This window comes from Dendrobates tinctorius, unplaced genomic scaffold (assembly GCF_039654945.1).
Source record: "Dendrobates tinctorius isolate UK_male_01 unplaced genomic scaffold, ASM3965494v1 ptg000009l, whole genome shotgun sequence".
In the NCBI taxonomy this organism is placed as follows: domain Eukaryota; kingdom Metazoa; phylum Chordata; class Amphibia; order Anura; family Dendrobatidae; genus Dendrobates; species Dendrobates tinctorius.
In genome coordinates this window covers 2,537,605-2,681,783 of record NW_027361677.1, presented here as the reverse complement: position 1 = coordinate 2,681,783, position 144,179 = coordinate 2,537,605, and the positions used below count along the sequence as shown (strand labels likewise).

General features: G+C 44.5%; 2 protein-coding genes across 2 annotated transcripts; both read left to right on the top strand.

Moving 5' to 3' along the window:
• Positions 1-6,894: 6,894 nt before the first annotated feature.
• On the top strand, positions 6,895-59,919 carry NUTF2 (nuclear transport factor 2). The gene is made up of 5 exons (XM_073581717.1): positions 6,895-7,050; positions 23,419-23,541; positions 41,819-41,890; positions 43,339-43,437; positions 59,445-59,919. The coding sequence occupies exons 2-5, from the start codon at positions 23,443-23,445 to the stop codon at positions 59,556-59,558; spliced, it is 384 nt and encodes a 127-aa protein (XP_073437818.1). The 5' UTR covers positions 6,895-7,050; positions 23,419-23,442; the 3' UTR covers positions 59,559-59,919.
• A 12,379-nt stretch (positions 59,920-72,298) lies between these two features.
• MMP2 (matrix metallopeptidase 2) lies at positions 72,299-142,248 on the top strand. The gene is made up of 13 exons (XM_073581704.1): positions 72,299-72,593; positions 75,195-75,418; positions 76,069-76,217; positions 76,300-76,428; positions 77,614-77,787; positions 81,557-81,730; positions 87,774-87,947; positions 88,063-88,218; positions 90,008-90,155; positions 90,507-90,643; positions 116,629-116,788; positions 117,317-117,426; positions 140,987-142,248. Exons 1-13 carry the CDS (start codon positions 72,453-72,455, stop codon positions 141,088-141,090), a joined length of 1,980 nt encoding a protein of 659 aa, XP_073437805.1. The 5' UTR covers positions 72,299-72,452; the 3' UTR covers positions 141,091-142,248.
• Positions 142,249-144,179: the final 1,931 nt, after the last annotated feature.

The window sequence follows — 144,179 nt, the reverse complement described above, 5'->3', positions numbered from 1 at the left end:
GACTTTCAGTAATGTACTCCTTCATAGCCAAGCGCTCAGGACCGGACAAATTAAACAGACGGGCTTTGGGTAATTTAGCCCCCGGGACCAGCTCAATAGCGCAGTCAAAGGGTCTATGTGGCAGTAACGTCTCGGCCTCGCTTTCGGAGAACACATCTTCGAAGTCCTTCAGGCATTCCGGAATACCTTCCAGCTCGACAGATGATACAGACACAGATTTAACAGGTTCAACCAGCAGTGCGGATTTATCACATAACCCAAAATCATTAAACCCCCATTGTACAATCTCCCCCGTTTTCCAGTTAATAACTGGGTTATGGCGTTGTAACCAGGGCATGCCCAACACCAACCCTGCAGGTAGATTGTCCAGCACAAAACAACTTATGTTTTCCACATGAGTAGCGCCCACTCTGAGCGAAAACACATCAGACATAAAGCGAATTCCCTCTTTAGTGAGGGGAGAGGAGTCAATGGCCATCACCTTGATCGGAACCTTGAGCCTAACTGTCCCTATTTTGCAGTGTGTGACCAATTGGGAGTCAATAAGATTAATAGATGATCCGGAGTCCACGAAGGCTGTAGAGGAAAAAGAGCTACCATCCACAAACAGTTCCACAGGCAGTACTACTTTAGAAAACGAGGAAAATGGTACCTGAGGGTCTGAGCAGCCTCCCCGTTGACTACCCAGACCTAGTCGTTTCCCGCCGACCGGGTTTGAAGATGGGCAATTCGGGCACTCCCTTTTCCAATGTCCCGTTTTACCGCAGTAAAAGCATAACTGCTTGTCCTTCCGGCGTTTCCTCTCCGTATTCTTCAGGGAGAGGGCGCCTACATCCATGGGCTCAGGGGCAGTCTCTTTTCCACTGGGGAATAATGGAGTATCCACCTGCATCACCCCTCTGGCCAGCAGCCTGCGGGCCATCCGGACGGCCAGGGTCATGGCGTCCTCGAGAGAGTTAGGTGGGGGATGTAACGCCAAGGCATCCTGCAGCCGTTCGGACAAGCCTCTGCGAAAGAGTCCTCAGAGTGCGGCGTCGCTCCAAGAGACCTCTGCCGCTCAGCGGCGGAACTAAGAACAAAACCACTCGGCTGAGTGTTTCCCCTGACAGACACTCATCAACATGTCCTCTGCCAATCGCACTCGGTCAGGTTCATCATAAATGTGCCCGAGGGCTTCAAAGAATGCATTCACTGACATACGTTCAGGAGCAGAGGAAGACAGAGAGAAAGCCCATGCTTGCGGAGCCCCCCCAAAGTATGGAAATAATGACCCCCACCCTCTGGAACTCATCCGCGGAGGAGCGGGGCCTTAGAGAAAAAAAAAGCTTGCATCCTTCTCTGAAAGACCTGAACTCCTTTTTATCCCCTGAGAAAAGGTCTGGTAATTTGACCGGAGATTCGGGGGACGCTAATGACACATCCCTACCCCCAGAACTTGAAGCCCCTGCATCGACAGCCACCTGCACAGTAACCACCAACTGTTGCTGGGTCTGGGCCATCGTGCGTTGTTCCACATTGAGCTTATGGAACATTTGGGTCAGGTGCTTGACCTGATCAGCCAAGGCTTGTATGGGATCCATGAGGATAACACACACTAATTTTTTTTTTTTCCCTTCAGAAAAAAAAAACAAAAACCCTGAAACGGTCAGTTATAATGTCAGGGTCCTGACAGCGCCGGCGAGCAGCCTCTGCTAAGCAGGGACTCACCCACACCGCAGGGACCCCCGGGGACAAGAATAGCCGGAAAATGCACTAAGAAGACTAGAAAGCAGGCACAGGACCTTCGGTCATGTGAACGGTCATGTGACTGCAAGGGGGCGGGGCTTAGCGTCAGAGAAGCCAGAGAACTCAGATTATGGCAAAGCAGAAGTCATGCACAGTACAGACCAGCGAGATACAGGAGGGATAAACAGACGGGAGGTCAGACAAAGCCAAAGGTCATACACAAGATATCAGCACAGTACCAGGGAGGAGACAGAGCGGATAATCAGGGCCAAGCAGAGATCAAAACCAAACAGACATAGGAGGTACCAGGCAGAATCCAAAGCGATATCCAGGGAACAGACTGAGTCGTACACAGAGAATCAAGTAACCAGAACACAGCACAAACACACTCAGGGGTCACCACACAATGCCAAGGGCGAAAGTATAACTGACAGGGATGGGAGCATCCTGAGGCTATAAGAAGCCTCCCCCAGAACCAGGGAGAGGCCACAATCATAGCCCCAGGTGTGCAGGTAAGCCTGCACCGGGATCACAACCTTTAACCCCAGAAATGCCAGTCATCAGCACTGGTTCCAGACATTAACCCCACGTGTGCGAGTCAAACCCGCACTGAGATCATGACACGGAGGAGGCCTTTCTGACCCTAAAACAGGCTTTTTCCACGGCTCCGGTCCTGCATCGCCCTGAGAGCAACCGACCTTTTGTACTCGAGGTGGACGCTTCCTCGACAGATGCCGGGGCAGTATTGTCCCAGAGATCCGCCTCCGGTCGCCTGCATCCTTGTGGCTTCTTCTCGAAGGCCTTTTCTCCATCTGAGTGCAACTACTCGATCGGCGACCGGGAACTCCTGGCCATCAAGTTGGCCCTGGAGGAACGGCGTCACCTCCTGGAAGGAGCTGTCCATCCCTTTGTCATCTTCTCGGACCACAAGAATCTGGCCTATCTCCAGTCTGCCCAGAGACTCAACCCTCGTCAGGCCAGATGGTCCTTATTTTTCGCCCGATTTGACTTCGAGCTCCGTTTCCGTCCTGGCAACAAGAATACCAAAGCCGACGCCCTGTCCAGGGAGTGAACTGGCTTGCTCCTCCTCCAGGCAAGACGCTTGTGCCTGAGAACCGGCCGGCCATGCCGGAACTAAGAAGACCCTTGACCTTATCACACGTCACTACGGGTGGCCCACGCTTCACCAAGATGTACTTGACTTTGTGGCTTCTTGTCTATCCAGTGCTAAAAACAAAGTGCCACGAAGACCTCTGTCCGGCTTGTTGCTTCCGTTGCCCGTCCCTGCGACCCCTTGGGAGAACATCGCCATGCATTTCATCACCGACCTACCCTGCTCTTCGGGTTGCACAGTCATTTTGGTGGTGGTGGATCGTTTTTCCAAGATGGCTCACTTCGTTCCTCTGCCCGGTCTTCCGTCGGCGCCGGATCTGGCCAAAGTTTTCATTCACCAGATCTTCAGACTCCATGGACTACCTCAACGCATCGTGTCTGACCGAGGGGTTCAGTTTACCTCCAAGTTCTGGCGATCACTTTGTAAGCTCATAAACGTTTCCCTCGACTTCTCCTCGGCCTACCATCCACAGTCCAATGGACAGGTAGAGTGTACCAACCAGACGTTGACTGGGTACCTACGTCATTTCTCCAACGCCCACCAGAACGATTGGGTCGACTTACTCCCCTGGGCAGAGTTCGCTTATAACAACCATGCTGGCGAGTTCTCGGCCAAGTCTCCGTTCTTCATTGTCTTTGGCAGACATCCTGGTGTTCCCCTCCCTTTCCGATAACCCCTGCCTCCGAGGTACCCGCGGCCAACGCCTTGTCCTCTGAATTTTCCAAGATTTGGGCCGAGAGCAATACGTCACTCAAGAGGTCCGCCGATCAGATGAAGAATTATGCCGACAAAAGGAGATTGGATCCTCCACCGTATCGTGTCGGGGACAAGGTCTGGCTCTCCTCCAAATTCATTCGGTTGAAACTGCCCTCCTACAAGCTGGGACCACGCTACATCGGTCCGTTTGAAATTCTTGGACGTATCAATGAGGTCGCCTACAAATTGAGGTTGCCTGCTTCGCTACGGGTCCCGAACACCTTCCACGTCTCTCTCCTGAAGCCTGTGGTGCAGAATCGCTTCCATTCCTTGCCTGATCCTGGTCCTCAGCCGGTGGGTGTCAATGATGTCTTTGAAGTGCAGGACATTCTCGCTATGAAGAGGGTTAGAGGTAGGACATTCTTTCTTGTTGATTGGAAGGGCTTTGGTCCTGAGGAGAGATCCTGGGAACCTTGGGAGAATATCAATGCTCCCCGTATCCTCAAGAGATTTCTTGCTAATCTCCGGGGAGGGCGGCTTAGGGGAGGGGGTACTTTTACACCGCTCCGACATACTCACCCGGCCTCCGTGCCCACGCCGTCTCTACATACTCACACGGCCTCCGCTCCCACGCCGCAGCCTCTTGCCACCCGATGGCCACGGCGTTCACCTCTGACAGGCTCACGGCCGACGCCATCTCTGCATGCAATGCGCATGCGCCATAGGCCGCGGCCGTGCCTCCCTTCTGCTTCTTGTGCTCTGGCTGTGACCTGACCCAGAAGCACCTTTGGACCAATGGCAGACCAGACGGGGCCATATCAGGCCACTTCCCCCTGATGGAGGCGCCTGATCGTTGTGTTACCTTGCACACTGGGCCCTGCTTCCTCCTGTGCTCTCTGCAGCCTCTCGGTTTCGTCCTCTGTGTTTCCTGCAGCAGCCTCGCAGCTCTGTCATCCGTGTTCCCTGTAGTATTCTCCGTCCTGCTCCAGTGTTCCTGTTCCCTACTGCTCCTGCTCTGCTCCAGCGTTCCTGTTCCATCCTACTCCAGTCCTGTTCCTGTTCCATCCTACCCTAGTCCTGCTTCCTGTTCCATCCTACTCCAGTCCTGCCTCCGGTGTTCCTGTTCCATCCAGCTATCCACACTCCTACAATCCTACTCCAGTCCTGCTTCCTGTGTTCCTATTCCATCCTACTCCAGTCCTGCCTCCGGTGTTCCTGCTCCATCCAGCTATCCACACTCCTACAGTCCTACTCCAGTCCTGCTTCCTGTTCCATCCTACTCCAGTCCTGCCTCCAGTGTTCCTGCACTAGCCAGCTATCCACACTCCTACAATCCTACTCCAGTCCTGTCTCCTGTGTTTCGCTCCAGCCATCTCTCCACGTTCCAGCCTTACAGTCTACACTTCAGTCCCGCACTCCTACTCCAGTCCATCCTGAGGCTCCCCTCTCGGTACCGGCTACCGTGGTACTTGAACCCCTGGGCCTGCTCCTAACCGTCCCTGTATAGGGGTCGGTTCCACCTGGCAGCTCGCGCGGGGCCCGTCGGTGCCACGGACCAGAGGGTCCACTCCTGGAGATTCCGGCTCCTGACCACCCATGCTAACACAAACACAGCATATCAGCACCAACACCTCACTCCAGCTACCCAGCTCTGTGGTGGAGGGGTGATAATTTTGGCTTGTTTTGCAACCACAGGATACGGGCATTTTACAGTCACTGAATCGACCTTGAACTCCTCTGTATATCAAAGTATTATACAGTCAACTGTGAGGCCATCTATCCAAAAATGGCCAAATCTGGGTCACTTAAGAGGACAATGACTCCAAGCACTGGAGAAAATCCACATCAGAATGGCCGAAAAAGATATCATGTAATGGCTGAATCATAGTCCAGAACTCAACCCAAGTGAAATACTGTGGCAGGACCATAAGAGAGCTTTCTATTCCGGTCTCGGCAGCTTCACTTCTGATCCTGTGAACGGCCATCAGTCCCACCTTCTTTCACATGTAAGTGATTCATATGCCTCCGGCATTCACAAAGGGTTCATCATGGCAGTGGCAGGAGCCTTCCCCAGGCCTCTGGCTGCCATGGCAACCAATCGGCCCCTTGCAGTGACGTCGACGGGGCGAAGGCCGGAGCCGACCTCCAGGCATCTCCACTTCTGATCCTGTTAATCACCATCAGTCCCACCTTCCTTCACACATTTGTGAGGCACATGCCACCGGCATTCACAGTGACAGGAGTCTTTTGCAGGCCGCTGGCTGCCATGGCAACCAATCGGCCCCTTGCAATGATGTTGGCGGGACACAGGCCAGAGCCGACATCAAGGCATAGTTGTGTGGCTTAAATGTCATTGTCACTTATTGACAGCAGCATTTAAGTGGTTAACAGCAGCGATCGGAGATAGCGCCGCTCTCTATTTATTAGAGGCAAGCGCCGGCTGTGTAACACTGCCGACATCTGCCCTGGGAGGAGCGGCTACAGCTCCACACATCCCCCAGTCCCAAATATATCTGTAATGTAGCATTAAATGGTTAACCACTTAAATGCCGTCGTCAGATATTGATCCCACGTCCCGGGGTTGGTGCGGTATTGATTTAGGCGCTAACTAGCCCCCATCTCTTGATGGGCGACACCACATCTGTAAAGGTCTGACCTACCAAAATACTAAAATCACTGAACCCTTAAAGGATAATGCCAAAAAAGCCAAAAAAAAAAGGAAAATTTATTGGAATCTAAAAAAAAAAGAAATTGCAATAAAAAAAGATTAAAAGGTCGTATCCACCCCAAAATGACAGGACTTAAAGCCACATCTCACCTCACAAGAAAGACCCCACTAACCCTCACCCGTCGTAAAAATAAAAAGTTCCGCGAAGACGTGACCTAAAGGAAAAAAAAATACAACTAAAATAAAAAAAAGAGCGTCCATGTTTGGTGTCGCCGCTCTGGAGAGCCGCGTTTCCAGGGCCATTTTTTACCTCATAATGAACACGGTAAATATGAAACCCAAAAAAGATCAATAACAAAGGGGGGGAGAATGTTTTTAACCATTTCAACCCCAAGTTGTATTTTGTCTCCTCTACGGTAAAACAAACAGCGTCACAAAAAAAAAAACACCTCATGGGAGAAGAATAAAAAATGGGGGAAAAAAGAGAACACGTCTGTAGCAGGAAGGGAAGTGGGTGCATTTTATTTTATTTTTTTATCACCAGGGTCTCAAAAATGAAGATATTGTGGAACAAAAGATGATTATTATATTTTTTTAATAAAGAAATCAATTTATGTAAAATAAATTCTGTCAGATGTTGGTGTTTTCACAGGGTGTTGCTCGGGGGGCTGCCATACTGTGCGAGCGGGCAGAGGACAGGAGGAATCTCGTCAGAGACTACAAGTCCCGGCATCCCTCGGGGCTGGGGCGGAGCCTGCTGGAGACGCCTCTCGCTGAGGAGGAGGAGGGCGGTGGCGGGAGCTGCGCGCTCGTCGTCGGGACCTGGCAGAGCAGAACCTCGTGAGGGGTAAGCGTCCCCGGTGTGTAGGCCTCCGCCTCTCCGGGGGAGGGGACCCCTGGTCCCGGTGGTCTCCGGTCGTTTCCTGTCATGTTATTTTTTCCCTCTGTATAGAGCATGGCGGCGCCTTGGCCTGCGCTGCGGCGGGAGCTCAGCTCCATTGTTGCTGTCAGTGAATGGAGCTGACAGAAGTTTCTGGGCCCAGCAGTGCGGCCACAGGGGGCGCTGCAGGATAGGCCTCAGGGCGGCCATAGTGATAAAAGTTGGGTAATGGGGGGATTCTGGTGACAAACGACCACCCAGCCACAAGTTTAAGTGGGGGGATGGCAGAGAGACCCCACTGTAGACTGAAGCCGCTGCGCCATGGAAACGGTGGACCCCCTCCTGGGATTGGTGGGGGTCTCTGTGGCCGCACCCCCCACTGATCTATGGGGATCACTACTTCGTAAAGGGGTCTCCCGGACCATGGTTAGAGCGATCTCATCACTCTGGGTCGTCCCCTTTCGAGAAACTTTTCCAGCTATGTACAAAAAAACCCCCTTGGGTCTCCACCGCTGCCTCAGTCGCCGTTAGTTGGCTGCAGTGCCAACGTCATATGAGCCCGTGACTGACTGCAACGTCTGAAACACCGGACCCCTGCAGGGTAAGTAAGAAAAAAAAAATCTACTTACCCTCCCGGGGTCCATCAAGGTGTGACGGTTGCTGCATCGGTTTATTTGACTGCAGTGGTGACACCGCTGCAGCTGATCACGGAGCTCAGCGGCTCGGAGTTGCTCCAGTTACATCAACAGAGCAGCTGGGCTCAGTGATCGGCTGCAGTGTTCTCGACGTGATGTCAGCGCTGCAGCCAAATAAGACACCCAGGAGGAGGGTAAGTAAAGTAGTTTCTCTTTTTTTTTTTTTTTTTTTTCTTCTTGCAGCCAACTGTACATATCAGGAAAAGCTTTCTAAAAGAGACGACTCCTTTTAATCACTTAGAATGGATTTCCTAGTGCACAAACACAACGTATACCTAATACCAACCCTGTACACCAGGGAGATTTCATGCGTCACACAGCGAGTGTGAATACAGCCGGGAGAAATTCCCATCCTTTAAGATCTCGCCTTACATTGCAAGTTTGGCAACCGGTCATGTCACGGCCTAGTGGATGTAATGTAACCAGCTCGTGCAATCATGAGGGTTTAAAGAGTAATTAAACTTTAGCAAAAAAAAGTACATCCTTTCAGATCGAGGGTCTGGCTTCTGAGACCCTAAAGGTATGTGCACACGATCAGGATTTGACCCAGGTGAAATCTGCATCTGAGGTCACCTGCGCTTTTGATACGTTTTTTCCACATCCATTTTTGAAGCCATTTTTCATTGCCTGTGTTTTTTTTTTTTTTTTTTGTCACTTGAAAGAAAGCTAATTGAAAGTTGGCTTCTGGGAAGGAAAAAAATTGCTTTCCTGTTTGCAGATATATTGGGGTATGTTCCCACGGTCAGTTAAGGCTGCGGGTTGGGCGTTGTGTACATGTGCAGCATCCAACACGCAGTGTCTAGCTGTTACAGCGTAGTGGGATGGGATTTCAAGAAATCCCATGCCCACTGTGTGCACCGATGCCCGTGGCACACCCGCAGAGACGGACATGCTTCGCTTCTTTTCCAGACCGCAGCATGTCAATTTATGTAGCGGAGACTCCGTTGTGTAAATACCCATATTCCGGGGTCACATTTGCCAGTGCGAGAAACTCGTGCATCGATACCCGGGACCGGAGTGTACAGCTGCATGTCTTTCTATGCAGCTGAACGCTCTGGTCCGAACCGCTGGCGGCAGTGCTGGGTATTGAGGTGAGAGACTTGCATGAGTTTCTCGCATTGCACTTGCAAGTGTGACCCCAGACCATACACTTTCGCTAGATGCGATAAAACCGCATGATCTTCCTACTCGCGTGTATTAAGTGCGGAAACACAGCTTACCATGCATGTGTACTAATTTAAATAATGGAGAATCTTGTGACAAAGCTGGACGTACATGACACCGGAAGTGGAGGAAATCACAGAGATGCCCTCCTTTGTAATAAATAATAATTTAAAAATATAGCGTAGGGTTCCCCTTTGTTTGTTAACCAGCCAGAGTAAAGCAGACTACTGGGACTGGTATTTCAGGCTGGTAGGGATCTAATATCCATGATCCTTACCAGCCTGATAATACCAGGCCACAGCAGTCTGCTTACCTTGGATGGTTAGCAAAAATAGTGGGATCCCCTTATTTTTGTTAACCAGCCAAGGAAATAGCAGACAGTTGCGGCTTGGTATTCTCAGGCTGGCGCGGCCCATGGATTTTGGCCCTCACCACCCTAAAATTAGCAGCCGCCCCACATTTGGCACATCCAAAGATGCGCCAATTGTGGCACTTTACCTTGCTCTTGCCTTGTAGCGGTGGCAAGTGGGGTAAAATTTGTGAGGTTGATGTCACCTTTGTATTGTCAGGTGACATGAAACAAACGTATTAGTATTGTAGAAGTGTCTATAAGACACATCATTACTAATCCTATAGTTACTTGGTAAATAAAGACACAGCCAGAATAAAGTCCTTTAATTGAAATATTGACACAGACTCCTTTTAATAGATCTTAATTGAACCATACTTACTGCATTGCCTACTCCAGACACCATTGTCTCCTGGAAGAGAATTAAAATAAAAATGCAACAGTAGCCTTACCTGTTCGCCGAGAAGATATACATACTGTCCCACGACAAGTCCAGCCCTGCTACACCTGGATTCCTTTGGCTGAACGGTTTCATTATGCCACCATTGAGACACAGCGGAGCTTGATGATCACCGGTGATGGCTCTGTCCCAAGCGGTCACGTGCATTGCAGTTCCCGTGATCAGCTGATCGTGAGAACTTGGCTAGTGACCGGCGATAACCCCCGTCCCTGGTGGTCACGAGAACTGCAGTGTACGTGTTCTTCCGGCTGAAACAAGGTACAGTATTATTTAAATAACTAGAAAATAGGCATCGGGAGTGCAGTGAAATGAACATCCGCCGGCGGGCGGCTGAGCCTATGAGCAGTGCCGCACGGGATTTGAATGCATGCATCGCTCTCACCCCCCTATCCTGGTATGCATGGCCCTCTCACTCCTCTATCCTGGTATGCGTGGTCCTCTCGCCCCCCCCCCCTATCCTGGTATGTGTGGTCCTCTCACCCCCCCCCCCCTATCCTGGTATGCGTGGTCCTCTCACCCCCCCCCCCCCTATCCTGGTATGCGTGATCCTCTCACCCCCCCCTATCCTGGTATGCGTGGTCCTCTCACCCCCCCCCCTTATCCTGGTATGCGTGGTCCTCTCACCCCCCCCCCATCCTGGTATGCGTGGTCCTCTCACCCCCCCCACCCTATCCTGGTATGCGTGGTCCTCTCACCCCCCCCCACCCTATCCTGGTATGCGTGGTCCTCTCACCCCCCCACCCTATCCTGGTATGCGTGGTCCTCTCACCCCCCCACCCTATCCTGGTATGCGTGGTCCTCTCACCCCCCCACCCTATCCTGGTATGCGTGGTCCTCTCACCCCCCCCCCTATCCTGGTATGCGTGGTCCTCTCACCCCCCCCCCTATCCTGGTATGCGTGGTCCTCTCACCCCCCCCCCTTATCCTGGTATGCGTGGTCCTCTCACCCCCCCCCCCCCATCCTGGTATGCGTGGTCCTCTCACCCCCCCACCCTATCCTGGTATGCGTGGTCCTCTCACCCCCCCCACCCTATCCTGGTATGCGTGGTCCTCTCACCCCCCCCACCCTATCCTGGTATGCGTGGTCCTCTCACCCCCCCCACCCTATCCTGGTATGCGTGGTCCTCTCACCCCCCCCCCCCCTATCCTGGTATGCGTGGTCCTCTCACCCCCCCCCCTATCCTGGTATGCGTGGTCCTCTCACCCCCCCCCCCCCCTATCCTGGTATGCGTGGTCCTCTCACCCCCCCCCCCTATCCTGGTATGCGTGGTCCTCTCACCCTCCCCTATCCTGGTATGCATGCTACCTCTCACCCCTATTAAACTGCACACATACAAAAAAAACATTTATACTCGCCTCTCTTCCTTGTGCTCTGGGGTAGGAGTTTGGTGCCGGAGTATGCGCATGCCCAATGTGTCTTCAGTAAAATGGCGGCGGATAGTGCTATGCACATGCGCGATTCTGACACCACACTCCTGCCCCGGTCTCTGGTGAGGAGGAAACGCCGCGGCCACGCTCCTCCCGGTCAGGTAAGTATGTAATCCCCCGCCCTGCCAGCTGAGTCAATGAGCGGTGCCTTGTGGGATTTGAATCTCCCGCCAAGCCTCAGACGGGCGGCTCAGCCAGTGAGTGGAGCCGCTCGGCTTGGGGGAATCAAATCCTGCGTGGCAACGCGCATTGGCTCAGCCAGCGGGGCGGGGGATTTGAATCCCACGCCGCTCATTGAATCCCGGCCGCCATATCGGAATACCCATAACTTGGGTGTTCCAATATGGCGGTGCCATTTTTGTCACAGCTTCCTGCCGCGGTGGATTGAGGGATAGCGACACAATCGCCGGAAGCTGTGACAGCTGATTGGCAATTATATATTAGATTACACATGCGTAGTAATCTGTGTTCCTGCACTTAATACGCATGTGACTAGGAACATAATGCGGGTTTACCACATCTAATGATAGTGAAAGGGTAATCTATACAGCGGAGGGTGAGCGTCTCCGTTACATAGACATGCTGCGGTCTGGAAAGCCGCGCTGCATGTCCGTGCATGCATAGTGGGCATGGGATTTCTTGAAATCCACTATGCTGTAACATCTGGCCACTGCAGAGGTACGCATCGTCCAAACCGCAGCGCTTACTGACCGTGGGAACATACCCTAAAGCCAGGGTCACACTTGCGTGTGTAATGCGAGAAACTCGCTCATCAATACCTGGCACTTGGACTGAAGTGTGCCGCTGCATGTATTTCTATGCAGCCGCACACTCCGGTCCCGAGTGCCGGGTATTGATGTGCGAGTTTCTGGCATCACACTCGCAAATGTGACTCCGGCGTAACTGTTCAAACAGTGCGCCGATAAGTGCACAGCTCCTTTGTACGCTCAAAGTAGATTAAAATATTCAGTAGAAAGCATAGATTATACCAGTATTTCCCCATTCCAGTCCTCTCGGCCCTCAACAGGTCTTGTTTTCAGGATTTCCTTAGTATTGCACAGGTGATAGAAATATTATCAAGGCATCAGAAGTTTTCACAAGTTCTCTCACTTGTGCAGTAGGGAGGAAATCCTGAAAACATGATGTATTAGGGGCTGTGAGGACTGGAGTTTGGGAAACTGATCTACACTACTCTTTTGAATGCTCAAAATGTGCTGAATTTAATAATAATAATAAAACACATACCTCCCAGACTTGCACCGATCCTCCGCTTTGAGGGCTATTTTCCCGGCGATCTCATGACTTTTTGTCACGTGAGCATTGCAACCGATCAGCGGAAACGCGCAGTTCCAGCAGTGGAGAACCCCTTTTTAACGTTATGAAATTTGATCAGTTACAGCCTGGTTAAAATGGTTGTTATGAATATGACCCTCTTTAAATTTAGCCTTTGTGAAAGGCCGGTGTATATCTGTTACATCCTGACAATTCACCTGTTACTGAGGCAAACTCTAGTGATGAGTGAGTGTGCTCGTTACTCGAGTTTTCTGCGTATCTTGGGCATGCTCGGAGAATATGTTTGAGTCCCCACAGCTGCATGATTTGCGGCTGCTAGACAGCCTGAATACATATGGGGATTCCCTAACAAACAGGCAATCCCTGCATGTATTCAGGCTGTCTAGCAGCGGCAAATCACGCAGCCTCGGGAACTCCATCTCTGAGGACACCCAAGCATGCTCGGAAAACTCGAGTAACGAGCACACTAGCTCATCACTAGTAAACTCCCATCAAGATAAATATATTATTACATGTAGATGGGCTACCTCTATGTGCTACCCTTTGTGACCTAGTTTTTTTTTTGTTTTTTTTTTAAATTCTATAATTTCCCTCACCTATGAAAGCACTTGAGTGGGATCCGCCCCTATCATCGGATAGGAAGCCAAAAGCACAAAATAAAAAAAGGCAACTCCCTCATCCTCCTTCAATGTGGTTTCCTGACCTCTGGATGTAGGAGCCTTGAGCACACAGCTGGAGCAGCCATCAATCACAAAGCACCCTAGCATGTTCTTTAGCATCCTCTAGTATGAATGTCAGTGAGTACAGGGGCCCAGTTGGGCGCTGAAATGCTAAAATCAGTTTGGGAGAATCTAAATGTAATGCTTCCCTACCTACCTATCTATGATTTCTGGCATGGGGTCTTGTGTTTCGGTGGGCTTGCAGCTTTGTGATTCTCGCTTGGCCTGGCTGTTGTGCACAGCACCATTCTTCCCTGGCACAGAGCGATAGATCGCATCTGGAGGTGATTCAAAAGCCTCTGCTGACGCGGCTGGGCATGACTAACGACATCATTTTGATTGACAACTGGCTCCCCCAGTTAGGCAGTGGGAATCTGGCTGTCAATCAGAATGAAGTCCCGCCCTGTCGACGGAGAAGCCTCATCTCTATAGTCGTAACGTCAGCAGAGGCTTCTGAATCCCCGGCAGGAGCGTCTGTGACCGCTCTGTGACGGGGAAGAATGGTGCCAGACACAACAGACAGGCAAGTTGCAATTACCTGGCTGTTACGTCATGTACTTTTTTTGTTTTCTTTAAAGTCCTGGATATCCCCATTAAAGCACCTGTCTTGTGAACTGTAGCTCTTGTGTTTGAATCTCTGTGATGTGTTGGGCTGGTCTCTTCATGTCTTGTGTTTGGTTGGTTGAGCCATTATGCCCAATAAGTATTTAGGGATTGAAGTCATAAAACTGGTAAATTGAACTAAGTGGCGAGTTGGTCAATTATCCAGTCAATGTGCAACTGGAGTGATAAAATGGCACCTCTGCAATAAACCTCTAAGAGGAGGAATCAATGGGTTAATGTCCCCTTACCAGTCAGACTCCTACAGTGAAGGAGGAACATTTTTGTTAGTTAAAGGGGTTGTCCACTTACTCAGACAACCTCTTCTCAATCCCTATGTTTCCCCTCAGAGATCAGTTGAAGCTGTTTTGTCCAAAGGAGGGAAACGAGCACTGATTGTAATGCTGCACAATCCCTGCGACCAATTTCACGAGATCTACAGAACAACAAGTGCTGACACAGCTCAAACGGTGTCAACACTGGATGTGAGAATGGTGTTACTACAGGTTATAGATATTGAGAAGGGGGTTGTCTGAGTAATGGACATCCCCTTTAAGACAAATGCCTTTACACTGAAGTTAGACCGTTCTCATTACCGTATTACTCGAGAGCTGGATGATGCGTCCATAAGCTATAGTGAAGGAAATAAGTATTTGATCTCTTGCTGATTTTGTAAGTTTGCCCACAAACAAAGACATGAACAATCTATAATTTTAAGGGTAGGTTAATTTTAACATTGAGCGTTAAAATAACAAAATCCAGAAAATCACACTGTATAAATTATATACATTTTTTTGCATTTTGCAGTGAGAAATAAGTATTTGATCCCTCTGGCAAACAAGACTTAATACTTGGTGGCAAAACCCTTGTTGGCAAGCACAGCAGTCAGACGTTTTTTTGTAGTTGATGAGGTTTGCGCAATAGTCAGGAGGAATTTTGGTCCACTCCTCTTTGCAGATCATCTCTAAATCATTAAGATTTTGAGGCTGTCGCTTGGCAACTCAAAGCTTCAACTTCCTCCATAAGTTTTCTATGGGATTAAGGTCTGGAGACTAGCTAGGCTAATCTATGACCTTAATGTGCTTCTTGTTGAGCCACTCCTTTGTTGCTTTTGCTGTATGTATTGGGTCATTGTCTTGCTGGAAGACCCAGCCACGACTCATTTTTAATGTCCTGGTGGAGGGAAGGAGGTTGTTACTCAGGATTTTACGGTATGTGACTCCATCCATTCTCCCATTGATGCGGTGAAGTAGTCCTGTGCCCTCAGCAGAGAGACACCCCCAAAACATAATGTTTCTACCTCCATGTTTGACAGTGGGGATGGTGTTCTTCAGATCATAGGCGTCATTTCTCTTCCTCCAAACACAGTGAGACCACAAAGACCACAATTTTTGTCTCATCTGACCACAGCACCTTCTCCCAATCACTCACAGAATCATCCAGGTGTTCATTGGCAAACTTCAGATGGGCCTGCACATGTGCCTTCTTGAGCAGGGCGACCTTGCGGGCACTGAAGGATTTTAAACCTTTACAGCGTAATGTGTTACCAATGGTTTTCTTGGTGACTGTGGTCCCAGCTGCCTTGAGATCATTAACAAGTTCCCCACGTATAGTTTTAGGCTGATCTCTCACCGTTAGTGTTTATCAGAGGTGATGGTTATCACGTGGTTTTATTAGTCTCTTTGCAAGAAAACTAATTTTTTTGCATTTAACTTTTTTCCATCTCTCAGTCTTCATGGTTGGATTGTGTTAGCATCCATTTAAGTTGTAAAATTGCAGCCATTATAGAGAAAGGGATAAATTATGTAATCCCCAAAATAATGTTTGATTGTGGCTCTATTATATATTGAATATCTCAAGGGCTGTCACATTGTAGAAGGATCATCTTTATTCTCATTTGCACAAGGAAAGACTAGAAGCAATGAGATGAAACTGAATGGGAGGAGACACAGATTAGATATTAGAAAAAACTTTGACAGAGTGATCAATGAGTGGAACAGGCTGCCACGAGAAGTGGTGAGTTCTCCTTCAACAGAAGTCTTCAAACAGAGGCTGGACAGACATCTGACTGGGATGATTTAAGGCCCTTTTACATTTAGCGATGCACCAGCGATCCGACCAGCGATCCCACCCGGTCAGGATCGCTAAATGATCGCTAGTGAGCTTTCATACAGAAAGATCTCACAGCGATACAGCAGCGACGCAGCGCACGATACTTACCATTCACACACAGCGATCCTGACGTCCTCCCGCCCGCCTCCACGCGTCGCTCGTCGTCACAGCAGGAAGTCTCAGCAGGAAGCGCCCGACGAGAAATGGAGCCGGACATTCTCACGCGATCAGCGATGGACAGCGGGGGAGCCGGTCGCTGGTAAGTATCACACATAGCGATATCGCTAGCAATATCGCTATAACGTCACAAAACCAGTGACGTTTTAGCGATATTGCTAGCGATATCGCTTAGTGTAAAACCCCCTTTAGCGAATCCTGCTTTGAGCAGAGGGTTGGACCAGATGCCCCAGGAGGTCCCTTCCAACTCTACGATTCTATGAATAGCTCAGACTTTTTTGCTTGTTCTAGTTGAATCTGCTCTTAGTACTTGGCTAGGATGCGGTAACTGTTTCGGCTTAAATAATTTTTTTTTAGTACTTAGGAAGTAATCAGGGCTGTGGAGTCGGTATAAAATGGACCGACTCCTAAAATATATATATATAAAAAAAATTGGGTACGATGCAGAATATTTTTTCACAGGAATTTGGGAAAGTTATGAAATGTCCTATAAATGGCTGTTCTATTCCTGATCTAAGGCTACATTCACACACAGCGTTTTTGCTGCGTTTTTTTAAGGATCCGTTTTTCAGCTGCAAAGCAGATCAGCTTTTTAAAAAACTGCATCACCTGAAAGGTTTTTGAGCTCATAGATAATGTTTTCAATAGCAAAAGCAGATTAGAAATCTGCGCTATCCATTTATCCATATCTGTCCCAATATCTTATCTGTACCAAAAAGAATGAAAGCCGGATAGCACACAGACTAAGGGTACCGTTACACTTAGCGATTCACCAGCGATCCCGACAACGATATGGATCGCTGGTGCATCACTGAGTGGTCGCTAGTGAGCTGCCACACAGGCAGATCTCACCAGCGACATAGCAGGGGTCGGGGGTCGTTACTTACCTGTCAGACGCTGCAATCCTGACGTCCTCCCTCCTGCGTCCACGCGTCGCTCGGCGCCACAGGAAGCCCAGCAGGAAGCGCCCGACGAGAAATGATCCAGTACGTTCTCGCGCGACCAGCGATGAGCAGCGGGTGAGCCGGTCGGAGGTAAGTATCAGACATAGCGATTTCGCTAGCAATATCGCTGCTACGTCACAAAATCGGTGACATTACAGCGATATTGCTAGCGATATCGCTATGTGTAACGGGGGCTACGGGGGCTTAACACTCCTTTTTTTTTTTTTTTTTTTTTTTTAGCACCAGTCAGGTACACCTCATAGCTGCCCAAAAGGATGTCCAGGACAGGCAATGCGCGTCTTCAGTAACACATCAACATCAATTGATGGTTGGAATAAATAGACTGCATTCATCACCACATCTTCTTAAGGTGTAGGCTTTATTTTCAAGTGTAGGGGTGTGCAGTATGAGGTTCTGCAGCAGCTGAGGTGTGCGGTATGAGGTTCTGCGGAACAGTATGAGGTTCTGCCCCCCCCCTGGCTATGCCCATGGCGTGAATGTAGCTTGAGGATCTAGGCCTTGTCTTAGCTGAGATAAGTCATAGTGTGTGTGTGTATATATATATATATATATATATATATATATATATATATATATCCAGCAAGGACTCTGCGAACCAGGATTGGAGTAAAATAATAATTTTCTTTATTTCTTCAAAAAGTAAAAAAAACACGACCCACAAGGATCAGAACCAGAGTGCATGGCAGAAATAAACGCAAATGGGACTACGCGTTTCGGCGACTTAATCCCCTTTCTTCACTGTCCAAACCTCAGGGGGGGGGGGGGGGGGAGTTGTCAGTAGAAAAAGAATTGCTTTTTTTTTTTTTTTTCCTCTTTACTCTTATTGGAGCTCCACATTTATACATTGTTGATTGAATGAGATCTAAAACTTTTTCAGTCTTCCTTCCTGTCTCACTATCTATTGATCTATGGATATTCTAGGGATGTTTCTTCAGATGAGATCTTACAGGGGTGCTTACTCCCTATCTGGGAGTTCCTTGGTCATCATCTCTCAGGTGCTGTCATGGGTGAGGGGGAACAATGATGGTTACTTACTGGCAGGGCTGTGGAGTCGGTAAGCCAAACCTCCAACTCCTCAATTTCCATGACACTGACTCCACCAAAATGGGCTATGACTCCAACTCCACAGCCCTGCTTACTGGCAATTTGATTTCCTGAAACCATCACAGTACCTCTATTTATTCCATCCCTTTGGCTTATGGTTGGTGGTGGTTGTGCATCTTCTCTTCTCACAGTGAATAATGGGCTTGAGTGAATGTATAAATAACAAGAATGATTATAATTTGGATGACTCTTAAACCACATTGAAGGAGGAAGTGTGAGTTGCCTTTTTATTTTGTGCTCTTGGTTTCCTGTCCAGAGATTGGGGGGGGGGGGGAAGCCATCTCTCAGGTGCTGTAATGTGTTTGATGAAAATCAAACTACCAGTATGTAATTTTTTTTTATGCTCCCAGGGGTCACGTATGACCGAAGTCGTCCTCCTCCACTCTCACGGTGATTGACAGCACATCTTGTATATTATTTATTACTAGCTGAAGAGCCCGGTGCTGCCCGGGCATTGTAACTAACTACGGTTAGTTATAACAAATTATAATGAAAAAAAAAAAAAAAAATATATATATATATATATATACAGTGCCTACAAGTAGTATTCAACCCCCTGCAGTTTTAGCAGGTTTGATAAGATGCAAATAAGTTAGAGCCTTCAAACTTCACACAAGAGCAGGATTTATTAACAGATGCATAAATCTTACAAGCCAAAAAGTTATGTTGCTCAGTTAAATTTTAATACATTTTAAACATACAAGTGTGGGTCAATTATTATTCAACCCCTAGGTTTAATATTTTGTGGAATAACCCTTGTTTGCAATTACAGCTAATAATCGTCTTTTATAAGACCTGATCAGGCCGGCACAGGTCTCTGGAGTTATCTTGGCCCACTCCTCCATGCAGATCTTCTCCAAGTTATCTAGGTTCTTTGGGTGTCTCATGTGGACTTTAATCTTGAGCGCCTTCCACAAGTTTTCAATTGGGTTAAGGTCAGGAGACTGACTAGGCCACTCCAACACCTTGATTTTTTGCCTCTTGAACCAGGCCTTGGTTTTCTTGGCTGTGTGCTTTGGGTCGTTGTCTTGTTGGAAGATGAAATGACGACCCATCTTAAGATCCTTGATGGAGGAGCGGAGGTTCTTGGCCAAAATCTCCAGGTAGGCCGTGCTATCCATCTTCCCATGGATGCGGACCAGATGGCCAGGCCCCTTGGCTGAGAAACAGCCCCACAGCATGATGCTGCCACCACCATGCTTGACTGTAGGGATGGTATTCTTGGGGTCGTATGCAGTGCCATCCAGTCTCCAAACGTCACGTGTGTGGTTGGCACCAAAGATCTCGATCTTGGTCTCATCAGACCAGAGAACCTTGAACCAGTCTGTCTCAGAGTCCTCCAAGTGATCATGAGCAAACTGTTAGACGAGCCTTGACATGACGCTTTGAAAGTAAAGGTACCTTACGGGCTCGTCTGGAACGGAGACCATTGCGGTGGAGTACGTTACTTATGGTATTGACTGAAACCAATGTCCCCACTGCCATGAGATCTTCCCGGAGCTCCTTTCTTGTTGTCCTTGGGTTAGCCTTGACTCTTCGGACAAGCCTGGCCTCGGCACGGGAGGAAACTATCAAAGGCTGTCCAGGCCGTGGAAGGCTAACAGTAGTTCCATAAGCCTTCCACTTCCGGATGATGCTCCCAACAGTGGAGACAGGTAGGCCCAACTGCTTGGAAAGGGTTTTGTACCCCTTGCCAGTCTTGTGACCCTCCACGATCTTGTCTCTGATGGCCTTGGAATGCTCCTTTGTCTTTCCCATGTTGACCATGTATGAGTGCTGTTCACAAGTTTGGGGAGGGTCTTAAATAGTCAGAAAAGGCTGGAAAAAGAGATAATTAATCCAAACATGTGAAGCTCATTGTTCTTTGTGCCTGAAATACTTCTTAATACTTTAGGGGAACCAAACAGAATTCTGGTGGTTTGAGGGGTTGAATAATAAATGACCCTCTGAATAAACTTTTCACAATTTAAAAAAAAATTAAACAAAGAAATAACATTCTTTTTTGCTGCAGTGCATTTCACACTTCCAGGCTGATCTACAGTCCAAATGTCACAATGCCAAGTTAATTCCGAATGTGTAAACCTGCTAAATCTGCAGGGGGTTGAATACTACTTGTAGGCACTGTATGTATGTATATATATATATATATATATATATGGCCCCGCCCACTCCGCATAGCCACATTCACTATAATATCCCACATCATCCCGTCAGCCAGAGCCACCGGACTACTACCCCTAATATCCCGCATCAGCCAGAGCCACCGGACTACTCCCCCTAATATGCCGCATCATCCCGTCAGCCAGAGCCACCGGACTGCTACCCCTAATATCCCACATCATCCCGTCAGCCTGGAGGCAGAACCAGACCGCTGAGTGGAACGGTCCTAACTTCCATACCAGGGATCCCTTTAAGAGGGGCCTGGGGTCAATACCAGAGCGCTGAGTGGATTTGCTTTGACTTGTATACCAATGATCCCTTTAATAGAACCATGGGGTCAGAATCAGAGTGCTGAGGGATTTGCCCTAACGTCCGTACAGGCGATCCCTTTAAGAGAGCCTGGGGTCAGTACCAGAGCATTTGAAGGCAATTGCCCTGACTTCCATACCAGGGATCCCTTTAAGAGAGGCATGGGGTGAGAACCAAAGCACTGGATGGAGTTGCCCTGGCTTCCATACCGGAGATCCCTTTAAGAAAGGCCTGGGGTGAGTACCAAAATGCAGAGTGGATTTGCCCTAACTTCCATACCAATGATTGCTTTATGAGACCCTGGGGTCAGAACCACAGAGTTGAGTGGAAAGGTCCTAACTTCCATACCGGGGATCCCTTTGAGAGGTCTGGGGTCAAAACCAAAGCGCTGGATGGATTTGCCCTGACTTCCATACTGGAGATTCCTTTAAGAGGGAAGATGTGCCTTTGGGATGGAGGATGTGTGATGGGAATATGGGCAGGGAGGGGGATTCATTTGTCATGTGCTCTCTGCTCCTTTCAGGGGGGCTGACAATGGCTGGAAGCTTAAGTTCTCGGGCATGCTAGATATCTCCCACCATGTCAGTGTCTGCTGAGGTGTTGTCAAGTGGGAAAACTTGCTCAAAGCAACCAATCACAGCTCAGCTTCTTTTAACCAGCTCTGGTGAAATGAGAGATGCTTAGTGATTGGTTGCAAGGAAAACTGTTGCTCATAACCAATCACAGCTAATCTTCTTTTGAACAACTCTGGTGAAATGAAAGATGCTTCGTGATTGGTTGGTGATACACACGTACATTCAGTTTTATATATAGGGACTAGATGGAGGCCCACCTATCCACTCTTTCCCCATGTGCTGACTTCTCCCGTCTGTGCCCTCTTCTTTGACCTGTCTACCCCATGTGCTAGCCCCCTTGTCTGCTGTCTCTCTCCTTCCTGTGCTGTGTTCTCCCCTCATGTGCTGTCCTGTTTGAGCTGTCTCTACCCCCCCCCCCCTTGCTCCGTCTCTCTCACCCCTGTGTCTGACCGTCTACAGAACATACCACAGCTCCTGGGCAGGAGAGGAAGCAAAAGACAATACTGACATTACAGCAGGAGATCACAGAGGATACATTTTGTGAGGTAAAATATTGTTTAAAAACAGTGTGAAATATTTTACCTCACAAAATGAATTCTCTGTGATCCCCTCCTGTAATGTCAGTATTGTCTTTTGCTTCCTCCCCTGCCCAGGAGATGTGGTATGCTCCGTACATGGTCAGACAGAGGCAATTTTTAAAATGAACTTTCGTTCGTGGGAAAACCCCTTTAATGTGACCGGCATCCTCTGCCTGTAGACACGTCGCGCATCTGCCGCCGGGATCTGCCGAATGATTCACTGTGCCTGCGTGGAATTTGTGCAGGTGCAGTGCGATGGTGTTCCGCTGGTGGTACCGTGCAAGAGGCTGTGTGAGTTGCGTACGGTGTGTGTGTGTGGTGTGACTGTGTTCTGCTGGTGGTACCGCGCAATAGGTTGGTACCAGCAGCAGTTTCCATATTGAGACACCATCACTTGGGTGTCCCAATATGGCGGTCGGTGAACTTCCTTCGCTTGGAATTCTGGGATACGGTGACATCTGGACAGAACAGGAAATTAAAACATTACAAGGCAATTATATAAATAGATTATAGTGCCATTTATTCCATGGCGCTTTACATGTGTGAAAAGGGATATGCATAATAAAAACGAGTACAGTAATCTTAAACAATACAAGTGACCAACTGGTACAGGAGGAGCGAGGACCCTGCCCGTGAGGGCTCATAATCTACAAGGGATGGGTGAGGATACAGAAGGCGAGGGTAGAGCTGGTCGTGCAGTTTAGTGGATCGGTGGTTACTGCAGGTTGTAGGCTTGTCGGAAGAGGTAGGTCTTCAGGTTCCTTTTGAAGGTTTCCATGGTAGGCGAAAGTCTGATATGTTGGGGGTAGAGCGCTCAAGAGTAAGGGGGATGTGCAGATGAAAACTTGTATGCGATTGTAGTAAGACGGCAGTAGAGGAGGAGCTCTTGTGAGGATCGGAGGTAAGTACTGGGAGACTAGGTCACAGATGTTTGGATGGCTTTGTACGTCATTGTTTTGAACTGGTGTCTCTGGGAAATGGTGAGCCAGTGAAGGTATTGACAGGAGAGAGACCATTAGTTGGACAGCAGAGTTTAGAATAGACTGGTGGGGGGTGCTAGCGTGGAAGAAAGGAGGCCACAATTCAGGAGGTTGCAGTAGTCAAGGAGGGAGATGAGTGCATTGACTAGGGTTTTTGCAGATTCTTCGTTGAGAAATGTGCAGACATGAGAGCTGTGTCACTTTGATTATCTCATACGATTTTACCTTACCTATGAGAAAAACAGCTGCATCACAACACTGCCTCATTCATGTGACTAATGCAGCCAATTACTGGCATCAGCAGAAATGTTTCCATTTGTGGTTTATGACCATTCACATGCCCGCTGAGGCCATTGATTAGCAGCAGTGGTGGCATGACTAATGGATGTGATGTCACTCAAGCAGGACTGTGAGGAACCACCAGAGCAGCCGGTGATTGAATAGGTAGGTGTTTGTCATACAGATGACTGTGAATGTTGGTTTTTGCAACAGGTTTACTCTAATATGCTCATAGGCCCGTGCTGTTACCTGTGTGATCGGCCCAGAGGAATGGTGTAGCCATTGTAGGCACCCCCAGTATGGACAGTCGTTGTATAATGTACCTGTGAGATGTGGAGAGCTTTATGGTTGATTATTCACTTTTTTTTTTTTCCTCCCTTTCATCCAGGTTTCAGTCGTAGAAGCGTTCAGAATGGACGACAAGCGGATTTGGGAGCACATTGGCTGTAGCTTTGTGCAACATTATTATAATCTGTTTGACACTGATAGAGCGCAACTAAAAGCAATATATGTGAGTATCTGACTGTATTACACATCTGTTAGGGTCTAAGAATGTGTTCACATGGTGTGGTTTTAATTTTTTTTTTTTTTTTCCCCCGTTTTGTGCCTCATTGGGGATTTTACCCCCTTCACCCCCAAGCCTGTTTTCAACTTTCTGACCCGGCCAAATTTTACATTTCTGAACAGTGTCCGTTTGAGATTATAACTCTGGAACGCTTCAATGTATCCCGCTGATCGAGATTTTTTAGATTTTTTTGTGCCATATTGTTTTTCATGATAGTGGTATATGGTAATTTCTTCAATACGACTTGCGTTTATTTGTGGGGGGAAAAAAATCAAAAACGGAAATTTGGCAAAAAATTAACATTTTGCAATTTTCATACTTATAGCTTGTATGCCCTTAAATCAGTGAGCTATATCACAAAAAAATAGTTAATAAATAACATTTCCCTCATGTCTGCTTTACATTAGCGCAATTTTTGAAACATGTTTTTGTTAGGAAGTTATAACCAGGGCTGTGGAGTCGGTAAGCCAAACCTGCGACTCCGACTCCTCAATTTCCCTTACAACGACTCCCACATATATCGCTTATATTTAAGTGAAAAATTTATTGTAGTACAATGTGAACATCAGACATTTAATCATTTCTATGATCCAATAATCAAGATATTTAGATAGAACATAATATCTATTTATTGGAATACAACTTTAGAACACAAAAAACTAATAAATTGTAAATATGTAATACACTGTATAATATCGATTACATACGGTACAGACAAGTTTGGACACGCCTTCTCATTCAAAGTGTTTTCTTTATTTTCATGACTGAAAATTGTAGATTCACTCTGAAGGCATCAAAACTATGAATTGAGGCTGGTTTCACATTTGCGTTTTTTTTCGCGGTATTTTAGCGCTAAATAGCGCATGCGTTTTTTTTCCCTATACTTTGCATGGGATGCGCTTATGTGCGCATACACATGCGTTTGTACGCGTTTTTCCGCGCATGCGTTTTTTTGCGGTATGCGCTCGGGCGCACAAAATGCAACCTGTTTCATTTTTTGTGCCTCCGACTTGCCTCAAAAAACGCATGCGCGCGCAATGCGTTTTTTTACAGCAAGACACCCATTATAAGTCTATGGTGAGCATATGTGCGCATTGGCATGCTTATGTATGCGTTTTTTTGCACATGCGGTTTTTTTTTTACCATTAGTTTAGACAATGGAATTTAGGGGTTTGGGTTAGAGTTAGGGTTAGTTAAGGGGGGTTAGGGTTAGGGTCAGGGTTAGGGTTAGGATCAGGGTATGGTTTTGTTAAGGGTTAGGGTATGGTTTGGTTAAGGGTTAGGGTCAGGGTCAAGGTTAGGGTTAGGATCAGGGTATGGTTTGGTTAAGGGTCAGGGTTAGGGTTAGGATCAGAGTATGGTTTGGTTAAGGGTTAGGGTTAGGATCAGGGTATGGTTTGGTTAAGGGTTGGGGTCAGGATCAGGGTATGGTTTGGTTAAGGGTTAGGGTCAGGGTTAGGGTATGGTTTGGTTAAGGGTTAGGGTCAGGGTTAGGTTTAGGGTCAGGGTTAGTTAGGGTTTAGGGTTTGGGTTAGGGTTAAGTATGGTTTGGTTAAGGGTTAGGGTCAGGGTTAGGTTTAGGGTCAGGGTTAGTTAGGGTTTAGGGTTAGGGTCAGGGTTAGGGTTAGGTTTAGGGTCAGGGTTAGTTAGGGTTTAGGGTTTGGGTTAGGGTTAAGTATGGTTTGGTTAAGGGTTAGGGTCAGGGTTAGGGTTAGGTTTAGGGTCAGGGTTAGTTAGGGTTTAGGGTTTGGGTTAGGGTTAAGTATGGTTTGGTTAAGGGTCAGGGTTAGGGTTAGTAAAGTCATGGTTTGGGTTAGGGCCACCTAATGTTTGGAAAAAACGCAAACGCGGTAAAAACGCACTAAAAACGCATACAAACGCATAAAAACGCTGCGTTTTTTTCATGCATGCTCATAAAAATGCTTGAAAAAAACGCAGCAGTTGTATGCTTTTGTATGCGTTTTTTCAATGCGTTTTTTTGCGGGAAAAACGCGCTGCAAAAAAAAGCAAGTGTGAAACTAGCCTAACACGTGGAATTATATAATTAACAAAAAAGTGTGAAACAACTGAAAATGTCTTATATTCTAGGTTCTTCAAAGTAGCCACCTTTTGCTTTGATTACTGCTTTGCACACTTGGCATTCTCTTGATGAGCTTCAAGAGGTAGTCATCGGAAATGGTCTTCCAACAGTCTTGAAGGAGTTCCCATAGATGCTTAGCACTCGTTGACCCTTTTGCCTTCACTCTGCGTTCCAGCTCACCCCAAACCATCTCGATTGGGTTCAGGTCTGGTGACTGTGGAGGCCAGGTCATCTGGCATAGCACCCCATCACAATCCTTCTTGGTGAAATAGCCCTTACACAGCCTGGAGGTGTGTTTGAGGTGATTGTCCTGTTGAAAAATAAATGATGGTCCAACTAAACACAAACCGGATGGAATAGCATGCCACTGCAAGATTCTGTGGTAGCCATGCTGGTTCAGTATGCCTTCAATTTTGAATAAATCCCCAACAGTGTCACCAGCAAAGCACCCTCACACCATCACACCTCCTCCTCCATGCTTCACGGTGGGAACCAGGCATGTAGAGTCCATCCGTTCACCTTTTCTGCGTCGCACAAAGACATGGTGGTTGGAACCAAAGATCTCAAATTTGGACTCATCAGACCAAAGCACAGATTTCCACTGGTCTAATGTCCATTCCTTGTGTTCTTTAGCCCAAGCAAGTCTCTTCTGCTTGTTGCCTGTCCTTAGCAGTGGTTTCCTAGCAGCTATTTTACCACGAAGGCCTGATCCACAAAGTCTCCTCTTAACAGTTGTAGAGATGTGTCTGCTGCTAGAACTGTGTGGCATTGACCTGGTCTCTAATCTGAGCTGCTGTTAACCTGCGATTTCTGAGGCTGGTGACTCGGATGAACTTATCCTCCGCAGCAGAGGTGACTCTTGGTCTTCCTTTCCTGGGGCGGTCCTCATGTGAGCCAGTTTCTTTGTAGCGCTTGATGGTTTTTGCCACTGCACTTGGGGACACTTTCAAAGTTTTCCCAATTTTTCTGACTGACTGACCTTCATTTCTTAAAGTAATGATAGACTCGTTTTTCTTTACTTAGCTGCTTTTTTCTTGCCATAATACAAATTCTATCAGCTGTGTATCCACCAAACTTCTGCACAACACAACTGATGGTCCCAACCTCATTTATAAGGCAAGAAATCCCACTTATTAAACCTGACAGGGCACACCTGTGAAGTGAAAACCATTTCCGGTGACTTTTTGTTAATTATATAATTCCACATGTGTTCATAGTTTTGATGCCTTCAGAGTGAATCTACAATTTTCATAGTCATGAAAATAAAGAAAACACTTTGATTGAGAAGGTGTGTCCAAACTTTTGGTCTGCACTGTGTGTGTGTGTGTGTGTGTGTGTGTGTGTGTGTGTATATAGGTGTACGTGACTGGTGCTTAAAAAAAAAAAGGCGTGTAGGGTACCGTTACACCTAGCGATGCACCAGCGATCCCGACCAGCGATATGATGCGGTCAGGATCGCTGGTGCATCACTAGGTGGTCGCTAGTGAGCTGCTACACAGGCAGATCTCACCAGCGACATCGCTGGGGACGGGGGTCGCTACTTACCTGTCAGACGCGGCGATCCTGCGTCCTCCCGCCCGGCATCACGCGTCGCTTGTCGGCACCACAGGAAGCGCCGCAGGAAGTGACCAACGAGAAACGGTCTAGGAGCTTCTCGCGCGATCAGCGATAACCAGCGGGGGAGCCGGTCGGAGGTAAGTATCACATGCAGCGATATCGCAGCAATATCGCTGCAACGTCACAAAATCGGTGACTTTACAGCGATATTGCTAGCGATATCGCAGTGTGTAACGGGGGCTTTAGTCTGTGTGCTACCCGGCTTTCATTCTTTTTGATACAGATAAGATATGGAGACAGATATGGATAAATGGATAGAGCAGATTTCTAATCTGCTTTTGCTATTGAAAACATTATCTATGAGCTCAAAAACCTTTCAGGTGATGCGGTGTTTTTAAAAAGCTGATCTGCTTTGCAACTGAAAAACGTATCCTCAAAAACGCAGGAAAAACGCTGTGTGTGAATGTAGCCTTAAGGTACTGTCACACTTAGCGATGCACCAGCGATCCCGACCAGCGATATGACGCGGTCAGGATCGCTGGTGCATCGCTAAGTGGTCGCTAGTGAGCTGCCACACAGGCAGATCTCACCAGCGACATAGCAGCGGTTGGGGTCGCTACTTACCTGTCAGACGAGGCGATCCTGACGTCCGCCCGCCTGCATCCACGTGTCGCTCGTCGTCACAGCAGGAAGCTGACGACGAGAAACTGTCCAGGACGTTCTCGCGCGATCAGCGATAACCAGCGGGGGAGCGGTTGGAGGTAAGTATCACACACAGCGATATCGCTAGCAATATTGCTATAACGTCACAAGTTATAGCGATATTGCTAGCGATATCGCTTAGTGTGACAGGCCCTTTAGATCAGGAATAGAGCAGTCATTTTATAGGACATTTCATAACTTTCCCAAATTCCTATGAAAAAATATTCAGCACATTCTGCATTGAACTACTGTACCCAATTTATTATATATTTTAGGAGTCGGTCCATTTTATTCTGACTCCACCAAAATGAGCACAGACTCCACAGCCCTGGTTATAACGGTTAAGTTTTTCTCATTTTTCCAACAAAATTTGCAAAACTTTTTTTTTTTTTTATTTTTATATTTTGGGACCACGTCACATTTTGAAGTGACTTTGAGGGGCCTATATGACAGAAAATACACAAAAACCAACATCGATCTAAAAACTGCACCCCCAAAGTACTCAAAACCAAATTCAAGAAGTTTATTAACCCTTCAGGTGCTTCACATGAATTAATTTAATGTGGAAGGGAAAAAAATGAACAATTAACGTTTTTCTCACACAAATTTTACATTAGACTCAATTTGTTTTTTATTTTCATAAGAGTAAAAGGAAAAAATGGACCCCAAAATTTGTTATGCAATTTCTTCTGAGCATGCCGATGCCCTATATATCAGGGCTGTGGAGTCGGTAAGCCACAGTTGCGACTCCGTCTCCTGGATTTTATCAGGCTCCGACTCCGACTCCTTCATAAATGGCCAATTCATAACAACAAATTTACTGTTGTAAAATATTAAACATTGTGCTTATTCAGTTTCTCACCATCATATAAGTAATCAGACCACTGAGAGCAAAAACTACATTTATTAGAATACAGTTAGAATATAGCAAATAACTTTTATAAACTTTTCTAAACTGTAAGTAAATATGCAATAAACACTTTTATGCAGTTAATAAGAAGAAATCTATAAATTTGTCCTCAGAAAGATGGATTTTTGGTTCTTACCGTAAAATCTCTTTCTTTGAGCCTTCATTGGGGGACACAGAATACCATGGGTGTATGCTGCTGCTGCTAGGAGGCTGACACTATGCAAAAACAGAAAATTAGCTCCTCCCCGGCAGTATACACCCACCGACAGGCACCAAGCACCTCAGTTGGTGAAAAAGCAGTAGGAGAAGCAACGAGAAAAACTCGAAACATATGTACCAACCCAACAAGGGACTCTAAGTTGTACCGTGTTGGGTCTTAAACAGGGAGGGTGCTGTGTCCCCCAATGAAGGCTCAAAGAAAGAGATTTTACGGTAAGAACCAAAAATCCATCTTTCTTTATCGCCTTATTGGGGGACACAGAATACCATGGGACGTCCCAAAGCAGTCCCAAGGGTGGGAACAGCAAAAAGGAACGAAAGTAACCGAAAGGCTCAGGTCGGCCGATGCTCCACCGCCGCCTGCAGAACCTTCCTACCAACCACAGCATCAGACGAAGCCTGGGTATGAACCCTGTAGAACCTCGTGAAGGTGTGCAAAGATGACCAGGTTGCAGCCTTGCAAATTTGCATGGCCGAGGCCTGGTGACGAGCAGCCCACGAAGCCGCCACAGCCCGGGTGGAGTGAGCTCTTACTCCCGGAGGGGGCCGCTTTTCCTGAAGACGATACGCTTCCAGAATGGTAGAACGAATCCAGCGAGCGATCGTGGATTTGGAAGCCGGAAGGCCCTTCTGACGACCTTCAGAGATGATCAGCAAGGAATCGGACAGACGAAAGGAAGAGGTCCTGGCAAGATAGACACGCAGGGCTCTAACTACGTCCAGTTTGTGGAGAGACTTCTCAAGAGGATGAGACGGAGACGGACAAAAAGAAGGAAGGACGATATCCTCATTGATATGGAAAGCGGAAACCACCTTTGGAAGAAAAGAAGGAACGGGCCTGAGGACGGCTTTGTCCTGATGGAGAATGAGGTAAGGGGAACGACATGACAAGGCCGCCAATTCAGAAACCCTTCTGATGGATGAAATGGCGATCAAAAAGGTGACCTTCCAAGAGAGAAGGGACAAAGGGATGTCCTGGAGAGGCTCGAACGGCGCCTTCTGGAGAGCGCCAAGAACGAGGTTGAGATCCCACGGATCTATTGGCGAATGATGAGGAGGAGCCACGTGGGAAACCCCTTGCAGAAAAGTTTTGACCTGTGGTAGAGAAGCTAGCTCTCTTTGGAAGAGGATAGAGAGAGAGGAAACTTGGCCCTTGAGCGTACTGAGGGACAGACCCGCGTCCAACCCAGACTGAAGAAACCCAAGTATAGATGGGATAGAAAAGGACATTGGGAAGACTCCTTTATCATCACACCAACGGAAAAAAGCCTTCCAGTACCTATAGTAAATGCGGGAAGAAGCTGGTTTCCTGGCTCTGATCATAGTTTGAATAACCTGACTGGACAGACCTGATTCCTTCAGAATTGCGGTCTCAACGGCCATGCCGTCAAACTCAGAGACTGAGAATTCTCGTGGTAAAGGGGGCCTTGCGAGAGAAGGTCTGGACGGTCCGGAAGCCTCCAGGGAACGTCCGCAAGCATGTTGACCAGTTCCGCGTACCAAGGCCGTCTTGGCCAATCTGGAGCGACTAGAATCACTGGTACGCCTTCCGATTTTATCTTTTTGACCACCCGAAGGATCAATGCCAGAGACGGGAACAGATACGGAAGTTGAAACTGGGACCACGGAGTCACCAGCGCGTCGCATGCGATGGCTAGAGGGTCCCTGGACCTGGCTACGAACTGCGGCACCTTGTGGTTCATCCGAGAAGCCATGAGATCGACATCCGGGGTGCCCCAACGGTCGCATATCAGAGAAAACCGTGGGGTGCAGGGACCATTCGCCGGACGCTAGGCCCTGGCGACTCAGAAAGTCGGCTGCCCAATTTTCCACCCCTGGAATATGGACGGCGGAGATTGTCGGAACGTAACGTTCTGCCCAGCGTAATATCTTGGCCACTTCTGACACTACTTGTTTGCTGCGCGTGCCCCCCTGATGGTTTATGTACGCCACGGCCGTGGCGTTGTCCGACTGAATACGGACCGGCTTGCCGGAGACGAGGGGTTGCCAATAAAGAAGGGCCTGGAAAATTGCCCTGATCTCCAAAAGATTGATTGGAAGGAGAGACTCCTGCGGCATCCAGCGGCCTTGGGCCGCTTTCTGATGGAACACGGCTCCCCATCCTAGGAGGCTCGCATCGGTGGTGATGATTTGCCACTGAGGCGGAAGAAAGGACCTCCCTTGGAGAACTGACGCTGGCCGTAGCCACCAAGCGAGAGACTGCCTCACTCTGAGAGGAAGCCGAATAGGACGATCCAAGGACATCGTGGTCTTGTCCCAGGCTGAAAGCAGAGACAGCTGGAGGGGGCGAAGGTGAAACTGCGCAAAGGGCACTGCTTCCATGGAGGCCACCATCTTCCCCAGGACCTTCATGCAGAACCGAATGGGAATGGGAGCAGGCCTCTTGAGAGTTCTGATGCCCTTGGACAGAGTTGTAAAATTTTCCTTTGGAAGAAAAACACGGGCTAGCTCCGTGTCGAATTCCATACCCAGAAAGGTCAGACGCTGGGTGGGGATCAGAATGGACTTCTCCTTGTTGACCAGCCAACCTAGGCGGCTGAGAGTGTCCAGGGTTATCTGAAGGCTCCGGAGACAGTCCTGGCGAGACGAACCCTTGATCAAAAGATCGTCCAGATAAGGGATGATGAGGATCCCTCTGGAGCGAAGGATGGCCATGACGGTCGCCATCACCTTCGTGAAAACCCGGGGCGCTGAAGCCAGGCCGAAAGGAAGAGCTGTGAACTGAAAATGGTCTCCCTGAAACGCAAATCGAAGATACTTCTGATGTTGCCCACATATTGGAATGTGCAGATAGGCATCCCGAATGTCCACCGAGCAGAGAAATTCCCCGGGCTCCATGGAAGCAATCAACGACCGAAGAGACTCCATCCTGAAATGAAGAATCTTCACGTGGCGATTGAGCAATTTGAGGTCCAGAATAGGACGAAGAGAGCCGTCTTTCTTCGGGACTACAAAGAGATTGGAGTAGAACCCGGAAAACCGTTCGTCTGAGGGAACGGGAACAATGACTCCGGCGGAAAGGAGGGAGGAAATGGCCTGCAGAAAACCCGGAACCTGGGCCCGCTGTCGCGGAGGCCGAGACCGGAAAAACAGTCTGTTCGGGAGTGAAGCAAATTCGATTTTGTAAGGCCTGTTTCACACTTCCGTTTTTTCAAATCCGTCAAAATCCGTTGGTTTCCGTAAAAAAACGGATCCGCCATTTTTTTGCAGGATCCGTTTTTTTGTCCCATAGACTTCCATTAGTGGTCACAGCGGATCCGTCAAAAAAACGGATCCGTTTTTTTAAAAACGGATCCGTTTGCATCAGTTTCCGTCAAAAAAACGGAAACGGATCCGTTTGGCGGACACAAAAACGGAAGTGTGAAACAGGCCTAACCGGATGCGACGAGTTCTCTGACCCAAGCGTCGTCTACAACGGACAGCCAAGCATCCGCGAAAAAGGAAAGTCTGCCGCCCACCCTGGAAGAAATTCCAGGTGGGGGTGACCCGTCACTTAGACGAAAATCTGCCGGAATTGGCTCCTGCAGATCTGGAATATTGTCCTCTAGATCTCCAGCGAGGAGCGGGTTTGTAGGAAGGTTTCCTCTGATCCCGCTCCCTGGTGGCAGGCGGCCGATCCTGTTGAGTGGCTCTCTCCGTGGCAGGGAAGGGACGAAAGGGCCTGAATGGTCAAAACCCCCTTCTGTTGAAGGGACGTTTTGGTCGAGACTGGGGGAGCGAAGTACTTTTACCTCCAGTGGCATCGGAAATTATCTGATCCAGCTTTGCTCCAAAGAGCCTAGAGCCATGGAACGGCAGATTGGTAAGCGACTTTTTCGAAGTAGTGTCCGCATTCCATGACTTTAGCCAAAGGACTCGGCGTACAGCTACTATGTTGCTGTTAGCCCTTGCTAAGCAGCCGGCCGCGTCCAAGGAGGCGGCCAAAAGGTATTTTCCCGCCTGGTTAATCTGATCTGCAAGATCTGCCAACTCGTCTTGAGGAGCTGACGCTAAGATGCCTCTGCGAAGAATTTTGGCCCAAGCGGAAATGACCTTCACCACCCAGGCGGATGCGAAAATAAGGCAGAGAGAGGCGCCAGATGCCTCAAAGATAGACTTAGCCAGAGATTCAATCTGACTGTCAGTAGGATCTTTGAGCGATGCCCCGTCGGGCAGCGAGAGCACCGTTTTAGAGGCTATCCGGGATACTGGAGGATCTACCTCTGGAGCCTTGGACCACTTAGAGAGCAGTTCTGCGTCAAAGGGGTACAGAACGTCCAAGTACTTGCGGCCTGAGAAACGTTGCTCAGGGCGCTCCCAGTGTTTGGATAAGGTAGTATCGAAATCGTTGTGATTGGGAAATGTTCGAGACGGAGGTCTGGCTCGTCTAAGGAGAACCGAGCTTTCCTGAGCTGGAGCCTCATCCTGTTTAAGCTTTAGTGTTTGGAAGATAGCTGCAAGAAGACTATCGACCATGTCCCGCGTTTTAGAAACGCTGTTCCCCTCTGAGCTAGCTTCCGAATGAGAATCATCGCCTGACTGAAGGCTGTCCTCCGAGGAAGGAGAAGGAGGCCTGGGAGCGGAAGGGCCCTGCGAGCTCGAAGACGAAGTGGACAGAGCCTGCTTCCGAGAAGTCCTTCCCTGTCTGTCTCTCTGAAGGTCGCGGTCCGGTGCGGACGACTCACCCTGACAGGTGGTCGGGGCAGAGGTGGCTGAGGATAGCTGAGGTAACCGTTCTAAGACCTGGACCAGCGACTGTGATACTTTTGTCAAGTCAGAAACAGACTGTGACATTGTAACGGCCCACTCCGGGGGGAGAGAGGAGGGAAGAGCGCCCTCCGCCCGGGACTCTGTGCGTTCCTGAGATGCTGACATATTGGAAGGACTGCAGGGGGGGCAGAATGGGGACGACTGACCCGATGCCCACTTCTTTTTACAGCTCGCACAGGCGTAATAGGTAGCGGTGGGCCTGAAGCAGAGATCCCCTGAAGGGTTGGGCATAAGTGAACTGCACTGAATGGCCGCAGAAATTAGGGAATAACTGCCAAGGAGAGCTAATCCCTGTCCCAGAGCCGAGCCTACCGAGATTCTGTGAGCAGCAGAAGAAACGCCAAAGTGTCCCCCAAGCAGCGCAGGAAGGAGTGAACAACCAGGAAATCCTTGTGCTGGAAGATAGGGGGCGGAGCTTAGCGGCTGCGCCGTGATTGGCTACCAGCGACGGAGGGGGCATGACAGAGAGGGGAGGCTGGCATTCCAAAGAGAAAGAAGCCCTGTGATGGGCTAGAAAAGGCACGCTGAAAGAGCGCGCTGAGGAACGGAGGAGGGAGCAGAGAAATTCCCCTGGCTGAGGGGAAAGTGAAAGTGACGGCGCCCGCGCCGGCGCTGCAACCCCTTGCTCACCCCGACATACCGCGCTCAGGAAGTAATATGAAGCGGTCCCCTGCTTGCGACGCTGCTGCGGTGAGTGAAGGGATCCGCAGCGTCTCCCTGACTAGAAGAGGGGAAGGGATAGTGTCCGCATTCCATTGTGTGAGCGCGCGGCAGGCAGAAAGGGCGGGAGTTTCAAAAACAGTGGACCTGTAATCCCAAGGTTCAACTTCTCCCATGCACTGGAGCTTATGCGGGGGCCGGAGGGAACGTACAGGCACTTACCTGACGTCCCTGAAGAGGATGACCACAGGGGCCCACGGGGAAACGGCAGGCCGCTGGGAGGGGAAGGAGTCCTCTGTACCCGCATCCTGCAGAAGACGGCTTGAACCACCTGCGATCGCCGTCTTCCTCTCAGCCCTGTCCCGAGAGAGGGGTGAGGAGGGGGATTCGGCAAGGACCAGCCACCTGTCCACAACCCTTATCACCGGAAGGTGATAGGGAAAAGTCCTGCCTGCGGTACTGAGAGTTGCGATGTGGATGACACCACACTGCTCGCTCAGCCGCATGATATAGGAAATCAGGGTGATAAGTATACCCTGTTTCCCAACGGAAAAACCTAAAAGATAAAAGAAGAAAAGATTAAAAAGTTCAAACTAAACCCTGAAAGGAAAAATTGAATTAATAACTGCGGATCTGGGGAGATCCCGGTCCGCCTCCTACAGACACTAAGCACAAACTGGGGTGCTTGGTGCCTGTCGGTGGGTGTATACTGCCGGGGAGTAGCTAATTTTCTGTTTTTGCATAGTGTCAGCCTCCTAGCAGCAGCAGCATACACCCATGGTATTCTGTGTCCCCCAATAAGGCGATAAAGAAAAAGTATTGCCTCTGTCAGATCCTCCTTCATGGATGCCCTCAAATCTGATCTAATTATTTTGAGAGCAGAGAACAACCTCTCTACACTAACTTGTGTTGGTGGCAAAGCAGTAACCACTCGGGCAACATCTCTGACAATGTCAGGATACAGAGAATCGCTTGTTGCACTGTTATTTTTGATGAACGGTCAAATTTCTCAATTTCTTTTAGTGCACATGAAAAATTCTGCTGAAATGTACTGGCTGTGTTTCTTGATGGGGATGACTCTTCTATGCGGGAACGCTTTGGACGGTCATTGTGATCCAAATATTTTTCGAAATTCAATTCTTCATCAATTGATGATGAGGGTGAAGATGTGGCAGGACGACCAAATTCTTCTTGTTCCTCCTGACTGTTCTGCAACCCTTTCATCCTTACTGCTATTTCAAACAGAGCTTCTTTTCCTTTACTTAGCTGTTGATCATCTAGAAGAATCCGATGCATTGGGTCTACATAAACAGCTGCCAAAAGAATGTTATTTTGTAATAGTAGCTCCTCTCTCCGTTTCATTGATGTAGCAATGCCACTTGCAATTCTTTGGGACAGGCGAAACATCAGGTTCTTCCACTCCTTTAAGAAAATACCTGGAGTTAAGTCCTCTGCTTGTAATTTTTTAGTCACTGTAAATGGGTGCTCTAGCAATTTTTCCAGCTCAGTCACCTGATTCCACTGACTTTCGTTTAGCGTCAGTTGAGGGTTAGCCATGTCTACAAGAAAGGTTTTCAGTTCAACCAAGCGCTGAATCATAAAGTAAGTACTGCCCCATCGTGTGGCTTGATCAATAATTGCCCCTTTTCTAGCACGTCTCTTCAAAATTGAGTCAACTTTAGGGGTTCTGGCAACAGTAGCCAATTTTCTCACCTTGCCAATCAGTGCAGCAGCATGTCCTTCTTGCAGACTGTCTCTTATAGCCAGCTGTAGCGTATGCACAACACAGCGCATGTGATGAATGAAAGAACATATTGACACAGTTTCAACAAGATCATCTAAACTATCACGTTGCTGTTCATCTGAAGCAACTTCAGTTTGCTCCTCAGTTACAATACGGTGTTCCTCTATTTCAAACATTTCTGTGTCTGTGGACCCAGAATGTTCTTCTAGCTGCTGGTCACCATCATTACTCTCATTCATTAGCTTAATAGTACTTATCATATTTGAAGCATTGTCAGTTACGACAGAAAGAACTTGCTCTTTTTTAAGTTCATAGACTTGCAGAACCTTTTCCACCAAGACCTGGAGAAACTCACTGGTGTGATGAGCTTTGGTGTCTTTTACTGCCAATGTCTTGGTAACTATTTCATTTTTGTCACAAACAAATCGGACATTGATGGCAAAATAGTTCACTCTGTGACGTGTGCAGGCATCCATTTTAAGAAACAGAAAGCGTCCCTTGAGAGTTTTTTTAAGTTCTTCCTTTTGTTTAAAAGCTTCTTCGATTACTAATTTTCTAATACTCTCTCTCCAGAGAAACACCAAGCTTGCGGGCCATTTCCCCATTCAGACACACAAAAGCTGGTCGTGAAAATAATGAAATAGGCACACTATCCTTTACAACAAGCTCTATGATTTGTTTTTTAAATGTATCTACTGTCATTGTCACAGTAACTTTGTCACTGACAAAATATCTTGCAACTGATGGCTGTAAAGTTCTCTGCTCCATTGTTTGGCTGGAAGGGCTGGGCACTGGTTCATTGGTTTGGATGCAGTCTTTCTCATCCACTGCTTTCAGTACTTCTGGATGAAAGCGCTGTAAATGTCTCTTTAGATTAGAAGCTCTAGTAGGAGCATTTTTATCTTTGCCTGAATATGCACTCATCTTGGCTTCACAGCATTTGTTTTCGTCTGGATCATTTGTCATACACTGACAGACATAATGTTTTCTATCTTGAGTGATGGTGAAATGTTCAAACACAGCTGATTTAATGTGATGCTTCTTTGACATTCTCAGGTTTTTAATTCTGCATTCACAATCCAAATGACAATTGTTTTTCCTAAAAACAATTGTACAAAATTGCCAGGTCGTACAACTGATATAGTGGTCAGTAATACTGTTATTATTCCTCATGTACTCACAGTTAACTGATACAAAGTTTGTTGAAAGGATAATACTTCTTACAGTCTTCCTCTTCTGAGTAGCAGGCAGCTGTGAGATGCTTGGAAGACGCACACCTAGTATGATCTAGTCTAGAGGAGGAGCTTTACTACTAGGAATTTGCAACACATTTTCACTTTCAGTTTCATACATTGTAAGTAGGGGGGTTGGGGCAGCATGAGGTTAACCAAGTATAAGATTAGATAAGGGCAGTGGAGAACAGTGACACACAAGAAGTAAGAAATGTCTCGATCTCCAGCAGAACTGCTTATCACTGTTGTTCATAGTTTGATAGAACATATACACTCACTGGCCACTTTATTAGGTACACCTGTCCAACTGTGTGTTAAGACTTAATTTCTAATCAGCCAATCACATGGCGGCAACTCAGTGCATTTAGGCATGTAGACATGGTCAAGACAATCTCCTGCAGTTCAAACCGAGCATCAGTATGGGGAAGAAAGGTGATTTGAGTGCCTTTGAACGTGGCATGATTGTTGGTGCCAGAAGGGCTGGTCTGAGAATTTCAGAAACTGCTGATCTACTGGGATTTTCACGCACAACCATCTCTAGGGTTTACAGAGAATGGTCCGAAAAAGAAAAAAAATCCAGTGAGCGGCAGTTCTGTGGCCGGAAATGCCATGTTGATGCCAGAGGTCAGAGGAGAATGGGCAGACTGGTTCGAGCTGATAGAAAGGCAACAGTGACTCAAATTGCCACCCGTTACAACCAAGGTAGGCAGAAGAGCATCTCTGAACGCACAGTGCGTCGAACTTTGAGGCAGATGGGCTACAGCAGCAGAAGACCACACTGGGTACCACTCCTCTCAGCTAAGAACAGGAAACTGAGGCTAAAATTTGCACAAGCTCATCGAAATTGGACAGTAGAAGATTGGAAAAACGTTGCCTGGTCTGATGAGTCTCGATTTCTGCTGCGACATTCGGATGGTAGGGTCAGAATTTGGCGTAAACAACATGAAAGCATGGATCCATCCTGCCTTGTATCAACGGTTCAGGCTGGTGGTGGTGGTGTCATGGTGTGGGGAATTTTTTCTGGGCACTCTTTGGGCCCCTTGGTACCAATTGAGCATCGTTGCAACGCCACAGCCTACCTGAGTATTGTTGCTGACCATGTCCATCCCTTTATGACCACAATGTACCCAACATCTGATGGCTACTTTCAGCAGGATAATGCGCCATGTCATAAAGCTCGAATCATCTCAGATTGGTTTCTTGAACATGACAATGAGTTTACTGTACTCAAATGGCCTCCTCAGTCACCAGATCTCAATCCAATAGAGCATCTTTGGGATGTGGTGGAACGGGAGATTCGCATCAGGGATGTGCAGCCGACAAATCTGCGCCAACTGTGTGATGCCATCATGTCAATATGGTCCAAAATCTCTGAGGAATGCTTCCAGCACCTTGTTGAATCTCTGCCACAAAGAATTGAGGCAGTTCTGAAGGCAAAAGGGGGTCCAACCCCTTACTAGCATGGTGTACCTAATAAAGTGGCCAGTGAGTGTATATTTGAGTAACATTTATAAAATTCATATGAAAGTTCAATTATGAAATATTAATACATTTTTTTAAAGCTGGAGTCGGTACATTTCTACCGACTCCAACTCCAACCAAAACTAACTCCGACTCCACGACTCCGACTCCACAGCACTGCTATATATGTCGGAAAACTACTTGGAAGGGAAGGAGCGCCGTTTGGCTTTTTTGAATGCAAAATTGGCTGGAATTAAGATCGACCACCATGTCGCGTTTGGAGAGCCCCTGATGTGCCTAAACAGTGGAAATCCCCCCACAAGTGACCCCATTTTGGAAACTAGATCTCTCAAGGAATCTATCTAGATGTGTGGTGAGGTAAATTTAGTAAAAATGGAACCAAAATTTGTCCCACAATTTCTGCTGAATTTAGAAATGCCCCAGATGTGGCTGTACAAGTACAACTTTTCCATATGGAGTGACTCGGGAGGGACTGAGTGCTATTTGCCTCCTGGAGTGCAGATTTTCCTAGGCTCCATATAAAGAGCCCCTAAGTGATGGAAAAGCAGAATACCCCTTTAACCCCTTCATGACCAAGCCTATTTTGACCTTCATGACCAGGCCATTTTTAGTAATTCTGACCAGTGTCCCTTTATGAGGTAATAACTCAGGAACTCTTCAAATCATAGCGATTCTGAGATTGTTTTTTTGTGACATATTGGGCTTCATGTTAGTAGTAAATTTAGGTCGATAATTTTTTGCGTTTATTTGTGAAAAAAATCGGAAATTTGGCAAAAATTTTGAATATTTAGCAATTTTCAAATTTTGAATTTTTATTCTGTTAAACCAGAGAGTTATGTGACACAAAATAGTTAATAAATAACATTTCCCACTTGTCTACTTTACATCAGCACAATTTTGGAAACAGCATTTTTTTTGTTAGGAAGTTATAAGGGTTAAAAGTTGACCAAGCGACTTCTCGTTTTTACAACAAAATTTACAAAACCATTTTTTTTTTTTTGTCATTTGAAGTCACTTTGAAGGGTCTATATGGCAGAAAATACCCAAAAGTGACACCATTCTAAAAACTGCACCCCTCAAGCTACTCAATACTACAGTCAAGAAGATTATTAACCCTTCAGGTGCTTCACAGGGACTAAAGCAACGTGGAAGGAAAAAATGGACATTTTAATTTTTGCAACAAAAATTTTCTTTTAGCATCAATTTTTTTCATTTTCACATGGGTAACAGAATAAAATGGATCCTAAAATTTGTTGGGCAATTTCTCCTGAGTACACCGATACCTCATATGTGGTCATAAACCACTGTTTGGGCTCACGGCAGGGCTCAGAAGGGAAGGAGCGCCATTTGACTTTTTGAATGGAAAACATGCTGGAATATTTAGCGCTTGCCATGTCGTGTTTGGAGAGCCCCTGTGCGCCTAAACATTGGAGCTCCCCCACAAGTGACCCCATTTTGGAAACTAAACCCCCCAAGGAACTTAACTAGATGCATAGTGAGCACTTTGAACCCCCAGGTGCTTCACAAATGGATCCGTAAAAATGAAAAAGTACTTTTTTTTTCACAAAAATGTTCTTTTAGCCTCAATTTTTTCATTTTCACGTGGGCAACAGAATAAAATGGATCGTAAAATTTGTTGGTCAATTTTTCCTGAGTACACCGATACCTCATGTGGTCATAAACCACTGTTTGGGTGCACGGCAGGGCTCGTAAGAGAAGGAGCACCATTTGACTTTTTGAATGAAATTTAGCTCCAATTGTTAGCAGACACCATGTCGTGTTTGGAGAACCCCTGTGTGCCTAAACATTGGAGAACCCCCAGGTGCTTCACAGAAGTATATAACGCAGAGCCATGAAAATAAAAAATCATTTTTCCACAAAAAATGATTTTTTTAGCCTGCAATTTTTTATTTTCCCAAGGGTAACAGGAGAAATTGGACCCCAAAAGTTGTTGTCCAGTTTGTTCTGAGTACGCTGGTACCCCATATGTGGGGGGGAACCACTGTTTGGGCACATGTCGGGGCTCGGAAGGGAAGTAGTGACGTTTTGAAATACCGACTTGATGGAATGGTCTGCGGGCGTCATGTTACGTTTGCAGAGGCTCTGATGTGCTTAAACAGTAGAAACCCCCCACAAGTGACCCCATTCTAGAAACTAGACCCCCCCACCCCCAAGGAACTTGCCTAGATGTGTGGTGAGCACTTTGAACCCCCAAATGCTTCAGACGTTTATAACGCAGAGACGTGAAAATAAAAAAATAATTTTTTTTTCCACAAATTTTTAGCCCCCAATTTTTTATTTTCCCAAGGGTAACAGGAGACGTTAGACCCCCCAAAGTTGTTGTGCAATTTTTCCTCAGTACGCTGATACCCCATATGTTGGGGTAAACCACTGTTGGGCACACGTCGGGGCTTGGAAGGGAGGGAGCACCGTTTGACTTTTTGACCACAAAATTGGATGGAATCAATGGTGGCGCCATGTCGCTATTGGGGACCCCATGATGTGCCTAAACAGTGGAAACCCCACAAATCTCACTCCAACCCTAACCCCAACACACCACTAACCATAATCCCAACTATAACCTTAACCCTAACCCCCAACACAACCCTAACAACTCCAACCCTTTTTAATCACGTACATAAAATCTATATTCCAATACAGTATCAATATAAAGTACAGATCACTGTGCAAAAACATCCTTTGTACAGTTCTGTAAAGAGACACATGAAACCGTTAAGGCTCTTGCAATCAGACTAGCACAAAATAAAAATTGTCAGAGGTCAAAATTGGCTGTGACACCAGGAGGTTGAGGAAGAGGCTTTTTTATTTATTTTAGTTATTATCCTCCTTCTCTTTTTATTTTTCAGACTGATGCTTCATGCCTAACTTGGGAAGGTCAGCAATATCAAGGCAAAGATGCGATTATTGAAAAGTTGTCAGTAAGTACAGTACTCGGCTGAATAATTTTTTTTTTTTTTTTATTAATCAATTTGACACGTGCAGAATTTGACACAAATGTGTAATGGATGGGGAACCTGCCCCTGGGATCCATTGGTGCCCCCTGTCTGTGAGAACAGGTGTAGAGTGAAAAGTAGAAGACCAAACATGTGCTGGAAGGTATTGAAGTCTCTGCCTACAAAGTTGTCTGCAGTGTGTTCTTGGTAGATTTGCCCATTTATTTCACTGCTAACATCAATTATTTCTTATTTCATTTCAGGGTGGATTGATTTAAATCACGCCGATTTAAATCATGATTTAAATCACGATTTAAATCAAAAGATTTTTTTCTATTTAAATCGGATCGATTTTAATCATGATTTAAATCACTGATTTAAATCAAAAGGTTTTTTTTTAATATAAATCACGATTAAAATGAGAAGTGAGAGCAGTGTGCATGTGCGCCCATAGTTACACGGACGAAACTAGGGGCAACGATCTAACGCCAGGGTGAGGGGGGGACCCCAAAGTAAGTAAAAATCTTTTTTGTTTTACTATATGGCAATAGGTAGGTGTTTAAAAGCAGCATGTCTTAATTGTATAAACTATTAATAGCCTCCACATTTTGTTCATACTGCCCCTTTAATTCCACACTTCTAGCTTGGTTTCAGTTTTGGTTTAGTTTCTTTTTCCCTGCATTCAGTTGACATGCCCAAACTTGTTGGATAGTCAGCAGTACTTGGCTCAGGCTGTAGTAACATCAGCAGTGCTTGGCTCAGGCTGTAGTAACAATCAAACTTCATAAGTGATCTGTGTGAGCCATGGCAGCAGGTCGTAAGAGAGACCCTATTTGGGTTCATTTTGTTGAGATGCCAGCAGCAGATCTTGGAAAGAAAGGTGCAAGAGCAAAGTGCAAATACTGTCAAAAGGATATCCAAGGACTTGTTTGCCGTTTGAAATCACATTATGAAAACTGCAACCAGAAGGGAAATGAAGATGTTGATAGTGATACAACTAATGTCAATGAACCCCCACAGCTTCTTATGCACCAGGAGCCTAGTACTAGTGGTAAGTCTGGCAATTAATTTACAACCTATTTTTTTAACAGACATTTTACTGGGATGGTTAAAGTCTATGAAAAGAAAAATGATTTAAATCAAAAAAATCTGATTTTTTTGATTTTTTTAAAAAAATCAAGATTTTTATCCACCCTGTTTCATTTCTTAGTAACGTTTCTTCTTTGCATTTTCTATAGCAAGGTTGTCCCTCTGTTTTTCCAGAAGTCGGCTAGCCTGTGTTTATGTTCTGGATGACCCAGAATATAACCTGGGACAGTAATACCAGTATAAATGAGCCAATTATTCAGTTAAATCTCATAATGTTTTTTTTTTTTTTCCCCCTCTTCCTTCCCTCCACTCTATTGATATCTTGTATGTATTTCATCTTGCAGATGCTTCCTTTCCAGAAGATCCAACATAGCATCACTTCACAAGACCATCAGCCGACACCTGACAATTGTATCATCAGTATGGTTGTAGGTCAGCTCAAGGTAATCGCATCTACTTCACCCCTAGGGTCGAGGTGTCCTGCTCTGTGTGTGTACTGAGCATGCCTTGTGAATATCACTTCATCCCCTATTTAAAGGGTTTATTCAGGACTATTTTTTTATTACTATGGACCTAAAAACTAACTGTGTGATAATTACTTGCATGTTCTACCTGTTGTTGGCACAGATTGACTGCTTCTGCCAGTGATTCAGCTGCTCCACATCAACAGAGCAGCTCTTCCAGGTTGCTCTGTCGAAGAGTCATGACTGCCGACGTCATGCTTATTGACAGCCTGGTCTCTGCAGTTAGCTGGCAATCAGCATGATGTCAGCAGTCATGCCTCATCGACAGAACAGCGGGGAGGAGAAACCAGTTCACTGTTGACATGACATCAATGGAAGCTGTTGAATTACCAGCAGGAACGGTCTGTGACCTCTCTGTGCCGAGCATCGGCACAAAACGCAACTACCTGCCTGTTGGTTTTTAGGCCCATACTAAAAGAAAAAAAGTTCCTGGATAACCTCCTTTCTTGTATAGTGGAAGAGAGTATTAAGGTGGCGTCTGATCCCTTTCATCTTTTCAACTCCTCCTCTCTCAGTTCCTAAAGGTGCCATACAGAATCGATTGAAGTTGCACAGTAAAGCCCACTATCCTTTGTGTGTTGGGGTTTCTCCCGATTTTCTGCAGGATAAGCCAGCTGTCTGTGTGCATGAAAGTTTCCTTCTACCAACTTTCAGTAATTGGTTGGAATAACAGTGCGAGTAGACTTGTTGCACTTTCACATGCCCAATCCTTTTCCGCTAGAACAGTCTGGCAGCTGCTTTTCTTTAGTGAGGATCCAAGCACTCTTAACGTGCGTGTGGGGAAAGTCTGAAGAAATAGCAGTCAGCCATATAATTATCTAAAGCATATGAGTAGTCCTGGTTTAAATAGTGGTAAAATTGCTCTGCACAATGGGCACCTGCAGCGTTCACGTTGGCACGTCATAAATTATGCAGATGTCATCGTCCCAGACCACCCTGTCATCTACATTTGCTTCCACGTGTTTGTGACATTTGCCCCTTCTAATGACAGCTCTAGTACTGGGTGATGCCTGTTGTGTTTTTGGTGTCTTGGGTGTGAGGTTCGGGCAGTGTTTGCCGGTGTGGTCATATTAGTGGGAGGCATGTTGATCACCGTGCTGTATAGCTAAGTGCATGGCTTACATGCACACATTCGCTTTCTGTGTACGTTTAGCATGTCTTCCGAAGGCTGTTCTTGTCCTAACTACTACTTTCACTCACATGCAATTTTTCTCTGGTGCTACGTTACAGCCAGATGATATATTGCAGTGAATAGTATTTGAGTAATATTTACACCGTGCCGACAAAACCCTCTGCAGTTTTCCGTAATGCAACTTTTTTTTCTTTCGGTGAGGAAAACGGGAAATTTTTTTCTTTCATGTGACTGTTGTTATTATTATTATTATTATTATTAATAATAATAATAATAATAATAATAATAATAATATTATTTATTTTTTTTTAAAGATATTGCACACTTCTGTCTGCAACATTCATTCTTTTATCCATTTTAAGATCCCTTGATATACATTTGCATCCTGATCAAAGTTTCAGATTTTTTTTATTGTAGGAGTGTCTCCCCTAGTAATATAGGCTGGATGTGAGCTCTGTGTGTACCTGCAGTGCTACATTTTTCATTAGCTCGTGTATCGGCACAGCTGTTATCTTCAGATTTATTTCCTTTTATTTCCAAATTTGCACATCCTTGAAACGCAGACCATGCGTAGATCGACCCTGCAGGTCCCCTGAGCTTTACTGACTGCCTCATGTGCCTATTCCTTAGGAGATCCAGCGGACCGGCAGGTTAGCGCAGTCTGTGATTGATGGACATGTAAATGCATCCTTATCCAATAATTTCTTCATTTTTGCGCTTTCATATTTTCCTCATTTTATTCCAAGAGTCACATGATTTTCTTGACAGAAAAAAGTTGACTACTTTATTTTTTTTAAATTGTATCGAATAAAAAAACCCCACACTTCTGTCTTTTTTTTTATTAGCTTTTTTGCCTTTTCATTGTGTTGTAAAGATCTGTTAGGCTGTTAGCTTCTTTCTCCAGGTCGGTGCTCTTAACCACTTAACTGCTGATGTGCCTTTTAACGGCCGCAGTTAAGGGTACTTATTCCACAGCATCGCTTTTTTACAGCACTGAGAAATAAGGGTATAGCGCCCCCCAGCATTGGAAAATCTCCAAATAAAGGCGATCCAACAAATAAAGACCGATTTAAAATGAATTCCTCTCTCCTCTGATATGATCTGACATATCAGAGAAGAGAGAAATGGGGTTCTTCAAGCCCCCTCCGATACCTCCGCCGTCCCCTGGTTCTCGGTTTCATCTTCCTGGGTAAAAAACGCTTGCGCAGTGCGCCCTCTGAGAGCTCCTGGTCGGTATCCGGCAAGGATATGGAATGTTTCCTATTTGATACTTTTGATCACTGTGATTGGACCCTATCACAGTGATCAAAATAAAAAATAAAAGTAAATAAAATCCCCCTTTGTCACCCGCTTAGTTATAAAATTATAAAATATTTTTTTTTATTTTTTTTTTTATTAATTTTTGGTGGTTGTGTTGGGGGTGGAGTTAGAATTGTTTTTTTTTTTTTGTTTGTTTTTGAAAGGTTAAAAAAACAAACAAAAACGATATGACTTTTTGATAACATTTGGTCGAAATATTGAACAGGTCGTCATTAGTGTTGAGCGCAAGTGCTCGCTACTCCAGTTTGCATGGGGGCTCGAGTATGCATGGAGTATCGCAGATCCCTTCGTGTTTTTTTTTTTTTTGTCAACTGCAAAACATGCGGGGCAGGGACTTGAGCGTTTCACTCGCGCACCTGCGATATTCGGTGCATAACTGAGGACCCAATGCAAATTGGAGTAGCGAGCACTTGTGCTCAACACTAATGACGACCTGTTCAATATTTCGACCAAATGTTATCAAATTCTGTGTCATACCTGTGGATTCAAAATGCTCACTATACCCATGGATAAATTCCTTGAGGAATCTAGTTTACAGAATGGGGTCACTTGTGGGGGGGGGGGGGGTTTCCACTGTTTAGGCACTTCGGGGGTCTGCAAAAACGACATGGCGTCCGCTCTCAATTCCAGCCAATTTTGCTTTCAAAAAGTCAAACGGCGCTGCTTCCCTTCTGAGCCCTGCCGTGCGCCCAAACAGATTTCCCCCACATATGGGGTATCGGTGTAGTCGGGGGAAATTGCACAACATTTTCTCCCGTTCCCCTTGTGAAGATATAAGTTTGGTTCTAAAGTACATTTTTTGTGAAAATTCATTTTTTCCTTCGGCATGGCTTCCGTTCTCGTGAAGCAACTGAAGGGTTAATAAACTTCTTGAATGTGGTTTTTTACACTTCAGGGGTGCAGTTTTCACAGTGGTGTCATTTTTGGGTATTTTCTTTCATAGAGGCCCTTCAAGTCTCTTTAAATGGAAGGTGGGCCCCCCCCCCCCCCCCCCCAAAAAAAAAAAAAAAAAAAATGGATTTGTGAATTTTGTTGTAAAAATCAGAATACGTTGGTCAACTTCTAACCCTTCTACCTTCCCAAAAAAAAAAAAAAATTGTTTCCAAAATTGTGCTGATATAAAGTTGGCATGTGGAAAATGTAATTTATTAACTATTTTCTGTGACATATCTCTGATTTAAGGGTCCAAAAATTAAGTTTGAAAACTGCAATTTTTTTTGCAAATTTCCAATTTTTTTTTTTTTTTAATTTTTTTATATAAATAATCGCAAGTCATACCGAAGAAATGTTACCACTATCGCATAGTACAATATGTCACGAAAAAACAGTCTCCAAATTAGTGGGGTACGTTGACGCGTTCCAGAGTTATTACCACATAAAGTCAGAATTGTAAAATTTGGCCCGGTCATTAAGGTCAGAATTGACTGTCACTAAAGGGTTAAGGTGAATGCCAAACTTGTACAGTTAATTTATTTTGTTTTGTTGGTGAAAAGTTTTGAAACTTGCTGGGGAAAAAAAACAAAACTTTTTTTCTCCACTTTGGAGACAGAACTTTTTTCCATCCATAGGGATGTATTAGGGCTTGTTTTTTTTCATGCTGAGCTGACTTTTATTAACACCCATTTGGGGGTACATACGACGATTTGTTTTTTATTGTATTTGCTTTGTGGGTGAAGAGTGGGGAAGTGTGACTGAATATCCTCATTTCTGGATCTTCAAAATGTTTTGTTTTGGTGTTTTCACAAGCGGGTTTTTTTTTTTTTTAGGGAAGAAAAGTCAATGATTTTATATTTTTTACTTTAAATTTTGTAGTTTTTGTTTTCATATTAGGGAATGTGAACCTGCAATTTGCTTATACTATACAATGCGATAACTCTGAAGTACACGATATATGGAAGTCTAGGTAGTCTTATGATGTCCAATGATATCTGGGCTTCATTTCAGGAGCAAGATGGTAGCGCCGCAATTTCCCCCACAGTCGTAACACGGGCAGCCAATGGAAGCCATCTACAGTGCAGCGGCAGCACTGATGTCATTTAAATGCAGTTATCAGAGTGACAGCGGCATTTAAGTGGTTAACTGCATTGATTAAAACACGCTCCGGCTGCTGTAGTTACAGGCAGATGCCGCCCGTGTTGCACAGCTGGCATCTGCCAGGTAAGGTGCGGGCTCAGCGCCAGAAGCTGCTCCATATGTTGCTTATCAAATTATTGAAAAAATAGGTTTGTACAGGGGTTAAAGAGGTTGTCACTAATCGTGTATTTATTGATGGGTTATGCCTAGCACAGTTTATGGCCTGTTAGGAAATATTACGGTACTTTAGACGAGGTTCACACATGGACTAGAATCGTATTCGAAAAATTCACTGCCGTCCCTAAATCCATTACTCCTATAGGTGGGAAGATTAATGCTAAATGCGGACATCACTGAAACGCGGTCCAATATAGCTGTGTGTTACTTCTATGCACTGTACCAGTGGTCTGTCGGCAACAGTGTCATTCCTAGGACATTATGCTGAGGCTGGGGGAGGAGTATGAAGGTGTAAGCGGAGCTACAGGTCTCTGCTCACTGCTGGCTTGCAGCGTAGCACATGGGATAATGGGCAATGTAGTAGGAAGGCAACAGAGGATGCTGAGATCAGAGCTGGTGCTAGGGGACAGGGAGTGAAGCTGAAAGGCATAAAACAACATGAAGATGGCAGAAGAGGTATATGGGGGTATTTAGGGTCATTATCCTTAAGCATTTATGGCAAAAAACAGTAACTAAGTCCGGATAGTGGATAACTTCGCTGAGAACTGCCGCTCCCATGTGTGGCTCAGGTGTGTCCCGACTATACAATGTGAGCAAGTCTCGCGGTTGCCGGATATAAACAGCTGATTAGTTGGTCTGCTTGGTCTTGGACCCCTAAGAACCTATTGATGATTATTAGTGATGAACGAGCGTGCTCGGATAAGGTGTTATCTGTGCATGCTTGAGGGCTAATAGTATTAGAGCACACCAAAGATACTCTATCTTAGAGTTGCCGTGGCTGCATCTCTCACGGCTGTCAAACAGGCACGAGACATCCAGCCATGTCGACTCATACAGTAGTCTCGGCATGCTCTAATTGGCACTGAGCATGCACAAGATAACACCTTATCCGAGCACAGTCACTTTTGATTGGCCCTCAGTATTCTGGTTCTGGACAACCCTTTTGACCTTCCAAATACAATCACTTTCCGAAGCGTTTTCTGTTTTATACGGCATCGCCATACTATACTCTGCACCATCATTACATGAGTTGTTGTGGTGTTGTACTTGTGCATGTTTGTGGATTTCTAAGGAAAATATGACTTTTTATAGCTAGAGAGTTTGACTGCGCTTTTAACCCTTTTCTGTCTTGGCTATACAACTACTTTACAACTTTGCTTGAAAGTTTCATTCTTCTCTTCTGTCCTGCTGCGGCTCTCATTTCTCTCTTCTTCTTTTCTCCCCCCACCCGCCCCATTCATACCTTCTGCTCAGGCAGATGATGACCAAGTCCTGGGATTTCAGCAAATCTTTATATTGAAATGTATTTCTGGTGCTTGGGTGTGTACCAATGAGGTCTTCAGGCTAGCGCTGCACAACATATAGCTGATTCCTGGTCCAGATGAGAGGTGTGTGCTTGTTTGGTTGACTTTTTATTTATTTATTTTGCCTTGAGTTGCTAACTTTTCGTTATAGGCCACCTTCACAAATGTGTTTTTTTTTTTTTGTTTTTTTTTTAAAGCTTTCATCTTATCTACAGTATTATGTAGGGTTGCAGATATCATTAATATACTATTGATGTTTGTCGACAGACTAGGCGGGCCTACTAAAAACCCAAACTTGCCTGATCTTGTCGTTTTATTTTCTTACTGATATACGATTGGTCTTATAGAATGACGTAAGGTACAGATGGCAGGCAGACTACATCAGACCAGTGTGGGTTTGTTGTACACTACACACCTGTTCATGCAATGGTTTTCCTTCATCATTTATAAGCATGTGCACATTGTTGATTCAGACGGAAGGCAGAAAAATCCCGAAGAACACATGAAAACAAGGAGTAATCTTACAGCTTTACACCCCATTGTCATTCTCACAAGCACCTGGAATGGCTACCAACAGTCTTGAAGTTCACAAAGTTGCCGAGTGCTTGTCTGCTTCCACCCTGCTGTTCAATTCATCCTAAATATCTCGCCGAGGTTGGGTGATGGCGGAGGCAGTGACTTCTGATGCAGCCTCCATCCTTCTTCTTCTTCTTCTTGGTCACATAGCCTGGATTGGGTCACTATATGGTTTCAACATATATTACGGTCCCGCTAAGCGCAAACAGGATTGGTTGGTGTATCGTTGCAGAACGCTGTAGTAGCCATGTTGGGTAAGTGCGCCTTGAATTTGGAATGAATCGCCAGCAAATCTCTGGCACACCTCTCCCTTCCATGCTTCATAGTGGGCACCACACGTAAAAACAGTCTACAGTACTCACTTCTGTATCTCACAAAGACATGGCAGCTGCTACCAAAATCTCAAATTGTGAATCAGACCACAGGACATATTTCCACTCACCTACTCTCCAGTCATTTTATTGCTTGACCCTAACTTGCCTCTTCTGATTTTGGCTTTTTAGTAGTGAGTTATTTGCAAGAATCCAGCTTTTATGGTCGAATAGATGCAGTCTCTACTGTACAGTTGTTAAAATGTGCCTACTACTTAGTGTGCATCATAGCAGAGGTTGTTTTTTTTTTTTTTGTTTTTTACTTGGTGCAGTCCCAATTAAGAGCCAGTTTCATCATAGCGACTGAGTTTTCATTATTGCACTTGGGGATACCTTCAAGGTTGTAGCAATATTGCATATTGACTGACCTACATGTCTCAGTGAGGCTGGACTTTTTCTCTTTCCTTAGTTGAGTGGGTCTTGCCATAATCTGGCTTAGAACAGATGTTGGATAGGGCTCTGCACTGTACTGAGCTGTGTACTCAACGCTGCCTCTGCTAATCGCACACGATAGTAAAAAACACTAGGTGGAGGCCGATGATCAGACAAATGAACTCTTGACGAGACTACCTGTTCATCGGAAGCCATTACAGGAGACAACCTGATGAACTGCTATAGAGAATGTCATTGGGGAGTAAGGCCATCATCAGTATTTATTTTTTTTCTTTTTTAAGCTGAACCTCATCAAAGTTGGTTTCACACATGCTGACTTGCGTTTTTGCTCTGTAAAAAGAATCAAGTCTTTCTTTCAGTCTAAATAAAATAATGCTTTGCAATTTCAACTTTGCATATGGGCAGAGAAGCTCCTGATGCCATCATCAAATGTCTCTATCGGGTTGGTGTATATAGAGTATGTCTGTCTGCTGTGCTCTTCCATCCAAAGGCATCCTGCAAAGAAACAAACTGCATAACACTGCATAGTATACGGCCCAAGTGTGACGCATGCCTAGGGTTGTAGTATGCATGTCCTGAATGTGAGTATATTCTAGAGCTGTGACCCTCGGATACCCACCATATGAGCAGAGCATGGCCACTGCTTATGTTAATGGATAATGATGTAGCCACTACGTCACAAGATCCACCGATGTCTTTATGAAAGTTCTTAAAGGATATTGACACCGTCCGTCAGTGGCGTTTTTTACCTTATGCATGTATTTTGGGCTATAAACCCGCTCTGATTACTAAAACCTAGGAACTGAAGCATTCATCTGAACATTTCTCCTACAGTCGGCTTCACTTGATAACCCAAATACTTCACTCGCTTTAGAAGGGAATCTATCAGCACAGATTGACTGTTCAAACCAAGCAGAGGCGCTCGGTGCTTCACAGCAGTCAATTTTTTTTATGTACACCTTCACACCTGTTTGGTTTCCATCTATTTCTGCCCTTCTTTAGCTCTTTGAAACAAAAGCTGTCAATCAAATAAGGGCAGAGGGTGGCTATAGAGGGGAAAACAATCAGGTGGGACGGTGTAAAGTGGCATGTAAAAGTTTGGGCACCCCTGGTCAAAATTACTGTTTTTGTGAACAGTTAAGCAAGTTGAAGATGAAGTGATCTCTAAAAGGGCTAAAGTTAAAGATGACACCTTTCCTTTGTATTTTAGGCAACATATTTACATGTATGTATGTGTATATACACTCACTGGCCACTTTATTAGGTACACCTGTCCAACTGTGTGTTAAGACTTAATTTCTAATCAGCCAATCACATGGCGGCAACTCAGTGCATTTAGGCATGTAGACATGGTCAAGACAATCTCCTGCAGTTCAAACCGAGCATCAGTATGGGGAAGAAAGGTGATTTGAGTGCCTTTGAACGTGGCATGATTGTTGGTGCCAGAAGGGCTGGTCTGAGAATTTCAGAAACTGCTGATCTACTGGGATTTTCACGCACAACCATCTCTAGGGTTTACAGAGAATGGTCCGAAAAAGAAAAAAAATCCAGTGAGCGGCAGTTCTGTGGCCGGAAATGCCATGTTGATGCCAGAGGTCAGAGGAGAATGGGCAGACTGGTTCGAGCTGATAGAAAGGCAACAGTGACTCAAATTGCCACCCGTTACAACCAAGGTAGGCAGAAGAGCATCTCTGAACGCACAGTGCGTCGAACTTTGAGGCAGATGGGCTACAGCAGCAGAAGACCACACTGGGTACCACTCCTCTCAGCTAAGAACAGGAAACTGAGGCTACAATTTGCACAAGCTCATCGAAATTGGACAGTAGAAGATTGGAAAAACGTTGCCTGGTCTGATGAGTCTCGATTTCTGCTGCGACATTCGGATGGTAGGGTCAGAATTTGGCGTAAACAACATGAAAGCATGGATCCATCCTGCCTTGTATCAACGGTTCAGGCTGGTGGTGGTGGTGTCATGGTGTGGGGAATTTTTTCTGGGCACTCTTTGGGCCCCTTGGTACCAATTGAGCATCGTTGCAACGCCACAGCCTACCTGAGTATTGTTGCTGACCATGTCCATCCCTTTATGACCACAATGTACCCAACATCTGATGGCTACTTTCAGCAGGATAATGCGCCATGTCATAAAGCTCGAATCATCTCAGACTGGTTTCTTGAACATGACAATGAGTTTACTGTACTCAAATGGCCTCCTCAGTCACCAGATCTCAATCCAATAGAGCATCTTTGGGATGTGGTGGAACGGGAGATTCGCATCAGGGATGTGCAGCCGACAAATCTGCGCCAACTGTGTGATGCCATCATGTCAATATGGTCCAAAATCTCTGAGGAATGCTTCCAGCACCTTGTTGAATCTCTGCCACGAAGAATTGAGGCAGTTCTGAAGGCAAAAGGGGGTCCAACCCCTTACTAGCATGGTGTACCTAATAAAGTGGCCAGTGAGTGTGTGTGTGTGTGTGTGTGTGTGTATATATATATATATGTGTGTATATATATATGTGTGTGTGTGTATATATAATATATAATATAATATAATATAATATAATATAATTTTTTTTTAAATCTTTTACATTTAAAAATCTGCAAAAGGGTGGAAAAAGGCCAATACAAAGGTTTGGACATCCTGCATGGTTAGTACTTAGTGGCACCCCCTTTTGCAAGTATCTTAGCTTGTAAAGGCTTTTTGTAGCCAACTAAGTGTCTTGTTTGAGGGATTTTCATTAATTCTTCCTTTATAAAATTCTTCCAGTTCTGTGAGATTCCTGGGTCCTCTTCCATCGCAGGGCTGTGGAGTCGGTAAGCCACAGTTGCGACTCCTGGATTTTATCAGACTCCGACTCCTTCATAAATGGCCAATTCATAACAACAAATTTACTGTTGTAAAATATTAAACATCGTGCTTATTCAGTTTCTCACCATCATATAAGTAATCAGACCACTTAGAGCAAAAACTACATTTATTAGAATACAATTAGAATATAGCAAATAACTTTTATAAACTTTTCTAAACTGTAAGTAAATATGCAATAAACACTTATATGCAGTTAATAAGAAGAAATCTATAAATTTGTCCTCAGAAAAAGTATTGCCTCTGTCAGATCCTCCTTCATGGATGCCCTCAAATCTGATCTAATTATTTTGAGAACAGAGAACAACCTCTCTACACTAACTTGTGTTGGTGGCAAAGCAGTAACCACTCGGGCAACATCTCTGACAATGTCAGGATACAGAGGAATCGCTTGTTGCACTGTTATTTTTGATGAACGGTCAAATTTCTCAATTTCTTTTAGTGCACATGAAAAATTCTGCTGAAATGTACTGGCTGTGTTCCTTGATGGGGATGACTCCTCTTCTATGCGGGAACGCTTTGCACGGTCCTTGTGATCCAAATATTTTTCAAAATTCAATTCTTCATCAATTGATCATGAGGGTGAAGATGTGGCAGGACGACCAAATTCTTCTTGTTCCTCCTGACTGTTCTGCAACCCTTTCATCCTTACTGCTATTTCAAACAGAGCTTCTTTTCCTTTACTTAGCTGTTGATCATCTAGAAGAATCCGATGCATTGGGTCTACATAAACAGCTGCCAAAAGAATGTTATTTTGTAATAGTAGCTCCTCTCTCCGTTTCATTGATGTAGCAATGCCACTTGCAATTAACCCTCCTCTTTGGGACAGGCGAAACATCAGGTTCTTCCACTCCTTTAAGAAAATACCTGGAGTTAAGTCCTCTGCTTGTAATTTTTTAGTCACTGTAAATGGGTGCTCTAGCAATTTTTCCAGCTCAGTCACCTGATTCCATTGACTTTCATTTAGCGTCAGTTGAGGGTTAGCTATGTCTACAAGAAAGGTTTTCAGTTCAACCAAGCGCTGAATCATTAAGTACTGCCCCATCGTGTGGCTTGATCAATAATTGCCCCTTTTCCAGCACGTCTCTTCAAAATTGAGTCAACTTTAGGGGTTCTGGCAACAGTAGCCAATTTTCTCACCTTGCCAATCAGTGCAGCAGCATGTCCTTCTTGCAGACTGTCTCTTATAGCCAGCTGTAGCGTATGCACAACACAGCGCATGTGATGAATGAAAGAACATATTGACACAGTTTCAACAAGATCATCAAAACTATCACGTTGCTGTTCATCTGAAGCAACTTCAGTTTGCTCCTCAGTTACAATACGGTGTTCCTCTATTTCAAACATTTCTGTGTCTGTGGACCCAGAATGTTCTTCTAGCTGCTGGTCACCATCATTACTCTCATTCATTAGCTTAATAGTACTTATCATATTTGAAGCATTGTCAGTTACGACAGAAAGAACTTGCTCTTTTTTAAGTTCATAGACTTGCAGAACCTTTTCCACCAAGACCTGGAGAAACTCACTGGTGTGATGAGCTTTGGTGTCTTTTACTGCCAATGTCTTGGTAACTATTTCATTTTTGTCACAAACAAATCGGACATTGATGGCAAAATAGTTCACTCTGTGACGTGTGCAGGCATCCATTTTAAGAAACAGAAAGCGTCCCTTGAGAGTTTTTTTAAGTTCTTCCTTTTGTTTAAAAGCTTCGATTACTAATTTTCTAATACTCTCTCTCTCCAGAGAAACACCAAGCTTGCGGGCCATTTCCCCATTCAGACACAAAAGCTGGTCGTGAAAATAATGAAATAGGCACACTATCCTTTACAACAAGCTCTATGATCTGTTTTTTAAATGTATCTACTGTCATTGTCACAGTAACTTTGTCACTGACAAAATATCTTGCAACTGATGGCTGCAAAGTTCTCTGCTCCTTTGTTTGGCTGGAAGAGCTGGGCACTGGTTCATTGGTTTGGATGCAGTCTTTCTCATCCACTGCTTTCAGTACTTCTGGATGAAAGCGCTGTAAATGTCTCTTTAGATTAGAAGCTCTGGAAGGGCCTTTTTTTTATCTTTGCCTGAATATGCACTCATCTTGGCTTCACAGCATTTGTTTTCGTCTGGATCATTTGTCATACACTGACAGACATAATGTTTTCTATCTTGAGTGATGGTGAAATGTTCAAATACAGCTGATTTAATGTGATGCTTCTTTGACATTCTCAGGTTTTTAATTCTGCATTCACAATCCAAATGACAATTGTTTTTCCTAAAAACAATTGTACAAAATTATTGCCAGGTCGTACAACTGATATAGTGGTCAGTAATACTGTTATTATTCCTCATGTACTCACAGTTAACTGATACAAAGTTTGTTGAAAGGATAATACTTCTTACAGTCTTCCTCTTCTGAGTAGCAGGCAGCTGTGAGATGCGTGGAAGACTCACACCTAGTATGATCTAGTCTAGAGGAGGAGCTTTACTACTAAGAATTTTGCAGCACATTTTCACTTTCAGTTTCATACATTGTAAGTAGGGGGGTTGGGGCAGCATGAGGTTAACCAAGTATAAGATTAGATAAGGGCAGTGGAGAACAGTGACACACAAGAAGTGAGAAATGTCTCTATCTCCAGCAGAACTGCTTATCACTGTTGTTCATAGTTTGATAGAACATATATATTTGAGTAACATTTATAAAATTCATATGAAAGTTCAATTATGAAATATTAATACATTTTTTTTAAAGCTGGAGTCGGTACATTTCTACCGACTCCGACTCCAACCAAAACTAACTCCGACTCCACGACTCCGACTCCACAGCCCAGTTCCATCGTCTGCTATTTTGAGGTCTAGCCACAGATTTTCAATGATGATCAGATCAGGAGACTGTGAGGGCCATTATAAAACCTTCAGCTTCCGTCTTTTGAGGTCTATTGTGAATTTTGATGTGTGTTTAGGATCATTATCTGTTTGTAGAAGTCATCCCCTTTTCATGCTCAGTTTTTTTACAGATGATGTTACGTTGGCATCAAGAATTTGTTGCCCTTTTTTCTCTCCGCATACCTTTGATCATTATGGCCAAAGAGTTCACTTTTAACCTCATCGGTCCACAGGACTTTCCAAAATGCATCAGACTTGTTTAGATGTTCTTTTGCAAACGTCTGATGCTGAATATTATGGTGAGGGTGCAGGAGAGGTTTTCTTCTGATGACTCTTCCATGAAGGCCATGTATGTACAGGTGTATCTGAATAGTAGAAAAATGTACCACAACTCTGGTATATCTGGAGTCTGCTAAATCTTTCTTACGATCTTGTAAAGTCAAGTGGGGGTTCTGATTTGCCCCTCAAGCAAACTTGCAAGCAGCTCTCACTGAAATTTTGCTTGGTCTTCCAGAATTTATCTTGACCTCCACTGTTCCTGTTAGCTGCCATTTCTTAATCACATTTCAAAGTGCGGAAAGAGCAAATAGAAGATGGCAAGTATTTTCATATAGTTTTCTCCTGCTTTGTGGGCTGCCACCATTTTCATTTTCAGAGTGCTAGGCAGCTGCTTAGAAGAACCCATGGCTGCTGTTTTTTGGCACAAGGTTAGAGGAGGCTAGGCTTTAATAAAGCTGGGAAATTTGCATCACCTGGCCTTTCCTAACAATGATGGTGAACAAGCCTGATAAGGTCGAAAACCTTTGTCAAAGTTAACTGCGCGCACATCTCCAAGGGTGCTCAAACTTTTGCATCAACCCATTTTCCTTTTTGTAATTTTTTTTAAAATATTAGTTTTTTTTCCCCTAAAGTACAAAGAAATGTCATATTTAACTTTGGACTTTTTATAGCTCATTTCATCTTCAACTTGCTTAACTGTTCACAAAAACAGTAATTTTGACCAGGGGTGCCCAAACTTTTACCTGCCACTTTACACCTTCTCACCTGATTTGTTTTCCCCTCTATCGTGCACCCCCCCCGCTGTATTTAAATGAAAGGCCTCACTGTGAATCACTAAGCGGTGGGACTTAATAGCTGTTCAAACTCTGTGCTGACAGTCCCATTAATTAATTAGCTAACCTGGTGTTTCCTACACATGGTTGACATGGCGTGCTCTTTTCATTAATGCTGTTGTCCTTTATTTTTGAAAGCCACTAGGGCCATTTTGCTATCACTTCAAATTGTTTGTTTCTCCCCATATGTTTTCGTGAGCAATATTCTGTCGTTTATTGCATCCGTACATCCCACTCCCTTCATTATTAGCAGCGGTCGTGTGTACTTAAGTCAAGTATAGTCACCAATTGCATCCTTCGTGGTAGTTGCCACACTACACCACCTCTCTCTATCCCACCCTATGCAGCTACAGATATAAATTATCCTTAATAGAAGAGAGCAAAAAATATAGATACCATAAAATGATTGGCAGTGAACCTTTGCTGACTCACAACTGACTCTATATAAAGGTGGCATGTGCAGAGGTTCCAGTGCATTCCTATAAGATGAAGCTTCAGCTTGCCTCCTGACAGAAAGAATCCTATCACAAGTAGGTGGCAGGGAAATAGGCAGAATCTGTATTGCAGGATGGGTGAGGAAGGGGCAGCAGCTCTGTCATTGATCTATCACTGGTGAAGTTAGGTGAACTGTATTAGTTGTGCATAAAATCTGAGAGGCAGAAGATCCAGAAATGGAGAGACGCACAACAAAATGTACACTTTCTGTGCTTATGGTGGGAAAGCCTATATTTATTTTTTTTTACAAGTACAGTGAAATCCGAGTTGCACTTGCTTGAAAACTTGTCTGCTTGATGTCATATTCTGACTATTTTGTAGGCATTTGTTCAGCTAAGGGGTTCACAATGCAGCTTTATCCACATGTATGATAAGAATTATTTATTTGTTTACATGTAACTTGTAACAGAGTTCTCCATAATATTCAGATGTGTAACATAGTAAACTGCTTAAAGACCACTGACCTTAGGAATCTCAATGGGAACCTGTCACTTGAAAAAGAAATGCAATTAACCTGCAAATATTGGCTTAAATTGCACGTTAATAGGGTTGTGAACCCACCTGTCGCTGGCACTTAGTTCCCCGCTGCTGAAAGCAAATTAACTTTATTCCTCTTGGCAGCATTCGGGTTCCAGCCATAGAAGCAGCGCCGGTGCAGTTTGACACCGCTCTGTGTACAGGTTTTGAACACTATTAACCTGCAGAGTAACCCTATATCTGTAGGATATTGACATTTTTTTTCGGGTGACAGGTTTCTTTGAAAGCAGTGATGGCCTGATTTTTAAAGGGGTTTCCTCTAGATTTTTTAAGTCAACGGTAGGAAATGACTCTGGTGAATGGGGGCGGGGTGCAAGCACAATTACCAAGAAGCAACTTACTGCTACAAAGGTCTTGTGATCACAGCAGCCTCTGCACTATTTCATGGACTCAATATAAATGTGTAATAACACATCAGAGACGTAAACAGAGCTAATTAGAGGGGTGTAGAAGCAGTCACCAGGCATCCGGATCCACTGTGTCTGTACCCTGAAAGATGGAGAATAATTGCCGGTTAGTAAGTTTGTTCATGGATTTGCTTAGCTCTACTTGCAGGTAATGTGATAAAAAATGGCGGCCTTAGGTTTGTGTAATTTTTATATATAATTTTGATGTAATGTACTGATGTGACTGTGTAGTTTGACCGTATATTTCCAGGCTAATTCTGTTGTGTTTTTTCTCTTTTTTTAGGCAGACGATGACCAGGTTATTGGATTCCATCAAATGTTTCTACTTAAGAACGTGCAGGACACCTGGGTCTGTACAAATGACATGTTTCGGCTAGCACTGCATAACTTTGGTTGAATTGCCTCAAGAGGAGACAGGATAATACAAATCTGCCCTTCAATTTTTATTTTTATTTTTTATATTTTTCCCTTTTTCTTTCGCCTCTACAAAGGATTCTCCTTATCCACAGAACAATGCAGACACCATACACCGTTTATCAGTTGAAAACTGGGCATGAAAGTATTAAGCCTGATGCAGCCTAGTTATTGCAGTGGCTACTGTTTGCATACTAGCCATCTACGTGTGACTTTTGGAGTTGTTTTGCATTTAACAGTTTCCAAGCATTTGGCTTTTTGAATTGGATTGCTTTTTATGTAAGCTCATTTATTTGGTAATCCAAAGAAATTGGAAATAAAAGTTCAAAAAAAATCCCTGTTTACTTGGGTTGTCTGTCGTTTTTTGTTTTTTTTTTTTCTTCCCAGTTGCACCTTAAATCCCCCAGACTACGGTTGCACCAAAACTAATTTTAGCCCACATCCTGTAAAAGGAAAACATCAATTTTAAAGACAAAAAATACATTGTGGGCCTGCATTTCCAATCCGTCAGCTGTATAAATATCCACGGATGACGGCCCAAGTCTGAAAAGAAATGCAGGTTGTAAGTGGTGTCATGTATATAGACTAAAGCAATCTCGTTCACACCGTACGTGTTCTCTGAGCAATGCCCTTTGGTCGTCTTGTGTACGTGATGTCATTTAGGTTCTCGTTTTCTCCTATACGTCCACCAGTTTTGGTACATTTTCCTATGAATGTGTCGTATGTTTGTATGTTCTCATTTTGATTGCTAGCAAAAAATGTGCTCAGTAATGTTATGGCACCTAATCAGCCAGAACTTGTGTGGTTCTTATTAATTTAAATTCTTGCTTCTGGACCATTGTTGCCTTGTTAGTTATTCATTAGAGGTTGTGCACTACTTTAATATTGATGTCCTATCCATAGGATAGGGCATCAATGTTTGATAGGTTGGGGTCCGGCACTTGGCGCCCAGAAGTACTTACTTGTGCTTGCGGAGCTTAGCTGTCTATTTGTTTTTGCCGGGGCTTGTTAGGCTGGTTTCACATTAGCGTTTTTCTGCGCAGCGCATCGTGCGCATGCGTCATGCGTACCTATGTTTAACATGGCGTACGCATGGTCTTGCGTTTGTACGCGTTCGTCTGCGTTTTCGTGCGCATGCGTTTCCAGGTTTGCGTCTAGACATGCCGGAGGCAACATGTTGCATTTATGGGTCCGTCGCACAGAATGCGTCAAAACACATTAGTCTATGGGAACGCAGGCGTGCGCATGGACATGCGTACGCCTGCGTTTGCGTACGCATGCGTTTTAAGAGTATACATGTCTAGACACTGGTTTAAACCACCCCTTCCCATGACACATGCCTACTGGTGTCCCATTGATGGAGTCTGTTTCAAGGATTCTTCAAGGATTTTCATCCTGTGAAATGTGACACCAAGAAAACGCATGCGCATAAAAGCAAACGCATGTGCGTTTTTGCATGTGTTTCTACTTAGGCATGATGCGCTGCGCACAAAGACGCAAATGTGAAACTAGCCTTACTGCACATCTGACTCCTATTCTATTGCACAGGAGGCGGATGTGTAGTACCCACAGTTGCCACTACACGTAGACGGCTAAGCTCCGTAAGCACTTCTGGACAGCGGCTGACACCGATAACAGCTGATCGGCTTTCGGCGTTGAGTGCCATAGCACGGCCAATCAGATATTGCCCTATCCTAAATGTAGGTCATAGATGTAAAAGTAGTGGACAAGCTCTTAAAATGCTGAATTGATATAGCTCTGTCTAGAATGATTGCAGTGGAAGACTCCTGACATATTTCTCTGCTGAACGGCAGCATTATAGACTGTGTAGGCACAAAGTGATATATCATATACACACGCTCCTTGCCATGCTTTAGGGCTGCTTCTGTTTCCATGGGTTATGCCCTTTCTCCCTAGGTGCACTGCCCCAGCTTCTTGTCCATTCTGCCACAGTAAAGGGGAAAAAAAACCCAACCCTTTCTTATTCCACCTTGGATCCCATGATTGTCACTGTTGCCTCCTTGTGTGACCATGGCCTATGCTTCCAGCCACACTGCGGCGCTCCTTGACTAGTGAAGTGGCAGATACAAAAAGTTGGTCAAAGTGGGTGACCATACAGTGGCCCAATTCGGCACCATCTTGGGACAAGCAATTCAGCTTTCTCGTCAGCTGAGGTCAGGCAGAAGGAATTGGTAGCTCGGGCTTCTTTGTAAAAGTGGAGTTGAGGTGGACGACATGGTAGAAAAATGACCCTTGTAATAGCGTCGGTATTGGGCCATTTTTCCAGGATGTCCCTCCTGACAGCACCATGGAGGTCCTCCTCCTCCCACGAGAGGTTAAAAAGCTCCTCCTCACCCACCTCCCTCAGTGTTTTTCCTGTCCCTCCATGGAGGGACGCAGGAGAGAGCAAGCAGGAGCTTACCGGATGGGTTCAGGGGGATCATGCAGCACAGCTAATCCTTCCCCCTGTCGAGGCCCGATGCCGACACGCTCTGATGGGGAGTCCCTCAGCTCCAGATACCAGTCGAGCGAAGCTCCTGGGTTGAGCTGCTTCCTCCCAATGGGGGGCTCTTGGTTTTGGTGCGCTGCATCTTCTGGAAGATGCGCGGTGTGCAGGTCCGTCGCACGTCCGGTGACGTTAGAAAGGTGCCGGGGTACGGGGTCTGCGTGCGCTCCAGGGTGGAACACGAAAGTGATGTGGAGACTGGTAATAAAACCATTACTTGGGTCTCAGGAGGCACTCGGCATGCATGGGGTCAAGTGGGCAGAGGAGACCAGGACTGCGTGGTGTTTTATGCAGTCCCACCTTCCTTTCCAGCAGCCGGATTATCCCTTCTCTCTATACTAAATAGGATAAAGTAACCCCAGTTTGTCTCTCCCTACGACTAAGTGGTCTGGCATGGCCTCTGTAAGGTCCAGGAGCTGTTCTATATTTAATATAAAATTGCCGGAAGATCGCTCTGCGAGGGCTGCACCACCAAATTTGTGAGGGAAGAACAGTCGTCCCTACTGTCTGAAATGAGGTCCCTAATTTGTGAGGTCCAGGATTCTAAATCTAGCCTCACCCTGCCACAACCTTCCAATCCAGGTTAAAGAGCTAAGATCTTAATGGGAGATGGACCTAAGCTCTGACGAGGAGTTCCAGTTTCTTGGTTCAGACCAGGAAGAAGAGGGTGAATTTAGTAATAGAAAATCCAGAACGGGGCAGGAGATATTTATTTGCCTTTGAGGATACCGATCACCTAGTCCAGGCAGTCAGAAATACGATGCAGGTGGAGGAGGCCCCAAAACCGCAATCCATACAGGATGAGATGGGGGGGGGGGGGGGGTCTCTGCACAGAAGAAAGGAGTGTTTCCGGTGAATGACCATATCTGGACGAAGGTCTTGTAGGAATGGGAGGATGCAGAGAAACACTTGCTGGTACCACGAGACTTTAAAAATTGTTTACATTTTGGTCCTGAAGACACTAAGGTCTGGGAGGAGGTTCCCAAGATAGAAGTACCGGTGGCTAAAGTTGCTAGGAAGACGCCTATACTAGGGTTGATCGAATAGCTTGGATAAGAGCTTACTGAATAGCTTCATCAGAAACTCAGACACTTTAGCTATTCGGATAAGCTCTTGTCCGAAGCTACAGTATTCGCTCATCTCTAGTCTATACCCTTTGAAGACTCATCGAGTCTGAAGGACCCTATGGACAGAAAGGTGGATAATTTCCTGAAGTGGGCTTGGGAAATGTCCGCAGCATTGATCAAGACCAATATAGCCGCCACTTCAGTTGCCAGGTCTGTTTCTATGGATGGTGCAACTGGAGGAGCATTTGAATAGTAAGACTCCTAGGCAAGGTATCATAGCCTCCCTCCCAATGATTAAGTCGGCCGTAGCCTTTTTGGTGGATACAGCCGCTGAATCAGTAAGGTTCTCGGCTAGGAATAACTTGTTGTCTAACGCGGCCCGTAGGGCCATCTGAATTAAGAGCTGGTCTGGGAACGCCTCTAAAAATTGTTCCATTCCCTTCTCAGGGTTAAGGGTGTTTGGTCTGACCTTGGACGAGAAAGTGTCGGTGGAAGAGCTCCGGTCCCACATGGAGAAGACCATATCTACATTGGGGTACCTAGGATGGATCCTCAAAGGGCAGAAGTCGGACTTTGTGCCGGGAAACAGATTTTCCTGGGAGTGCTGTTGGATTCCAGACGCAGAGCATCATTCCTGCCAGAAGAAAAACAGGAGGCCGTGAGAAACAGAATTCGATCAGGTCGGCAATGTAGGTTCTAGGCCTCCTGACAGCTTGCATTCCCTGTGTCCAGTGGGCCCAGTTCCACTCGAGAGCTTTGCAGAGAGAAATTCTGTCTGGGACTGGCGCCAGACATCACTCCACAGAGGAATGTCCTTATCCCCTACGGTGAGAAAATCGCTACTTTGGAGAGCTCTGCTGGAAAATCTGCTTTTAGGCATCCCTTGGATCTCCTCACCTTGCGTAGATATCACTACTGACGACAGCAAGGAGGGATGGGGAGCAAACTTGGAGGGAAGGATTCTTCAGGGTAGATGGCCATCAACGATTCGGTCCAAGTCATCAAACTGCAGGGATCTTTATGATGTGAGGGAAGCTCTAAGGCGAAATTGGCCATGGCTAAAGGGACCTGTGAAAATCTTATTGGACAATGTAACGACGGTGTCTTTCTTGCGACACTATGGGAACCCCAGACACCGTTCTCTCCAGGATCTGGCATACAGAATCTTTTCCTGGGCAGAGAAGACTGTCCTTTTGGTGGCAGCAGTTCATTTCAAGGGATCCTAAAATGTAGTGGCGGATTATATGAGCAGACAAAAGGTCTGGCCGACGGAATGGGAGCTAAACGAGGAGGTATTCCAGCACTTCTGCCATCTCTGGGGTACGTCAGAAATAGACCTATTTGCGACCAGGAAGAACTCCAAAGGTCGCCAGATTCTACTTCCTGAATCCCACGGACAATCCAGAAGCGGTCGACGCGTTGTCAGAGGTGGGACAGGTCTTATGCTTTTCCCCGATGGCACTTATCCCAAGAGTACTCGGTAAGATCCAGGAGGATCAGGCGAAGGTACATCAGATTGTTCTGTATTAGCCAAAGAGAAGGTGGTTCCCGCTGCTAAGAACTATGGCTTTAGAAGGTCCTGTCGTGCTTTTCCAGAATGCTTTTCCAGAAGAAAGATCTAATTCAGCAGGGACCAGTCCTCCATCAGTACCTGGAACGACTTCATCTGTCTGCCTGAATCCTGAGCGGAACATCCTAAGAGCTCAGGGTTTATCGGACCAGGTTATTGCCACGATTCAGGCTAGCAGGAAGCCAGTCACCTCGGCAATATACAATAAAATCTGGGAAAGGTTCTGTTTGGAAGGTGGCAGGCCCGATATTCCAAGGATCTTAGATTTCATCAAGTCGGGTTTTAATAAGGGTCTCAACCCAAGCACCTTTAAAGTCCAGATATCAGCATTAAGTATATTCTTTGACCATCCATTGGCTGCACACTTGTGTGTAGTTAGGTTCGTCAGGGCAATACAAAGGTTGCGACCTACTGTAAGGCAGTCGGTGCCCCTTGGCTCTGAATATGGTACTTAAAACCCTTTGTAAAGATCCTTATGTTTCTGGGGTGAATATGTCCATCTCATATCAGACCATCATAACTGTGTTCTTAGTGGCCATTACTTCCGCAAAGAGGGTAGGAGAGATTCAGGCCCTGTCCAGTTAGGATCCGTATCTTCAAATATGGGATGACCGCATAGTCCTTAAGTTAGATCCTGCTTTTCTAACAAAGTTAGCGTCCACGCAAAATCTAAACCAGGAAATTCTCTTGCTTTCCTTTTGTGAGAATCCGTCAAGTCAGAAAGAGCAGGTCTTTCATGCATTGGCAGCTAGACAGGCGGTCATCGAATATTTAGAGGCCACTCGTAGTTGGAGGCAGGATCCTAATTTGTTTTATTTGGGGCAAAAACGAGGGAAAAAGTCTCAAAAACCACTATTGCAAGATGGATCACTTTGGCCATTTCCCTAGCTTGCCATTCAGAAGGGATTATTCCCCCCCAAGGATTAAAAGCCCACTCCTCGACGAGAGCAGTCACCACCTCCTGGGATGTGAGTGCGGGGGGCTTCAGCCGAGCAAATTTGCAGGGCCGCAACCTGGGCCAGTTTAGATACGTTTTGCAAACAGTGCATCTAATTTATAATGTCTAGGCAAGCAAACTGCCTTTGGGAGGTTCTCCAGGCAGTGGTCCCACCCTGAGGAGGTACTTTGGTATTTGTCATGAGGGGCGTCCTGGAAAATAGGTATTGGTCCTGCTGGTGGTTGTTTCCAGGAGTCCATCCTGACAGCACGGTTATATCCCTCCCTGTTTGCGCTACTCCACTGCAACCTCCTAGCCTTTAATAGATGCGATGGTAATTCCTCTTTTTGCTCACACAGCCCCACTTTGTCCAGCATATATCCCCAATACTGAACTCCTTCCTAATAGACGCATTTATCTCAAAAAGTCACGTTATATCCAGCACAATATAACATCTGTGGATAAATTGCTTACCTCCATATGGATATAACATCCAAGGATATCTTTTCTAGTTTCCGTTAAAGGATTATTCTGATGAAGGTCCTATGACTGATCGAAAACGTTTTTCTTATTTTGTCTGGATGCATAATGAAAAGGAACTGACTTTTTTCCGCATATTGAGTGCCAAGTCTATTTACTCTGTTTGACAGGTTGGATACCCGACTTGAGCACCGACAGCAGTCTAATTCTCGAGAGCCGTGTTATCTACTGATTCTCTGCTGAGCTGCACCTGCTATGCAGCATGGGGGTTAGGGGAAAAAAAAACAGGGTGAACTGTATCTGTGTATATTATTCTCCTTAGAGTAACTTTTTATTTTTTTTTTAACATCTCTGTATGGAAGACATGGTGCAGGTTTGGAGCACTTTAATATCTTGCATGTCACTGGCTTCCATATTCAGTGCTCAGAAAATGTATAATGCCTGTTGCTGCTACTGTGCCCCTTTTTCAGCACCTCGACATTGCATACAATGAAGTTTGCACTTGTAGGATCTTGTGCTATGGTCCATTTTTTTTTTTATTTGACAATGCACATCCCAATGTGCTATTTTGGGCCTAAACCTTGGGACCTTCTTCAGACTTTTGTATTTCACAGAATAGCACTACGGAAGGTGACAACCGCCCCGGATGAGATGATTTCTACTTGGTTTATGGGCTTCTGTGCTCTGTATTACAGACTGCTACCATGCTTTCACCATTAGTGGATATGAAGTCCTACTGTGACATAGCCAAAGTTACCCTATAAGTGTCAGTCAGAGCTCACATACGATTCAGCCACTATCCCAGTATTCTCCAGGAAAAATGACCCAAAGTGCTTCTTAAACTTCCAAATGATTCATGGTATTCCTCTTCCCAGCTTATCAAACAGGACAGGTACACGTTATTGGCCAGTTGTGCGTCCTGGACGCTATCTATAGAAATGTCACCGATGCGCTGATTTCCTTTTGGGGAAGGGAGGGGTGACGGGATAATTTTTTGCATTCTCCTTCCCTTTGCAGAAGCAATCTGCACCAGAATGAGCCTTCATAAGGATTACTGGTCTGAAAAGTAAAGACAAAAGTGCTATAGGATTGTCATCTGATCTTGGAGATGGGGGGTAGATTTGCTAATCCCGTCTAAACATACGATGAAACCTTGATGATAAATGGCAAGTTGACACCAGCTGTGTGGGCAGCTTTCTTTCCACCAAAATAATGCATCAAGATGTTGGCACGTAGGTCTTGGCTTTTCAAACCATGCATCCTTTCATGAGAAGCTGTGTGCGAATTTCAAGCAGGGTGCAAAAAAAAAAAAAAAAAAGCACCTAAGTGTGGTATGTATGACAAGTGCACAAACTGCCCCAGAACTCAAACTTCATTGAAAAGAAGATACCTGAACTTTTGAGCTCTAAAATTCTGTCTCCTTCCGGAACACTGAACATTGTATCGGGGAAAGTCTGTGGTCAGCGTTTAGCATCGGACAAGAACTGACCGGTATGAACACCAAACTTTTACGTTTGGGTTCACTCATCTTTATTAGTAAGGACATTGAAGTGACTTCATCTGTGAGTGATCGTCACTGCACGGAATGGCAAGCAAGCTTTTATGTAACGGCATGATCAGGACTGTGCTGCCACATAGTGCTGAAGGTTTATATTGCAGCTTAGGGAGACAAAGGAAAACTTTAGCTTTTTATAAGACTTCCTGTAATGTAAATAAATTGAATTAATGAAGTCATCACTATGATATTCTGATGCTATAACATTACTGTGTACATTTTCTTTATGCTATCATCTGATGGAGTATATTTCCTGAGTTGTAATTCCACTCCTTTACTTTGTGCATTACAAAATTAAAAAAAAGGCCTGCATATGTATTAGTATTAAATTAATGTAGCGGTGCACAAATACGATATATGGCCATTATAGAAACATATCCATACATAATGCATCGGAACATTGCGATTAATGAATACATGAACTCCATTATTGCTGTAAGGCAAGTAGTGTTTTTTGATCAAAGAGCGCAAAAGCCATACAACCATGTCAAGGTGACCTTGTATGGATTGTCCCTGTCACTAATGCCCTATCTTCAATGAAGTCCCCTTCAGACTCTTTGGGACATCTGGAAACATGGTTTGCTTGAGAATTAAAGGTGAGTGCTTCCATGGGTCCTGTGTCACGCCAACAGTAAAGGGTCCTTAGACCATTCACAGGTGGAGTCTTTTAATCCTTGTAAGGGGTTGATTCACAATTGTGTACAAGGACATGGTCATGAAGAAAGAATGAGAGCTAAACCTCCAAGAGCAACTTCTCCCAATCATCCAGGAGCAATATGGTGATGAACCATGCTTTTTCAAGCATGATGGAGACCATGTCACAAGACAAAAGTGATCACTAAGTGGTGCAAGTAAAAAAAAAAAAAAAAAAAGACACTTTGGGTCTTTGTCCAGGAAACTTGAGATTTTAATCTCATTGAGAACCTGTGGTCAATCCTCAAAAAGCTTCAGCTTTGTGATAAACTCCCTGCACTGATTAGGTAAGACTGGGCGGTCATCAGTCAGGATTTGGCCCAGAAGTTGCCAGCGCTAAGGGCAGAAAATTAGAAAAATAAGGGACAACATTTGGCATAACCTTGATGTATTTTTCAAAAGTATAAAAAGTTATGAAATGCTTCTAATTATACTTCAGTAACCATAAAAACCTCTGTTCAAAAAGATCTAAAAACACGGAAGCCACAAACTGTGAAAAACAAGATTTGTGTTTGTCTCAACTTTTGACCACAACTGTAGTAAAGTCATATAATAAACTGCTTAAAAAAATGAAGGGAACACTTGCACATAACAGTAAAAGGATTTCTACACACGTATGTCTATTTTTTGTGTCCATATGTGGTCTATTTTTTTAAGGGTCACAAATACGGACACACACATACAACCAATGTATTCAATGGTGGTGTGCACTTCTCAGGTTTTTCACACGGACTCTGTGTCCATTTGAAAAACTCGCAGCCATAATTTTGTGCAGCACGGATTAAATGTGCGCCGCACACTGATGACCCACGGATGACATCCATGTTCCATCAGCTTGATACGTACCTGTACCTCGGAAGAAGTGGTACACTTCGCACTGAAGGCAGCTGTCGTCATTAAGTGTTGGTTCCTAGGCCATTTTCATAGCCAGCAGAGAGAAAACCCCCGGCTGAGGGCTGATGTTAATCTGGGACAATTGATAATATCTCATAAAGCTCCCAGGCTTTTATTAACAGCTCTTAGCTGTTTGCTTAGCCTTTACAGATAAATTTATGGGGACCCCAGAAAAAAAATGACGTAGGGTTCCCCCTATGAATTCAAACCAGCGAAGGCTAAACAGACAGCTGTGGGTTGATATTAATATCCTGGGAAGGGGTCAGAGATATTGCCACCCCAGAAATGACACATCCAAAAGATGCACCTAATCTGGCACTTAGTCTTGCTCGTCTCACTTGCCTTGTGGCGGTGGCAAGGGGGTAATAGGGTTGGGGTTGATGTCACCTTTGTATTGTCAGGTGACCTCAGTCCCAGGGGTTAGTGATGGTGAGGTGTATATAAGATGCCTCCATTACTAACCCCATAGTAAGTTTGGAAATAAACACACAGCAAGAATAAAGTCTTTTATTTGAAATAAAACAAAACACCTTATTCTACACATTTATTTAAAAATAAAAAAGCATAATTATACTCCCCTTAAGCCTAATGCATTGAAGCCCTTGTCCAATGTAAAAAGCAAAAATGATAAACAACAAAAATACTCCCTTTACGCCTAATTCTCCGATGCCCGTTTCCCCTGTAACAAAGCAAAAATAATAACCATATCCGTCTCCTGTCCAAAGTGAAGATGAGCCATACTGTCCCACACCGTAATACATCTCTGCAATAACTGGTTTTCAACATGAACGGGGCCATAATGCGACCATCCACGCTGAAAAGCAAGACCTAATGATCTGCTTTGAGCGCAGTTCATTGTAATTGGCCCAATGAACTGGAGTGACCTCCATGAGATCACTGAGAAAATTATCACAGGGATCTTATGGAGATCAGGGCAGTTCATTGTCCCGGCTCACAATGAAGTTAGCCTGGGAACGCACATTCAGTGACTGGCGTTAACCTCTATGATGTCGCCGCTCGTCACTGAATCTGTGCTCGCAGCACCTCATTGTCTCTTGGTTTTCAGCCTGGACAGTTGCATCATGGCACTATTCTGGTTGTAAACCAGATATCGCGGGGATGAATTATGGCATGGGACAGTATGGCTTATCTTCTTTTCGGACAGATGAGGGATATGCTTGTTTAATATTTTCTGTGTTTTACAGGAGACAATAGGCCTAAGGTAATTATAACTGCTTTTTTAAAGTGCGTAAAATCAGGTGTTTTGTTTTATTTCAAAGAAAGGACTTTATTCTTGCTGTGTGTTTATTTCCAAATTTACTATGGGGTTAGAATGCGGTTGTCTTATAGACGTTTGTTTATTAGTAACCTCTGGGTGTGATATCATCTGACAGTATAAAGGTGACATCAACTCTAACCTTATTACCCCACTTGCCACCATCACAGAGCAAGTAGGAAGAGCAAGGCCAAGTGCGGTTGAGGGCTGAAATTGGTAGCTGGGGGGCAATATCTCTGACCCTTTCTTAGGCTGCCAAGATCAGCCCACCGTTGTCTGTTTAGCTTTGCTGGCTTGAATTTATAGGGGAATCCTATATAATTTTTTTTCTGGTGTTTTACCACAAAAGGCTAAGCAAACAGCTGTGGGCAGTTATTAATAGCCTGTGAACCTTATGGGATATTGTCCCTCCTAGAATATTAACATCAGCCCCTAGCTGTCACCTTTCCCTCTGCTGGTTATGAAAATTGCTCAAGAGCCCATTTAGTTTTTTTTTAATTTGATTTAATTCTTTATTCTACACAGGAGTTACATGGCGACTGCTGAATACAACTCCCATCATTGTCTCCTGGTCGCGCTGATTTCCGGAAACCAAGCAACAATGATGAGAGCTGGCATCAGCAGCTGTCCGGCGTATGGGAACAGCACGATCTGTACCACTTTTTCCCAGGCACCGGTATATGTCCCACGGATACACAGACGGCACACGGATGTAACACACTGAGACAGACAGCAAAAACAGATTCATGGATGTCATGTACACACAAAAACGGAACATGGATCTCGCCAGTACTGGCTGTTACTGTACAGGAATCACTAGGATGTGTGATGGAAGTTTTACCCTGTGTTCTGCATAAATTAGAGCAACGTCACCCTGAACACATGGGACAGGCGTGAAAGACTCTGTAGACAGCGTGGAGAACGTTATGCTGCCTGCAACATCATACAACATGACCGGATTTCTCAGACATTGTCGGAAATGCACACAGGCTCATGGAGGGCCAGACACACTACTGAGTCATATTATAATTTGCTTTGATGAAATTCAATAAAATTGGATTCACTTGTGATCTTAATCTTTTACTTTGATTTTTGGGGTGAGTCTGCTGACGATTCGCGTTTCCATTGACCATAGATATGTCAGTTTATTCTTCAAGAATCAGAATTTCCATCAGTTTCATCTCAATTCTTTTTAAAATTAATCAGACTCTGATTTGTGATTTACGTGTTCCCTTACTTGATTTTTTTTGAGTGCTGTATATGGCTAACTTATGTCACCCAACAATAATTTTGGAAGGATCCCATTAATGTTGAGAGGATCTGATGAAAATCTAATGTCTAGAGGACCAGGCTGCTGGTAAGGAAGACAGGATGTTTTGGATTTTTTTCTCTACCTATGGCAATAAACATGCATGCTTGGGTAACTGTATAATTTCTCGTAAGCAATGACGCCAGGAAAATAAAGTTGTATACATCTCCCACATGCTTGTTCTATGTCTTGCTGCTGGAAAGGTCTGAAGGGTACTGGCTTTAGGAGGCACCAACACAGTTGTTGCCCTCCCTATATTTTAGCCTGCATGTTGTTGATTTCTCTGTCAAAGGATTTGTCATATATTTTGGTTGTGGGATTCAACTACAAAGAGGATCTTTCAGTCCAGCAGAAAACTGGTGCTGTGGGGGTTAAAAAAGGACATCCTACCCACCACATCTGGCCTCCCTCCTCCTCTCCCGTTTCCTCTACAGAATGCTCAGTACATCTGGATCCTTCACATACAAAGGAACGTAGCCCAACCAGAAACCTCAGAAGCCATACACACGGGGATTCGTTACCTCTCCCGTGCCCAGAGCTTGGGGTAGAAGCTCCTCAGATAACTACAGACGTGGCAGTGCCCAGCAAACATGAAGACCCTTTACATACTTCAGCTGTGCTCCTTTTATTACCAGTTCTTTGTTCAGTTTGATCAGAGTTCAGCTGCTCCATCTCCCATCATAAAGTTTCCAGGAGACAACTCGCCCAAGACGGACAAAGACATGGTCACAGTAAGTAGCCTCATGTCAATGGCTTCTTTTTCTTTCTCGGTTTGTGTATGAGCGTCACTCCTAAAAAAAAAAATAATAATTTCTACTTATTAGATTGGACATCCAGACTTGAAGAAACTTGTTTTCTTCCTATAAAGAAGGTCTAGCTACATGTAAGGACCATCGACGTTACAATAATTGGATAAAAGGAGTAAAAAAGAAGCCCAATTGTCTCACGGCATAAAAGAGGCTATCAATGAACGGAGACTGCAAAAGTAGGGCAATGTCGGCCGCAGCTTACTCAAGGATGGTCGCGTTATTCCCATCAGATCAAAATGCTGTAAGACTTATGTCCTTTTAGAATAATAAAAAACGATCTCACGTATGTAAACCCAACGTGTTACCAAAATACGAAGTCAACTGACAAACGAAAGGGATATGACTATAATTCAAGCTTGTGGCCACCACATATGTAATCCCAAGATGGTAAACCAGGCTATGAACCAAGGATGGTAAACCAAGGTGTTACCAAAATACAGTACAAGGCTCACTAACTGTTGTACAAGAAAGATATATATCTTTGTACCGTGTTAGCCAGTAGATAAAAGAATATTTAGAAGGTATCAACTACTGAGGACTCTCAATTCGAAATATTCTAACTGTTGTAGTAATAACATAAACCAAAAGTGGGCACCACACATGTAAACATGAGATGGTACCAAAAATCAGAACACACTAGCAGCTATAATTCTATAACCAAGGTTGGGCACCACAAATGTAATCCGAGGGGACTCAAAGCACACAAAATAGTGAAACATTGCTATACGCCACCGTAAGTACTATAGATGTAAAGCCAAGATGATACGAAGATACAAAGCTGACTGTTGATTAGAATTACTGCTATGAAGGAAGGATGGACACCGCAAATGTGCCAAAAATTGTAAAACTTGGGCACCATACATGGTACCAAAAATTCAGCGCATGCTAATGATTAACATTCTACTACCACAATAAATGTAAAGCCAAGGGGATACTAAAATATTGCTATAAACCAACAGTGGGCACCAGACATGTAAATCCGAATTACAGTGACCATCACGTACTGTATGTAAAACCAAAGCGCACTAACAATACAAAGCACACTAACCATTGTAATATGGCTATGAACTAAGGGTCTTCCAAAAATAAAAGCTTTGTTAATAGTTTTAATATTGCTTTGAAGCAAAAATTGGCACCAAACCTGTAAACCCAAGATGGTGCCAACATTCAGAGATGACTATTATCTAGTTTTTGGTACAAACCAAGGCTGGACATCGCAAATGGAGTCTTGTACACCGGTCGTAATGAAGGGAGCACAAGAGGATGATGTGCCAAATTTATTTTGAGGAGGAGACTTTGGCACATCTTTCTACTGTCACGCGACACCGACAGATACGTGATTCCAGGCAGGGGCTGACGTACGTTTCTGTTGTAACTTTTGCCACTTCTGCATAAATTATGAATTTATCGGACGCAGTTGGTTATGTCACTCCGTGCCCAAGTTTATTCAACTTTTCGAAAAGTTGTCGGACTTGGCTGGGAGTGGCATAAACATGAAAAACTTCAACTTGCGGAACTTCAAAAAGTTTAAAGTCAGAATTTTGGCAAAACCAGCTTGATGTATCAGACTCATAGTGCACTAAAAATTGTAGCACTGCTTTAAACAAACAGTTGGGACTGTACATGTAGACCTAAGTGCGAGAGTTTAGAGTACACCAACAATCATGGTTCTCTAACCAAGGATAAGCATCACAAATGTAAAACCAAGTTAGTTACTTTTGTTCTTTTTTTTGGTAGGACTAGCACTACCCAGGTGTGTGATGCCTTGTATAGTGTTGAAACAACATTATTAAACCATGTGTCACCCGCAGACTTTTGCAGAGTTAGCCTTTTCGTTTAGTTACGCCACATATCTGGAAAAAATCAAAACAGTGACACCATGTCCATCACTCTAAAAACATCTGTTTCTAGAATAAATAATATGCAAAGAGTGCCTGAACTCTATAGCGCCACTTGATGGAAGCAGCAATCGCGAATAAGTCTTTGACATGCCAAAGCCGGTATGTCACCCTCCACGAGGACAAATGAATAAATAATAAATAAAGGCACTGTCTTTTAAGAAGTTTTAAAAACGAAAAAAAAAAAGTAACGGTTTGAAACCTGTAAAGACTGTGGGAATGTTTTGTTAGGGTTGGTCTTTCCCTCTTGTCAGGAGGACACGCGCTAATCTCGAGTGACTCCTGGTAGGTCATTATCGCACAACCAGAGCAGAATTTTCATATTGTTAGAAAACAAGTTAGATATTAGGAAAAACTTTTTGACAGAGTGATCAATGAGTGGAACAGGCTGCCACGAGAGGGGGTGAGTTCTCCTTCAATGGAAGTCTTCAAACAGAGGCTGGACAGACATCTGACTGGGATGATTTAGCGAATCCTGCTTTGAGCAGGGGGTTGGACCAGATGGCCCAGGAGGTTCCTTCCAACTCTACCATTCTATGTATTTTCTACTGTAAAACCGTTCTGAGCGTAAAATGCTATCATGTTATTTGCTAGTTGTTACACTAACATAAAATTTACCTAACAGCAATACCTCCTGAAGTATTATGGCTGCCCTAAAGACTCGTGCCTGATGGTGCTAAAGGATACTTTGAAGAAAATGCAGAAGTTCTTCCGTATTCCAGAGACTGGAGAGATGGATCAAAAGACCATTGAAACTATGAAAAAGCCCAGATGTGGTAACCCAGATGTGGCCAACTACCAGTTCTTCCCAAGGAAGCCCAAATGGGAAAAAAATGATATAACATACAGGTGAATTCATGTCCTAGCATCCCGCTATGTAAGATTTAAATAGGGTCACTGACAGGAGGGGGGGGTGAAAACTCCCTTAGGGAATTAGGAGTCAATAAAGGGGTTTTTGTTCAGGATCTTTATTTCTTGACTATGGCAGAGAGACCTTTCACAAAGAGTGTCTGGACAACCTGTCCTGGATTATGCAGAGAAATCATTGATTTTTTTTATGCTGTGTAATGCTCAATACCGCCTGCAGAGGTGCTGCAGGAAAACTGAACACTTACTTCCAGGTTTCCCCACAGATCACAACTGGTGATGAGCGAACCTGCTTGGATAAGGTGTTACCGGATCATGCTCGGGTGCTAACTGAGTGTCTTCGGCGTGCTCGAAAAATATGTTCGAGTCCCTGCTGCTTCATGTTTCACTGCTGTTCAATAGCCGCAACACATGCAGGTATTGCCTCACAAACAGCCGCGGGGATTCGAACATATTTTTCGAGAAAGCCAAAGTCACTCGGTTATCACCCGAGCATGCTCGGTTAACACCAAATCCCAGCACGTACACTCATCACAACTGATCACTGGAGATCCTAGCCTTGTAGTCAGTTGGTTGTCAATGCTGGGATCATGACAAATTCTTTCCGCTAACCATTTATTAGTTTTCTTTAGGATCTTGGGTTACACCATAGATCTGGACCCCGAAACTGTGGATGATGCGTTTGCTCGGGCATTTCAAGTCTGGAGTAATGTCACCCCGTTGAAGTTCACGAGACTCATGGACGGAGATGCCGATATCATGATCAATTTTGGCCGCTGGGGTATTTGACTTTTTCTTCCTTGCTTGGATGGTTTGTGCTTTCTTATAGATTTCATTATTACTAAACTTTTTTTTTTTTTCAGAGCATGGAGATGGCTATCCGTTTGATGGTAAAGACGGCCTGTTGGCTCACGCTTTCGCCCCAGGGTCAGGGATTGGTGGCGACTCTCACTTTGATGATGATGAGCTTTGGACTTTAGGAGAAGGACAAGGTAACACAAATGTGTTTGCGCACCTTTGGGTGCATATTTCTCATCTGCCTAAAGTCAGTACATCAAAGGGCGTACTACCGTTACCGCTAAAGTCAATGCCTACTTGTTAACATCACGTCAATACTTGGTCTCTTCTGTTTAATTTCTTAATATACTTTGACCGCTGCAGCCAATCACTGACTGTAGCAGGTCACTGCTTCAGACGATCACTAGTTCTGTCTCCTCTGAAGTCAATGATTGACTACAATGGTCATATTTCCATGTCGGGATGTCATTGCTGGAATAGGAAGTAGGGTAGCCAGGAAGTGTCAGGACTGAAGCGGTTCAATACGACATTTTTGGTATTTTATTTCATTTTAGGCCATAAGGACAACCCCTTTAAAGGGAATATGTCACTATGTTTTTTTTTCGCCTAATCTGAGAGCAGCATAATGTAGGGGCAGAGACTCGGATTTCAGCAATGAGTCACTTACTGGGCTACTCGCTGTCATTTTGATTGAAAATGATTTTATCTGCTAGAGATCTACCAGTTCTCTGAATGCTGAGCCCTATATAACCCCTCCCACACCATTGATTGGCCGCTTTCTGTGTACACAGTGCACAGTGCATAGGCAAAAAGTTACCTATCAGCTGTGGAGGCTTGGTTAGACTACCTGACAGCAAGCCAAGTAGTCCTCTAGTGATAATCTCCTGCTATTAAAATGCTGATTTATACAAAACTACAGCAAGCAGCCCAGTAAAGTGACATATCGCTAGAATCAGGATCTCTTTCTCTAAATTATTCTGCTCTCACATTCCGTGGGAAAATTCTCTTTAAAGGGTTTTTTCATGGTTTTTCACCCTGCCATTCTACTAGGTAGGAGACGTGGATCACAGATTAGACCTTTGTGTATGGCTTATTATTAGCAGCACTGTAATGGAGAAGTTTTAGCATGGCGCAGTATGGTCTCTAATGGGGGTCCTGAAGACTTTTAATGCTCTTGGATGTCTGCAGTAAGCGCCCCTTGGCTCGAGTGACGGCGGTACCTTCCAATCAGTAGACCGCCACATGCAGCATTCGGGCATTCGGAGCTCTTACTTCAGAGAGCTCTTCAGCTTTGGGCACCCACTTCAGGGTTTTTGGTGTACTGCGATGTGTTTCCCGCGTTCTCGTGCTGTTAAACAGTTGTTCTTCTCCACCCGCAGTTGTGAAAGTTAAATATGGAAATGCCGATGGCGAGTTCTGCAAATTTCCTTTCCTCTTCAACGACAAGGAATACAACAGCTGCACAGACGCCGGACGGAGTGATGGATTCCTCTGGTGTTCAACCACGTACAACTTCGATAAAGAGGGCAAATACGGCTTCTGTCCTCATGAATGTAAGTGTCCATTACTAAATATGTTCCTTGGTTTTTTTTACTCTTTTATTTGTGATTTCCTACTGTTCACATAACATTTCCATCTACCGCAGCGCTAGCACAAACTGTAGATTGCCAACATTTAAATTAGCACTGGTTGATTTGGAGAGATCCTGTTTTACATGTCTGCCTACGGTTTGCCTTTTATGTATCTGTATTATGTGATGGTATGAGCTCCGGGAGTTTGAGTTTAAGAACCTATTCTCCCAAAAGATGGCTGTTAGGAGCCTTTTTAGTGGTGTGGAAGTCAAGCTTATGGTTTGCCAAAATCAAACTGTGGAACAAATCAAGCCAGACATGTCACTAGAAGCAAGGATCACCAAGCTACGACTTGTCTACTTTGGACGCATCATACTTAGAAAGCAATCACTGGAGAAGGACATCATGGTCGGGAGAATAGAAGGCACAAGGCGAAGAGGAAGACCAGCAACCTGAGGGCTTGATACTATCAAGATAACGAGGGAGAAGACCCTGGTGAACCTATCTAGGCTTGCACAAGATCGATCTTCCTACAGAGCGTTCATTCATCAAGTCGCCATGGCTTGAGATCGAGAAGAAGGCTTTAGACTTCATTGGTACCATAGAATTTTGAGATTGTATTCCCACTCTGAGTTTGTTAAACTCATCCAGCAGATGCCTTCCGCATCAGTTCTCTTGCAGAGGCTTAGGAGTCCACGCCAAGTCTCCTAAAAGTCAAGGAGGCTCGGAACTACGAGAAGAATTGACAAGTCTCGCAAGATGTACGACTAAACCTCCTGGAACTCAGCGCCATCGAGAGGTTTCTTGTGAATAACGCTCTATCGCCAGATAAAGCTCCAGCGTCCAAACACAAAGACTGGAGAGGCATCGCATGAAAATCCAGGGAGCTTTGGAGGCTAACTCTACAGCTCCACTTACATAGATCGGCTACCAGTGCTAAGGGACCGATCAGTTGCTTGTTTCCTGATCAGCGATCATTTACTAGACTATTTATACAGGACGACTCCGCTTCAGATGCGCACTAACCATTCAGTGATAAATCACTCAGTCGGTGTGCATTGGCTTTCACTGTTCTCGGCAGCACATGTCCAGTTTACACAGGATGATGTGCTGCTGAGAATTATTTTTCTTTTTTATGTGCAGCCCAAAAGATCTTTTCGCCTGACGAATGTGCATTTAGCTTGTTCATCAGGTGATCAGCATCCTGTTTAGACTGCAAAATTATCATAAGCAAGTCTTCCTAGGTGTGACCATTCTCGATAATTGTGCCTGAATTCAAGGGCAACATGTTTCAGATGCTGGCTGCATGGTTTCAGACATAAATTTTCTTTTATGAAATGCCGCAGCATTTCAGAGGAACATTTACTGTAAAACCGCTGTGGACCAATAGACTAGTCCTCAGTGGGTAGTGGTAGACTAGTCGGACAGGAGGGTCCATGGGAGCTTCTCCTCGACCGCTGCTGATGACTGACAGTTCTCTTCCTGCCATATATAGGTAAAGACCTGTTACTCCAGTGCAGCAGCTTATAAACTATGATTTTCTCTGAAATGCCAAAGTTTTTCAAAGATGGCCGAAATTGGATCATGTTGGATCCATGCTGCCCGTGGATTGGGCAGCATGTATCAGCCATCAGGATCCCTTTTAACTTTGGCAAGTATGGGTTTTGTGCCTCTGTTGCGTCAGTACAGTCCAATCTGTTGGCGGCGACTTCCACTGTTGGATTGGTCGAAGATAATTAATGATGTAGCTTCCCTTTAAACAGGATGCCAGTGTGGACAAAGTGTGATTTGAAAATTCCATTTGGTAATAGACAATGAGTATGGAGATTACGGTGCAGGAGCCGGACACAACATTCTTTGTGCTTGCTGAAAAAAACATCAGAAAACCAAAGCAGGACATCATACTGGGAAGGAAAATACATTCTTCCGGAAGATTTCTTCTGTTAGTTTATTTAGGGAAGAAGAACAAAGTCACAGTCAGTATGCGCTTAGTCGTAATGGAACCTACACACTTATTACAATTGAAAGATATAAACTTTTATCAAACGGAGCTCGATGAATTGAGAACTAAAGGGAACTAACATGGCATCCTGCATGGCCACACATAGACGTCGGATTCCAAGGGCTCACCAGTAACCAACTTTTTAGGTACATGCAAATGTGCCATTATCCCCAATCACAAATCTATATAACAATGAACTGGGTAGATTGTTAAATAAATAAGATGCTGCCTTTTTCGAAAAACATTCCAGTATAATGTGCCAAGTACTGCTCATTTTAGAGGGGGCCCACCGGAGGATTCTACTGTTCTCCGGTGGGCCAGTCCAAGCCTGTACAGAGTCAAAGAAACTCTGAGGATTCTTGTAAGGCACCATATGTTAGTAGAATACCTGAAATTTTGGGTAATCTTCACAAGGTCTTCATGTTTGAGCAATGTTTCAGCTAAAATAAAGGCAAAATTGGCAACTGGCACCCATGGGTTTTCCTCTGGACCTTTCCCAAGTATGGGGAGACTAGTGTTATAAATGATATTTCATTTTTGGTTGGCACTGATACAGATTTCGAATAGGTGTCCGAAGTGTAACTTCTGGTGGAGTCAATACCTTTCGAACACTTTCTTCTATGGCTAAAAGCATAAAGGGGTTAATGGCTTCTACGGAGCGTTTTCTTTGAATCGTATATTTTTGATTTGCAGGCACTTTTTCATCTATTCAAACATTTCTCGGGGATTTTTCTGTAGGCAGCTGGGACATATGTTTCTCATTAGAAATCCCCTTTCCTTCCAAGGTTTTCTATGCTCCTATGTAGTTACAGCCCCGGCTTGTATGAGTCAGTGTCATTATGAGCTTGAAAAAAAAAAAAGTTCTTTGTTTTCTAACTTATCCAGAAACAATTTTGACCGCAGTGATCTGGAAGTGGTGTCAGCAGAAAACACAGCAAAAGTCACAGGGTCCAGTAAATCCAGACAACGATCAGAAGATAATATTTCTCTTATTAACAAATAACACAAAGGCAGATTCACGGAAGGGGTTGTACAGAAGGAGAAAAATTTAGCTTTGATTACCCAAAAATAGCGATGTGATTGTGGTACGTCTTTGAACACTCTGGTAAAAAATACACGTTTTCCACGGAATTCTTGAAAGTTCCAATTGGACTGCATTGTGTGAATTGTGTGAACCCACCCTGAACGAGTTTTAGGGGACGTCCAGGTTTGTAACGAAAGTCTGCAGTCACGCTATGTGAAGGCAGACTTCTGAATCCTCATAAGCGTGCACATCGCACACTGTCAGGATATTCCAGTGTCGGTGAGCAGGCAATCACACAAGCAGTCATGTGCCAACTAGACGTGCACTGGCATGCTCAATTCACTTGGTTGAGGACGTCTGGTAGGAATGTGACCGGAAGTATGCATATTGCATATTTGCAGTCACGTGAGTCATGACTAACCGCTCTCAGGATCCTGAAAGTGTGTCAGTTGCCTTTGACAGGCTGCAGCTGATCGCCGATGGGCTTCAGCTTTCACGTGACATAATATCACATAAGTGCTGGGAGGAACGTGAGCGCTGCAGCCCATCAGTGATTGTCTGCTGCTGCCTCTCAAAGGCCACTGATAGGATTCAGTGCTCAGATGACAGAGCAATATCACGCGAGTGCTCGAAGAAACAGCGTCATCATTCATTCTGTCTAACGCTTCATAAGATAAATGTGTGATAAAATAAGCACCTGAAACCTCTTCTTTTTTTCTCTCCAGTATTATTCACTTTGGCTGGAAATGCAGATGGAAAACCCTGCAAGTTTCCCTTTAAGTTTCAAGGCAAAAGCTATGACAGCTGTACAACCGAGGGAAGGACGGATAGCTACCGGTGGTGTGCAACTACCGAAGACTATGACCAGGATAAATCCTATGGATTCTGCCCAGAAACAGGTGTGTAATTTGAAGAGTTTTATATACAGTGGGGCAAAAAAGTATTTAGTCAGTCAGCAATAGTGCAAGTTCCACCACTTAAAAAGATGAGAGGCGTCTGTAATTTACATCATAGGTAGACCTCAACTATGGGAGACAAACTGAAAAAAAAAAATCCAGAAAATCACATTGTCTGTTTTTTTTTCATTTTATTTGCATATTATGGTGGAAAATAAGTATTTGGTCAGAAACAAGCAATCAAGATTTCTGGCTCTCACAGACCTGTAACTTCTTCTTTAAGAGTCTCCTCTTTCCTCCACTCATTACCTGTAGTAATGGCACCTGTTTAAACTTGTTATCAGTATAAAAAGACACCTGTGCACACCCTCAAACAGTCTGACTCCAAACTCCACTATGGTGAAGACCAAAGAGCTGTCAAAGGACACCAGAAACAAAATTGTAGCTCTGCACCAGGCTGGGAAGACTGAATCTGCAATAGCCAACCAGCTTGGAGTGAAGAAATCAACTGTGGGAGCAATAATTAGAAAATGGAAGACATACAAGACCACTGATAATCTCCCTCGATCTGGTGCTCCACGCAAAATCCCACCCCGTGGGGTCAGAATGATTACAAGAACAGTGAGCAAAAATCCCAGAACCACGCGGGGGGACCTAGTGAATGAACTGCAGAGAGCTGGGACCAATGTAACAAGGCCTACCATAAGTAACACACTACGCCACCATGGACTCAGATCCTGCAGTGCCAGACGTGTCCCACTGCTTAAGCCTGTACATGTCCGGGCCCGTCTGAAGTTTGCTAGAGAGCATTTGGATGATCCAGAGGAGTTTTGGGAGAATGTCCTATGGTCTGATGAAACCAAACTGGAACTGTTTGGTAGAAACACAACTTGTCGTGTTTGGAGGAAAAAGAATACTGAGTTGCATCCATCAAACACCATACCTACTGTAAAGCATGGTGGTGGAAACATCATGCTTTGGGGCTGTTTCTCTGCAAAGGGGCCAGGACGACTGATCCGGGTACATGAAAGAATGAATGGGGCCATGTATCGTGAGATTTTGAGTGCAAACCTCCTTCCATCAGCAAGGGCATTGAAGATGAAACGTGGCTGGGTCTTTCAACATGACAATGATCCAAAGCACACCGCCAGGGCAACGAAGAAGTGGCTTCGTAAGAAGCATTTCAAGGTCCTGGAGTGGCCTAGCCAGTCTCCAGATCTCAACCCTATAGAAAACCTTTGGAGGGAGTTGAAAGTCCGTGTTGCCAAGCGAAAAGCCAAAAACATCACTGCTCTAGAGGAGATCTGCATGGAGGAATGGGCCAACATACCAGCAACAGTGTGTGGCAACCTTGTGAAGACTTACAGAAGACGTTTGACCTCTGTCATTGCCAACAAAGGATATATCACAAAGTATTGAGATGAAATTTTGTTTCTGACCAAATACTTATTTTCCACCATAATATGCAAATCAAATGAAAAAAAAAACAGACAATGTGATGTTCTGGATTTTTTTTTCTCAGTTTGTCTCCCATAGTTGAGGTCTACCTATGATGTAAATTACAGACGCCTCTCATCTTTTTAAGTGGTGGAACTTGCACTATTGCTGACTGACTAAATACTTTTTTGCCCCACTGTATATAGTAATGTCCGCCTGGCACCCTTGAAAGTATTTCTCCCAGAAAATGATTGCAATTACACATGTTTTGTTATACACGTCTATTTCCTATATGTATATTGAAACAACACAAAATAAAAAGGAAAAAAAGGCAAATTGGACATAATTTCACACAAAAAAAATAAAAATGGGCAGGACAAAATTGTTTTCACCTTTGCAAAATTGTGGGTAAACAACTAGCATGTGACGCTCGTTCAAACTTACCTGTGGCAAGTAACAAGTAATATAAAATATATATAAATTATTGAAATATAAAAATAACACCTGAAACCAAATAATAAAGGGAGAAGTTTACTCAATCTTTGCATTGTGTTTCTATGTGTGCCACACTAAGCATGGAGAACAGAAAGAGGAGAAGAGAACTGTATGAGGACTTGAGAACCAACATTTTTTAATAATGTGAACAATCTCAAGGTTACAAGTCCATCTCTAGAGATCTTGACATTCCTTTGCACACAGTGAAAACCCTAATCAACAAGCTTACAACACTTACTACCGTAGAGAATCTCGCTGGATGTGGCCGGCAGAGAAAAATTGCTGAAATGGTGAAAAGCAGGATTGTTCAGATGGTGGATAAGCCACCCCAATCAAGTTCCAAAGAAATTCAAGCTGTCCTGAAGGCTCAGGGTGCATCAGTGTCAGCACAAACTATATGTCGACATTTGAATGAAATTAAATGCTATGGCAGGAGACCCAAGAAGACCCCACTGCTGACACAGCAATAAAAAAACTAGACTGCAGTTTGCCAAAATGTATATGAGTAAGTCAAAATCCTTCTGGAAAAGGATCTTGTGGACAGATGAGACCAAAATAGAACTTTATGGTAAAGCACGTCATTCTACTCTTTACCAAAAATGGAATGAGGCCTACAAGTAAAATAACACAATACCTACAGTCAAATATGGTGGAAGTTCAAAGATGTTTTGGGTTGTTTTGTTGCCTGTGGCACTGGGTACCTTGACTGTGTGCAAGGCAACATGAAATCTGCAAATTACAAAAGGATTTTGGGTTACAATGTAGTACCCAGTGTCAAAAAACTAAGTTTGTGTCCTAGATCATGGGTCTTTCAACAGTAGAATAACTCCAAATAGATTTCATGAAGCACCCATAAATGGATGGAAACAAAATGCTGGAGACTTCTGAAGTTGCCAGCAATGAGTCTGCATCTAAATCCCATTTAACACCTGTGGAGAGATCTTAAAATTGCCGTTTGGAGAAGGCGCCTTCATATATGAGAGACCTGGAGCAGTTTGTAAAAGAAGAGTGGTCCAAAATTCCAGTTGAGAGGTGTAAGAAGCTTGTTGATGGTTATTGGAAGCGATTAATTGCAGTTATTTATTCCAAAGGGTGGGCAACCAAATATTAAGTTGAGGGTGCCAAAAATTTTGTCCTGCTCATTTGGGGAGCTTTGTGTGAAATTATGTCCAGTTTGCCTTTTTCTCTCTGTTTTTTTTTTTGTTGTTCCAATACACACAAAGGAACTAAACATGTGTATAACAAAACATGTGTAAGTGCAATGATTTTCGGGGAGAAATACTTAACTTTCTGTAACAATTTCAAAGATGCCAACTTTTGGCCATGACTGTATGTATGAAACGATGAGTCTTACATGTATTGGCACACATGGGGCACATGTCATATTCTAATCGATGCATACATGATACCTGCCCTGCACCACTCCCAATGCTGAAATAAGAGGCGCTGCACAATTTCCTACCGGTCATATTTAATTTCTTTTTCAACAATTATTGCTTATGGTCAAAAGTTGTTCAGACGTAAAATACCCAAAAGTGTATGATTTTGCAGTGCACATTTCGGAGTGCCCGGGGACTTCATGTGTCATTGATCCTCCTCCTGATATCATCAGACCAGACAATGTATAGTGCAGCATTTAGAATACACTTCACAGAATGCACATAACTAAACCTAAAGGGCGCAGTCATACGGCCGCGTAAATCGGATAGAGATCAGATCGCGATGCTCGGACTGGCTGGCAGCTCTCCCGGCCTGAGCGTGACAGCTTCATATATTTCTGTGCAGCTGCCATGCTCGGGTCGGTAGAGCTGCCGGTCACTCCAAGTACTGCAGTCAAATCTCAGCCCGATTTGTACGGCCGTCTGACTGCGCCCTAATATTGTGCATTGGCTTGGCTATGGAAATGAGCATACCGCCATCCTCTTTCACACACTGCTCTGGTCGTGTCTGACGGTGTTTCATGTGTCACGTGTGACCATAGCTGTGTGTGTGAAGGGGGCTGGTTTTCACAATCTAAGCCCAGCCTCTTTGGTTTTGTATACCTTGGCTGTGACAGAGAAGGGGGCTGGCTCAGCTATTGAAATGGACATCCCGCCAGACACTGCTCTGGTCATGTGCAACACAGTAAACCTTCTCCTGTGTCGATCACTGAACCAGAAGTGAAGCAGCCGGGACCCCAAGAAGGAGCCGCTACCTAGCGATGGGGGCATCAGTTATAACAGAGCTAATGGGCAGCAATATCTTGTCCTACTACTATTACTTTTATATTATTACAGTGGCAAAGTCATTTTTTTTTTGCTATCCCCAAAAAACCCTGATCTCTCTTAAATTCAGCATTTGACTTAGGAAACTTTTCACAGTCTAAGTGACTCATCGGATCTGACGGAGGAAAGTGGAAGAAAATCGGGACTCTTGTATTTTTTGGTTAGCTTCTCCAGCCCTAGAAGTGAATATCTCAGGGGGCTTCTCTTTGAACAAATATTGTCCCCTGGTGACAGATCTCTTCTATGGATCATAGGGGTTTTTTATGAACTTATTAGCCCTCGTTGGTTTGTAAAGCGAAGAAATAGTAAATTCATTATATCGTTCATAGAGAGTAAAGAATGGGAAAAGGATGACTCAATGCGGCTGGCCGGAAAGCGCTGTGTGCACAGCCAGTAACACGGGGCATTTTGGGCTAAGCTGGCTGAGAAAGCAAACAGAAAGCCACTGTAAGGATTTCTTGGGAGGTCGATTCACTCTTACAAGGCTGCTGTTTTGTAGCCTGCCAAGGCTGTGTGTTCCTGACCTAATTTATATCAACAGTGTCTACTGAGTAGCGTATAATATGCTGTTATTTTTATGTGTACTTTTAAGAAACTTTTTTTGTTGCTTTTGGGGTGATATTCAGAACTTACCAACTATCAATATATTAAACTTTTAGGATTTTAATTTTCACACTGGCCACTAGGTGTCAGCGCAGCAGGCATGCAAACCTGATGCCAATGGTAACACTTTACAGCCGCGCTGTTAAATCGAAACATTAATGCAACGGCCATCTAACCATTAATAGTAAATGGAAGATAGAGCGACAGATTTACAGAACAAGCAAATATGTGAGAGCTTTTGCACAAATTTGGTCAAATCTTGTGTTAACTCTTTTTCTTTACTGAATTTACATGGGCTGTCAGGTGAAGATAAGCTGTCACCTATCCACAGGATCGGTGATCACTTATAGATCAATGGGGGACCAGAAAGCAGCACTTATAAAAAATTGTCTTTGTTAAATTGAGGTGTTCACATCTCTTTTCGATCCAGACCAGTCCACTAGGAACACTTTTTCCAGGCATCACTTGCTTCTGTGCTGAGCCAGTGCCTGTTCCTGCCCCATTGGCCCCCATTACTGTACCTATCACTTGAAAGTTAAATGGTGTCATATTTATAGTTACCCCCCAAAAACTAGTGTAGACAGTGCTCCTGAAAATAGTGCCAAATAGATATTGCCCCCAAACTTGAGTGCCAAACAGATAACACCCATATTGTGTCGCCAATAGTAATAATAAATAATACCATATTAGTGCCACCTTTTTTTTTACTCTGCCAACCTTTTGCACCATAAAAAAGAATAATGCCCCTTTTGTGCCCCTACATAGTAATAATACCCACTGTGGTGCCCCTACATAGTAAATGATACTTCCCTCCTTCCTCCTGGGCCAGTAATTAGCTAATGTCTCTTCTGATCTATGAGGTTGGCAGCCCTGCACAAGTGTTGAAATTCTTTGAGGTCGTAGCGGCACCAATGCCAGGTCACTAATGTCTGTGCATGTTTCTGGTGTCCTCTCGGCCACAGGTCTAAATTCCCTTGTGGCCAAAGAGAAGGTAGGAAGCCTATACTGTTAAATTTGGCCATTCCTTCTCGTAGATGTAATTCAAGGACACATTGGCCTCACTGAGTTCAGGGACAAGTCATAATTGTGACTGCTGTGACTAATATAGCTAGGCCACTGACAAGGGGCATGAGAACAGCATAGGGTGTTTGTTGGTCATTGCAGTACTTGCCCGTTAAATGGCCAATAGTTTTGTCCTTTTTGTGACTCCTACATACCTGCGAATTAAGTTTTTATTATTTTTACAGCACTGTCTACAAATGGAGGAAATTCAGAAGGCTCCCCATGTGTCTTTCCTTTTACTTTCCTTGGCAATAAGTATAACTCATGTACAAGTTCTGGAAGAAGCGATGGCAAACTATGGTGTGCGACCAGCAGTAGTTACGATGATGACCGGAAATGGGGTTTCTGTCCTGATCAAGGTACACAAGTGGGAAGGGACAAGATAAGAAAGCCAAAATGTATGAGTGATTAGGAGATCTATGGTCCGTCATTCCATTTCCTTCCGTCAACAACAAGCTCTTGTTATCCCACCAGGTTATAGCCTCTTTCTTGTTGCGGCCCACGAATTTGGACACGCTCTTGGACTCGAGCATTCGGATGACCCCGGTGCACTAATGGCACCAATATACACTTATGTCAAAAACTTCCGACTCTCACAAGATGATGTCAGTGGGATCCAGGAACTTTATGGTGAGTTTGAACCTTAAAGTATTGATATGGTAAAAGATAAGACTGATTGTATTGAACTATACAAACCCCAATCTCTCATTCAGATGACAGTATACTTTGGGCGTCTTTACTTTTTGAGATCCAGATATGCAGCTTCATGTCTCTAAAATCTGATTAATATTTTCAGCACATGGTTGACAAGCTATAGTACAGTGCGCGCAATATGATATGCAACTCCTATTGATTTCTATAGAGTGATTGTGCAAGTATGAGCTACTCTAGATTGGCAGCCGGATCAAAAACTGGACAATTCTCGAGATTGTTTGGAATCCCAGCAGCCAGGGAGAAATGCAAAGTACTCCATCTGGGCAATAAAAATGAAAAAAGCATATACAGAATGGGAGGAATAGGGCTAAGCAACAGCACATGTGAAAAAGACTTGGGTATACTAATAGATCACAGACTGAATATGAGTCTACAGTGTGATGCAGCAGCAAAAGAGGCAAATGCAATTCTAGGATGTATTAACAGAAGCATACAGTCTAGATGACGTAAAGTCATTATTGCCCTCTACTCCTCTTTGGTCAGACCTCATCTAGAATACTGTGTCCAGTTTTGGGCACTACATTTTAAAAAAGACATCAACTAACTGGAGCAAGTTCAGAAAAGAGCGACCAGAATGGTGACCGGTCTGCAAACCCTGTCTTATGAGGAAAGGTTGCAGGATTTGGGAATGTTTAGCTTGCAAAAGAGAAGACTGAGAGGAGACTTAATAGCTGTCTACAAATATCTCAAAAGCTGTCACACTGTAGAAGGATCAACTTTATTCTCATTTGCGCAAGGAAAGACTAGAAGCAATGGGATGAAACTGAATGGGAGGAGACACAGATTAGATATTAGAGAAAACTTTTTGACAGTTAGTGATCAATGATTGGAACAGGCTGCCACGAGAAGTGGTGAGTTTTCCTTCAATGGAAGTCTTCAAACAGAGGCTGGACAGACATCTGTCTGGGATGATTTAGCGAATCCTGCTTTGAGCAGGGGGTTGGACCAGATGGCCCAGGAGGTCCTTTCCAACTCTACGATTCTATGATTCTATGAATTAGTGACCCTAACAACATATTATGGGTTACTTTAATTGGAAAATCCCTTTAACCTCAATGTTGGTAGTGTTCTTTTAAATTTACTTTTTCTTCTACTGAACTGATCCTTCATTCTAAATACGCTCACTTTCCGTGTAAAGTCTGTCTTCAGTGAATACACATTTTCACAATAGTGAGATAGGAGATGACAGTTGGTGCTTCTGAGATTCTGTGGAGGTAAGGGGAGGGAGTTAGAATCAGACACAAACAACAAACGTTCTACTGCAAGTTCTCCTTAAATGACAGTTACAATAATTTGAAATGTAACTGTCATTTCAGGAGAACTTGCAGCAGAATGTTTGTGTTTGTTTTCAGCTCCTGCCTCCTTCTCCTTCCTCCTCTCCATAGAACTTTATAAGCTCCAAATGTCATATCCTATTTAATTGAAAATATATCTTCGCTAAATACAGCTTTTACCCTTGACCTGAGAGTGAAAGATCAATCCAGGAGGAGGAAGAAGCAGATTTCTCTGATAAGATTTATTACAAAGTTCCTTGTTTTCATGTATCTTTTTGATTTATGGAATAAAAATGAAAATGATGGTTCACCTTTAAGTTGGAGAGGTTACTAAACTCAATATTTACTTCTTCATCTGGTACCAAATCCAACAGTCCATACTACTCCTACTGTTTGGCTAGTGGTTTCATAATCATGCATATATCTTCCAGGTAAGGGATCTAAGCCTGGACCTGGACCTGAGCCTGGACCTGGACCTTCACCAACATTAGGCCCCGTTACTCCTGAGCTCTGTAGCAAAGACATTGTATTCGACGGAATTTCACAAATTAGAGGAGAGATATTTTTCTTCAAAGATAGGTAAGAGATAAGAAAGTGATTTTCGTATATTTTTTTTTGTTATTTATCAATTGGGTCCATAAGTCAACATTTAGATCCTTTGGATTAATGACACGGCAGTGGAATCTAGGGCAACAGTGTGAACAGAACCTATCAGCTCTTTGTAAATATTATTTTTATGATATGATGAATAAATGGATAATGGGAAATGGAAATGGGAGCGCCACTTGGCAGGAAAATATATTTTTTCATAGGGACTTCATAAAGGTTCCGATCACGCAGCGACAAAAATATCAATATATTGTATAGAAAATAGGCAAAAAAAAATTAAAATAAAAATTTCTAATCAACATTTGGTTTTTTTTTCTCAAGGTTTATATGGAGGTCTGTAAACCGAAGAAGCAGGCCCTCAGGTCCCCTGCTCATTGCTACTTTCTGGCCAGAGCTACCCGACAAAATCGATGCTGTTTATGAAGATCCCCACGAGGAGAAGACAATTTTCTTTGCAGGTGAAAATAAATTGACTTCATCCATATTTGTGTGTAAATGTAGAAAAATAGCAGAAAATCAAAACGTAGTTTAATGAATGAGCTTAATGTAAAAAGTTATGCATCTGGGCACTAATAATTGTGGGCACCATATGTTCTAGGGGGAGTCAAACTAGGAGAGTCACTTGTATAGAAGGGTCACGGAGGTTCTAAGTCTTGAGAAGAGTCATTAAAGGGAGGACATGACTAACTTGTACAAGTAAATCACTCGTAAGGCCACATCTAGAATATGGGATCTAGTTTTGGGCTCCACATTTTAAAAAGGATTTTGGGAAGTTAGAGTCAGTTCAAAGGCAGCAACTAGATTATTACATGGGATGGAAGGCCGCTCATATGATGAAAGGTTGGAAAAGTTGGGCTTGTTTAGCTTAGAAAAAAAGACACCTCAGAGCGATCTCATTTACATGTAATAATATATGTGTGGACAGTATAAAGGACTTGCACACGACTTACAGTGGCATGCGTAAGTATTCACCCCACTTGGCATTTTTCATGTTTTGCTACCTCACAACCTGAAATTTCAGTTTTTTGTTTTTAGGGCTTGCATCAGTTCAGGCAAAGAACGTGCCTACAACTGTGAACATTTGTTTTTCTTTTTATTGTGAAGCAAACAGCAAATAGGACAAAATAACTGAAAATTCCAGTGTGCATAACTTTTCACCCCCCCCCCCCCGAAAGTCAGTACATTGTAGAACGTTCTTTAGCGGCAATGAAAGCTGTAAGTTGCTTTGGATAAGTCTCTATGAGGTTTCCACATCTTGCCATTGGGATTTTTGTCCAGTCCTCAAGGCAAAACTGATCCATCTCCTTCAAGGTAGATGGTTTCCTCCAGTGAACAGCAATCTTCAAGTCTGACCACAGATTCTCAATTGGATTAAAGTCTGGGCTTTGACTAGGCCACTCCAAAACATTTAAATATTTTCCCCTAAACCATTTGAGTGCTGCTTTAGCCATATGCTTTGGGTCATTATCTTGTTGAAAGGTGAACCTCCATTCCAGTCTCAAAACACTGACAGAATGAAACAGGTTTTGTTCAAGAATATTCCTGTATTTCACAACATCCATCTTCCCTTTGACCTGGACCATTTTTCCTGTCCCTGCTTCAGAAAAACATCCCCACAGCATGATGCTGCTACCACCATGTTTCACTGTGGGGATAGTGTTCTTGGGGTGATGAGCTGTGTTGGTTTGGCACCAGACATTGCGTTTACCTTGGTGGCCAAAAAGTTCACTTTTTGTCTCATCTATACATTTATACACATTTACACATTTATACACATTTATATACATAGATACATTTGGGGACTCTCCCATATATCTTTTGAAAAACTCGGGGCTTACAATTTGTGTGTATAAGTAAAGGCTTTTTTTCTGGCCACTCTTCCATAAAGGCCACATCTATGGAGTATACGGCTGATTGTGGTCGTGTAGACAGATACTTCAGTTTCTGCTTGGTAACTCTGCAGCTCCTTCAGGGTTAACTTTGGTCTCTTGACCTGCTTCTCTGATTAATGCTCTCCTTGCCCAGACTGAGAGTGTTGGTGGGTGGCCCTCTCTTGGCAGTTTTGTTGTGGTACCATGTTTTTTCCATTTGTTGATAATGGATTTGATGGTGCTCTGGGAAATCTTCAGAGATTGGGATACTTTTTTAGAACCCAACTGTTATGATTGGATCACCGAGGAGGAAAGCAAGATCAAGCTAAGCCACAGAAAACCAGAGAGGTTGATAACTAAGCGGATTGCAGACTCCTGATCCTATCCACACAACTAGCAGTAGCCGTGGAGCGTACCTATGATGATCGTAGACGCCTCGGCACAGCCGGAGAACTAAATAAGCCTAAAGCAAGAAAGGGGAAATTTAAACTGCCCCAGAGCAGACTCCAAAAGAATAGATAGCCCCCAAACATATATTGTCGGTGAGACAAGATGAAAACACAAACGCAGGTAGGAAAATAGACTGAGCAAATGATGGGGCCCACACTGACTAGACAGGACAGGAAAGGAAAGACTCTGTCTGCAATCATGCAATAAACCCTGCAAAAAATGCCCAACACGTCTGATAGAAAAAATACTGAAGTCACTAGACTTTGCCCACTATATCAGCACTCTGGCATATACTGAAAGCAGAGCAAAGAGAGGCCAATCTAATACGGGACAAAAACAAACTGGCACAAGCAGTAACATGAAGATGGAAATTCAGCACAGCCCCAGCCGGAGCTGGCTGACCACACAAAACTGAAATAGACAAAACTAGATCAAATGTGAACAATAGCAAAAGAACACTTAGCAGAGCATGCAGGGACTGAGCTGGAAACTAAGACCTCAGGAGGCAGGAAAAAATCACCAGCAGGGATAGAGGGAGTCGGCTGTCTTAAATCCAGTCAGAAACTCCAGATCTCCAGTCATCCTCCTCATTATCAGGTGACAGGCCTCTGTTAATTAGATCAGCTCCATTACCTCCAGTAACCACCAGAGGGAGCCCGGAAAGAGAACTCGCGCCCCCTCTGTCAATATAACCAGCTCCACTACCTTCACTAGTAACCAGAGGTAGGCCAGAAAGCGAATTCACAACACCCAACCCTGACTTGTAATTCTAAACAACTTTGTCCCTGACTTGTTTGGAGATCTCCTTGGTCTTCATGGTGTTTGGTTGGTGGTGCCTCTTGTTAATGGTGTTGCAGCCTCTGTGGCCTTTCAAAAAAAGGTAAACTATATATACGGACAGACATAAGACACACATGTGGACGTCATCTCACTAAGCATGTGACTTATGAAGGAAACTGCTTGGACCAGATAGGGGCATCATAGCAAAAGGGGTGAAAACATACGAACATATACATTTTTAGTTATTTGATCTCATAAATTTAATTTATCCCTATATTTTTCTCACTTCACCAATTTAGACTATTTACTGCTGATGCATCACACACAAATCGGAATACAAAAACATTTAAACACAGGTTGTAATGTAACAATATACAGTATATTACGAATGTGAGTACACCCCTCACATTTTTGTTAATATTTTATTATATCTTTTCATGGGACAACACTGAAGATATGAAAATTTTATACAATGTAAAGTAGTCAGTGTACATCTTGTATAACAGTGTAAATTTGGTGTGTCCTCTAAAAATGTCAACACAGTCATTAATGTCTAAAATGCTGGCAACAAAAGTGAGTACACCCCTAAGTGAAAATGGCCAAATTGTTCCCAAAGTCTCAATATTTTGTGTTGCCACCATTATTTTCAAGTGCAAAAAATGGAATTCTGGGTCATATATCATCTAGTGACAGAGTATGTATAATTGGTGGAGAAATGTTTAAACCTTTGTAAGTACTGTGACAAAGTCACTGGTAAAGTAGTGGAGGGGAGATATGTGTCACTGCGTTTAATGGCGTCACTGATATGAAACCAGAGTACTTTCCCCAGCACACTAAAGTGTTGTGAGGCTTAAATTAAAAGTTGCATAAATGGGCTGGTTTTATGTGGACATCCATAGAGTGGGTGGGAGAATGGCCACCTTATCTCCACCTGCATAATCTGACAGGACCTGTGTGATGTCACAATCATGTGATCTGTCACATGTTGGAGGAGTCACATGGTCTAGGGTTTAGGTAGATGGCTTTCAAGGGCAAGCAGGGTTGTAACAAATAATTATATATGTGTAAAGTTATTATCTGAATGTTTGGTCCAATGGATCTAAAATTCGGATCAGGTGGGAAAGATTAGCTCTTTTTGAGCCAGATCATGCATTATGGTTGTGATTGTGCCCCTTGTCTCTTTTGTTTTTTTCCCATGCCTCGGATGAACTTGATGGACATTTGTCTTTTTTTCAACTATATACCCGTATGTCTTTATTAATTATGGAACGTCTTACATCTGGAGCTGTTAACACCCCTTTAATCACTGTGGATTACCATTATACCCATAAAGCACAGCTATAAATGTTTCCTTGATGATGGAGGGAATCTCACCTTTGGACCCGTCTCCTATCAGAAGAATCGAGGTCAACGAAAGTTATGAAAAGGCTAAACCGATGATTTCCGTAGCCCCCATTGTTTTCGAAATTAAGGAATGAGCACAGCTCAAGTCCCCTCTCAGTTCACTTTTATCAGAAGAGCGACAAGCCTGAATGGGAGAATGGAAGTCCCATGTAGGTGAAAAATATCAACCATTTATGGGATATTCTGTGCATGCACTATAGCTGTTCCCTCAATATTTACAAAATTAATTTGGTTGTATGATCTTACATAGAGATTGTGAGTTTCAGGTTTAGGATGTAGATTGGTATTAGTCAAACCTGTTCCCAGTTGCCCAAGGGTCTCTGCCACATACAAGGTCACAGAGCAGTTTGGAGCCCCTTTAAACATTTTGCATTGAGTTTTGGGTAGCGGCTCTTCTTTAACCATACGTTCCCAATTGGATTGAGATCGGGACTATATTGATTAGCGCTCCATATGCTCACATTGTCTCTTCAATGAGAGCCAGTGCCACCTTGCTTTGTACTGATGAAGGGCATGAACGCCAAAACAGTGCTACCTACAGATTAATGTTTCTGGTTAGAGCTGATTTGCAGACTTTTTCTATTGCCTGTAAATAAGTCTCCAATGAGACCCAATACCCAGTAATTGTCCTCACCATTTGATTAGGTGAGTAAATGTAGAGGTTTGTGACTATGGATTTTGTGTTCCGGACATCCAGGAAGATTTTCCATTTACCAGGCACATCTGGTCATAATCCGTGTTATATGTGCTTGATCCTGTTTGTTCCACAATTGCCTTTTTTGGTATTGAGTATGTTGTAATGATTTTCATTTGCATATTTGCTATAGTACTTTATGTTCCTTGCAGACAAAACTACGTAGAGTGGCGTCTTGTTATGTCAGTTTCTAGAACTACGCAAAACCACAAGTCTGTTGGATGATTAGATTTTTAATGTTTTCCACATGGGCCATGAGGTCAGATGCATTTCAGAATTGCCAAAAATTGTGATTCATTATTGTGACACAAGCTGCCCACTTAATATTGGAAGGGCTTGCACAAACAGTCTAGACCTTGGTCTTCTCAGACTTTTTCTAATGGACACCACCAAAGCTCAATTTATCTTTTGAACCTAGTAAAACAATGAAATAAATAGATCTCTAAATCAGAGACAGGATTGATTTTAAGAAAATGGCAGCACGAAATTAAAAGATTATTCTCAACATTGAAAGTTATCACGTTTCCATTGGACACTGAAACCATCACCAATCTGGAGAACAGGGCTCTGAAATTCCTCATTTGCACAACCACCGCAACTACAGCTCAGCATCCAGCTATCTCTAGAATATCTCTGCCCCATCCTTGGGATATTATAGGTCCCTCAATCTGTTTGGAAAGGGACTGCCAGAGATAGCCGGGTACAGTGCTCAGCAATATCTCCGGGATATCACCGCACCGTTCTCTGGATTCAAACAGAAGCACATGCAGTCAAAAAATCCATAAAAGGCAATATTTTATTTGGTAATACATATAAAATTGGACAATAAAGTGTATGGAAATGAAGGGAGTAAAACACAAGTGTGCCCAATGACATAAAGGCCAAATACCCTAGCAGCACAGCCCCAGAATAATTAACTCCATGCACAAATGCAAGTACATTTTAGGGGGGCCAAAAAGACCTTGATATTACTGCTGCAGACAATAATTATACCAAAAGAATCATCACACATCAAACGCCCATAATTAAGGTCAGACGCTGCAGCAAAACCCCTTCATATAATACAGGAGTCACAGAGCAAATGCTCATAATATAAGTGCAATGTATATACATAATGGTTTAGTATACATTAAGGTGTCATTACCTGGGAGCGGTAGAAGCAGTGGTATCGGCCTGTCCCCGACGCGCGTTTCGGAGCACACAGCTGAGGTGTGCTTCGAAACGCGCGTCGGGGACAGGCCGATACCACTGCTTATACCGCTCCCAGGTAATGACACCTTATGAATAATGATTTAGTATACATTATACATTGCACTTATATTATGAGCATTTGCTCTGTGACTCCTGTATTATATGAAGGGATTTTGCTGCAGCGTCTGACCTTAATTATGGGCGTTTGATATGTGATGATTCTTTTGGTATAATTATTGTCTGCAGCAGTAATATCAGGGTATTTTTGGCCCCCCTAAAATGTACTTGCATTTGTTCATGGAGTTAATTATTCTGGGGCTGTGCTGCTAGGGTATTTGGCCTTTATGCCATTGGGCACGCTTGTGTTTTACTCCCTTCATTTCCATACAATGTATTGTCCAATTTTATAAGTATTACCAAATAAAATATTGCCTTTTATGGATTTTTTTTACTGAATGTGCTTCTGTTTGACCTTAGAAAAATTGCAGTTATCCTGCTATAGTCCAGTTTATATATATTTGTGTGGCTGACCATTCCTTTGTTCTATTTGGCTATGTGACTGATATTATCTTTGGCTTCCACATATGTCTGTTATGAGGTTGTTTTACGTTCTCTGGATTGTTGGGATATTTAGGTTGGACCCAAACCGACTGGAAAGAGACAGCCAGAGATAGCCAGGTGCAGCGCTCAGCTACAGTTGTGGCCAAAAGTATTGACACCCCTGCAATTCTGTCAGATAATACTCTGTTTCTTCCTGAAAATGATTGCAAACACAAATTCTTTGGTATTATCTTCATTTAATTTGTCTTAAATTAAAAACGCAAAAAGAATTGTCCTAAAGCCAAATTGGATATAATTCCACACCAAACATAAAAAAGAGGGTGGACAAAAGTATTGGCACTGTTCGAAAAATCATGTGATGCTTCTCTAATTTGTGTAATTATCAGCACCTGTAACTTACCTGTGGCACCTAGCAGGTGTTGGCAATAACTAAATCACACTTGCAGCCAGTTGACATGGATTAAAGTTGACTCAACCTCTGTCCTGTGTCCTTGTGTGTACCACATTGAGCATGGAGAAAAGAAAGAAGACCAAAGAACTGTCTGAGGACTTGAGAAACCAAATTGTGAGGAAGCATGAGCAATCTCAAGGCTACAAGTCCATCTCCAAAGACCTGAATTTTCCTGTGTCTATCGTGCGCAGTGTCATCAAGAAGTTTAACCCCTTCCTGCCATCCGACGTACTATCCCGTCCACGGTACCCGGGCCCGTATGACCGGGGACGGGATAGTACGTCGGCGCGATCAGCGGCGCCCACGTGGTGAGCGCCGCTGATCGCAGCCGGGTGTCAGCTGATTATCACAGCTGACACCCGGCACAATGTGTCAGGGGCGGTCACGGACCGCCCCCGACGTTAACCCCTTGCACACCGCGATCAAACACGATCGCGGTGTACCGGGGGTTAAAGGGAAGCATCGGCAGGGAGGGGGCTCCCTCCGTGCTTCCCTGAGCCCCCCACGGCAGCGCAATGTGCAGCGCTGCTGCGGGGGACTCCCTTCCTCCAGGCCCCCGAATCCAAGATGGCGACGGGGGCCTTCGGGGGCCTGCGGAAGCTGGCTTCCTCAGTGCCTGCAAAGCGCAGGCATGAGGAAGCCTTCTGCAGTGCCTGTGTCAGATCGCTGATCTGTCACAGTGATCTGTGATGTGACAGATCAGCGATCTGTCACAGGACAGTGATGTCCCACCTGGGACTATTTAATAAAGTAAAAAAAAAAATAAAAAAAAGTGTAAAAATAATTTAAAAAAAATCGCCAAATAAATTAGAAAAAAAAAAAAAATATTCCCCCAATAAATCCATTTTTTGCAAATAATAAAAAAAACAAACAATAAAAGTACACATATTAGGTATCGCCGCGTCCGTAACGACCCGCCCTATAAAACTGTCCCATTAGTTAACCCCTTTAGTGAACCCCTTAAAAAATAAAAATAAAAAACGAAGCAAAAAATAATGATTTATTATCATACCGCCAAACAAAAAGTGTAATAACGCGCGATCAAAAAGACGCATATGAATATCCATGGTACCGCTGAAAACATCATCTTGTCCCGCAAAAAACGAGCTGCCACACAGCATCATCAGCGAAAAAATAAAAAAGTTATAACTCGCAGAATAAAGCGATGCAAAAATAATTATTTTTTATATAAAGTAGTTTTCATTGCATAAAACCGACAAAAACATAAAAAACGACCTAAATGAGGTATCGCTGTAACCGTACTGACCCGAAGAATAAAACCGCTTTATCAATTTTACCGCACGCGGAACGGTGTAAACGCAACCCCCCAAAAGAAATTCATGAAACACTGGTTTTTGTTCATTCTGCGTCCCAAAAATAGGAATAAAAAGCGATCAAAAAATTTCACGTGCCCGAAAATGGTACCAATAAAAACGTCAACTTGTCCCGCAAAAAATAAGACCTCACATGACTCGGTGGGTCAAAATACGGAAAAATTATAGCTCTCAATATGTGGTGATGCAAAAACTATTTTTACAATAAAAAGCGTCTTTTAGCGTGCGACAGCCGCCAAACATAAAAACCGCCATAAATAGTAAATCAAACCCCCCGTTATCACCCCCTTAGTTAGGGAAAAATAATAAAATTTAAAAAATGTATTTATTTCCATTTTTCCATTAGGGTTAGGGCTAGGGTTAGGGCTAGGGGTGTGTTGGGGTAGGGTTAGGGTTAGGGTTAGGGTAGGGTTAGGGTTAGGGTTAGGGTAGGGTTAGGGTTAGGGCTAGGGCTAGGGTTAGGGCTAGGGTTAGGGTTAGGGCTAGGGTTAGGGCTAGGGCTAGGGTTAGGGCTAGGGTTAGGGTTAGGGTTAGGGTTAGGGGCGTGTTGGGGTTCGGGTTGGAGTTAGAATTGGGGGTTTCCACTGTTTGGGCACATCAGGGGCTCTCCAAATGCAACATGGCGTCTGATCTCAATTCCAGCCAATTCTGAGTTGAAAAAGTCAAATGGTGCTCCTTCCCTTCCAAGCTCTGCTATGCGCCCAAACAGTGTTTTACCCCCACATGTAGGGTATCAGCCTACTCAGGACAAATTGCAAAACAATTTTTGGGGTCCAATTTCTCCTGTTACCCTTAGGAAAATAAAAAATTGGGGGCAAAAATATCATTTTTGTGGAAAAAAATGATTTTTTTATTTTCACGCCCGGGCGTTGTAAACTTCTGTGAAGCACTGGGGGGTTCAAAGTGCTCACCACACATCTAGATAAGTTCCGTGGGGGGTCTAGTGTCCAAAATGGGGTCACTTGTGGGGAGTTTCAATAGTTTAGGTACATCAGGGGCTCTCCAAACGCACATGACACCTGCAGACCATTCCATCAAAGTCTGCATTCCAAAACGTCACTGCTTCCCTTCCGAGCCCCGACGTGTGTCCATACAGTAGTTTTCTCCCACATATGGGGTGTCAGCGTACTCAGGACAAATTGGACAACAACTTTTGGGGTCCAATTTCTCCTGTTACCCTTGGGAAAATGAAAAAATTGGGGACTAATTGATCATGTTTGTGGAAAAAATACGATTTTTTTATTTTCATGCCCTGGCATTATAAACTTCTGTGAAGCCCTTGGGGGTTCAAAGTGCTCACCTCACATCTAGATACGTTCCTTAGTGGGTCTAGTTTTCAAAATGGGGTCATTTGTGGGGGGGTTTCCACTGTTTAGGTACATTAGGGGCTCTCCAAAGGCAACATGACACCCGCAGACCATTCCATCAAAGTCTGCATTCCAAAACGTCACTACTTCCCTTCCGAGCCCCGACGTGTGCCCATACAGTAGTTTTCTCCCACATATGGGGTATCAGCATACTCAGGACAAATTGGACAACAACTTTTGGGGTCCAATTTCTCCTGGTACCCTTGGGAAAATAAAAAAATGGTGACTAAAAGATCATGTTTGTGGAAAAAATACGAATTTTTTATTTTCACGCCCGGGCGTTGTAAACTTCTGTGAAGCACTGGGGGGTTCAAAGTGCTCACCACACATCTAGATAAGTTCCTTGGGGGGTCTAGTATACAAAATGGTGTCATTTGTGGGGGGTTTCCACTATTTAGGTACATTAGGGGCTCTCCAAAGGCAACATGACACCCGCAGACCATTCCATCAAAGTCTGCATTCCAAAACGTCACTACTTCCCTTCCGAGCCCCGACGTGTGCCCATACAGTAGTTTTCTCCCACATATGGAGTATCAGCATACTCAGGACAAATTGGACAACAACTTTTGGGGTCCAATTTCTCCTGGTACCCTTGGGAAAATATAAAAATGGTGACTAAAAGATCATGTTTGTGGAAAAAATACGAATTTTTTTATTTTCACGCCCGGGCGTTGTAAACTTCTGTGAAGCACTGGGGGGTTCAAAGTGCTCACCACACATCTAGATAAGTTCCTTGGGGGGTCTAGTATACAAAATGGTGTCATTTGTGGGGGGTTTCCACTGTTTAGGTACATTAGGGGCTCTCCAAAGGCAACATGACACCCGCAGACCATTCCATCAAAGTCTGCATTCCAAAACGTCACTACTTCCCTTCCGAGCCCCGACGTGTGCCCATACAGTAGTTTTCTCCCACATATGGGGTATCAGCATACTCAGGACAAATTGGACAACAACTTTTGGGGTCCAATTTCTCCTGGTACCCTTGGGAAAATAAAAAAATGGTGATTAAAAGATCATGTTTGTGGAAAAAATACGAATTTTTTATTTTCACGCCCGGGTGTTATAAACTTCTGTGAAGCACTGGGGGGGTCAAAGTGCTCACCACACATCTAGATAAGTTCCTTAGGGGGTCTAGTTTCCAAAATGGTGTCATTTGTGGGGGGTTCCACTGTTTTGGTACATCAGGAGTTTTCCAAACGCGACATGGTGTCCGATCTCAATTCCAGCCCAAAACGTCAAATGGCGCTGCTTCCCTTCCGAGCTCTGCCATGCGCCCAAATAGTGGTTTACCCCCACATGTGGGGTATCAGCGTACTCAGGACAAATTGCACAATAACTTTTAGGGTCCTTTTACCCTTGGAAAAATAAGAATTGAGGGTGAAAAGATCATTTTTGTGGAAAAAATATGATTTTTTAATTGTATGGCTTTATGTTATAAACTTCTGTGAAGCCCATGGGGGTTCAAAGTTCTCACCACACATCTAGATAAGTTCCTTAGGGGGTCTAGTTTCCAAAATGGTGTCATTTGTGGGAGGTTTCCACTGTTTTGGTACATCAGGGGTTTTCCAAACGCGACATCGTGTCCGATCTCAATTCCAGCCAAAAACGTCAAATGGCGCTGCTTCCCTTCCGAGCTCTGCCATGCGCCCAAATAGTGGTTTACCCCCACATGTGGGGTATCAGCGTACTCAGGACAAATTGCACAATAACTTTTAGGGTCCTGTTACCCTTGGGAAAATAAAAATTGGGGTGAAAAGATCATTTTTGTGGAAAAAATATGATTTTTTAATTGTACCGCTGTACGTTATAAACTTCTGTAAAGCCCTTGTGGGTTCAAAGTTCTCACCACATATCTAGATAAGTTCCTTGGGGGGTCTAGTTTCCAAAATGGGGTCACTTGTAGGGGGTTTCCACTGTTTAGGTACATCAGGGACTCTCCAAACGTGACATGGCGTCCGATCTGAATTCCAGCCAATTTTGCATTGAAAAAGTCAAACGGCGCTCCTTCCATTCTGAGCTCTGCCATGCGCTGAAACAGTCGTTCCCCCCCACATATCAGGTATCTGCGTACTCAGGACAAATTGCACAATAACTTTTGCAGTTCAATTTCTCCTGTTACCCTTGGTAAAATAAAAAAAATTGAACCTGAAGTATTTTTTTTATGAAAAAAGTTAGATGTTCATTTTTTTTTAAATATTCAAAAAAATTCCTGTGACGCACCTAAAGGGTTAATAAACTTCTTGAATGTGGTTTTGAGCACCTTAAGGGGTGCAGTTTTTAGAATGGTGTCACTTTTGGGTATTTTCTATCATATAGACCCCTCAAAGTAGCTTCAAACGTGATGTGGTCCTAAAAATAAAATGGTGTTGTAAAAATGAGAAATCGCTGGTCAACTTTTAACCCTTATAACTTCCTAACAAAAAAAAATTTTGGTTCCAAAATTGTGCTGATGTAAAGTAAACATGTGGGAAATGTTAGTTATCAAGTTTTTTGTGTGCCGAATCTCTGTGATTTAAGGGCATAAAAATTCAAAGTTGGAAAATTGCGAAATTTTCAAAATTTTCGCCAAATTTCCGTTTTTCTCACAAATAAACGCAAGGTATTTGAATGAAATTTTACCACTAACATGAAGTACAATATGTCACGAGAAAACAATGTCAGAATCACCGGGATCCATGGAAGCGTTCCAGAGTTATGACCTCATAAAGGTACAGTGGTCAGAATTGTAAAAATTGGCCCGGTCATGAACGTGCAAACCACCCTTGGGGGTGAAGGGGTTAAAGCCCATGGCACTGTGGCTAATCTCCCTAGATGTGGACGGAAAAGAAAAATTGACAAGAGATGTCAACGCAAGATTGTGCGGATGTTGGATAAAGAACTTCGACTAACATCCAAACAAGTTCAAGCTACACTGCAGTCCGAGGGTACAACAGTGTCAACCCGTACTATCCATCGGCGTCTGAATGAAAAGGGACTGTATGGTAGGAGACCCAGGAAGACCCTACTTCTTACCCCGAGACATAAAAAAGCCAGGCTGGAGTTTGCCAAAACTTACCTGAAAAAGCCTAAAATGTTTTGGAAGAATGTTCTCTGGTCAGATGAGACAAAAGTAGAGCTTTTTGGGCAAAGGCATCAACAGAGTTTACAGGAGAAAAAAAGAGGCATTCAAAGAAAAGAAAACGGTCCCTACAGTCAAACATGGCGGAGGTTCCCTGATGTTTTGGGGTTGCTTTGCTGCCTCTGGCACTGGACTGCTTGACCTTGTGCATGGCATTATGAAGTCTGAAGACTACCAACAAATTTTGCAGCATAATGTAGGGCCCAGTGTGAGAAAGCTGGGTCTCCCTCAGAGGTAATGGGTCTTCCAGCAGGACAATGACCCAAAGCACACTTCAAAAAGCACTAGAAAATGGTTTGAGAGAAAGCACTGGAGACTTCTAAGGTGGCCAGTAATGAGTCCAGACCTGAATCCCATAGAACACCTGTGGAGAGATCTAAAAATGGCAGTTTGGAGAAGGCACCCTTCAAATATCAGGGACCTGGAGCAGTTTGCCAAAGAAGAATGGTCTAAAATTCCAGCAGAGCATTGTAAGAAACTCATTGATGGTTACCGGAAGAGGTTGGTCGCAGTTATTTTGGCTAAAGGTTGTGCAACCAAGTATTAGGCTGAGGGTGCCAATACTTTTGTCTGGTCAATTTTTGGAGTTTTGTGTGAAATGATCAATGTTTTGCTTTTTTGCTTCATTCTCTTTTGTGTTTTTTCATTTAAGACAAATTAAATGAAGATAATAATACCAAAGAATTTGTGTTTGCAATCATTTTCAGGAAGAAACTGAGTATTATCTGACAGAATTGCAGGGGTGTCAATACTTTTGGCCACAACTGTATCTCCAGAATATCATTGCTCCATGCTTGGGATAATAATAATCTTTATTTTTATATAGCGCTAACATATTCTGCAGTGCTTTACAGTTTTGCACACATTATCATCACTGTCCCCAATGGGGCTCACAATCTAAATTCCCTATCAGTATGTCTTTGGAATGTGGGAGGAAACCGGGGTACCCGGAGGAAACCCACGCAAACACAGGGAGAACATACAAACTCCTTGCAGATGTTGTCCTTGGTGGCTCACCACTGAGCCACCATGCCGCCCGTGCTGGGATCATATGGGTCCTTCAGTCTGATTGGAAAGGGACTGCCAGAGACAGCCAGGTACAGTGCTCACCTATCTCCAGAATATGACTGCATCGTTCTCTGTATTGTTGGGATATTTGGGTCTGACCCAAACCAATTGGAAAGAGACTGCCAGAGATAGCCAGGTGCAGCGCTCAGCTATCTCCAGAATATCACTGCACCATCCTTGGGATTATTGAGTTTGCTGGGTCCGACTCAATCCGATTGTATATGGATTGCCAGAGATAGCCGGGTACAATGCTCAGCAATCTCTGGAATATCCCTGCACAGTTCTCTGGATGGTTGGGGTGTTTGGGTCTGACCCTATCCAATTGGAAAGGGACAGCAAGAAATAGCTAGATACAGTGCTCAGCTATTTCTGCAATATCACAGCACCATTCGCAGAAATTTGGGGACCCTGGGTCTGCCCCAATCCGATTGTAAAGGAACTGCCCGAAATAGCTGGGTACAGCACTCCGCTATCTCCAGAATATAGCATCACTATTCTTGGGATTGTTGTGTTCCCTGTGGCCTACTCAATCCAAATGGGAAAAGACAGCCAGAGATAGCCAGATACAGTGCTCAGCTATTTCTAGAATATCGCTGATCAGTTTTCGAGTTTGTTGGGGTCCCTGGGTCCCACTCAGTCTGATTGGAAAAGGACAGCAATAAATAGCTGCGGACAGGGTTCAGCCGTCTCCAAGATATCACAGCTAGAGTTGAGCGACTTTTTCAAAATTTGGTTCAGATTACGATCGGCGGCGAATATTGTATTTGGAATATTCGCCGAACACAGCCGAATGTCATTGGAGTCAATTGGAATAGACATGATCAAATATGTTCGGAATCGATCGTCAAATATAAATTCGGCACGAAAGGGGCACCAATATGGCATAAATTTGGCAAATTCAGATTCGGAGACCGATTCCGAACATATTCGCTCAACTCTAATCAAAGCACCATCTTTCATGATCACTGGGGTCCCTGTGTCTGACCTGATTAGAAAGTTATCACATATCCTATGGGTAGGTCAAAACTTTCACACAGGCAGATAAACTATTCAACCTCTGATGGAAATTTAGGAAGTTGTTTATTGTTCGTTCAACCCGTGGCAATCATCTTGAATGTGAATACTGTCTTTGGATGAACTTTCGTTACTATGATTGTCCTTCTACATTTTGCAGCACAACCCCTTAATATTGTTGCCAACTGTCCTGGGTTTCTTTGGACACCTGGGATGAAAGGGGGACTATGTGAACACTGCCCAAAATTGGGAATTCTGGGTTAGTCTGGAGGTATTCTTGGGAGGAGAAGGGCGTTCCAGGGAGGAGCGCGGTGCTGTTAAGGGACAGGGCTTAAAGGCTCCTAAAAATATTGGTAATTATACATACGGAGATGTGCTGCCAACCATTATGATTTTAAATCTCCCACAGAAGATGCGATCATTTGGCAAATGAGTCTTGGCTTGTTTGTCATCTGATTCCTGCCATGTTGTTTTAACAGAGGTAATGATCAGGAACCAGCATTCTTGTGAAAGTTAATTCTTTTAATCATCTCCACATGTTGGAATATCTTAATGGTGCCATGGAATCAGGCTTTCTGTCACTACATTGCGCTGCCCTCTGATAAGGAAACATAAACCTGATGGCAGATTCCGTTTAAGTATTATAGATAAAGGACATCACTTTAATGGTACCGTTACACCTAGCGATGGACCAGCGATCCCGACCAGCGATATGACGCGGTCAGGATCACTGGTGCATCGCTAGGTGGTCGCTAGTGAGCTGCCACACAGGCAGATCTCACCAGCCACATCGCTGGGGACGGGGATCGCTACTTACCTGTCAGACGCGGCGATCCTGCGTCCTCCCGCCCGGCTCCACGCGTCGCTCGTCGTCACAGCAGGAAGCGCCGCAGGAAGTGACCAACGAGGAATGGTCCAGCAGCTTCTCGCGCGATCAGCGATAACCAGCGGGGGAGCCAGTCAGAGGTAAGTATCACATGCAGCGATATCGCTAGCAATATCGCTGCTACGTCACAAAATCGGTGACTTTAAAGCGATATTGCTAGCGATATCGCAGTGTGTAATGGGGGCTTTAGACTGAATTGAATATATTAGAGACATAATTCAGAAAACATGACATCCCTCAATCTGATTATACTGTGTGTGGGGGAATGTACTGTGGGGCATCAAACTGTTTTTGGGGGGACTATATTCTGGGGGAATCAAACTGAGTTTAGAGGAAATGTACTGTGGGGTCATCGTACCGTGGGATATCATACAGTGTGTTGGGGAATGTATTGTGGAGGCATCATACTGTGTGGGGGAATGTACTGTGCATAAATTAACTGTGTGTGGGAGAAAGCACTGTCGGGACATCATACTGTATGTGTGGGAATGTGCTATGTCTACATTATACTGTATGTACAGTGGGGACATTAGACTGTGTATCTCGTGAATGTACTGTGGGGACATCATACTGTGTGTGGGGGAATGTACTGTGAGGACAACATACTGTGTGAGGGGGAATGTACTGTGGGGACATCATACTGTGTGTGGGGGAATGTACTGTGGGGACATCATACTGTGTGTGGGGGAATGTACTGTAGGGACATCATACTGTGTGTGGGGGGAATGTACTGTGGGGACATCATACTGTGTGTGGGGGGAATGTACTGTAGGGACATCATACTGTGTGTGGGGGAATGTACTGTGGGGGACATCATACTCTGTGGGGGAATGTACTGTGGGGGACATCATACTCTGTGTGGGGGAATGTACAGTGAGGACATCATACTGTGTGGGACAATGTACTCTCAGGACATCATACTGTGCGTGGGGGAAAGTATTGTGGTGACAACATACTGTGTGTGGGGGAATGCACAGTGGGGACATCATACTGTGTGTGGGGGAATGCACAGTGGGGACATCATACTGTGTGTGGGGGAATGTACTGTGGGGACATCATATTGTGTGTGGGGGAATGTACTGTAAGGGACATCATACTGTGTGTGGTGGGAATGTACTGTGGGGACATCATACTGTGTGTGGGGGAATGTACTATGGGGGACATAATACTCTGTGTGGGGGAATGTACAGTGAGGACATCATTCTGTGTGGGACAATGTACTCTCAGGATATCATACTGTGCGTGGGGGAAAGTATTGTCGTGACAACATACTGTGTGTGGGGGAATGCACAGTGGGGACATCATACTGTGTGTGGGGGAATACACAGTGGGGACATCATACTGTGTGTGGGGGAATGTACTGTGGGGACATCATACTGTGTGTGGGGGAATGTACTGTGGGGACATCATACTGTGTGTGGGGGAATGTACTGTGGGGACATCATATTGTGTGTGGGGGAATGTACTGTAAGGGACATCATACTGTGTGTGGTGGGAATGTACTGTGGGGACAACATACTGTGTGTGGGGGAATGTACTATGGGGGACATAATACTCTGTGTGGGGGAATGTACAGTGAGGACATCATTCTGTGTGGGACAATGTACTCTCAGGATATCATACTGTGCGTGGGGGAAAGTATTGTTGTGACAACATACTGTGTGTGGGGGAATGCACAGTGGGGACATCATACTGTGTGTGGGGGAATACACAGTGGGGACATCATACTGTGTGTGGGGGAATGTACTGTGGGGACATCATACTGTGTGTGGGGGAATGTACTGTGGGGACATCATACTGTGTGTGGGGGAATGTACTGTGGGGGATATCATACTGTGTGTGGGGGAATGTACTGTGGAGACATCATACTGTGTGTGAGGGAATGTACTGTGGGGGATATCATACTGTGTGTGGGGGAATGTACTGTGGGGACATCATACTGTGTGTGGGGGAATGTACTGTGGGGATATCTGTTATGATTGAGTCACCGTAGGAGGCAAAAATAGAAATGCTAGCTAAGTCCAGAAAACCAGAGAAGTTGGCAGCTATCGGATTGCAGATCCCTGAACCTATCAACACAACTAGCAGTAGCCGTGGGGGGCTCCTACGATGCCCTAGGCCCCTCGATCACAGCCGGAGGACTACATAGCCTAAAGACAGAAAGGGAAAACTAAACTGCCCCAGAGCAGACCCCAAAGCAAAAGGCAGCCCCCCACATATAATGACGGTGAAGCAAGAAGAAAGAACAAAACACAGACAGAAAGATAGACTGAGCAAAGATGGGGCCCAAGCTAGCTTAGATAGGAAAGGACAGGAAGGCTGCTGTCTGCAATCCGTGAAAAAACCCTATGAAAATAAGAGCCAACAAACTGACAGTAAAAAAGGCCCTGAAGACGCTAGGCTTCAAAAAAGGCTATGTCAGTACTCAGGAATATTCTGAAGATAGAGCAACAGGCAAAAGGAGATTCAGCTCGCCCTAGCAGGGAATGGTGGAATCCAGAAAAGCAAGGAAAACAAAACATTAATGCAAAAAGGCAAAGCAGAAATCTTAGCTTTAGATGAGCAGGAATCAGACTGGTTTCCTAGAAGTCCACAGAGAAATCACCCGCAGGCCAGAAGGGCGTCGGCAGCCTTATATCCAGTCATTAACTCCACTCAGCCAGTCATCATCATCAGCCCCAGGTGTTTGACAATCAGGCTCACTACCTTTCTTCACCAGAAGAGGGAGTTCCTCGGGCCTCAGTAGTGAAGGGGAAAATGAACTCACAACAGTACCTCCCCCTTGAGGAGGGGTCACCGAACCCTCAACCACGCCACCAGGGCGATCAGGGTGAGCCCGATGAAAGGCACGCACCAATCTTTTGGCATGAATATCAGAGGCAGAGACCCAGGAATTATCCTCCTGACCATAACCCTTCCACTTAACCAAATACTGGAGTCTCCGTCTAGCCAGACAGGAATCCAGTACTTTCTCTACCTCATATTCCATGTTACCTTCAACCAATACAGGGTCTTGAGGTGCAACCGCCCGGAACAACAGGTTCAACAAACCTCTTCAACAAAGATTTATGGAACACATTATGGATTTTAAATGTGACAGGAAGAGCCAAACGAAAACAGACCGGATTAATAATCTCCAAAATCTTGTAAGGTCCAATAAATCTAGGCTTAAACTTAGGAGAAGCCACCTTCATAGCAATATTTTTCGATGATAACCACACCATATCACCAACCTTAAACTGGGGACCAATGGTCCTATGTCGGTTGGAAAACCGCTGGGCCTTTTCCTGGGAGAGAGATAACTTATCCACCACTTGGTCCCAGATCTGGTGCATTCTCTCCACCACAGTGTCAACACCTGGGCAGGCAGAGGGCTCCACCTGCCCTGAAGAAAATCGAGGATGAAACCCAAAGTTACAAAAAAAGGTGACATCAAAGTGGCAGAACTAGCTCTATTATTTAAAGCAAATTCGGCCAAGGGCAAAAATGAAACCCAATCATCCTGATCAGCAGAAATAAAACATCTCAAATATGACTCCAAGGTCTGGTTTGTTCTCTCTGTCTGCCCATTGGTCTGAGGGTGAAAAGCAGAGGAGAAGGACAACTGAATTCCCAGCTTGGAACAGAAAGTTCTCCAAAATCTAGACACAAACTGGACTCCTCTGTCAGGTACAATGTTCTCAGGAATCCCGTGCAAGCGAACCACCTGTTGTAAAAACAGGGGCACCAATTCAGAGGAAGCCTGCAACTTAGGGAGTGGTACAAGATGAACCATCTTAGAGAACCTATCACAAATCACCCAAATAACAGTCATCCTTTGAGAGACAGGCATATCAGAGATGAAATCCATTGAAATATGGGTCCATGGCCTCTTGGGGACAGGCAAAGGCATCAACAACCCACTAGAGCGAGAACACGATTTAGACCGGGAGCATGTCTCACAGGACTGCACAAAATTCCTGACGTCACGAGACAAGGAGGGCCACCAAAAAGACCGACTCACCAGATCTCTAGTACCAAAAATACCTGGATGACCAGCCAAAGCAGAGCAATGAACTTCAGACATCACTCACTTCTTCCACTGGTCAGGAACATACAACTTTCCACTGGGACAACGCTCAGGTTTGTCCTCCTGGAACTCTTCCAGAGCACGTCTCAAATTGGGCGAGATGGCAGAAAGAACTACCCCTTCGCCTAAGATGGTAGCAGGCTTGGTCACCACAGGAGAATCAGCAAAGAAGCTCCTAGAGAGGGCGTCAGCCTTGACATTCTTAGTTCCAGGAAGAAAAGAAACCACAAAATCAAAACGTGTAAAAAACAAGGCCCACCTAGCCTGTCTAGGGTTCAAGCGCTTAGCCGACTCTAGGTAAATCAAATTCTTGTGGTCAGTGAGGACTACGACTTGATGCTTAGCTCCCTCCAACCAATGTCTCCACTCCTCAAATGCCCATTTCATGGCTAACAGTTCCCGATTCCCCACATCATAGTTACGTTCAGATGGAGAGAACTTTCGGGAAAAGAAAGCACAGGGATTCATTTTAGATGTTACAGGATCCTTTTGGGACAAAACAGCTCCTGCACCAATCTCAGAAGCATCCACCTCTACCTGGAACGGAAGTGAGACATCAGGTTGCCGCAAAACCGGGGCGGAGGTGAATCTTCGCTTCAGCTCCTGAAAGGAAGAAACAGCCTCCGGAGACCAATTTAACACATCAGCACCCTTCTTAGTCAAATCAGTCAATGGCTTGGCAACACTAGAAAATTTTGCTATAAATTTCCGATAAAAATTAGCAAAACCCAAAAACTTCTGGAGGGCCTTCAAAGAAGTGGGCTGAACCCAATCGTAAATGGCCTGTACCTTGGCCGGGTCCATTTCAATAGTTGACGGGGACAAAATAAATCCCAAAAAAGAAATCCTCTGTACTCCAAAAAGGCATTTAGATCCTTTGACATACAGGGAATTCTCCCTCAAGATCTGGAACACAGTCCGAATATGTTCCAAATGAGAATCCCAATCCTTGGAGAAGATCAAAATATCATCCAGATAGATAATCAAAAATTTATCGACAAAATCTCGGAAAATATCGTTCATGAAGCACTGGAAGACAGAAGGGGCATTAGTGAGCCCAAAAGGCATCACCAGGTACTCAAAATGTCCCTCCGGAGTATTAAACGCCGTCTTCCATTCATCCCCATGCTTAATGCGAATAAGATTATACGCCCCCCTGAGGTCAAGCTTGGTAAACCAGCAAGCACCTTTAACTCTGGAGAATAGATCAGAAATAAGGGGTAACGGATACTGATATTTAACAGTAATTTTGTTGAGAGCACGATAATCAATACAAGGTCTTAATGAACCATCCTTTTTGGCTACAAAAAAAAACCCGGCACCTAAGGGTGACGAGGATGGTCTAATATGACCCTTCTCCAACGCCTCCTTAATATAGGATCGCATAGCCTCGTGCTCGGGTACAGATAAATTGAAGAGCCGACCCTTGGGAAATTTACACCCCGGGCTCAGTTCAATTGCACAGTCATAACTCCTATGAGGAGGCAGAGACGCAGACTCATTCTCACTAAATACATCATAAAAGTCCGCCAAATAATCAGGAACATCATGCGACTGAGGAGAGGTGGAAAACACCGGAGCCTCACTAAAGGCACACCGACAACCCCAACTCACCACAGACACAGATTTCCAATCCAAAACTGGATTATGAATTTGTAACCAGGGAAACCCCAGAACAATAGTATCATGCAGATTATGTAACACCAAAAACCTGCAATTTTCTTGATGGTCTGGGGCGACCCGCATTACCACCTGGGTCCAAAACTGAGGTTTATTTTTAGCCAAAGGAGTAGCATCAATCCCCCTCAAAGGGATAGGCGTCTGCAGAGGTGTCATCGGAAATCCACAACGTTTAGCAAAATCCAAGTCCATTAGGTTTAGAGCTGCTCCCGAATCCACAAAAGCCTTGGCGGAAAATGTGGACAGGGAGCAGATCAGAGTAATAGCCAGAAGAAACTTAGGTTGAACACCACCAACAGAAAACGTGTGTGCAAGGCGTTTCTCGCGTTTAGGACAGACAGAAATAATATGTGAGGCATCTCCACAGAAAAAACACAACTTATTACGCCTTCTGAACTCCTGACGCTGCTCTCTGGAAAAAACTCTATCACATTGCATAGGTTCAGACATCTGTTCAACAGGTGGCAACACCTCTCGTGCAGCTCTGCGTTCGCGCAAACGCCGATCAACCTGAATGGCTAAAGACATAGAATCGTCAAGACCAGAGGGAACAGGAAATCCCACCATAGTATCTTTTACATAGTATCTTTTTATCTTTCTGACAACCCCTTCCGAAAGAGAGCAGCCAAGGCATTATCATTCCAGGTAGTAAGTACTGCCCACTTTCGGAATTTTTGACAGTACAATTCTGCAGAATCACAACCCTGGTTCAATGCCAGCAGGGTCTTTTCAGCCTGATGAATGGCATTAGGTTCGTCATACAACAACCCCAAGGCCTGAAAAAATGCGTTCACATTAGTCAGAATAGAATCATCTGGTTTCAAAGAAAACGCCCAATCCTGGGGATCGCCACGCAACAAAGAGATGACAATTTTAACCTGCTGCGCGGAGCTCCCTGACGAGTTAGGCTTCAAGGCAAAAAATAATTTACAATTATTTTTGAAATTCAAAAATTTAGACCGATCCCCAAAAAATACATCAGGTGTAGGAATCTTTGGTTCAGCAGCATGTGAATGAGCAAGGTAGGTGGAAATTCCCTGCACTTGCGCAGCGAGCTGCTCCACACGATCAGGCAATTGCTTTATCTTCATTGAGAGAAAAAAAAAATTCCCCATACGGCCTCAGAGATATAGAGGAAAAAATATACACACCTTTTTTTTTTTTATACAATTCTTTCCTGCAATTGAGTACCCTAGGATCTGCGTTATGGCGGGTGATTCTGTTATGATTGAGTCACCGTAGGAGGCAAAAATAGAAATGCTAGCTAAGTCCAGAAAACCAGAGAAGTTGGCAGCTATCGGATTGCAGACCCCTGAACCTATCAACACAACTAGCAGTAGCCGTGGGGGGCTCCTACGATGCCCTAGGCCCCTTGATCACAGCCGGAGGACTACATAGCCTAAAGACAGAAAGGGAAAACTAAACTGCCCCAGAGCAGACCCCAAAGCAAAAGGCAGCCCCCCACATATAATGACGGTGAAGCAAGAAGAAAGAACAAAACACAGACAGAAAGATAGACTGAGCAAAGATGGGGCCCAAGCTAGCTTAGATAGGAAAGGACAGGAAGGCTGCTGTCTGCAATCCGTGAAAAAACCCTATGAAAATAAGAGCCAACAAACGGACAGTAAAAAAGGCCCTGAAGACGCTAGGCTTCAAAAAAGGCTATGTCAGTACTCAGGAATATTCTGAAGACAGAGCAACAGGCAAAAGGAGATTCAGCTCACCCCAGCAGGGAATGGCAGAATCCAGAAAAGCAAGGAAAACAAAACACTAATGCAAAAAGGCAAAGCAGAAATCTTAGCTTTAGATGAGCAGGAATCAGACTGGTTTCCTAGAAGTCCACAGAGAAATCACCCGCAGGCCAGAAGGGCGTCGGCAGCCTTATATCCAGTCATTAACTCCACTCAGCCAGTCATCATCATCAGCCCCAGGTGTTTGACAATCAGGCTCACTACCTTTCTTCACCAGAAGAGGGAGTTCCTCGGGCCTCAGTAGTGAAGGGGAAAATGAACTCACAACAGATATCATACTGTGTGTGGGGGGAATGTACTGTGGGGACACCATACTGTGTGTGGGGGAATGTACTGTGGGGACATCATACTGTACGTGGGGAAATGTACTGTGCAGGACATCATACTGTGTGTGGGGGAATGTACTGTGGGGACATCATACTGTGTGTGGGGGAATGTACAGTGGGGACAGCATACTGTGTGTGGGGGAATGTACTGTGGGGACATCATACTGTGTGTGGGGGAATGTACAGTGGGGACAGCATACTGTGTGTGGGGGAATGTACTGTGGGGACATCATACTGTGTGTGGGGGAATGTTCTGTGAGTAAATTAACTCTGCCTCGGAGAATGTGCTGTGGGGACGTCATACTCTGTGTGGCGGAATGTACTGTGTTAATATTATACTGTCTAGGGGAATAAACTTTCAGACTGTATACTCTGTGTGAGGGAATGTACTGTAGGGACATCATACTCTGTGTGAGGGAATGTACTGTAGGGACATCATACTGTGTGTGGGGGAATGTACTGTGGGGACATCATACTGTGTGTGGGGGAATGTACAGTGGGGAGAGCATACTGTGTGTGGGGGAATGTACTGTGGGGACATCATACTGTCTATGGGAATAAACTTTCAGAATTTATACTGTGTGGGGGGGAATGTTGGGACATCGTAGTGTATGGGTGGTGCTATATGGGCATCATACTTTGTGTTGGGCACTGTGGGGGCCATGAATGTTGTATCGTATGTAGGAACAGAACACTAATGGCCTTCACTGGGAGAATATTTCTGTGTAGGTACATCTGGGAGAGTTAAGTTTACTGGCTTAGCATAAAATATAAATTGCTTCACTCTTTCTTATCATTAAATGTTGGGAGATATGGAAACCACTAGAGACACAGATGTAGAGATGAGGAATGCCGATATGCAGGAAGAAATTAAGCAATACAGGAATTGTTGTTGCCCTTTTAAACCCTAAAGTAATTGCTCCTAATAACAAAAAAGGCAGAACACAAAAATTACACAGCTCAAGCCACAGGTCAGCCTGCTATAAAAAAAATGCGCGCTTCACGCATTCCTGTTTAACAGGCTGATTTGGCAGACTCACGTAACGGGAAATTTAACATTGCAAGCATGGTGTCACAGGGGCGTAGTACTCAGAAGAGGAGCCTGGTCCGGCTGCCAGTGGACCAGGGTTCTGCAAACCTTTTTGCATAACTCTACATATCACATTTTTCTCTGTTGATTATTTGAAAGTAATTTTCAAAGATATAAGCAGCATTGAAGACGTATACCAAGACTTTGATATTGATAGATAGGTTATCAATATCTGATCAGTGACGATCCAGCTCCTAGCGCCACCACTGATCGACATATTGAAGGTGCCGCTGTGCAGCACAGCTCCATACATGGTGCAGTGGCTGTGAGTGGTACTACAAGCTATTTTTTGCATCTATTCCTCCACTTTTTATAGATCTTGGCTCTGTGTCATTAAGTGGAATCCTTCACTGTTTACTTCCAGAGGCTGACAATCTACCATCTTACTCCTTCCTCAAGACTACTGCAAATGAGTTTGTCCTGAGGAAGGAGTCAGATGGACTCTGAAATGCGCTGACATTAAACCACTTTCTCCTGAGATTTCTCGGATCGTGATTAAATCATCAGCGCATTTAAAAAAAAAAAATCCACCCTACCCTGGTATCTCTCTATAGCTGACCATAGTCTTAGTCATTCTGTAATAAAGGTTTAATTGGGTTTTTCACAGTTTTCTATTAATTAACAGATGTCCTGAGTGTGATATCGGAATACTAAACTGCACTCACATATTGATCCCTTGCCGCGTCTCCTTACAACTATCTGGGTCCCCCATCGGTTACATTTTTGTCAGAGCATGATGACGGCAGCCAATCAGTGGCCATCTCATCACTCTTGCAGGCAATGATTGGCTACAGCAGTGATGCATGGACAAAAAAACTGATAAAAAGGAAAGGAAACCAAGCAGTGGAACAAAGACAGCCAATCAGTGGCCATCTCATAACACTCGCAGGCAATGATTGGCTACAACAGTGAAGCATGGACAAAAAACTGTAAAGGAAACCAAGCAGTGGAAGAAATGATGGATTGATAGTTAAGTATGTGCCATTTATTATTTTAGTCAAGCCATACTTTACATAAAGGAAAAAAATGGAAAAACCCTTTAAGACATTTTTCATTGGTTATCCAATTTTTTTGCATCCAGGTATTTATCACAAACTCCATCTGAGATATTGGATATTTTTTGTCGCTATTATAAAAGGAGTCGGTCGAAATGAATGATAGAAGCATGCACCACTATTGTGGACACCACGGTACGGGAACCTATCACTCGATTCATGAGCCCCAAACCACGCGCAGCAAGCATCAGAGCCATATTTTTCTTTGAGACGCTGAATATATGACTCTATACTTCTGTTTCCGCATACAATGTTGTGATGTTCTGTGTGCTTTGTGTTACAGGCGATGAATACTGGGTTTACACTTCAAGTGAACTAGAAAGAGGATACCCTAAAAAGATAAGTAGCCTTGGACTACCCTCAGATGTCAAGCGTGTGGATGCTGCGTTCAACTGGAGCAAGAACAAAAAAACCTACATTTTTGCAGAAGACAAGTTCTGGAGGTAATGAGACCAGTATAGAAAACCATGGAAAGTATTTATCATGGTGCCCGAACTACTGACAGCATGAGTCGGACACTGGCCACAGGATGATTGAAAAGTTTGCTGGGGACTATGGCCCCGATTGATCAAAGCTTGTAAACCAAAAAACTGGAGCAAAACGCTTAGAAAAGTCTCCATTTTTTGGGCGCCACTCGGAGTAGTGCAAAAGCTTTACGAGTCTTAGTGTTCAGCGTCGCTCCGTCCACCTGACAAATTCAGCATTCCTTACGCTGGCGAGGTTGACGGAGGTGTACACCGCTAATAAGATACCGTACGCTGAATTCATTAGGAGGCGTGTGCCCCTTAATGAATTTGGCGGCTCGACGTACTCCAACGAACCCTACATTGAGGTCGATGTACGCAACGCAACATATTATTTGAGCATGCTCGGTTAGAACGTGCGCATGAGCGAATATCGCCTTATCCCGGCACGTTTGCTCAAGACTATTTGTGATGTTTGTTTGATTTTTACATTTCTTGTTTTCTTAGATATAATGAAGTGAAGCAGAAAATGGATACCGGTTTCCCTAAACTAATTGCAGATTCGTGGAATGGTGTTCACGATAATCTAGATGCCGTATTTGACCTCAATGGAAATGGTAAGAAAACGTAAAGAATCTTCTGTACATAGTACATCATGTAAAAGATAATGCAGGTAGTTCTTCCAGTTATCCGCTCCATTCTCGGCCTCCACGACATAACGTGACTCTTACTTTGACTATACAGTGTGCAGAGTATAATGTGGGGGAAATATGGACTCGGCAAGACCAAAATTATTACAGAAGGAAATCGGAATCAAAGCAGAGAAAAGCGTTCCTGATGCTAATTTGACATGTCCGTCATGCACTGTTGGAGTATAGGCCGTAAGAGCGGTCTGGAGCGGCTGCAAGTCTACTGACCCAAACTCAACAGCCACATATATACTAATAAAGCTGTTGTGTTTGGGGACGGTGCTCCATGACTTGTGTGGACATCAGACATGTGAAATCAACCTCATAGAGGAGATGTGGATTATATAGAACAAAGGAAGAGCACATTGAAGATAAAGTGGTGGGCAGGGATTGTACAGGGTTAAGGCAGGTGCAAACGGCTGTGTATTCCCTGATCAGAGAGAATCGAGCCAATTATGCAAAGGACACTCTGATCAAACTCTGATCAGATTCTTTCGGATGAGGAGAGGATGGAGAAAAAAATGCCTCCATCTTCTGTCTATTCTGTGAGAACGCAGAAATCATCCTGCACTTAGATGTCATCCGAGTGCAGTTTGATTCTTTCCATGGACTCATTGACTTGCATGGCCGAGTGTGATCTGAATATCGGAACAAGCTTGGGCGTGCGAGCTGCTTCTGGAAAAAAACAAAACATATATTTATATCTAATCCTGAGCTACCCCTCAATTGTTTTATTCACACATCCGTGAGAAGCAGAGGCGTAGCTAAGGTTTTGGTTCAGAGGGAGGGGTGAAACTTCTGAGTGGGCCCCTAACCAGGTAACCCTGATTACAACTATGGTGGCGCGCCCTAATAGTGCATGTAGGAGAACCTCAGCAGATGACCGTGCTGTTGCTGAAAATAATCTCTATACAAAGACCGACACTGATATTACTGCCATATGGTGACTGTATAGTGGTAGATACCAGTGCTGCAGAACATTTCATAGAATCATAGAATCGTAGAGTTGGAAGGGACCTCCTGGGCCATCTGGTCCAACCCCCTGCTCAAAGCAGGATTCGCTAAATCATCCCAGTCAGATGTCTGTCCAGCCTCTGTTTGAAGACTTCCATTGAAGGAGAACTCACAACTTCTCGTGGCAGCCTGTTCCACTCATTGATCACTCTAACTGTCAAAAAGTTTTTTCTAATATCTAATCTGTGTCTCCTCCCATTCAGTTTCATCCCATTGCTTCTAGTCTTTCCTTGTGCAAATGAGAATAAAGTTGATCCTTCTACAATGTGACAGCCCTTTAGATATTTGTAGACAGCTATTAAGTCTCCTCTCAGTCTTCTCTTTTGCAAACTAAACATTCCCAAATCCTGCAACCTTTCCTCATAAGACAGGGTTTGCAGACCGGTCACCATTCTGGTCGCTCTTTTCTGAACTTGCTCCAGTTTGTTGATGTCTTTTTTAAAATGTGGTGCCCAAAACTGGACACAATATTCCAGATGAGGTCTGACCAAAGAGGAGTAGAGGGAAATAATGACTTCACGTGATCTAGACTGTATGCTTCTGTTAATACATCCTAGAATTGCATTTGCCTTTTTTGCTGCTGCATCACACTGTTGACTCATATTCAGTCTGTGATCTATTAGTATACCCAAGTCTTTTTCACATGTGCTGTCACTTAGCCCTATTCCTCCCATTCTATATATGCTTTTTTCATTTTTATTGCCCAGATGTAGTACTTTGCATTTCTCCCTGTTAAAAACCATTCTGTTAGTTGCTGCCCACTTCTCCAGTTTATTTAAATCTTTTTGAATCCTCTCTCTCTCTTCTCTAGTATTAGCTATCCCTCCTAGCTTTGTGTCATCAGCAAATTTAATCAGTTTACCCTCAATTCCTTCATCTAAATCGTTGATAAAGATGTTGAACAATACAGGGCCCAGGACAGAGCCCTGTGGTACCCCACTTGAGACATTCTTCCAACTGGATGTGCAGCCATTTACGACCACTCTTTGTGTCCGATCACTAAGCCAGTTATGAATCCACCTAACAGTTGCCTTGTCCATTCCATACTTAGTCATTTTTTCAATAAGGATTGTATGAGAGACTTTGTCAAATGCTTTGCTGAAGTCAAGATATACTATATCTACAGCATTTCCTTGATCCACCCAATCAGTGATACCGTCATAGAAGGAAATTAAGTTAGTCTGACATGACTTATTAGTTACAAACCCATGCTGACTCTGTTTAATCACTTCATTCTTATCCAGGTATTGACATACATGTTGTTTAATAATTTGTTCAAAGATCTTTCCTGGTATAGAAGTCAGACTCACCGGCCTATAGTTGCCTGGGTCCACCTTCTTCCCCTTTTTGAAGATAGGAACAACATTTGCTCTTCTCCAGTCTTCTGGCACTTCTCCTGTTCTCCAAGAATTTTCAAAGATTATGGAGAGGGGTTCAAAAATTTCTTCTGCTATCTCCTTCAGTACTCTGGGGTGTAATTCATCTGGACCTGGAGACTTGAATTCATTTAGGTTAGCTAAGTGTTTCCTCACTATCTTTCTGTTTATAGATATCCTGGATTCTTCTATTCCGTTAATAGGACAGTGAATAACAGTTGGTGTTACATTTCCTTTCTGAGAGAAAACAGATGCAAAATAGGAATTTAAAAGTTCAGCCTTCTCAACATCCTGTCTTACCATTTCATCATTTTCATCCTGTAAAAATCCTATAGCATCTTTGACTTTTCTTTTACTTTTGACATATCCCCAAAATCCTTTATTATTGCTTTTGACATCTCTTGCAAGCCTCAATTCATTGTCAGCTTTAGATAATCTGATTTGTGCCCTGCAGGTTCTGCAGACAGCATTATATTCTTCTTTAGATATGCCTCCCTCTTTCCATTTTATAAACATTTTTTTCTTCCTTTTTAGCATGTGCTTAAGTTCTGTGTTCACCCATCCTGGTTTCCTTAAATGCTTCCTATTTTTCCCTCTTTTCGGAATTGTTAACAACTGTGCTTTGAGAATTTCATTTTTCAAGATTTCCCATCCTTCCTGGACATTTTTGTCTTTAAGGATATCCAGCCATTGGATCCCTCCAATTATCTTTCTGAATCCCTTAAAATCTGCCTTTCTGAAATCTAACCTTGACGTCTGAGTCTTCACAGGTCTTCCTCCTCTAGTTATCCAAAATTCTAAAATAGCATGGTCGCTCCTTCCTAGGGTTCCAGCCACTTTTACCTCCTCAACCATTTCCTCCCTGTTTATAAGGATTAGATCCAAGGTAGCAGTTCCCCTTGTTTTCTCCCCTACCTTTTGGAAGATAAAGTTGTCAGCAAGAGAGGATAAGAATTTCCTTGACCTGTTAGTTTTGCCTGAGAGAGATTCCCAACAAATGTCTGGATAGTTGAAATCTCCCATGACAACTATGTCATATTTTTTGGAGAACTTGGCCATTTGATGCATAAAGAGTTCATCCATATCTTCAGCTTGCACAGGCGGCCTGTAGTAAATGCCTACAATGGTGTCCTTTCCATTGTTCTGTCCTTGTATTCTTACCCAAACAGTTTCCACAGAACTCCCAGTCTCTGAAGCTTCAATCTCTGTGCAGATATACGCGTTTCTAACATACAATGCAACACCCCCTCCTCGTTTATCAAGTCTGTTTCTTGCAAATAAGTTGTATCCTTCTAGTCTTGTATTCCAATCATGTGTATTGTCCCACCAAGTTTCAGTGATTCCAAGAGATTACAGCACAGGAGATTACAGCACAGTTACAGATAGTGACTTACAGCTGACCTTCTTTCTGATGGAGTTGTTCACTTTTTTGTCTTTTCCATCTGTCCCAGACCGACATGACAACTTCTTTCAGCCAGGACTGTGCTGCAGAGATTACAACAAAGACATATGATTTCTCACATTTCCAGCATCCTTCCCATCTATCCACAACCTACACAAACTACTCATTCTGCTAATACTCACAATACTGAGCCACTGCTGCCATTTGTATCCCTATTACTGCACCTATTGTGTAGTACTGTGTGCCCTCTAGGTGGTAAAACAAACCTCTAGAATATATTTATGCCCTGTGCAGGTACCCTATAATGCACTACCCATAGGCCTCCATACAGTATAATACACTCCCCATGCGCCTCAATACAGTATAATGCACTTCCCATAGGCCTCCATACAGTGTACTGCCTTCCCCATAGTCCTCCATACAGTATAATGCACTCCACATAGTGCTCCATATAGTATAATGCACTCCCTATAGTGCTCCATACAGTATAATGCACTCTCCATAGGCCTCCATACAGTATAATGCACTCCTCATAGGTCTTCATACAATATAATGCGCTCCTCATAATCCATACAGTATAATGCACTCCCGATATTCCTCCATATAATATAATACAATTCCCATAGGCCTCCATACAGTATAATGCACTCCCCATAGTGCTCGATACAGTATAATGCACTCCCCAAATTCCTCCATACAATATAATGCACTTCCTGTAGGCCTCCATATAGTACAATTCCCTCCACATAGGCCTCCATACAGTAAAGTGCACTCCCCATAGTGCCCCATACAGTATAATGCATTCCCCACAGGCTTCCATACAATATAATGCACTCTCCATAGTTCTCCACAAAGTATAATGCACTCTCCATAAGCCTCTATTCAGTATAATGCACTCCCCATAGAAAAATCCAATACTCACCTCTCCTCCCCTTTGCTCCGGTCTTTGCAGCCAGCGCACTGAGTGTTTGCACATCTCAGCACAGTGGGTGTCATGTAGTAACGTCATCACGTCCACTGTGCTGTGACATCAGACACAGAGGAGGAATGACATCTGACACTCCCTCTCTCATCATTATTCTCAATTGTATCAGCATCCATGATGCCGATACAGTTGAACTTGTGATGATGGGTGCAGGACCAAGTGTTGGCTCCCCCGGCTCATGGGCCTAAATAATGTCCACGTGGCAATGCAGGGAGACCTGCTCTGCTGGAGAGTTTAACTGTATTGTCATGCTGCGTACTGTGGCTGCAGGTGGGCCCCTCAGCGTGGGGCCCGGGGCAACAGCACCCCTTGCCCCCTCGGTAGCTGTACTACTGGTGAGATTATCAGTGTGCCGTCCGATTTTTTTATTGGACAGCACACAGACCTATTACATCCTATTCTGATCCTCGACATGATGACATTTCACAGGTCTCATTCTCTGATCCATCCACATCCTATTCTGATCCTCGACATCGGGACGTTTCACAGGTCTCATTCTCTGATCCGTCTACATCCTATTCTGATCCTCGACATGAGGACGTTTCACAGGTCTCATTCTCAGATCCGTCTACATCGTATTCTGATCCACGACATTGGGACGTTTCACAGATCTCATTCTCAGATCCGTCTACATCCTATTCTGATCCTCGACATTGGGACGTTTCACAGGTCTCATTCTCAGATCCGTCTACATCGTATTCTGATCCACGACATTGGGACGTTTCACAGATCTCATTCTCAGATCCGTCTACATCCTATTCTGATCCTCGACATTGGGACGTTTCACAGATCTCATTCTCAGATCCGTCTACATCGTATTCTGATCCACGACATCGGGACGTTTCACAGGTCTCATTCTCAGATCCGTCTACATCCTATTCTTATCCTCGACATCGGGACGTTTCACAGGTCTCATTCTCAGATCCGTCTACATCGTATTCTGATCCTTCGACATCGGGACATTTCACAGATCTCATTCTCTGATCCATCCACATCCTATTCTGATCCTCGACATGGGGACATTTCACAGATCTCATTCTCTGATCCATCCACATCCTATTCTGATCCTCGACATCGGGACATTTCACAGGTCTCATTCTCTGATCCATCTACATCCTATTCTGATCCTCGACATGGGGACGTTTCACAAATCTCATTCTCGAATCCATCCACATCGTATTCTGATCCTCGACATGGGGACGTTTCACAAATCTCATTCTCGAATCCATCCACATCCTATTCTGATCCTCGACATCGGGACGTTTCACAGATCTCATTCTCTGATCCATCCACATCCTATTCTGATCCTCGACATGAGGACGTTTCACAGGTCTCATTCTCTGATCCATCCACATCCTATTCTGATCCTTCGACATCGGGACATTTCACAGATCTCATTCTCTGATCCATCCACATCCTATTCTGATCCTCGACATCGGGACATTTCACAGGTCTCATTCTCTGATCCATCTACATCCTATTCTGATCCTCGACATGGGGACGTTTCACAAATCTCATTCTCGAATCCATCCACATCGTATTCTGATCCTCGACATGGGGACGTTTCACAAATCTCATTCTCGAATCCATCCACATCCTATTCTGATCCTCGACATCGGGACGTTTCACAGATCTCATTCTCTGATCCATCCACATCCTATTCTGATCCTCGACATCGGGACGTTTCACAGGTCTCATTCTCGTATCCATCCACATCCTATTCTGATCCTCGACATGGGGACGTTTCACAGGTCTCATTCTCTGATCCATCCACATCCTATTCTGATCCTCGACATCGGGATATTTCACAGGTCTCATTCTCTGATCCATCCACATCCTATTCTGATCCTCGACATTGGGACGTTTCACAGGTCTCATTCTCGTATCCATCCACATCCTATTCTGATCCTCGACATGGGGACGTTTCACAGGTCTCATTCTCGGATCCATCCACATCGTATTCTGATCCTCGACATGAGGACGTTTCACAGGTCTCATTCTCTGATCCATCCACATCCTATTCTGATCCTCGACATCGGGACGTTTCACAGATCTCATTCTCAGATCCGTCTACATCCTATTCTGATCCTCGACATGAGGACGTTTCACAGGTCTCATTCTCTGATCCATCTACATCCTATTCTAATCCTCGACATCGGGACGTTTCACAGATCTCATTCTCAGATCCGTCTACATCCTATTCTGATCCTCGACATGATGACATTTCACAGGTCTCATTCTCTGATCCATCCACATCCTATTCTGATCCTCGACATGAGGACGTTTCACAGGTCTCATTCTCGAATCCATCCACATCCTATTCTGATCCTCGACATCGGGACTTTTCACAGGTCTCATTCTCAGATCCGTCTACATCCTATTCTGATCCTCGACATGATGACATTTCACAGGTCTCATTCTCGAATCCATCCACATCCTATTCTAATCCTCCACATGGGGACATTTCACAGGTCTCATTCTCTGATCCATCCACATCCTATTCTGATCCTCGACATGATGACATTTCACAGGTCTCATTCTCGAATCCATCTACATCCTATTCTAATCCTCGACATAGGGACGTTTCACAGATCTCATTCTCTGATCCATCCACATCCTATTCTGATCCTCGACTTGGGGACGTTTCACAGGTCTCATTCTCTGATCCATCCACATCCTATTCTGATCCTCGACATCGGGATGTTTCACAGATCTCATTCTCTGATCCATCCACATCCTATTCTGATCCTCAACATCGGGACGTTTCACAGGTCTCATTCTCTGATCCATCCACATCCTATTCTGATCCTCGACATGAGGACGTTTCACGGGTCTCATTCTCTGATCCATCCACATCCTATTCTGATCCTCGACATCGGGACTTTTCACAGATCTCATTCTCTGATCCATCCACATCCTATTCTGATCCTCGACATCGGGACATTTCACAGGTCTCATTCTCTGATCCATCTACATCCTATTTTGATCCTCGACATCGGGACATTTCACAGGTCTCATTCTCTGATCCATCCACATCCTATTCTGATCCTCGACATGAGGACGTTTCACAGGTCTCATTCTCTGATCCATCCACATCCTATTCTGATCCTCGACATCGGGATGTTTCACAGATCTCATTCTCTGATCCATCCACATCCTATTCTGATCCTCAACATCGGGACGTTTCACAGGTCTCATTCTCTGATCCATCCACATCCTATTCTGATCCTCGACATGAGGACGTTTCACGGGTCTCATTCTCTGATCCATCCACATCCTATTCTGATCCTCGACATCGGGACTTTTCACAGATCTCATTCTCTGATCCATCCACATCCTATTCTGATCCTCGACATCGGGACATTTCACAGGTCTCATTCTCTGATCCATCTACATCCTATTTTGATCCTCGACATCGGGACATTTCACAGGTCTCATTCTCTGATCCATCTACATCCTATTCTGATCCTCGACATGGGGACGTTTCACAAATCTCATTCTCGAATCCATCCACATCCTATTCTGATCCTCGACATGGGGACGTTTCACAAATCTCATTCTCGAATCCATCCACATCCTATTCTGATCCTCGACATGGGGACGTTTCACAGGTCTCATTCTCTGATCCATCCACATCCTATTCTGATCCTCGACATGAGGACGTTTCACAGGTCTCATTCTCTGATCCATCCACATCCTATTCTGATCCTCGACATGGAGACGTTTCACAGGTCTCATTCTCGGATCCATCCACATCCTATTCTGATCCTCGACATCGGGACATTTCACAGGTCTCATTCTCTGATCCATCCACATCCTATTCTGATCCTCGACTTGGGGACGTTTCACAGGTCTCATTCTCTGATCCATCCACATCCTATTCTGATCCTCGACATGAGGACGTTTCACAGGTCTCATTCTCTGATCCATCCACATCCTATTCTGATCCTCGACATCGGGACGTTTCACAGGTCTCATTCTCTGATCCATCCACATCCTATTCTGATCCTCGACATCGGGACGTTTCACAGGTCTCATTCTCAGATCCGTCTACATCCTATTCTGATCCTCGACATGATGACATTTCACAGGTCTCATTCTCTGATCCATCCACATCCTATTCTAATCCTCCACATGGGGACATTTCACAGGTCTCATTCTCGGATCCATCCACATCCTATTCTGATCCTCGACATGATGACATTTCACAGGTCTCATTCTCGAATCCATCCACATCCTATTCTAATCCTCGACATGGGGACGTTTCACAGATCTCATTCTCTGATCCATCCACATCCTATTCTGATCCTCGACTTGGGGACGTTTCACAGGTCTCATTCTCTGATCCATCCACATCCTATTCTGATCCTCGATATGAGGACGTTTCACAGGTCTCATTCTCTGATCCATCCACATCCTATTCTGATCCTCGACATCGGGACGTTTCACAGATCTCATTCTCTGATCCATCCACATCCTATTCTGATCCTCGACATCGGGACGTTTCACAGGTCTCATTCTCGAATCCATCCACATCCTATTCTGATCCTCGACATGGGGACGTTTCACAGGTCTCATTCTCGGATCCATCCACATCCTATTCTGATCCTCGACATGAGGACGTTTCACAGGTCTTATTCTCTGATCCATCTACATCCTATTCTGATCCTCGACATCGGGACGTTTCACAGGTCTCATTCTCTGATCCATCCACATCCTATTCTGATCCTCGACATGAGGACGTTTCACAGGTCTCATTCTCTGATCTATCCACATCCTATTCTGATCCTCGACATCGGGACGTTTCACAGATCTCATTCTCAGATCCGTCTACATCGTATTCTGATGCACGACATTGGGAGGTTTCACAGATCTCATTCTCAGATCCGTCTACATCCTATTCTGATCCACGACATTGGGACGTTTCACAGATCTCATTCTCAGATCCGTCTACATCCTATTCTGATCCACGACATTGGGACGTTTCACAGATCTCATTCTCAGATCCGTCTACATCCTATTCTGATCCTCGACATCGGGACGTTTCACAGGTCTCATTCTCAGATCCGTCTACATCCTATTCTGATCCTCGACATCGGGACGTTTCACAGGTCTCATTCTCAGATCCGTCTACATCCTATTCTGATCCTCGACATCGGGACATTTCACAGATCTCATTCTTTGATCCATCCACATCCTATTCTGATCCTCGACATGGGGACATTTCACAGATCTCATTCTCTGATCCATCCACATCCTATTCTGATCCTCGACATCGGGACATTTCACAGGTGTCATTCTCTGATCCATCTACATCCTATTCTGATCCTCGACATGGGGACATTTCACAGATCTGATTCTCTGATCCATCCACATCCTATTCTGATCCTCGACATCGGGACATTTCACAGATCTCATTCTCTGATCCATCTACATCCTATTCTGATCCTCGACATGGGGACGTTTCACAAATCTCATTCTCGAATCCATCCACATCCTATTCTGATCCTCGACATGGGGACGTTTCACAAATCTCATTCTCGAATCCATCCACATCCTATTCTGATCCTCGACATGGGGACATTTCACAGGTCTCATTCTCTGATCCATCTACATCCTATTCTGATCCTCGACATGGGGACGTTTCACAAATCTCATTCTCGAATCCATCCACATCCTATTCTGATCCTCGACATGGGGACGTTTCACAAATCTCATTCTCGAATCCATCCACATCCTATTCTGATCCTCGACATGAGGACGTTTCACAGGTCTCATTCTCTGATCCATCCACATCCTATTCTGATCCTCGACATGGAGACGTTTCACAGGTCTCATTCTCGGATCCATCCACATCCTATTCTGATCCTCGACATCGGGACATTTCACAGATCTCATTCTTTGATCCATCCACATCCTATTCTGATCCTCGACATGGGGACATTTCACAGATCTCATTCTCTGATCCATCCACATCCTATTCTGATCCTCGACATCGGGACATTTCACAGGTCTCATTCTCTGATCCATCTACATCCTATTCTGATCCTCGACATCGGGACATTTCACAGGTCTCATTCTCTGATCCATCTACATCCTATTCTGATCCTCGACATGGGGACGTTTCACAAATCTCATTCTCGAATCCATCCACATCCTATTCTGATCCTCGACATGGGGACGTTTCACAAATCTCATTCTCGAATCCATCCACATCCTATTCTGATCCTCGACATGGGGACGTTTCACAGGTCTCATTCTCTGATCCATCCACATCCTATTCTGATCCTCGACATGGAGACGTTTCACAGGTCTCATTCTCGGATCCATCCACATCCTATTCTGATCCTCGACATCGGGACATTTCACAGGTCTCATTCTCTGATCCATCCACATCCTATTCTGATCCTCGACATGAGGACGTTTCACAGGTCTCATTCTCTGATCCATCCACATCCTATTCTGATCCTCGACATGGAGACGTTTCACAGGTCTCATTCTCTGATCCATCCACATCCTATTCTGATCCTCGACATCGGGACGTTTCACAGGTCTCATTCTCTGATCCATCCACATCCTATTCTGATCCTCGACATTGGGACGTTTCACAGATCTCATTCTCAGATCCGTCTACATCCTATTCTGATCCTCGACATGATGACATTTCACAGGTCTCATTCTCGAATCCATCCACATCCTATTCTAATCCTGGACATGGGGACGTTTCACAGATCTCATTCTCTGATCCATCCACATCCTATTCTGATCCTCGACTTGGGGACGTTTCACAGGTCTCATTCTCTGATCCATCCACATCCTATTCTGATCCTCGACATGAGGACGTTTCACAGGTCTCATTCTCTGATCCATCCACATCCTATTCTGATCCTCGACATCGGGACGTTTCACAGATCTCATTCTCTGATCCATCCACATCCTATTCTGATCCTCGACATCGGGACGTTTCACAGGTCTCATTCTCGGATCCATCCACATCCTATTCTGATCCTCGACATGAGGACGTTTCACATGTCTCATTCTCGGATCCATCCACATCCTATTCTGATCCTCGACATGAGGACGTTTCACAGGTCTCATTCTCTGATCCATCCACATCCTATTCTGATCCTCGACATGAGGACGTTTCACAGGTCTCATTCTCTGATCCATCCACATTCTATTCTGATCCTCGACATGGGGACGTTTCACAGGTCTCATTCTCGGATCCATCCACATCCTATTCTGATCCTCGACATCGGGACGTTTCACAGGTCTCATTCTCTGATCTATCCACATCCTATTCTGATCCTCGACATCGGGACGTTTCACAGGTCTCATTCTCTGATCCATCCACATCCTATTCTGATCCTCGACATCGGGACGTTTCACAGGTCTCATTCTCAGATCCGTCTACATCCTATTCTGATCCTCGACATGATGACATTTCACAGGTCTCATTCTCTGATCCATCCACATCCTATTCTGATCCTCGACATGAGGACGTTTCACAGGTTTCATTCTCGAATCCATCCACATCCTATTCTGATCCTCGACATCGGGACTTTTCACAGATCTCATTCTCTGATCCATCCACATCCTATTCTGATCCTCGACATCGGGACATTTCACAGGTCTCATTCTCTGATCCATCTACATCCTATTTTGATCCTCGACATCGGGACATTTCACAGGTCTCATTCTCTGATCCATCTACATCCTATTCTGATCCTCGACATGGGGACGTTTCACAAATCTCATTCTCGAATCCATCCACATCCTATTCTGATCCTCGACATGGGGACGTTTCACAAATCTCATTCTCGAATCCATCCACATCCTATTCTGATCCTCGACATGGGGACGTTTCACAGGTCTCATTCTCTGATCCATCCACATCCTATTCTGATCCTCGACATGAGGACGTTTCACAGGTCTCATTCTCTGATCCATCCACATCCTATTCTGATCCTCGACATGGAGACGTTTCACAGGTCTCATTCTCGGATCCATCCACATCCTATTCTGATCCTCGACATCGGGACATTTCACAGGTCTCATTCTCTGATCCATCCACATCCTATTCTGATCCTCGACTTGGGAACGTTTCACAGGTCTCATTCTCTGATCCATCCACATCCTATTCTGATCCTCGACATGAGGACGTTTCACAGGTCTCATTCTCTGATCCATCCACATCCTATTCTGATCCTCGACATCGGGACGTTTCACAGGTCTCATTCTCTGATCCATCCACATCCTATTCTGATCCTCGACATCGGGACGTTTCACAGGTCTCATTCTCAGATCCGTCTACATCCTATTCTGATCCTCGACATGAGGACGTTTCACAGGTCTCATTCTCTGATCCATCCACATCCTATTCTGATCCTCGACATGGAGACGTTTCACAGGTCTCATTCTCGGATCCATCCACATCCTATTCTGATCCTCGACATCGGGACATTTCACAGATCTCATTCTTTGATCCATCCACATCCTATTCTGATCCTCGACATGGGGACATTTCACAGATCTCATTCTCTGATCCATCCACATCCTATTCTGATCCTCGACATCGGGACATTTCACAGGTCTCATTCTCTGATCCATCTACATCCTATTCTGATCCTCGACATCGGGACATTTCACAGGTCTCATTCTCTGATCCATCTACATCCTATTCTGATCCTCGACATGGGGACGTTTCACAAATCTCATTCTCGAATCCATCCACATCCTATTCTGATCCTCGACATGGGGACGTTTCACAAATCTCATTCTCGAATCCATCCACATCCTATTCTGATCCTCGACATGGGGACGTTTCACAGGTCTCATTCTCTGATCCATCCACATCCTATTCTGATCCTCGACATGGAGACGTTTCACAGGTCTCATTCTCGGATCCATCCACATCCTATTCTGATCCTCGACATCGGGACATTTCACAGGTCTCATTCTTCTGATCCATCCACATCCTATTCTGATCCTCGACATGAGGACGTTTCACAGGTCTCATTCTCTGATCCATCCACATCCTATTCTGATCCTCGACATCGGGACGTTTCACAGGTCTCATTCTCTGATCCATCCACATCCTATTCTGATCCTCGACATTGGGACGTTTCACAGATCTCATTCTCAGATCCGTCTACATCCTATTCTGATCCTCGACATGATGACATTTCACAGGTCTCATTCTCGAATCCATCCACATCCTATTCTAATCCTGGACATGGGGACGTTTCACAGATCTCATTCTCTGATCCATCCACATCCTATTCTGATCCTCGACTTGGGGACGTTTCACAGGTCTCATTCTCTGATCCATCCACATCCTATTCTGATCCTCGACATGAGGACGTTTCACAGGTCTCATTCTCTGATCCATCCACATCCTATTCTGATCCTCGACATCGGGACGTTTCACAGATCTCATTCTCTGATCCATCCACATCCTATTCTGATCCTCGACATCGGGACGTTTCACAGGTCTCATTCTCGGATCCATCCACATCCTATTCTGATCCTCGACATGAGGACGTTTCACATGTCTCATTCTCGGATCCATCCACATCCTATTCTGATCCTCGACATGAGGACGTTTCACAGGTCTCATTCTCTGATCCATCCACATCCTATTCTGATCCTCGACATGAGGACGTTTCACAGGTCTCATTCTCTGATCCATCCACATTCTATTCTGATCCTCGACATGGGGACGTTTCACAGGTCTCATTCTCGGATCCATCCACATCCTATTCTGATCCTCGACATGAGGACGTTTCACAGGTCTCATTCTCGGATCCATCCACATCCTATTCTGATCCTCGACATGAGGACGTTTCACAGGTCTCATTCTCGGATCCATCCACATCCTATTCTGATCCTCGACATGAGGACGTTTCACAGGTCTCATTCTCGGATCCATCCACATCCTATTCTGATCCTCGACATGAGGACGTTTCACAGGTCTCATTCTCGGATCCATCCACATCCTATTCTGATCCTCGACATGGAGACGTTTCACAGGTCTCATTCTCGGATCCATCCACATCCTATTCTGATCCTCGACATCGGGACATTTCACAGATCTCATTCTTTGATCCATCCACATCCTATTCTGATCCTCGACATGGGGACATTTCACAGATCTCATTCTCTGATCCATCCACATCCTATTCTGATCCTCGACATGGGGACGTTTCACAGGTCTCATTCTCTGATCCATCCACATCCTATTCTGATCCTCGACATGGGGACGTTTCACAGGTCTCATTCTCTGATCCATCCACATCCTATTCTGATCCTCGACATGGAGACGTTTCACAGGTCTCATTCTCGGATCCATCCACATCCTATTCTGATCCTCGACATGGGGACGTTTCACAGGTCTCATTCTCTGATCCATCCACATCCTATTCTGATCCTCGACATGGGGACGTTTCACAGGTCTCATTCTCTGATCCATCCACATCCTATTCTGATCCTCGACATGGAGACGTTTCACAGGTCTCATTCTCGGATCCATCCACATCCTATTCTGATCCTCGACATCGGGACATTTCACAGGTCTCATTCTCTGATCCATCCACATCCTATTCTGATCCTCGCCATGAGGACGTTTCACAGGTCTCATTCTCTGATCAATCCACATCCTATTCTGATCCTCGACATCGGGACGTTTCACAGGTCTCATTCTCTGATCCATCCACATCCTATTCTGATCCTCGACATCGGGACGTTTCACAGATCTCATTCTCAGATCCGTCTACATCCTATTCTGATCCTCGACATGATGACATTTCACAGGTCTCATTCTCTGATCCATCCACATCCTATTCTGATCCTCGACATCGGGACGTTTCACAGGTCTCATTCTCAGATCCGTCTACATCCTATTCTGATCCTCGACATGATGACATTTCACAGGTCTCATTCTCGAATCCATCCACATCCTATTCTAATCCTGGACATGGGGACGTTTCACAGATCTCATTCTCTGATCCATCCACATCCTATTCTGATCCTCGACTTGGGGACGTTTCACAGGTCTCATTCTCGAATCCATCCACATCCTATTCTAATCCTGGACATGAGGACGTTTCACAGATCTCATTCTCTGATCCATCCACATCCTATTCTGATCCTCGACTTGGGGACGTTTCACAGGTCTCATTCTCTGATCCATCCACATCCTATTCTGATCCTCGACATGAGGACGTTTCACAGGTCTCATTCTCGAATCCATCCACATCCTATTCTGATCCTCGACATCGGGACGTTTCACAGGTCTCATTCTCAGATCCGTCTACATCCTATTCTGATCCTAGACATGAGGACGTTTCACAGGTCTCATTCTCAGATCCGTCTACATCCTATTCTGATCCTCGACATGATGACATTTCACAGGTCTCATTCTCGAATCCATCCACATCCTATTCTAATCCTGGACATGGGGACGTTTCACAGATCTCATTCTCTGATCCATCCACATCCTATTCTGATCCTCGACTTGGGGACGTTTCACAGGTCTCATTCTCTGATCCATCCACATCCTATTCTGATCCTCGACATGAGGACGTTTCACAGGTCTCATTCTCTGATCCATCCACATCCTATTCTGATCCTCGACATCGGGACGTTTCACAGGTCTCATTCTCGGATCCATCCACATCCTATTCTGATCCTCGACATGAGGACGTTTCACAGGTCTCATTCTCTGATCCATCCACATCCTATTCTGATCCTCGACATGGGGACGTTTCACAAATCTCATTCTGGAATCCATCCACATCCTATTCTGATCCTCGACATGGGGACGTTTCACAGGTCTCATTCTCTGATCCATCCACATCCTATTCTGATCCTCGACATGAGGACGTTTCACAGGTCTCATTCTCTGATCCATCCACATCCTCTTCTGATCCTCGACATGGAGACGTTTCACAGGTCTCATTCTCGGATCCATCCACATCCTATTCTGATCCTCGACATCGGGACATTTCACAGATCTCATTCTTTGATCCATCCACATCCTATTCTGATCCTCGACATGGGGACATTTCACAGATCTCATTCTCTGATCCATCTACATCCTATTCTGATCCTCGACATGGGGACATTTCACAGATCTCATTCTCTGATCCATCCACATCCTATTCTGATCCTCGACATGGGGACATTTCACAGATCTCATTCTCTGATCCATCTACATCCTATTCTGATCCTCGACATGGGGACATTTCACAGATCTCATTCTTTGATCCATCCACATCCTATTCTGATCCTCGACATCGGGACATTTCACAGGTCTCATTCTCTGATCCATCCACATCCTATTCTGATCCTCGACATCGGGACATTTCACAGGTCTCATTCTCTGATCCATCTACATCCTATTCTGATCCTCGACATGGGGACGTTTCACAAATCTCATTCTCGAATCCATCCACATCCTATTCTGATCCTCGACATGGGGACGTTTCACAGGTCTCATTCTCTGATCCATCCACATCCTATTCTGATCCTCGACATGGAGACGTTTCACAGGTCTCATTCTCTGATCCATCCACATCCTATTCTGATCCTCGACATGGAGACGTTTCACAGGTCTCATTCTCTGATCCATCCACATCCTATTCTGATCCTCGACATGGAGACGTTTCACAGGTCTCATTCTCGGATCCATCCACATCCTATTCTGATCCTCGACATCGGGACATTTCACAGGTCTCATTCTCTGATCCATCCACATCCTATTCTGATCCTCGACATGGAGACGTTTCACAGGTCTCATTCTCGAATCCATCCACATCCTATTCTGATCCTCGACATGGGGACGTTTCACAGGTCTCATTCTCTGATCCATCCACATCCTATTCTGATCCTCGACATGGGGACGTTTCACAGGTCTCATTCTCTGATCCATCCACATCCTATTCTGATCCTCGACATGAGGACGTTTCACAGGTCTCATTCTCTGATCCATCCACATCCTATTCTGATCCTCGACATCGGGAAGTTTCACAGATCTCATTCTCAGATCCGTCTACATCCTATTCTGATCCTCGACATGATGACATTTCACAGGTCTCATTCTCGAATCCATCCACATCCTATTCTATTCCTGGACATGGGGACGTTTCACAGATCTCATTCTCTGATCCATCCACATCCTATTCTGATCCTCGACTTGGGGACGTTTCACAGGTCTCATTCTCTGATCCATCCACATCCTATTCTGATCCTCGACATGAGGACGTTTCACAGGTCTCATTCTCTGATCCATCCACATCCTATTCTGATCCTCGTCATCGGGACGTTTCACAGATCTCATTCTCTGATCCATCCACATCCTATTCTGATCCTCGACATCGGGACGTTTCACAGGTCTCATTCTCTGATCCATCCACATCCTATTCTGATCCTCGACATGAGGACGTTTCACAGGTCTCATTCTCTGATCCATCCACATCCTATTCTGATCCTCGACATGAGGACGTTTCACAGGTCTCATTCTCTGATCCATCCACATTCTATTCTGATCCTCGACATGGGGACGTTTCACAGGTCTCATTCTCGGATCCATCCACATCCTATTCTGATCCTCGACATGAGGACGTTTCACAGGTCTCATTCTCGGATCCATCCACATCCTATTCTGATCCTCGACATGAGGACGTTTCACAGGTCTCATTCTCGGATCCATCCACATCCTATTCTGATCCTCGACATGAGGACGTTTCACAGGTCTCATTCTCGGATCCATCCACATCCTATTCTGATCCTAGACATGAGGACGTTTCACAGGTCTCATTCTCTGATCCATCCACATCCTATTCTGATCCTCGACATGAGGACGTTTCACAGGTCTCATTCTCTGATCCATCTACATCCTATTCTGATCCTCGACATGGGGACGTTTCACAGGTCTCATTCTCGGATCCATCCACATCCTATTCTGATCCTCGCCATGAGGACGTTTCACAGGTCTCATTCTCTGATCCATCTACATCCTATTCTGATCCTCGACATGGGGACGTTTCACAGGTCTCATTCTCGGATCCATCCACATCCTATTCTGATCCTCGCCATGAGGACGTTTCACAGGTCTCATTCTCTGATCCATCTACATCCTATTCTGATCCTCGACATGGGGACGTTTCACAGGTCTCATTCTCGGATCCATCCACATCCTATTCTGATCCTCGACATGAGGACGTTTCACAGGTCTCATTCTCTGATCCATCTACATCCTATTCTGATCCTCGCCATGAGGACGTTTCACAGATCTCATTCTCGGATCCATCCACATCCTATTCTGATCCTCGACATGGGGACATTTCACAGATCTCATTCTCTGATCCATCCACATCCTATTCTGGTCCTCGACATCGGGATATTTCACAGGTCTCATTCTCTGATCCATCTACATCCTATTCTGATCCTCGACATCGGGACATTTCACAGGTCTCATTCTCTGATCCATCTACATCCTATTCTGATCCTCGACATGGGGACGTTTCACAAATCTCATTCTCGAATCCATCCACATCCTATTCTGATCCTCGACATGGGGACGTTTCACAAATCTCATTCTCGAATCCATCCACATCCTATTCTGATCCTCGACATGGGGACGTTTCACAGGTCTCATTCTCTGATCCATCCACATCCTATTCTGATCCTCGACATGAGGACGTTTCACAGGTCTCATTCTCGGATCCATCCACATCCTATTCTGATCCTCGACATCGGGACATTTCACAGGTCTCATTCTCTGATCCATCCACATCCTATTCTGATCCTCGCCATGAGGACGTTTCACAGGTCTCATTCTCTGATCAATCCACATCCTATTCTGATCCTCGACATCGGGACGTTTCACAGGTCTCATTCTCTGATCCATCCACATCCTATTCTGATCCTCGACATCGGGACGTTTCACAGGTCTCATTCTCAGATCCGTCTACATCCTATTCTGATCCTCGACATGATGACATTTCACAGGTCTCATTCTCTGATCCATCCACATCCTATTCTGATCCTCGACATGAGGACGTTTCACAGGTTTCATTCTCGAATCCATCCACATCCTATTCTGATCCTCGACATCGGGACGTTTCACAGGTCTCATTCTCAGATCCGTCTACATCCTATTCTGATCCTCGACATGATGACATTTCACAGGTCTCATTCTCGAATCCATCCACATCCTATTCTAATCCTGGACATGGGGACGTTTCACAGATCTCATTCTCTGATCCATCCACATCCTATTCTGATCCTCGACTTGGGGACGTTTCACAGGTCTCATTCTCTGATCCATCCACATCCTATTCTGATCCTCGACATGAGGACGTTTCACAGGTCTCATTCTCTGATCCATCCACATCCTATTCTGATCCTCGACATCGGGACGTTTCACAGGTCTCATTCTCGGATCCATCCACATCCTATTCTGATCCTCGACATGAGGACGTTTCACAGGTCTCATTCTCTGATCCATCCACATCCTATTCTGATCCTCGACATGAGGACGTTTCACAGGTCTCATTCTCTGATCCATCCACATCCTATTCTGATCCTCGACATCGGGACGTTTCACAGGTCTCATTCTCTGATCCATCCACATCCTATTCTGATCCTCGACATGAGGACGTTTCACAGATCTCATTCTCTGATCCATCCACATCCTATTCTGATCCTCGACATGAGGACGTTTCACATGTCTCATTCTCGGATCCATCCACATCCTATTCTGATCCTCGACATGAGGACGTTTCACAGGTCTCATTCTCTGATCCATCCACATCCTATTCTGATCCTCGACATGAGGACGTTTCACAGGTCTCATTCTCTGATCCATCTACATCCTATTCTGATCCTCGACATCGGGACGTTTCACAGGTCTCATTCTCTGATCCATCCACATTCTATTCTGATCCTCGACATGGGGACCTTTCACAGGTCTCATTCTCGGATCCATCCACATCCTATTCTGATCCTCGACATGAGGACGTTTCACAGGTCTCATTCTCGGATCCATCCACATCCTATTCTGATCCTCGACATGAGGACGTTTCACAGGTCTCATTCTCTGATCCATCCACATCCTATTCTGATCCTCGACATGGGGACGTTTCACAGGTCTCATTCTCGGATCCATCCACATCCTATTCTGATCCTCGACATGAGGACGTTTCACAGGTCTCATTCTTGGATCCATCCACATCCTATTCTGATCCTCGACATGGGGACGTTTCACAGGTCTCATTCTCGGATCCATCCACATCATATTCTGATCCTCGACATGAGGACGTTTCACAGGTCTCATTCTCGGATCCATCCACATCCTATTCTGATCCTCGACATGAGGACGTTTCACAGGTCTCATTCTTGGATCCATCCACATCCTATTCTGATCCTCGACATGGGGACGTTTCACAGGTCTCATTCTCGGATCCATCCACATCCTATTCTGATCCTCGACATGAGGACGTTTCACAGGTCTCATTCTCTGATCCATCCACATCCTTTTGTGATCCTCGACATCGGGACATTTCACAGGTCTCATTCTCGGATCCATCCACATCCTATTCTGATCCTCGACATGGGGACGTTTCACAGGTCTCATTCTCGGATCCATCCACATCCTATTCTGATCCTCGACATGGGGACGTTTCACAGGTCTCATTCTCGGATCCATCCACATCCTATTCTGATCCTCGACATGAGGACGTTTCACAGGTCACATTCTCTGATCCATCCACATCCTATTCTAATCCTCGACATGGGGACGTTTCACAGGTCTCATTCTCTGATCCGTCTACATCCTATTCTGATCCTCGACATCGGGACGTTTCACAGGTCTCATTCTCTGATCCATCCACATTCTATTCTGATCCTTGACATGAGGACGTTTCACAGGTCTCATTCTCTGATCCGTCTACATCCTATTCTGATCCTCGACATCGGGACGTTTCACAGGTCTCATTCTCTGATCCATCCACATTCTATTCTGATCCTAGACATGAGGACGTTTCACAGGTCTCATTCTCTGATCCGTCTACATCCTATTCTGATCCTCGACATGGGGACGTTTCACAGGTCTCATTCTCTGATCCATCCACATCCTATTCTGATCCTCGACATCGGGACGTTTCACAGGTCTCATTCTCAGATCCGTCTACATCCTATTCTAATCCTCGACATGGGGACGTTTCACAGATCTCATTCTCTGATCCATCCACATTCTATTCTGATCCTCGACATGAGGACGTTTCACAGGTCTCATTCTCTGATCCGTCTACATCCTATTCTGATCCTCGACATCGGGACGTTTCACAGGTCTCATTCTCAGATCCGTCTATATCCTATTCTAATCCTCGACATGGGGACGTTTCACAGATCTCATTCTCTGATCCATCCACATTCTATTCTGATCCTCGACATGGGGACGTTTCACAGGTCTCATTCTCTGATCCGTCTACATCCTATTCTGATCCTCGACATCGGGACGTTTCACAGGTCTCATTCTCAGATCCGTCTACATCCTATTCTGATCCTCGACATCGGGACGTTTCACAGGTCTCATTCTCAGATCCGTCTACATCCTATTCTAATCCTCGACATGGGGACGTTTCACAGGTCTCATTCTCTGATCCGTCTACATCCTATTCTGATCCTCGACATCGGGACGTTTCACAGGTCTCATTCTCTGATCCGTCTACATCCTATTCTGATCCTCGACATCGGGACGTTTCACAGGTCTCATTCTCAGATCCGTCTATATCCTATTCTAATCCTCGACATGGGGACGTTTCACAGATCTCATTCTCTGATCCATCCACATTCTATTCTGATCCTCGACATGGGGACGTTTCACAGGTCTCATTCTCTGATCCGTCTACATCCTATTCTAATCCTCGACATCGGGACGTTTCACAGGTCTCATTCTCTGATCCATCCACATTCTATTCTGATCCTCGACATGGGGACGTTTCACAGGTCTCATTCTCTGATCCGTCTACATCCTATTCTGATCCTCGACATCGGGACGTTTCACAGGTCTCATTCTCTGATCCGTCTACATCCTATTCTGATCCTCGACATCGGGACGTTTCACAGGTCTCATTCTCAGATCCGTCTATATCCTATTCTAATCCTCGACATGGGGACGTTTCACAGATCTCATTCTCTGATCCATCCACATTCTATTCTGATCCTCGACATGGGGACGTTTCACAGGTCTCATTCTCTGATCCGTCTACATCCTATTCTAATCCTCGACATCGGGACGTTTCACAGGTCTCATTCTCTGATCCATCCACATTCTATTCTGATCCTTGACATGAGGACGTTTCACAGATCTCATTCTCTGATCCATCCACATCCTATTCTGATCCTCGACATCGGGACGTTTCACAGGCCTCATTCTCTGATCCGTCTACATCCTATTCTGATCCTCGATATGGGGACGTTTCACAGGTCTCATTCTCTGATCCGTCACCTTCACGGATGTGTAAATGGATATGTGACATTCTATAGGTTTGCGTGCTTAATCAAAAAAAATCTGATGGCACTCGAACATTTCACACGAATACGTGAATGCAGCCAAAGAGAAATTAGAAAGAAAACAACTGAATAGTTTTACATGATTTAGAAAATATTTTGCCACTTATATATTTCGTCCTTCTTACATTTTAGGCTACAGTTATTTCTTCAAAGACCAGTACTACTATGAGATGGAAGACAAGATCTTGAAGATTGTTAAAATCGGAAATGTAAAAACTGATTGGCTGGGTTGCTGAGTGACACAATGTCGCATTAACCATATATTGTCATTTGTATGTATTTCAGTACTTGTGTATGTTTTTTTTTATAGTTGCTTGTACTGAATGGCCAGTCTGGCACTGGTATCCTGACAGTATCATCCTCCGATAATTTAACGTGTTGTGTACCCAAGAAGTACATATAGCAAACATGGCTGGGAGACCTATCAAAGCACATCTTGGTTAACCTCCCCACCAATCTTGCTAAATTAATCCATTTTAACTACATAAATGGACTTATTGCTACTCACATGCTGATTAAAACCCATCGGACCCATGGGTAGAGGCACAGGTTGCCTACAGACTTTCAAGCGTTCCTGTAAATGACATAAGTAACAGTAGACAGATAGAAGTCAGCATGATGTGACCGTCATTTTCTAAATTAAAGACTCCTCCTTTTGAGAAAAATCATAACCCTAATCTGTTGCATGGAATCCATCAGCATGTTTCTCTACGTAATTTCAGAGCAGCAGGATGTAGGGGCTGAGATCCTGATTCCAGTGATGTGTCAACTAATTGCTGTTTCAATAAAATCAGTGTTTTATCAGCAGGAAATTATCAGTACAGGACTAGGAGCCTCAGCCTCAACCAGCTGTCAATATACAGTGTACACAGAAAAGCAGCCAATCAGTGGTGTGGGCGGGGTTAGACACAGCTCAGCATTCTGAGCACTGCTGAGCCTACAGCTAAAAAAACAGGGATTTTATCAAAATTACAGCACGGAGTCCACCAAGTGACACATCACTGGAATGAGGGTCTCAGCCCCTACATCAGGCAGGCTATCAATTTACATAGAAGAAAAAATCTGGTGACAGATTCTTTTTTATGCAGATTAACCCCATTGTGGTTAACGGGACCGAGCAGAAATTCTTGATGTACCCCCTGGAGTAAAGGTGTACAGTGCCTGAATGGATGTTGAAAAGTTTTTTCTTTTTTTTTAATTGTGAAAATCCCTTTAAATTAATATCCAATTGTTAATGTTGAGCTGTAAAATTTGGTGTTTGTACTTATTGGAAATTGCTGTGTGTTTGTAAATGTATCAAACTGTACAAATAAATTTCCTTTAAAGAAACATTTACAATTTACAGGAAAATCAAAGCAGAAGCCTGAGTATAAAAATAAACCACACAACAGTGATATTTCGTGGCTTGTGGTTTCTTGCGTAAAAACAGATTTTTTTTTATAGATATTATTATTAGTATTATTGTTGTTTTTTTTTTTTTATAAGAATGTGCACTAATGATAACCCGGAAGTCAATGTGCCAAGGAGACCACAGTCTTTGTGCTTTGGCTTTAGGATATGTTTACACTGTGTTTTTTATGAAGATTTTGACACAGGTCCACTCCAAAACCCATATCAAAAATGACTCTGACGCGGAAAATCGAAGCTCTTCTGTGGTCACAGCGACGTTCAGCAACATGATCCGACCACCGGATCCCTCTGCTGACATCACTCCTGCTACGCAGAGGAGTAGAAGACAGCAGTGAGGTAAGTGCAACAATGGAGCTGAAGAAATAGAGGAGTTTTATTGGGGGCATGTGCGGATGTGCGGGGGGCTCCACATAGACAGTGCGGGAATGGACAGTGTGAGGGGACAGTGTGGTGGAAACTGTATAGAAAGGATGTAACGAGGGGGGACAGTGTGAGGGGACAGTATGGAAAGGACAGGGACAGTGTGAGGGGGCAGTATGATGGAAACTGTATAGAAAAGATGTAACAAGGGGGGACAGTGTGAGGGGCTCAGTATGGAAAGGACAGGGACAGTGTGAGGGGGCAGTATGATGGAAACTGTATAGAAAAGATGTAACAAGGGGGGACAGTGTGAGGGGCTCAGTATGGAAAGGACAGGGACAGTGTGAGGGGGCAGTATGATGGAAACTGTATAGAAAAGATGTAACAAGGGGGGACAGTGTGAGGGGCTCAGTATGGAAAGGACAGGGACAGTGTGAGGGGGCAGTATGATGGAAACTGTATAGAAAAGATGTAACAAGGGGGGACAGTGTGAGGGGCTCAGTATGGAAAGGACAGGGACAGTGTGAGGAGGCAGTATGATGGAAACTGTATAGAAAAGATGTAACAAGGGGGGACAGTGTGAGAGCTCAGTATGGAAAGGACAGGGACAGTGTGAGGGGGCAGTATGATGGAAACTGTATAGAAAAGATGTAACAAGGGGGGACAGTGTGAGGGGCTCAGTATGGAAAGGACAGGGACAGTGTGAGGGGGCAGTATGATGGAAACTGTATAGAAAAGATGTAACAAGGGGGGACAGTGTGAGGGGCTGTGTATGGAAAGGACAGGGACAGTGTGAGGAGGCAGTATGATGGAAACTGTATAGAAAAGATGTAACGAGGGGGTACAGTGTGAGGGGCTCAGTATGGAAAGGACAGGGACAGTGTGAGGGGGCAGTATGATGGAAACTGTATAGAAAAGATGTAACAAGGGGGGACAGTGTGAGGGGCTCAGTATGGAAAGGACAGGGACAGTGTGAGGGGGCAGTATGATGGAAACTGTATAGAAAAGATGTAACGAGGGGGGACAGTGTGAGGGGACAGTATGGAAAGGACAGGGACAGTGTGAGGGGGCAGTATGATGGAAACTGTATAGAAAAGATGTAACAAGGGGGGGACAGTGTGAGGGGCTCAGTATGGAAAGGACAGGGACAGTGTGAGGGGGCAGTATGATGGAAACTGTATAGAAAAGATGTAACAAGGGGGGACAGTGTGAGGGGCTCAGTATGGAAAGGACAGGGACAGTGTGAGGGGGCAGTATGATGGAAACTGTATAGAAAAGATGTAACGAGGGGGGACAGTGTGAGGGGCTCAGTATGGAAAGGACAGGGACAGTGTGAGGGGGCAGTATGATGGAAACTGTATAGAAAAGATGTAACGAGGAGGGACAGTGTGAGGGCTCAGTATGGAAGGGACAGTATGCAGAAGGAGTAAGTGGGTGGCGGGCTCACTGTATATGGAATGGGCAGTATAGGAGGGTACACAGTGTGAGGGCACAGTATAAAGAGGGGTCAATGTGAGAGGCGGTCCAGTATGGAAAGGGAGAAGCATGAGTGGAC

Bases quoted from the DNA above. Each gene is read 5' to 3' on its own strand.
- NUTF2 (XM_073581717.1), top strand. From the start codon at position 23,443: ATGGACGACAAGCGGATTTGGGAGCACATTGGCTGTAGCTTTGTGCAA. The intron at 23,542-41,818 runs GTGAGTATCTGA...TTTATTTTTCAG, and splicing joins CGCAACTAAAAGCAATATAT to ACTGATGCTTCATGCCTAAC. The intron at 41,891-43,338 runs GTAAGTACAGTA...TTCATCTTGCAG, and splicing joins CGATTATTGAAAAGTTGTCA to ATGCTTCCTTTCCAGAAGAT.
- MMP2 (XM_073581704.1), top strand. From the start codon at position 72,453: ATGAAGACCCTTTACATACTTCAGCTGTGCTCCTTTTATTACCAGTTC. The intron at 76,429-77,613 runs GTAACACAAATG...CTCCACCCGCAG, and splicing joins GACTTTAGGAGAAGGACAAG to TTGTGAAAGTTAAATATGGA. The intron at 90,156-90,506 runs GTAAGAGATAAG...TTTTTTCTCAAG, and splicing joins ATATTTTTCTTCAAAGATAG to GTTTATATGGAGGTCTGTAA.